Here is a 144,179-nt window from a genome sequence, read left to right as displayed (position 1 = left end):
AAGGGGTAAGGGTACGTATTAGGAAGCTCTTTTGATCGAATACCTAATCCCGCCCGCCTCGATAGCGGCCTCTACTAATGATTAGAGAAGTTATCTATATTCGATATGTTGAAGGTTATATGCATGCAATGCAACATCCATTAGATTAATCCTAACATGTGAGAATTAACTAAGTCGGTAAACACGTAATTTTATCATACAATTGGGTCGAAGTAGGAATTTAGGTTAATTACATGTGAGAGCATACAAACAATATGATAAAGAAATACGATAAAGAAAATTACAATAATTACAATAGGTTAATTGATTTACGTCGATAATACACTTAAAACGGAAGGTTTGAGAAAAGAAAAGAGAAAATAAATTAAACGAACAGATTAATAGGTGATAATACGATTAATAGTTAATTAATACGTAAACTAATAATTAGGTCAAAGCAACAACGAAAGTTCAGAGACAGAATTCAACCCGAAACAGGCGCAGCACTGCTGCGTTCTTTGGAAGAGACGTAGTGCTTACTGCGTCTGTTCCTGAGATGAATTCTGGCTGTGAAGCCGGAATTGCAAATTGTTAATGTTCATTGGTAATTTAGTGATCGATTAATAATATTTGACTCGGATGGAAGTGATTTAACATATTATTTACATGCAAATTGGTCATAAAAACAATAAAACATGAGATAAAACTAATTAGGACAAATTAATTACAAGATGAATTATGAGGTTAATTTAAAAATTAAACTAAACAGGTGTAATTAGGTTATTAATGACGAACTAATGATGATGATGATAAATAACAGATGCAAATATACCAAAGATGAATCTCAGAGACTCAATATTGATGAATCGAATCTCTAAAAACCCGAATTGATTTTAATGACGAAAACCCGCAAATATGAATTATAAGGGATTTAAGTCGGAAATAAAAAGGTGATGAATTATTAATGATTATATGCTAAAACTATTATGTTAAAATTATAAGAAAAAGCAAAGACGAAGCAAAACAAACAGACGAAATTAACAGAAGACGAAGGAAGAAGAAGGAAAGCAGGAACTGCGGCATCCTCAGGAAGAGGCGCAGCAGGTGCTGCATCCCTTCGAAGAGGCACAGTAGTTTCTGCGTTCCTTCTCGACGTTTGTCTCCCGTTAATTCGCAAAAAGGGTTTGAATAAAGGTTTTAGAAATCGGTTTTGAATATATTTTGGACGTAAATCTTACAATAATGATTACAAAAATAAAAGTACAATAATAAGATGGGATTTACACCCTCAGACTCTCATGTTTGACGAAACGAGATTAACTAAGTTAACGATTAGTGATGCTCGACTCGAATGTACGACGAAAGTGCCCTCTAAGAGGAAATTAGACAAGATTGATTAAGTTGATTGATGTGGAGTTGGTCAAATTGGTCGGTCATGCAAAACAAGGCTGGTACTCAGAAAGATCCGAGCTTACGTGGTCAAAAGTTCAAGCACGTAGGCGCCAAAAAGCAAGAGCATGGTCTAGAATGCAAAGGGATAAGAGAAGGGCGGACACTCGCATGAGAAATATGTGAGACCGAAGGTCTCTATTTATATTAATCACACGAAGGAATTAGGGTTTCGGAGAAACTTTGGAAGTAAATCTCGAAAAGATTCGAAAATACGCAGAAAGAAGCTGTGGAAGAGGCGCAGCAGCCACTGCGTCTTTTGGAAGAGGCGCAGCACCTGCTGCGTCCTTTCCCCAAGGGTTTCCTCCTGCGGAAGAAAGATTTCCGCGTTTCTATTATGGAATTGCGGTTTGATCTTGATTTACTTATTTATTTATGAAATAATTCCGGGATATAATTTACCAAAGAATTTAAAGATTGAAAATATGGAATAGAAATATCCGGAACATTCCAAAATATTCTGACTCGACATTTTAAACGGTTATTAGAAAATGAAGACGTTTTTTTGACCCGGACTCCAAATGAACTCTAATTACTGTCAAAACGACCGTAATGACACCTAGATGACAACCATGAGGTAGACACAAGTGTTTGATATAACTTGATGATAAACTTACGAACTGTCATAAATCGTTCCGTGTACCAAACATGCGGCTCAATCATCACCGGCTGGCTTGCGGGAGGTGCAGAAATGAGGTATCTACAGAGCCCCCACTTTAACTGAGGCTTGGACAAGGTGAAAGTTAAAGTATAGCCATCAGGTCAATAGAAGATTACAACCTGACGACTATGGCGACGCGAGGCGGCTCAAGGGGTCTGAGCCAAGGACCTGTCGTCGGGAACATTTTAGAGTCTGTCGACAATTGTTCTACACTTCTTACTTGGTGTAGCTTGTTATATGGGTCGTGAGTGGGAACTTAGTTTCCGTCTGGGTATGCGTCCTTGGATTCCTGTTGCATATTCAGCTCTCGTTGCGGCGGCTACTGCGGTTTTCTTGATCTATCAAATCGGTCAAGGAAGTTTTTCTGATGGTATGCATCTAGGGATTTCTGGTACTTTCAACTTCATAATTGGGGGAGGGTCGTTTAAAGTCCATTAGACTACGTAAGAAAGTTCGCCAGCCATAAGAAGAGACCATACCTGAGATTCCTTGAAACTCCTTACTCTGTCGGACTCCAAGGGGAAGCAAAACGTGATATCGAAGGGCAGCAGGACGTAGGCAGGAACTGCTTGAGAGAAATCTGCTTGGGTCGGTTTTTCAAACAAACTTCGGTAAAACTTGAGATTGATGTTGAACTCCACGTGTTGAGAGGAACAATCGGTTGTCCGGAACTCTCGCTGGGGGAACACATTTGAGGCTGATCTCCACGTCTTGAGAGGAACAATTGGTTGTTCGGAAATCTCGCTGGGGGAACAGGATTGAGGTGTGTCAAAACACCTGTCAGAGGGCATTCGCTCGTTGTGGCAAGCGAGGTCTTGAAAAATAGTGCGACAGTTCGCAGTCTGCTCGAGAATGCGGGTCCGGGCGAAGAATAAACATCGAATAGACCAAATATATGATATATGGTGTTGAGAGGCGCACCAAAGATGGGCCCACAAATAATGAACTTATAACGAATTTTCGAAAATTGATTTGGAGGGGAATTGAGGAAGAGGCGCAGCAAGAGCTGCGTCTCTTGGAAGAGGCACAACACCTGCTGCGTCCTTTCCTGGATGTGTCCCTGTCTGAGTAAAAACCCGATAATAATCGTGTTTTATTCATAATTTTCGAAACATAAATCATCAAATACTCTCTCAAATTCCAACCATTTCTCACCAAAATTTGATCAAAATCTTGCATTTTCCATGACTAATCGAGGTATGTGTATTTTTTTTGCATTAATCTTCCGTATTTGTCTTGATTTGAGCCGACAAATTAGGGTTTTCGACCCTTATTGTCGAAAATTTGGGGCTTTTCCCTCAAATGATCTTGCCTTGCAAAATTGACTTTGTAAATGAATAATTGGTAGTATAAGGATCATAACCATGTGTTCATTTCAAATTTGCATTGAGTTTTGAGCATTTGGGTGAAATTGAGACGGTCTCACAGCTGAACCATAAATTGCTTCGAAAATAGCCTTAGGATTGCCCATTTGTGATGAAACGTGATATTTGGGATCCTTGTATGATGGGTAAACTTCCTACCATTTCGGATTTTTGATTTGTGACGGCTTTTTCAGGACATTTTTCTAGGGCATAATCGTCGTAATAACGAAATGCTGTCGAAATTCCGACTCGAACCCATGACTAGGCTTCAATTTAGGCTTGACTTAACCCATACTACCACATGAGTGGACGGGTTTTTGGGAAAGTGGCCAAAGATGGCGAGAAAAAATAGCGATTTCGGAGCTTTGAAAGCTCGAAAATCCCTTAATTAAGGCTCGTCGTCTCTTGACGCGACCTAAATTACTCTACTTTTGCAGGTGACGAGGCTTCTACGTCCGGGAGAGGTCCCATGGACATGGACACTCTTCTTGACCCTTCTCGTACGCTTGAGGAGGCGTTAGAGGAGGCTTTTGCTGCGGTGGCGGCCGAGGAGGAGGTCGTGGAGGAGGAGACTGCTGAGGAGGAGGCCCCGAGGCGGGCCAACGTCGGACGAGGTGGTCATCCACTAAGGGGAGCACCCAAGTGGGCTGAGAGATGGGATAGCCGACATTTCATCTGGGCAGCGGAGAGTCACCTGTCCTACAGGACGGTGAAGAGCTTGGTAAATCGAACTCATCATTCTTTTATCCTTCATTTGCTATTCCTTTTCTCTTTCATTTGAGCTAAAGATAGCTCTTGCTTTGAACCAAAGCAGGAGGTCGGGAACATCAGGTCTTTCTCGGGTTATACTACGATGATGGATGCTTTCAGGAAGCTGTCGGCGGAGGAGCAGACCATCATCGAGCGGGGAGCGTTTTGCGCCTTGGTACGAGCATGGAGGGACATCAAGGGAAGGAAGATTCGGGCTAACCTTTTCCTGATTTGAGCTTTCCTTGATCAATTTTGGGACATGACCTCGACCTTTCACATGCCTTTTGGGGAGGTTGGGGTCACATTGGATGACTACGGCATGATTTTTGGCTTGCCGTGCGGGACTGAGGTTGTGGTGTGGCCGGAGACAGCCATGAGGGTGGACTCGGCTAAGGCTAGGAGCTTGATCGGTTGGAACCTAACGGCGAAAGCTGCTGCGATTCCCGGGTTGGTGCCGAGTTCCTACGTCCGGGATTACTTTGCTGGGAAGACCCCGTCGATGGTGGAGATTGATGGGAGGGATACGGCTTCTCCTCCCTGTTCTGTGGAGCAGAGAGCTTGTTTGTGGCTCTGGTGGTTCTTGTCTTCGCTCTACCTCGGAGACAAGGGAGAGAGGCTGTCGACGAAGCTTCTTCCTTTCCTTTCTGACCTGAGTGTCCTAGGTCGTTATTGTTAGAATATGTGTCCTCCGACAATAATGCGATCACGACTGTTGATCATGATGATCACATGTTTAAATCTCATTATAAAGGATACAATTGGGAAGTAATTTTTACTGTCAACGGGTCCACACATATCGGTAATGATTGGCTGACTAGAGTTTGACATTACTGTCGTGCGACGGTGGTGATCAGTTGATCCCCTAGGTCATACCTATAGGGCAACACTCTTAATTGATCATTTAATTGATCGTATAATGTTACGAGTCAATTAAAATATTTAAAATTGACGGAAGATTTTGGAAGTATTATTTACGTATCTCATTGAAATTTGATTAAATGAGATACGGTCCTGAGTAATCGTCGTTTCATTATTCGATGAAATTATTGTTTAAGGAAACAATTGAAATTGAATGAATTATTATAAATACAAATTGTTGTGATTTATAAATTGGTAAAATATTTTGGTACAAGTAATTATGAATTACTAAGTCGATTTTTATATATGACGTATTTTTATTAATACGTTGATTTTTAATATGTTAAAAATACATAACGATTTTATGTAACATATGACATGTGACATAAGACAAATTGACAAAAATAAAATGGATTCCATTTTACACATATGTACCGAAATTAAGAAGGATTAAGGATAATATTGTGTTTATAATGTGAGTGGTAAACACAATGATTACCTACTTAACTAGCCATGCAACCCTAATGCTCATTGTGAAGAACAACTCTTGCATGCATTGGCTCCCTCCCATGCCCTCTTCCACCCGGTTTTTTGAGATGAAAAACCACTTTGGTTTTTCATCTTATTTCACCTAATATACACTAAAATGTAGTGAGTGTATCATTATTATTCATTCATCCAAAATTTGAGTTTTTAGAAAGATAAAAACTCTTCTTTCTCTTCCTTCTCTCTAACCGACAAATAGAGAGATCCATAATATTTTTAGGTCATTTTCTTTACAAAATTAATATTGTCTAGTATTCATAATATTAATTTTAATTAAGAGTGTGCTTTGGGTATTAAGCTTTGGGAGAGATCCTACACTTGGATCTTAGTTCTTCCACTAAGGAAAGCACAAGAACAAGAGAGAAAGGTGATCTCTCTTTTGCCCATATAAACCGAATTTCCAATGTAAGGATGGATGTTTCTTCTTTATTTTGTTTATAAGTTTGCATGCATAAGATCACTTATTAATTTTATGACAAATTAAATTAAAACATATATGAATATGTTAGTATATAGATCTACTTTTCCTTCAATCGGTATCAAGAGCCAAGGTTATTTGCATGCAAATCGGTTAAAAGTTTTTCCGAGTTATAAGAATAACATATAAAACTTGTGTAATTTGTGTTATTGTGATATATCACGAAATAAATTCATGCATGTTATGTTTATGGTCCTAAAATATTTTTAGGATATTTTGGTTAATTTATGGATTTTATTGTTCATATTATACAATAATGGCATTAAAATATGATTTTATGAGTAAAAATGTCATTTTCGGACTAAAATTAGCTAAACTTCGAATTTTCCAGTGATTTTTGGATATGTTGTCACATATATTATTTTGAGATGACCTGTAAAGTTTCATAATTTTTGGACTTCTTATGCTCGAAAAATGGATTTTTCATTATTAAAATCGGATTTAAGTGATAAATAGGTTAATATGAGATAAATTTCGAATCTGGTCATAGAAATTTAGTATGTTGTCATATGCAATTTTACAATATGTGTGTAAAATAATAGGCTATAGTGAAGTTTTTTTTGCATGATTTATGGATTTTTGAAGAAAAATAGCATGAATAGTGACTTTATTAGCGATATATTAATAAAACATACTCTATGACTAAGGAAAAACATTATATGTTGCATTTTATTATCTTTTTCAGATCTAAAATTGAAAAGTTGATGTATATAATTTTTCACATGTTTTTATGATTATTTTAGTTAAAACCGATAAACCGCAACATTGTTTTTCCGGATAAATTTCAAAATTTTTAACCTAAGTTTTTGAACATTATGAGTGTCATGGTATTTTTCCAGAATAATCATGAGTTTAAATTTTAAATTTCAAATTTATTTGAAATTTTGTGATATATTTGAAGTTTATAGCTTTTTATTATAATTTTAAGTCCATTAATGAACAATTTTTAGTAATATGAGTTAATTATGGTCAAATAATTAGTGAAGACTAAATTTTGAGTCCTAAGAGGTTAGGGTAATTAAGTTATGCATAAATATGAATTTATGTAATTTTGTGATTATAAAATGTTGAAATCACGCAAATCCGTAAAAACCGAGTAATATACGATATTGGCTAATTAAAGGCGATTTAGAATAAAATTGGGCATGTTCATACATATTATAATGCTGCATTTTCTTTATGATTGTCATAATTTTAATTTATGTAATTTTTGAATTATGTAATTTTTACTTAGTATGGCCTTAGTTTTTAATTGGTATTACCCGAAATGTATGGGAATATTGATTCGGTTGTAATTTATTGTGATCTCGTATCACCGTTTTGTAATTTAATAGATTTATTTTATTTTAGTTACAAATGTATAATAGGAAATTATGTAATTTAATATGTAATTTGATTTATCTCGGAGTTCCCCAATACGGATTTCTTCAAGATGACGATACATAAAGACGGTGTTACCTCGAGATGCGTGCCACAACCGAAGTTCAAGGGACCAATGGAGTTGGTTTCCGAATATGTAATAGTTAATTAGTTTTTCTATTTTAGGAAGGCCATACTAGGATTTTTTTTATGCTTTGCATTTTATTTATATGTCGCATGCATCACTAAATCGCCATAACTAAAACATGCATCATCTTTCATCGAGTTTATCGACCGTGTCAATTACAATTATCGTAGTTCACCGCTTTAGTTCACTTAAAACGTGATAGATAATAAATTGACATGACCTCTCGCTTAAACAATCAATTGAGATATAGCCTTACCAAATAGTAGAAACCATGAAAACCTATTTCGTGAGGGAGTGCACTCGGCCACACCGGGGTACAAACCTTGTTACGTAGGGGAAGTGGGTGATAAATGTCTATCCACCGAATTCATGTTGATAAGGGATGAATCGGCCACACCGTGCCCAAGTTAATGTGGGTTTGGATCATGGACACATTTATTCGAAATTTGGATTGAACTCAACAAAAGTTTTTCGATAAGGGTTTTATCGGCCACACCGTGCCCTTGTTGAAAGTGTTTTGGGCTAAAGATAAATGTTAATGTAATATTATCGACCAAGAGTTCTAAAAGTAGAATCGATTAAACTTTAATCCACCGAGTTATATTGATAAAGGATGAATTGGCCCCACCGTGCCTAAGTCGATATGAATTTGGGTCTTGGAATCATTTATAATAGTTGGGTAGAGGTCACTATATAAATGCTCATATCTTGTTAGTTATTTACAAGTATGATATTAAAAGATAAATGTTAATATTTCCTTTTCCTCCATATTTGTAGTTCATTACAATGAATCCATCAAATGCTACCGCACCGATAACTATTGAGTCTTACCGCAATGTTTTTGACGACGTTTGCTCCAACAATGATTTCGACACTACTAGAGAACTTCATTTTGGGATAGGTTCGGACGGAAACCTTAACTTCATCACCTCTTCTAAACCACATACTACTACTAGATCTCGTATGAGCCCGTCTCAGGAAGACTATGTCATACAATCTATAGGGTCTTTGTCTCTGGAAGATAAAAATGCCAAAACTAGTGGGAGCTCAAGCAATCAAGTTCTTGCTTCAAAGGGGAAAAAGTTCAAGAAGAAGGGAAAGAAAATCAAAAAAACTTCAAGCAAGTTAATGATGAGTGCCATTATTGCTATGGCATGGGACGTTGGCTTAGGAATTGTCCCGTATATTTGCGAAATATAAGGGAAGGAATCATCGTTCCAAAAGGTAAAATTCCTAAAGAAATTTATGTTATTGATATAAATTATACTTCCACTACGACATGGGTACTAGATACCGGTTGTGGTTCTCACCTTTGTAACCATTTATAGGGTTTAAGAGATGTGAAGAGGCTTAGCAAGGGAGATGTGGATCTACGCCTTGGAAATGGAGCTCGAGTAGCGACTGAATCCAAAGGAACTTATGTTTTAGCTTTGCCTAATGGATTTGAGTTGTATTTACATAATTGTTTTTATGTGCCTACACTCTCTAAAAACATTATTTCAATCGCTATGCTAGACATAGACGGTTTTTGTTTTGTCATTAAGAACAATCGTTGTACTATTTCTAGGAACGACTTGGTTATAGGTCAAGCTTCCTCTATCAATGGCATTTACATTTTAGAGACCTCAAATCCGACTAATGATATCTATAACATTCAATCAAAGAAACTCAAATCAAGTGACCCAAGTGAAGCGTTCATTTGGCATTGTCGATTAGGTCACATAAACGAGAATCGCATCAAAAGATTAATTTCGATTAATGTGATTACACCATTTGATTATCAATCATATGGTACATGCGAATATTGCCTACTTAGAAAAATGACTCGTAATCCTTTTAGTGGTAAAGGGACACGAGCTAGTGAACTATTGGGACTCATACACACCGATGTATGTGGACCAATGAGTATCACCGCTCGTGGTAATTATGACTACTTTATAACCTTGACCGATGACTTGAGTAGATATGGGTATATCTATTTAATGAAGAATAAGAGTGAAGCGTTTGAGAAATTCAAGGAATTTCAAAACGAAGTAGAGAACCAATTGACCAAAAGGATTAAGGCACTATGATCCGATCGTGGTGGAGAATACCTTAGCCTTGAATTTGATTCACACTTGAAAGGTTGTGGTATTATATCACAACTTACTCCACCCGGAACAACACAACTTAATGGTGTTGCCGAAAGGAGAAATCGAACCCTACTTGATATGGTTCGATTCATGATGAGTCAAACCGAGTTACCAAACTCGTTTTGGGGATTTGCGATTCAAACCGCAATTAGATCTTTAAACAATAGTCCCACAAAGTCCACTGAAAAGACTCCATGTGAGATGTGGACGGGAAGGGTTCCCAATATATCCTTTATGAAGATTTGGGGATGTGATGCTTACGTCAAGTCTAAAAGCGACAACAAGCTTGCCCCAAGATCCGAAAAGTGCATCTTTGTAGGTTACCCCTTAACCTCACGAGGTTACTACTTCTATAAACCTCAAGAAAACAAAGTGTTTGTGTCTTGCGAGGCTGTCTTCTTAAAAAGAGAATTTATTTCTAAGAGACAGAGTGGGAGAAATTTTGAACTTGATGAAATTCAAGAGCCACAAACCGAGGTAGAGACGCAAGAAGATGTTCCTTCGTCGTCTAATGCGGTTGTCCCTCCTCCACTTAGAAGGACGGGCCGAGTTATACGCCATCCCGATCAATATGTGGGACTTATCGAAGAAGATGGAACACTCGATGTTTTACTTATAGAAAGTGATGAGCCCGCAACCTACAAGACTGCAATCTCTAGTCCAAATTCCTCCTTATGGCTTGAAACCATGAAGTCCGAAATGGATTCTATGCATGAAAACCAAGTTTGGGACTTGGTAGATTTGCCTAAAGGGGCAAGACCCCTTCAATGCAAATGGATATTCAAAGTCAAAAATGGCATAGAAGGACATGACGATGTCTACAAAGCTAGGCTAGTGGCAAAAGGATTTACCCAAGTCCAAGGTCTCCATTATGATGAGACCTTCGCCCCCGTAGCCATGCTAAGATCCATACGGATTTTGTTAGCGATTGCCGCATTTCATGATTATGAAATATGGCAAATGGATGTCAAAACCGCTTTTCTAAATGGGCATTTAGAAGATGAGGTGTACATGATACAACCCAAAGGTTTTGTTGATTCTAAAAATCCTAACAAAGTGTACAAGCTTAAGAGATCCATTTATGGTCTTAAGCAAGCATCTAGAAGTTGGAATCATCGATTCAATCATGTTATAAAGGAAAATGGTTTCACTCGAAGTGTTGAGGAACCATGTTTATACATGAAATTTAGTGGGAGCAATGTTGTGTTCCTAATCTTGTATGTCGATGACATACTACTCATTGGAAATGATATTCCGATGTTGTCTTCTGTTAAGAAGTGGTTAGGTAACCACTTCCAAATGAATTATTTAGGAGAAGCACAACGCATATTAGGTATCCGGATCCATAGAGATAGATCCAAGAGGATATTGGCACTAAGTCAAGAGTCTTATGTTGATAAGATTCTTCGACGGTTCAGCATGGACAAATCCAAAAGGGGTTTGGTACCTATGGTAACTGGGACAATATTGAGCAAGACTCAATCTCCCTCCGAACCCCATGATGTTGAACGCATGAAGACGATCCCTTATGCTTCCGCTGTCGGATCAATCATGTATGTCATGATATGCACACGTCCTGATGTCTCGTATGCCTTGAGCATGACGAGTAGATATCAAGGAAATCCAGGTGAGAGTCACTGGATTGCTGTCAAGAACATCCTTAAGTACTTAAGAAGAACTAAGGATTCTATCTTAGTGTTTAGAGGAGACACCGAACTTCGTGTTAATGGTTACACGGACTCAAGCTTCCAAACAGATAGAGATGACATGAAATCACAAGCTGGTTTTGTTTTCATGCTCAATGGTGGAGCCGTTAGCTGGAGAAGCTTCAAGGAAGTCAGAATCAACCGCGGATTCAACAACGGAGGTGAGTACATTGCGGATCGTAAGCTGCCAAGGAAGCTGTGTGGATCAGGCAATTCACGGAAGGTCTAAGAGTAGTACCTACCGCCAATGATCCCATCACTCTCTATTGTGATAATAGTGGGACAATCTTCCAAGCTAAGGAGCCGAAGTCTAGTAATAGATCTAGACATGTACTTAGAAAATATCATGTAATAAGAGATTTCATTGAAAAAAAGGAAATTGCGATTTGTAAGGTTGGGACGGATGACAATATAGCCGATCCGCTCACCAAGCCTTTATCGCAGGCTAAGCATGAAGGACATGTTGCGTCCATGGGACCTAAACGTGTACCAAGTTTTTGCTAAATTTTGAAATGAAATAAAAGTGTTGTTTTTTGTTCATGTTCATAATCACATTTGTCTTTTATCTTTAATTTATATATTGTTACATCGAAACGGGTTGTAGTGACAATTGAACCCCGTTAAAGTGAACACGGATTAACATAGTATTTGCCCATAGTCACTTGTATGAGGTGACGTCTCGAAGTGCCTAGAGTGTGATGCGACTGATGGCAAGTTCAAGTGCCATAAAGTCATGTGAGATGACTAGTCGATCACATAGGCAGACTGTTAGGAACATTTTGTCGGGCCTAATGACCGCTTATAGAGTTCTGGCAAATTTATATAGCCTGGTCGTGGCGAGAGCTACTATAGTATTCAAATGAGTCGATTCTTTTGACTAAAGACTATTCGCCTAAGATGGCACAGTTTCAGATTAACTTTGATTTATGTTACTACGACCTTCGTAAATGGGGTCAAATGGGCGTATTTTGGGTTATGATGGTTGTGGCTAGTTAAAGGGAATGAGTGCGATAGGAATTGTCCACCCCTAGTCAGGGTTATAACAATATCTCAGGGCCACTCGAGGAGTAATGAACTAGAAATGCGTGGCCACGCTCGGAATGTATCCATGGTGGATAAATCCGGTCAATCAGTTATTCTCCAGATCGAGGAAACCACTCTCGATATGATCACTTGCAAGTACGACCTGAAAGACACCTTGCATTGAGTGGGAGATTGTAATAGGACAAGAGAATTGGTGACGCACACTTGTCGAGGACAAGTGGGAGATTGTTGGAATATGTGTCCTCCGATAATAATGCGATCACGACTGTTGATCATGATGATCACATGTTTAAATCTCATTATAAAGGATACAATTGGGAAGTAATTTTTACTGTCAACTGGTCCACACATATCGGTAATGATTGGCTGACTAGAGTTTGACATTACTGTCGTGCGACGGTGGTGATCAGTTGATCCCCTAGGTCATACCTATAGGGCAACACTCTTAATTGATCATTTAATTGATCGTATAATGTTACGAGTCAATTAAAATATTTAAAATTGACGGAAGATTTTGGAAGTATTATTTACGTATCTCATTGAAATTTGATTAAATGAGATACGGTCTGAGTAATCGAATTGTTTCATTATTCAGATGAAATTATTGTTTAAGGAAACAATTGAAATTGAATGAATTATTATAAATAAAAATTGTTGTGATTTATAAATTGGTAAAATATTTTGGTACAAGTAATTATGAATTACTAAGTCGATTTTTATATATGACGTATTTTTATTAATACGTTGATTTTTAATATGTTAAAAATACATAACGATTTTATGTAACATATGACATGTGACATAAGACAAATTGACAAAAATAAAATGGATTCCATTTTACACATATGTACCGAAATTAAGGAGGATTAAGGATAATATTGTGTTTATAATGTGAGTGGTAAACACAATGATTACCTACTTAACTGGCCATGCAACCCTAATGCTCATTATGAAGAACAACTCTTGCATGCATTGGCTCCCTCCCATGCCCTCTTCCACCCGGTTTTTTGAGATGAAAAACCACTTTGGTTTTTCATCTTATTTCACCTAATATACACTAAAATGTAGTGAGTGTATCATTATTATTCATTCATTCAAAATTTGAGTGTTTAGAAAGATAAAAACTCTTCTTTCTCTTCCTTCTCTCTAACCGAAAAATAGAGAGATCCATAATATTTTTGGGTCATTTTCTTTACAAAATTAATATTGTCTAGTATTCATAATATTAATTTTAATTAAGAGTGTGCTTTGGGTATTAAGCTTCTGGAGAGATCCTACACTTGGATCTTAGTTCTTCCACTAAGGAAAGCACAAGAACAAGAGAGAAAGGTGATCTCTCTTGTGCCCATATAAACCAAATTTCCAATGTAAGGATGGATGTTTCTTCTTTATTTTGTTTATAAGTTTGCATGCATAAGATCACTTATTAATTTTATGACAAATTAAATTAAAACATATATGAATATGTTAGTATATAGATCTACTTTTCCTTCAGTTGGGACTGGGTCACTGCTGGCTTTGCGGTCCTCATTCGCTATACGAGGGCCATGGTTCGTCCGGAGCTGGTGGAGAAGGGGACTTCTCCTGCCACTGTTGGTCCTAGACTACTGCTGGAGATACGAACCTTCATTTCATTTCGTATCACGAAAGATCATTTCCCTTTTCCTTATCGAATCACAAAAGATCGTTATTGATTATCTTGTTTTGCAGGCGTGGGTGTACTCCTACTTTCCGGGCTTCGCGCCCAAGAGGACGGAGCCGAGGGAGAGATCCTATCCCATCGTGAGGGACTGGGTGATGTGCCGTACGAAGAGCCAGCGTTCTTCTCACGACGTCTGTCGACGGGACGTGAACGCTCTGCAGTTGGAGGGCGTGAGTATCCTTGACTCACTTTCTTTTGTTTGTTATCACTTTCTTTTAGAAATGATCATAAGAATGACCACTTGTTTGCTTATCTTAGTGGGTGCCCAGGCCTTGGGCGGACTACACTGGCGTCCCTCCTTTTGTGGCTGAGGTCCTTCGACCCAGGAGCTTGAGCCGGTTGTTGTTGAGGACGTCGATGGATACCGTGTGGTACTTGGGCGAGCGTTTGACTCGCCAGTGCTCTCGAGATGCCTTCATGATTCCCATCGATCCTCTTCGGACGATGTGCAGGGAGCCTTCTGACGCTGAGAGGGAGGCTGACTTAGCAGACGTTGGCGGTGACGCCCTCCTTCTCCCTCGCGAGGACTACTCGGCGTTTCTCTACCGGAGGTTGGCGTACTGGCCGGTTGTGGTGAGTGCTTCATTTTTCTTTCGATTGGCTTGAAAAAAGTGATGAATGATCATCGGTTAACAGAAAAAACTTGATTTTTGCAGAAGATTAAGGTGGCGGGCGTCGAGTCCCCAGGGTACCCCGAGACCCTCGAGTACTCTGATGCGGCGGGGATGACGACGATCTCCGAGCTTCGCGACTTTGGCGAGGCGGTGACGGATGCTGGTCTGGACGAGTGGGAGCATCTGATTCGGAGGGTACGTTCCCCAACTTGTTTAGCTTTTATTTAAGAATACATTTGTTTTAACTTTGTCCAATCATTGAGAATAATAGTCGAGTTGGTTGTTCTTGTGTACAATATGTGTTTAGTGATTCGATGGGGAGTCGTGTTGTGTAATATGGGCTAGGGTAGATGATGATGATGACTGATGAACATGCATAGCGGGATGGTATTTCTAAACGATCGTGTTGACCTGTGTCGGATAAACAGTGGTGGTTACCTCGATTCCTTTGTCTTTATGCCGTGGGGGAGGATGAGTCGAACTTCGGGGACAAAGTTCTTTTTAAAGGGGGAAGACTGTAATACCCGTCCTTTTAGGGACCCGTTGACCGACGTTTACTGACCTTAAACTCCTATCTTGACCTTAGGAAACTTTACGAGTGATGACTTGTGACGATGTAAGCTTTGGTCTGTGTGTTACTCGATCTAGTTGAGGCTACTCGATAGAGTATCTTGGTGGCTCGATCGAGTAGAGGTCACTCGATCGAGTAAGTTGGTTACTCGATCGAGTAACGGGTTTGCAGCAGGGAATTATAAATTGTAAATCGTGAAACCCCAAATCATTTCTCTACCTTCTTCCTAAACCTAAATACCGTCACCTCTCTTCTCCTTCACCATGATTCACCTCCTTGATGCCTTTGTGAGTGAGAACACCTTAGAGATGGGAGGCTTGAGTCGTGTAGCGGTTTTGACGCCGGATTGCTGTGTAGTAGGTATATCGTCGTCGTCTTTGTTTTCAGTTATGTTTATAGAAGTAGTAATAGATGGTATGGTGGTTGTTATAGGTGGTTTTGCTGGTTGATTGTTATCTTGTGATCGGATGCGGAATCGCTGCGGTTTGCTAAAGGCAGGTTCGCCTACTCAGTACTGTTGATTGTCTAGAGGGCCTGTTGTTGATTTATATTTGGTTAGTGTCGTTGTTGATGATCGATTGTGGTAGTTGATTACATTGTGTTGAAATGGTAGTTGGTGATTGTTGCTTGTACAGCTGAATGTAATTGTTGTATGTGGTTCTCGAGGTGCGTCCTCGGCTGAGTAGAGTCACTTGCGGGAATGCCTTCATGCCCTTGATTCGCCCTCTGTGGAACCCTCCACAGAAGGGGATGTGCACATTAAGGAACATGGGTTTATCGCTCGGATGAGATGAGCGGGGTTTAGGTGGGAACGGCTGCGGTCCCCTACTGGCGGTGTGGATTACTGGTTGCGATTGGTAATCCGGTAGGACTGGACCTTCGGGCAGTCAGAGGTGTGTGGATGGTTGGAGGAGGTGTTGTGTGTGTTTTGCTTTAGTTGTGTTGTGTCTGATTATACTTGTTACCTCAGTTACTGACCTTGTGTGGTTTTGTTGTGTTGTCTGTTTGTGTTGTGTCTGCCGTGATCCACTCTGGTGAGCAGTCAGTCTTAGCAGGTTGATGTTGGATCTTAGCTGGATGTCTGGAGGGACGAGTCTACCACGAGTTATGGCAGATATAGTTTCACATAGCTGATAGTGGTCTTAAGTTGTATCTTTTGTATCAATTGTTTGGTTTAATCACTTTTAATTAATATAATTATTCTTTTATCGACATTTGATTATTACTGACTTCGGGCAACCAAGATGGTAACGCCTTTATCTACTAGGGAAGGTCTTGTTAAGGCTCCTTGGTAGATGAGGGTGTTACAAGTCCACCTTACTTACCTCAGTCTAATGGAGTAACTGAACGAAAAAATAGAACCTTAAAAGAAGTGATGAATGTTATGCTTTTAAGTTCTGGCCTATCTGACGATATGTGGAGGAAAGCAATTCTATCGACTTGTCATATTCTTAACTGTGTACCTCATAAGAGAATTGATAAGACACCCTATGAGATTTGGAAGGGCTATTCACCTAACCTGAGCTTTCTTAGGGTATGGAGGTGTTTGGCTAAAGTGGGTTTACCTGACTTTAGGAGACCTACCGTTGGACCGAAAACCTATGATTGTGTTTTTATTGGTTATGCTCAAAATAGTTCTGCTTATCGATTCATGTCTTTGAGTGATCGCTCTATATCTGAAGTTAGAGATGCTGTCATCTTTGATCTAAGTGTTAATACTTTGGCAAATGACTATTAAGGATAACAAAGTCAAGGTTATTTGTAAAGAATTGCTAGAGATGTTTGATCTTGTATTTAATATTACACCATATGAGGATTCTTAATGTGGATGATGTAATATGTATGCAAACAAGATCCTAAGGCCTGGTAAGCAAGGAGTGTAATTTATTCATACTCTTTTCCATATTACTCTGGAAACAAGTTCTTAAGACTGCAGCTATTTTTTTGATAAAGTTTTAACAAAATATAGCGTTGACTATTTAATCATAGTGTAAATAATTTACACATCCGGTATGTCCAACTAATTAAAGTTGAGGTTTAAAAATCAAAAGGTTAATAGTTGGACTTAAGGACAGTCAATGACTATTTTGTTGGATAATACTTAAAGTTTTAAGGGTAATGATCCCATAATCAAGTTATTTAAGACGAGAATTATGGGGTTCGTTGAGGATATTGAGTTTGAGTGGGAGAATAGGTAATTGAAATTGTTAAGTCTCCTTATACATGATCATAAGATCAAGTCGGTAGAACAAACGCAAAAACCTCACGAACCAATTTGTTAGATGATCCATTTAATAAGGATAAATGCAACTACAATAATTACATTGTTCCTATATGGATAAAAATGGATAACAATGTAATGAAGGACTAAAAGTTGCATTAAGAGTTAGATAATGGATGGTAGAGATGATTTAATCACCAAACCTTTGAAGGTCCTAACTCACATAAGTGGATTAATGCCATAAGGTAATAAGGAAATAAGTCATTTGATGGACAATGATATTTGAGGCCTTATTCTATTACCCAAAGTTGTGAAATATATTGGTTTTAATTATTTATGTTACCAAGAAGGGTTCGAAAGGTAATGTGGCAATGGAGATCATTTGTCGACATGACTATAAGGACACTTTGGCATATTCGGTTTTTTCAGTTACAATGGATGAATGTTATTGATTTGTTTCTCAATTGTGACATTGATGAAACTATTCAGTGCGGCAACTAGGACTTTGATTCGATATATTCAAAGTAAATATTCTGCAAATTAAGGTAATTCATCCATTGAAGCTCAAGTAAGGTTTTCCGTCCTTAAGATCACAAATCTGCAATGTTATCATCTTATTTGTTTTAGATGAACGTGGTTGATGATTTTAGATACTAAAGATTCAGTGGGAGTATGAAAATCATTCTAGTTTTATACCCTTTCAGTAAAGGAGACAATTTGGCCTCATTAATGCCCTAAAGGAAATATTTGTTCAGAAAATACATTAATGGTTAATTATGCACGTGTTTCAGAAAACGTATTAAGTAATACAGTATATACTTATCTATACGTGTTTGGATATTACATATATTCTACAGTTTGACATATATTAAGGTAATACAGATTAGGATCTTGGATCCGCTAAGGGCAGCCAAATATGATTTTTTTTTATTTATATTTGGAACAAAACATTATTTATAGGAGATCGATTCAGGTTGAGATCATTTGGTATTTCGACTCCTAGTTGGTTATGAACATTTGTCACGAGGCTGCAAATTCGGTACGGTATTGAAAGACCACTTAAGCATTTATGACAAATGTGACCGTTTTTATAGTTTCTATTAACAATACAAGTGATGTATTGTTTAAGAAACAATTCAGAGTGAAAAGGTGTCAATAATACATGTTAATACAAACTTCATTTTGCGGATCCGCTTACTAAGGAATTACCACCCACGGTCTTTCTTGAGCTCTATGCTCAAATGGGTGTCGATTTTAAGGAAATTCAGTTTAAGTGGGAATTTGTCATGTTAGACACGTTAAAGTTTACGGTTATTAAGTTCTGCAGAAATAAGGTTTTCGGTTTACGGTTTCACTTTGTATAATTTTGGTTGATCTCACTAAGGTGGCCCAGTTGAAAATATGCATATAAGGATCACATTTGAATGCTATTTTCATGCTGCAATCCCATGCTCGATTCATGTCGTTGGTTATATTGACATATGTGACCATTGAGGGTCCTGCTACGACAAACTGTGGCAAAGGCCGCTTTGATCCTATGTTGGTATGATTGATGGATGGAACTGCTTAAGACGGTTGGATGTTTGATAGCATTATGAGCTCACTAAGGTTATTGTAAATACAATTATGAGGTGTCGCACATATATGAATGTATTTGGCCCAAGTGGAAGATTGTAAGAAATATGGGCATAATACAATAATATATGTGGACAAATTATTAATTCAGATTATAATTGTATTTATGCGCTATCAGTTAAGGTTAGCCCAAAATAAGGTGATCCACTACGGTATATATTATATGGGCTTATTATTTATAAACGTCTTAAAAAGTATGGGTCAGTCTATTATCTAAGTGTGGATACCCATTAGGTTTCTAATGCATGATGGACGCATTAGACTAAGGAGATTATATATAGTCACCTGGGTTATGGTCCCTGGTAGCACACAATAACTTAATCTCCCCGCATCCATCAGTAGGAAGATCTCTATTGGTATGTGTGTTTACTACACGACCTAATCCCGAAGACCGTCCCTTCAAGCGGTTCATCCCAATATTGTCATGTAATCAGGTACGCTTCCGCTCTACAATTTATACCGAGTAATTTAGTATGAAGGTTATGGTCTCTATTCAGATTAAATCTAACAGAAAATATTTGTACAAATTGATTGATGAATATATGGGAAATAGAAAAGTACAATTAATTTAGGGCGCCCATAAATACACGGGGTGAACTCCCTCGCACACTGGATTTATGTACAGTCTGACATTTTTGCCCTTTAATTTCCATAGAGCCATGTGCGTGTAACATTCAGCTTACTTGCAGCCTTACAGGGCCCCACACATCACTTTTGTTTTTATTTCATTTCCCATTCCAATTTCCTAGTTCACTCGTTTTCCAATTATGTTATCATCTGTTTACTTCAAAAAAAATTATGTTCAGTTTTACCATATTATAACTTGGTACCATGTATAATTCATACATTTTTGCTAAAATAATGACCACTGTGAAATACTTTTTAATTTTTTGTTATAAAAAATAGTCAATATTTATCCAAAATAGACACATTTTTCTCGTCTACTACTGCATAGTTAAATTTACAAAATAATAGTCGGAGTAACTAAAGTGTTTTAGTCATTAACTCGAAAGTGACCCAACCCGAAATGACCCGATCTGGGATGTATGACAAACCCAAAATAATCCCACCCAAACTGACCCGATCCATACCTGACTCAATTTGACCCATTTTTTCATTAAGTGCAGATTGTTAATTAATGAGACAAAATGAAAATTTTAGTGACAGATATTGAAGGACCGTTTTATGTGCACGAGAAAAATGTGACTACTTTGGATAAATATTGACCATTTTTTTATAACAAAAAAAGAAAAGAGTATTTCAAAGTGTTCATTATTTTAGCAAAAGTCACATTTTGACAAAATACACGAGAAAACCGTAGAATTATACGGGATACCAAATTATAATATGGTAAAACCGAACATAATTTTTTTTGAAGCAAACAGCATAACATAATTGGAAAACGAGAAAACTAGGAAATTGGAATGGGAAATGAAATAAAAACAAAAGCGAAGTGTGGGGCCCTGCAAGTACACTGAATGTTACACGCACATGGCTGTTTAGAAATTAAAGGGCAAAAGTGTCAGATTGCACATAAATCTAGTGTGCGAGGGAGTTCACCCCGTGTATTTATGGGTGCCCTTAATTTAATGTTGAACCTTGAAAGAGAAAAGTTCCAGAAGAAGAAACTTTGCTTTACTTTAGTTTTCCTCTTCTCACTCTCTATTGTGATTTGTGAATGTCGGAGTATTTTTTTAAGTGGATTTTTTTAACTAGTAAACAAAGTTATCAGACTCGGGCCCCCTTCTATCATGGGCCCCTGTTCCAAGAACATGTTGAACGTGCTGTTCAACGGCACTGATATATCTCTACAAATAAATCAAAATTGAGTTTTTTTGTTAATATACGAAATTACGAAGCATGCCATATGGAAAACCTACAACCAAAAAACACATATTAGAGTCATATTTACTTAACAGTGAAAAAATGAATAATATGAACATTGTGCTAAAACCATAATAGAAAAACTGTAAGAAAAATAAATAAATATAATCTTCTCTAAGAACATATAAGTGATTTTAGTAGGATGGGCGTAGTTTATTGCTGACTATATATAGCAACCAAAAGGTCAACACTAACTAATTGACCTAAGTTTACGTATCAACAAAATTCTGTTGATTTGCAATTACCCTCGTATTATTAGGAATTTGATTAATACACATAGTATACATCTACATGGAAGTACCAACAATACAATCTCTTTACCTTTTCATGTTTGTATATGAATAGGATTAATATGGTACGTAAGTTTTTGATAGAGTGGAACTCTAATATTATTAATTGTATATCAAGCTGCATATTATTATTAATCTATTATTATTAATATTGCTTGAAGTCGTTTAAAAAATTGAACTCTCTATAATCGCTCGAAAAAAGCTTTTTTTAACCAATACGGGTTCTATATTGTACGAACCGATTACTCCATTAATAATTAAGCTACCTGGCCAAGTGTAGTCTACCCGTCTCATAAAACATTATATTAAAACTCGTTATTATGAAAATAGGTTTGTGTTATAAATAAATAAGAAAGACTCGGCTTAAACCGTTCTACTATTATTAACATATTAATTTAATAAACCATACACTAATAACCCACAATTTCACTTTTGACTCTGTAAGATTAATCACGAAAACATTACGCAGTAATAAATACTTGTTACTCTATAAGATTTATAAAGAAATCATTACGTAGCATTATAATGAGCGTTTGACGTTATTTAATTCTATGGATACTTGTGAGTATGCAGCGTAAATATCTATTACGGACTTACCTTCAAAAATAATATCAACATGGTAATTGAGAGAAAAAAAATACTAATCTTATTGTTGACGATGTCGCATTGATTCAATTTCGATGTTCAAATGATTACCTTCATTATTTCCTGAAAAAGCAAAAAAAAAAAAAATACAGATATTAGATCTCATTGTAGAATATATTTTGTGTGATATAATTAACGTGATGCATTACATTAAAAATTAGGGTCATGCTTAAGTTTTAGGGATAGGGGACGTTCAAAGTTTAATGGTCAGACAGTTTATATACACTAATAATAATTTGTTTATAATATATAGAAGATAATAAGAGAGTTTGATTATGTATAGTCGTATAGACTATCATGTGACATTAGTTGTAGAGTTTGCCTAATTCTAAACTTGCTATATTAATAAACCTCCAAATTTGAAAATTTTAGTATTGTTAGGAATGTAGTAATAGAATACGTATTTGGGTGCTTTTACAATTGGTGTATAATTATAATTATATATCTAATTACTATCTCTAGGTATAATTTCGTTAATAGTTAATTTAGGTAGTTTTATAAAGTTGAATTCTCTGTAAATGCTCGGATAAAACTTCCTTTATTAATATAGATAGACTAGATTTAATTCCCGGACGATGTCCGGGCCAATTTGTAATATCCTATATTCCTATGATTATGATGTAATAATAATCTAAGGCCCTATTTTCTTGGACTTAATTTTGTTGAAATGAACATATAGAAGCTGAGCAGAACTTATATGATCTTAACTTTTCACAACTTAACTTATGGAAAAATAGATATGAATTGAGCTTAACTTTTCTGAACTGAACTTATAGGTGTTGAACTAAACTTGTAGGAGCTTACCTTTTTTGCACTAAACTTTAAAGAGCTTACTTTTCTCAACTTATAAGAGTTGAACTGAATTTAAAGAGTGAGACTTACTTTATTAAGTCCAAAATAATAGTGACTAACTAATAAAATTTTGCCAATAATTTAAATCTAACTCTAATAGCAAGTGATTAAATTGGATAACATAAGTTAACGTTAAACTTGGAATTAGAATTTATACGACGTTAAATGTAATTTAAGTGTACAGTAAACCTCTTATTCATAGCGCAACCCAAGTCAAATTCCTAGCTATAGTCAATTTTAACTCACGAAGATCGGACATCAGAGCACATTTGTTTCATGGGATTATCTGGTAAAAATTAACTAAATTATTATACTCTCTCTATCCCGATCTTTTGCTGCCCTATTCTATTTTTTAGTGTCTCAGTCAATTGTTATCAATACTATATATTAAATCCAGAAACCAAGGGACTTTAATGTAATTAAAGAAAGTTATACAAATTAATTATACTATATAGTAAATCACTAGCACCGTGTGATGGACCCGATTAAGAGATCTCAATGCAAATATTATATAGTTTTGGTTAAAATTAAATTATATAGAAGCTTGGTAATTTTCCTAAACATTTGTAAGAGACTAAAACATGGCCAATTTCCTTAAAATAAAATAATTAATTAAGATGCTCAATTTCCTTAAATAAAATAATTAATTAAGATGGTCAATTTCAAGGAGACTAAGAGAAAGAAGATGCTTGGTAATTTTCTTAAATATTTATAGAAGACTGGAAGATGGTCAATTTCTTTAAAATAAAATAATTAATTAGTATAAACATGCATACTTATGGTATTAATTATTATCATCATTAAATTATATATTCAATTCAAAATCCATGCAATTTTATTAAACTTTATAGTTTATTAGATTTATAAAGATGTTAATTATTTAACATACAAAAACATAATATATAAGTAGGTTATAAATAATTCAAGTTAGATTCCATAATATATAATAGTGCATTATTCTTTCGATTTGATTTAATGCATATATGTAATATATTTATATAAATATATAATCCTCTTAAAATTGCATGTCTAAGTAGTAAAAGTAATTTCACCAGTAAAGAAAAGAATTGTAGTAACATTGGATATAGTTGTATGATAGTAATCACTCATTTGAATAGTAAAAGTAACAATATTATCAGCGAGATTAGTGAAAGTGGTAGAAACAACAACGAGAGTAGTGAAATAATCAATATTAATGCAGCAATAGTGAAAGTAACAATAATTACGGCGGGAGTAGTGAAATTATCAATATTAATGCGGCAGTAGTGTTAGTAACAATAATTACGGCGGGAGTAGTGAAAGTAACAATGATTACGGACAAGTAGTGAAACGTTATTACTATTGTTTCATTAATAAGAGTAAAATATTAATAGCGGGAGTAGTAAATTTGTCTCAAAATTTATTTCATCGTAATTTTAGGATATGTCATATAAAAATATATTAATGATAAATTTATGTGTTATGCAACTTTAAGTAATTTTATCTAATAAAAAAAAAATTAAATGGTAAGTAGAAGTAGCTCAGGTGACGCCGGGCACCAATACTAGTCTTTTCTATTTTAAGACTAAATTTAATAAGCAGTTTGATCACTTATACACAATTTGGTCCACACCGAAGGTGTACATTTAAAACATTGCTCCTATTACATTACATTTTTTTTGAAACAATTTCATAAAAGTATATTATTACAAATAATAAAATTATCTCAATCTATGCAAAAGAGTAAAATAAGAGGGTCGTATTGAAGACAACTTTACATGAAATCAAATGGGCATATCTTTGTCTATTGGAGTAATATGGCTATTCTTTTCAGGTTTCCGAATGTTGTTATTATCTAATGCTTCGTATCTTTCTTAAACCTCCATGTTAACATAATAGTAATCTTTGTTGACATTATCTTTGTAACTCATACTATCAGCTAGCTACCCGATCCAGCATTTGATAGAAATTTGTATCTTGTCCACCTATAAATTAAAGTCTTCTGATAATAAAAGTATTATTGTGTTGTATGTAGGTTTGTATTACATGATATCATTTCCTAAGCTGCGTATCACTTAGGTGTATATATTTATGTTTACGAACTTTTGAAGTGCATTCGCTATACAATGTTATGGCAAACATAGCTAGCAAAATAATTGGAAATATCCACTACCCATCAATAATAAAATTATTAAAGCAAGATATATGTGAAAAAAGTGTTTTCCCATTATCACGGATTTAGGGTGTGCTCAAAACTTAGGCTATGTTTGACAAAGCTACCTGAAAAGGTAACTGAAACCTGAAAAGGTAGCTGAAAACTGAAAAGCTAACTGAAACCTAAAAAGATAACTGATAAGGTAGCTGAAAATAAGGAGCTGATAAGGTAACTGATTATATAAAAATGTGTTTGGCAAACTAGCTGAAATGATAGCTGATTTTGGTAAAATGACGTAAAAAGATATGAAAATCATTTAATATTATAGAATAAAGGGGTACAAAATGGAAAATAAGTCATTTCAGGTACCTGATTTCTCAAATACTACCTGGAGTAGCATTTCATTTCAGGTACCTTATTTGACCAAACTAGTATTGGTGCCCGGCTTCGCCCGGGCTACCTCTACTTACCATTTAATTTTTTTTTCGTTAAATAAAATTACTTAAAGTTGCATAACCCATAAATTTATCATTAATATTTTTTTCTATGACATATCCTAAAATTACGATGAAATATATTTTGAGACAAATTCACTATTCCCGCTATTAATATTTTACTCTTATTAATGAAACAATAGTAATAACATTTCACTACTTGCTCGTAATCATTGTTACCTTCATTACTCCCGCCGTAATTATTGTTACTGTCACTACTGCCGCATTAATATTGATAAATTTAGTACTCCTGCCGAAATTATTGTTACTTTCACTATTGCCGCATTAATATTGATTATTTCACTACTCCCGTTGTTGTTTCTACCACTTTCACTAATCTCGCTGATAATATTGCTACTTTTACTATTCAAATGAGTGATTATTATCATATAACAACTATATCCAATGTTACTACAACTCTTTTCTTTGCTGACGAAATTACTTTTACTACTTAGGTATGCAATTTTAAGAAGATTATAAATTTATATAAATATATTACATAGATGCATTAAATCAAATCGAAAGAATTATGCAATATTATATATTATGGAATCTAACTTGAATTATTTATAACTTACTTATATTATATTTTTGTATGTTAAATAACTAGTTTGGATGCCCGTGCGTTGCAACGGGGTAATTAACTTAGTAACAAAAAATTGGTTATAAGGTCTTAATAATTAATATTAACATCTTATGTCTAATCATTTATTTAGATATGATCAAAAGTCAAAATATTTTATTTAAAAGACGCAAAAGATGTTGGGTTCATACCTAAGTTCCAATGATGCCTCATATTTATAATCATAAGACCACCACATCTGATGTTAATCTTTCGATGTGGGACAATTCTATTATTTTTGTATAATTTCACATTATTTTTCAATGTGGGACATATAACATACTAAGAAGTACACAATTTTATATATGTACAAATTATATGAAATCTAAACGCTGATGATAGCATTTTTACCACGAATCAAATTATGTTATTTTCATAATTTTCTTAATGATATTTTTTTGTCAAATGAAATGTAAAAGTTTTTATATAAAAATTAGAAACATCACTTGAATATAATATAGAAAATAAATATTATAATAATTAAAAGATTCTCCACTTTAATTTTTTACATCGAAATATATTATTTATAATACTTTCCTAAATTAATTTTTAGGATCACCCCACCTTATGATAATTTTCTGATGTGGGACAATTCAACTATTTATATGTAGTATATTTAATATTAAAAGGTTCTCCACTTTATTTTTTACATCGAAATATATTATATACTCCGTATTATTTATAATACTTCCCTAAATTAATTTTTAGGATCACCTCACCTTATGATAATTTTCTGATGTGGGATAATTCAACTATTTATATGTAGTAAATTTACCACACCTACATTATTTTTCAATGTGAGACAAATAACACACGAAAAAGTACACCATCTTTTTTGCACCTATTTCGATATCTAACCCAATTTAATAATGAGAAAATACTATACTATCTATTTATATTCATACGTTTTTTCCATTTTTTGTCATAATTAAAATATGAACAAATGATATGATTCAAATAACATTTTTTTCCTAACACGACTTTTAAGATGTAATTGAGGTAGCAATAAAATGTATAAACAAATGAAAAATATTTTCTTTTTCTGGTGCAATTGTGATTAATGGTTAAAAATTAAGATGTGTTTTAGTTATTCAAATGTAATGAGGCATGATAATAATTACCTATATTTGAAAGTTAAAAAGATTTAATTCTACTATTTATCAAAGTAAAAAAGCTTATTATTGATTTGTTTATGGATTCAAGATCTTTTTATGCAACACTTGATTGTATTATAATTCATAAATTTTCTATTTACAATCATCATTATATATGACACATTACTGACCAATTTATGTATATTTAGCACCCATTTTATTTTTAAATTATGATTTTGTCTTAAATAAAGTTATTATACTATTGATTGTCTTAAAATAAACATTATAATATCACTAATATAGTAATATATAATCGCTTTTATAAATATCTACGTGATTAATATTTGTATGGTATTGTTGTAACAAAGGTTTACCGTTAATACAAACTCTTATAAAAACTCTCTAAGATAATATTTAAGCGATTCAAAAGATTTTGGATTGATACCCCTAAGTTTCAAATATGACTCCTATTTATAATCACGCGATACCTCACCTCATGATAATCTTCTAATGTGGGACTATTCAACTATTTATATGTAGTATATTTACCACACCTACATTATTTTTCAATGTGGGACAAACAATATACTTAGAAATACACCCTTCTTTTCGCACCTAATTCGACATCCAACCCAGTTTATATCTAATTATATAATTTTTCAAAAAAAAAAAATATGTTACTTTTTTGCTAAATGAGATGTATAAGTTTTTATATAAAAATTATAAACATCACTTGGACATAATATAAAAAATATATATCATACCATGGAAATAATGATATATAAACTCTTAAGAACTCTCCAAGACAATGCTTAAGAGACTTAGAAGGTTTTGGGTTGGTATTTAGGTTCTAAGGATGCCTTCTATTTATAATCATATGATCACCCACCTTATGCTAAACTTTCGATGTGGGACAATTCTATTATTTATACGTAATATATTCACCACACCAACATATTTTTCAATGTGGGACAAATAACATACTTAGAAATACACCAACTTTTTTGCACATAATTCGACATCTAACTCAGGTTAATAATAATAAGCAAATACTATACTCCCTCTATTCAAGACCAAATACAACATTTCCCTTTTTTCACTATTCATGAACGAATAGAATCTTTAGATTCCTTGCAATATGTAAAACAAAATATGGTCATCTGGGATCTTATTTGATTCACGTACGTACAATGAGAATATCAAATTTTTAAATTTTTTATAATGTAAATTTAAAGATATTTACGTTGTAATTTGTGACTTGGCAAGTGTGTAAATGAAAATGTTGTATTTGGTCTTGAATGGAGGGAGTACTATTTATTAATATTCATACGTTTGTTTTTAATTTTTTTATCATAATTAAAAATATATGCAAATAATATGATACTATATACTAATGCTAGCATTTCTTTTACCAATCTATTATAATATAATTTTCATAATTTTTTTATAATACTTTTTTGGGAAAAGAGATGTATAAATTTTTATATAAAGATTATAAACATCACTTGAATATAATACATAATATAGAAAATATATATATATCATACTGTGAAGATAATGATATAAACTCTTAAGAGTTCTCCAAAACAATACTTAAGAGACTCAAAAAGTTTTTGGTTGGTGAATAAGTTCCAATGATAACTCCTATTTATAATCATAGAATCACACACCTTATGTTAATCTTTCGATGTGGGACAATTCTATAATTTATACGTATTATAATCACCACACTAACATTTTTTTTCAATGTGAGACATATAACATATTAAGAAATACACTATCTTTAATATGTGCAAATCATATGAAATCTATACTCCAATGAAAGCATTTTTTACCACGAATCTAATTATATTATCTTCATAATTTTTATAACGACATTTTTTTGCCAAATGAAATGTTAAATTTTTATATAAAAATTAGAAACTTCTCATGAATATAAAATAGGAAATATAGATATTATAATAATTTAAAGATTCTCCACTTAATTTTTTATGTGGAAAATATTATTTACGAAACTTTCCTAAATTAATTTTTGATGATGTGGACGCTCTAGAATCGCTCGAAAAAACTCTCTTTTATGTATATATATAGATTAACTTCTCTATACTTGTAATAAACTATAAAGTTTAATAAAATTGCATAGATTTTAAATTTAATATATAATTTTATGATGATAATAATTAATATCATAAGTGTGCATCTTTATACTAATTAATTATTTTATTTTAAGGAAATTGACCATCTTCTAGCCTTCTATAAATATTTAGGAAAATTACCAAGCATGTTCTTTCTTTTAGTCTCCTTGAAATTGACAATCTTAATTAATTATTTTATTTTATGGAAATTGACTATGTTGATTAATTATTTTATTTTAAGGAAATTGGCCATATTTTAGTCTCTTACAAATGTTTAGGAAAATTACCAAACATCTATATAATTTAATTTTAATCCAAAATATATAATATTTGCATTGAGATCCCTTAATCGGGTCCATCACACGGTGCTAGTGATTTAAAACTATATAGTATAACTAATTTGTATAGCTTTCTTTAATTACATTGAAGTCCCTTGGTTTCTGGATTTAATATATAGTATTGATAAGCTATTTGCTAAACACTTGCAAAAAAATCAGGTAGCTGAAATTTTGGTCAAATAAACTACTTTGGTCAAATTTTGGTCAAATAATCAGGCTCTGTTTGGCACGACACTTCAGGTAGCTTATTTGACCAAAGTAGCTTATTTGAACAAAATTTCAGCTACCTGATTTTTTTGCAGGTGTTTGGCAAATAGCTTATTTGGTCAAATAAGGTACCTGAAATGATTTATTTGGTCAAATAAGGTACCTGAAATGAAATGCTATCTCAGGTAGCATTTGAGAAATCAGGTACCTGAATGACTTATTTTCCATTTTGTACCCCTTTATTCTATAATATTAAATAATTTTCAAATCCTTTTACGTCATTTTACCAAAATCAACTATCTTTTCAGCTAGTTTGCCAAACACATTTTTATATAATCAGTTACCTTATTAACTCCTAATTTTCAGCTACCTTATCAGTTACCTTTTCACGTTTCAGTTAGCTTTTCAGGTTTCAGCTACCTTTTCAGATTTCAGTTACCTTTTCAGGTTGTTTTGCCAAACAGAGCCTAAGCACGTATATTTTTTTTATATCTCTTTTCACAAAAAAATAAATAAAAAACATTATATATATATATATATATATATATATATATATATATATATATCATTTCGTAAATAATTATTAACAAAATTTAAGAAAAATATTTAGTTTTTTAATAAAACATAAATATTTTTATTTTTATGAAATAATTTAAAATCTTCTTTAATAATTGATTTTAAATTTTGATTTCACTATTAACTTTTATTTTGATTGTATATAATATAAAAAGTGTAATCAACTGATGCTTAGTTTTTTTTGGGTAATAGAGATATATTTTAATAAAAATGACGATTTTCTCGAAAAAAAGTAAAATAAAATTAAAGTTTTTATTTTTTCAAGAATTTTAAAATAATTTCTTGTTCTTTTTTTAAAAAAAAAAGAATTTTGCACTTTTGTTTAAACAAATTATTATAACCTATTTGAGTTTTTTGGTATGAGAAAATGAATTTCTCATGATATTTTGGCTAAGGGGTTTAATTTCACCTTTTGCATAACTTATGGGGTCTAATTGCTACAATCCAAAGTTAAGGGGTTTAATCTCACGATTAGCCAAAGTAATAGGGCTCAATTGCCACTTTCGCGATTTATTTGTGGTGTTATAGTTGTATTGGAATTCGTCTAGCGTATTAACATGTTAGTTAAATTTATATTTTCTTATATTCCTCGTAGTAGTTTGCAAAAATAGGATTGTAGTTTACTCAATTTCTATGCGATGATAGTTTATCTAATAATTTTTTTTATTGAATTTTCAATACTTAATAATTTATTTTAATGCATTAGGTAGTTCACGGAAGTTGGAGACTTTATAAACCCTCGAAAAAAGCTTCAATTAATAATATAGATAGATTTCTATGCGGTGATAGTTTATATAATACTTTTTTTTATTGAATTTTCAATACTTATTAATTTATTTTAATGCATTAGGTAGTTTGCGGAAGTTGGAGACTCTATAAACCCTCGAAAAAAGTTTCCTTTAATAATATAGATAGATAGATATTGATTGATAGGTTAATTCAGTGTTAAAACATGGTATATAGTATATTAAATGCAATGTATATAAAACAATCTGCATATCATATAGAAAAATTATATCTGACTGAACATATTTAAGAGATAATAGCTTATTTTTTTTATTTTTTAAAAAGGAAATTGTAGTATATTGTTCTTTAATTTCTTACTCCATTTACGGTTAATTTAAACTTAAATTTAGTATTTAGTATTTTTGTAACAATATTGATTGTATCAATTGATGTATTTTTTCGTACTTTATATTAATTGTTATTGTAATTTATTATTGTAGTAAAAATTTAGATCGAATTTTTAACAGTTGGTGCAATATATTGTAATTTATTAATAAAAATTTTTGGGCTGAATTATTTAGTTTGAAATTATTTATTATTCGTTATTATTCACTAATATTTACGTGTAGAAAACATAAACGTAAATATTTACGTCTAAAACTTAAACATAGAGGTTTTTCAGTAATTAATTCCAGGTTTTTTTCGATGGGTCCCACATTTCTTAAAAAAGAATAAAAATTAAAAATGTATGTGATGACGTGACTTAAGGAGAATGTTTGAAATGCTTTTGGTTTTATATAGATAAGATTAACTAGCATAACTATAATTCCCTCAACTCAATTAACAAAGATTCCCCTAATCCTAAATATAAATTAGCTACTCGTAATTAAAAGAACAATAACAATAATAAGAGAACAATAATTAGAAGACATAGTTAAAGAAGAAATTAGAAATACCGAACCATGATTAATAAGAGTGATCGATCTTGTAGCAAATAACAACACGGAGTTTTTAAAACTAGACTAGAATGGAAGCTAGATTCTGCTGATTATGAAAGCATTGAAGCGTTATTAACCTAATACGATATTAAGAGTGTTTATGTCGTAATTAATCAGTTCTGAAAATCGGGTTTTCGTACTACTGGAACAACTCAAAAGAGTCACAAATACTCGTTCGAGCTCCCTAACTCGATTGAGTATTCATCACTCGTTTGAGTCAGCTTCGTGCACTAATCTTCAAACGGCAACAATTTTTTCGTTACTTGTCGGAATATAGCTTGTAACCATGCGTTGGAAAGCTAAGAGGATAATCATTCACCTCCAATTTTCATCACCTTCACCGTAGCTCTAGAACTCTAGATTTACAGTTTGAAGTTGATCATTGTACAAGCGATCATCTTTCCGCATTTGTTTGAGCTTCTCTCTATTGGTTTCTTCGTCGTTAACTCATAACATCCTCCTTATTAAGCTCCCATCTTCTCCTTATCATCCCTTGTTTCCTTGCCCATACGAATTTCATTCCTTTAAGCTCAAAATGTAGCCTAAAACCTGTAAAATGGGAGAACAGGTGTAGACACCTCATTTCTGCACCTCCCGCCAAACACCTCGTGATGATTGGGCCGCATGTTTGATACACGGAGCGATTTATGAGAGTTCGTAAGTTCATCGACAAGTAATATCTCAACACTCGATTCAACCTCATGGTCGTCATCTACGCGCCAATACGGTCGTTTTGACAGTAATTAGAGTTCATTTGGAGTCCGGGTCAAAAACCGCTTCATTTTCTATAAACCGTTTAAAATGCCGAGTCGGAATGTTCAAGAAAGTTCTAGAGTTCTCTGGTTATTTATTCCTAATTTAATTTAATATCTTTAAAGAATTATCTTCTGTATATTGTATTTTACGGAATAAGGAAGTGTATAACTATCGAAATTTCATAAAAAACGCGGAAATCTTTCTTGCTGAAGAGGAAACCTCTAGGGAAATGACGCAGCAGGTGCTGCGCCTCTTCCAAGGGTCGCAGTAGCTTCTGCGCCTCTTCCCCAGCCCTCTTTCTATGCTTTCCAGAATCTTTTCGAGATTTTTTTCCGTATCCGTGCCACACCTAAACTCCCTCGTGTGTTTAGTATAAATAGAGAACTTCGGCCTCCATATTTGGCACGCGAGTGTCCGCCCTTCTCTTCTCTCTTTGCATTCTAGACCACGCTCTTCGCTTTTGACGCCTACATGCTTGATCAATCGACCACGTAAGCTCAGATCATTCAGAGTCCCAGTCACGTTGCATAGACCGACCAATTTGACCAACTCCACCTTAATCAATCTAATCAATTAATCTAGATCCTTTAACAAGGGCACTTTCCACGCATTATTCGAGTCGAGCAATCACTAAACAATAATTTAGTCAATCTCGTTTCGTCAAACATGTAAGTCTGAGGGTGTAAAATCCTAATTATTTTGTTATACTTTTATTTTGTATCACGAATGTAAGATTTATATCGAGAGCACGTTCAAAACCGTCTTTGAAAACTACCTTTAAAACCGTTTTCACAAAACAGCAGAGGTCTGACGTCGAGAAGAAACGCAGCAGCAGCTGCGTCTCTTCGAAGGGTCGCAGCATATGCTGCGCCTCTTCCTTATGCTGCTTCTGCTCTTCTTCTTCTTCCTCGATCTTCTGCAACTTTTTCTATTTCTCTTGTTCTTTCCTTTCGTTCGCAATTGTCAGTACATAATTGTTTTTTTAGTCCTTTTCAAATTATAAGGCTTAATTCGACATAATTCCCTTATAATTCGATATTTTAGGGTTTTCGTCACTTATTCAAACCCGGATTTAGGAGACTCGGTTCATTCATATCAAGTCTCATGAATTCGTCTTTGATACATGTTTTAATTCTGTTTTTTGTCATTAATTTGTAATCTTTTCTTTCCATCCTGACTTCGAGTTTGTATATAAACTCGTTTCCGACATCGTATCAATACTAATCATATTAAACCGCTGCAAATTATCGCCTTTAATTCGTTTTATGACGGTTCCATATGCATGTAATCTGTTAAATCACTTCAACTTGAGTCTAATATCAATAATCGGCCTTAAATTTACCAATAAACATTAACAATCCGCGATTATGACTTCACAGATAGAGTTCAACTTAAGAACAGACGCAAGAGGAGCTGCGCCTCTTCCAAGGGACGCAGCAGATGTTGCGCCTGTTCTGGGTTGGCTTCTATCCCTAAACTTCTTTCTCGCTCTGACGTGGCTTCTAATTACGTAGTAAATCAACTATTAACCGTATTATCGCCTCTAAACTGACGTAGTTTTCACCTTTTTTCAAATTCTTTCTTTTTCCTCTTCAAATTACGTTTTGAACGTGCTTTTGACTTAAATCAAGTAAACCTTGTAATCCTTGTAATTTATTATAGTTCATTTCTTGCCTTACGTATGATTTATTTACTCGTTTTTTACATGTAATGAATCTAACTTCCAACTTCGACCCACATTGTTTACTAAATACGTGTTAACCGATATAGTTTAATCTCACATGCTAGGATTAATCTATTGTTTGTTGTATTGCATGCATTACATCGACGACATATTAATATGAACGATTTCCCTAATCAGTAGTAGAGGCCGCTATCGAGGCGGGCGGGATTAGGTGTTCGATTAAAGAGCTTCCTAATACGTACCCTCACCCCTTACTCCAGATCTCTGTGAACATCCGTGTTCACTGGAATCCACGAGAGTCATTCTAGACATAGAATGCTAAGGGTAACGAGTTCTTAGTGTTCATGTCACTACTTTGTGTCTTGACATGACACGAGGTATTCGAACGGTTCCACTTTCCCATAAAAATTGGTGGCGACTCCACCAATGCAGGCTCATTTAAGCTCTTCCGCGCGCTCCGGGGGTGTCCCATGTCCACAGTTTGGCGACTCCGCTGGGGATGATAAACTTACGTGTTATCCAGGGTAAAACTTGAACGAGGTTAGGGAATAGTTTATACGAGACAGTTGTCGGTTTTCATGACTCGACCTTCTTAGGTCATTTTATTCGGCCTTCCTAGGCCCAACCCAACCCATTCGACCAATCATCCCGTTTGGACGGCCCAAATTCTTATCTGGGCCTAAACATGGATAGCGATTGACATCAACCATACCGTGATACATACTCATGTTTGTATCAAGGGCTTTCACTACTCGAGGAAATGGACTAGGAACCGGCCTTACTCATGTTTGGCACGGACATCTCCGCAGACTAGGGTTTGATTTCTTGGTATGGCAACCCACCTTTTTAAGCCAAAACCCTTTAAATGCACTCAGCATACCGTTATAATGCCCATATGTATGTTTGTATCATATACATGATCACCATTTTGTAAACAAACCATGACAAAATTCTGTAAAATAAATATCCTTTTCAAAATGTAAACATTTTCAAAAAATGGCCTAAAATAGCGCAAAGTAAGCCGAAACTCTGTCCAAATGTCATGTCAAAATTCGGGCCACAAAACCCATTTCAAACCTCACTTCGAGTCAGCCCTCTTACAACTACACTACAGCTGTCTAGGACAAACATTTTGAAAATTTGTCATTTTCAAACCACTCTTGACACAGTGGCACACGCCCACTTCACCAGTCTAGAGTCTTTTTTTTTAGTAAGTGTGCTAAAATGGTCGATCGTGTTTTGATTCGTCGTCAATCTCTTATCCTCAGTTCCAAAATGGTGGGAACTAGTCATGGAAGCGTTAATGGTCGATCCGAACAACCCGAAAATGGTAATGATCAAATCCTTGCTGCGCTCATTCGTCTCCAAACAAGCCAAGACTAAGCTTATGCTCGCCTTAACGCCATCAAAGGCCGTATTGTCGCTGTAGAAGCTAGACTTCCTCCTGCAGAGGATGCCATTCGTGACATGATCATACATGATAACCTTCCACCCTTTGTTGGACAACAGGAAGTCAATCTTCCACCAGGTCCTACTGAAGCTGAAAAGCGAATCCAATATTTGGAGGAGCAAATAATGTACCTCAAGGGAGACGATATCTACAGGGGAAACAATCGCAAGTATGAGGCGGTAAATGCTCAATTGCCAACCAACTTCAATATGACTGACATCTCGAAATTTAAGGGGCTTTGAACCACAGTCGTGCCTTCAAAGATTACATGTCTATCAAAGGCATCAAACCAGAGATGTTCCTAAGGATCTTTCCTTCATCTCTCGATACTAGTCCTAAGCAATGGTTCTACTCCTTGGATCATAAGAAGGTTGCTACTTGGGATGATGCTGCAATTGAGTTCACCAAACAGTACAGAGATAATGCGGAAATTCAAGTCAATATGCGCACCCTAGAGGTTCTTACCCAAAATGAAAGAGGGATTCACCGACTTTCTAAGTAGGTGGAGAAAAACTAGCACACAACTTGTCAAATGCCCAGACGAGGCTACTCTTGTTGAGAATTTCGTGGACAACTTAAGGCCAATCTATGCAAACCATCTAAGATACCAAAACATAAAGTCCTTCAAAGACTTAACTGTATTAGGCACAAGAATTGAAGACGACATCCGTAAAGGACTCTTGTTCAAAACAGTAGGCCACGGATATCAAGGCACAACGAGTAGTTCTTATGGCTCCACTAGCAAGACCAATGAGGTCAACCTCGTCGAATCATCTAGAAAGAATAATCCGCGAAGGAAGTTCACCAACGTTGGTGACTTATACTCCAACGCTCTGAAAAGACTGATGAAACAGGGTAAGCTCCAACCTATAGGACCTACACCTGACCCAGAGAAGAAGTCTAAGTTCTGGGATGAGAACGCCTACTGCGAGTACCATAGAAGCAAAGGGCATGATACAAAGAACTGTTTCAAATTAAAAAATGCCATTCAGGACATGATCGAAGATGGGCGTTTGCCTATACCTCCCGCAAGAAAGCCTAACAATACTCAAAATCCTCTTGGAATTCTGATGATCACAGATGAGGAATCCACCTTGGATTGCTCACACCTCATTTCTCCAGCTGAAGATGAGATCAATGCACTAGAAAATGAAGAGAGTTATTCCACCATCTCCCCTACTATCACTGATTTTGTCGCATAAGCAAGGAGTGTAAGTAGACAAGTTTCAGAGCTAGAAACTGTAGTGGTAACCCTATGCAGTCCAAGCACTATACCTAGGGAAAACAGGGCAGTGGTTCCAATCTTATCTCAAGTATCCACAATGCAAGAACTGACCGCAGTGATCGACGATTTAGTCGAGCAAATAATCCACCTAGAGGCTGAGATCATAAGTCTAAGAGAGCTCCATACCATCAATGGAATATGGGCACACAGCGATGAAGATGTCTACCTCCAGGATCTTCCTTTGATCAAAAGTGCCGAAAGTTTTACGGATGAGATCATTACCATGATACTTCAAGACGACCATTTCAACCCTACAACATTGATCACCGACACCAACAAAAATCAGCAGAAAGGATGGAGAAGATCGATCAAATGGACCAACAGTCAAGCAAGGCTCTTCAAACTCACAACTGGATAAGGAGAGATGTTCAAAGAAGAACCTAAAGAGGATGAATTCGAGTCAGAGTCGGAATCAGAGTCAGAGTCGGAGTCCAAGTCTAGAGAAGTCGCTAGAGAGTCTCCTCCTGTCGTCACCCCCCATCCCTCTGTTTCTCCTAGCATAGCATCACCTAGTAACAGTAACTTGGGGTATGTCCCATCAACTGTCCCTTTACCGCCTCTGACTAATGAACAGATGGCTTCTTTGTTTCAGCTGTTTTTAAACTTTAATATGAATAAATCTGATTCTGCTTACTCCTTGTGTCATTCTGAATGCAATTCTATTTACAATGATAATGAGGATGATCCTGACCTAGACTCAATCAAATTACCTCCCTACATAATCAAAGAAATACTAGACGAAGGGGAAGGGACACCAGTTATAGAAGACACCGAACCTATTAATGTAGGAACGGAATTAGAACCCCAAGAACTTAGGATAAGGATGACCCTAGACCCAACCGAAAGGGCCAGTTTCATTAAACTCCTACACGAGTTCAAATATGTCTTCGCTTGGTCTTACAAGGATATGTTAGGGATCGACAGGGATATTGCAGAACATCGCATTCCAATCTAGCCAGGTTTCAAGCTTGTGAAGCAGAAGCTTCGTCGGATGAGAATAGAGTGGGCTCTTAATATTAAAGAAGAAGTCGATAAGCAATTTAAAGCCGGATTCATTAAAGTTTCCGAGTATTCTGACTGGGTGACTAATATAGTCCCCATACCCAAAAAAGATGGGCGAATCCGGGTTTTTGTTGATTTCAGAGACTTGAACAAGGCGAGTCCTAAGGACGACTTCCCTCTACCACACATCGACATATTGGTAGACAACACAGCAGATCACGCGTTGTTATCCTTCATGGACCGGTGTGCAGGGTATAACCAGATCAAAATGGACATGGAAGACATGCATAAGACAGCCTTCATCACTTAGTGGGGCATATATTGCTATACTGTTATGCCATTTGGGCTAATTAATGCTGGGGCTACATACCAATGCACTGCGACCACTTTGCTACATGACATGATGCATAAAGAAGTGGAGGTGTACGTGGATGATATGATTGTCAAATCTAAGAATAGGGAAGGGCACATTGATAACCTTCGCAAATTCTTCCTCAGATTGCGCAAATACAACATGAGGCTCAATCCTCAGAAATGTGCATTCAGAGTGACATCAGGCAAGGTTCTGGGATACGTTGTCAGCCTGAGAGGAATAGAAATTGATCCAACCAAGATCAAAGCCTTAATCGAGATGCCGCAACCCCAAACAGGGAAGGAGGTTAGGGGATTCCTGGGAAAAGTACAATACATAAGTCGATTCATATTGAAGCTCACTATGATCTACGAACCTATCTTCAAAAAGCTTAAGAAAACGGACCATACCATATGGGACGATAACTGTCAAAAGGCATTTGATAGGATAAAGGAAATATTGGCTAAGCCACCCGTGCTAATGCCTCTCCAACGAGATCAACCTCTTGGTTTATACCTCACAGTCACCGAAACAGCCATGGGGGCTGTGCTTGCACAGACCGTTGGAAAAGAAGAAAGAGCTATCTACTACCTTAGTAAGAAGTTCTTAGATTACGAGTGTAAGTATAAACCTCTCGAGAAAACATGCCTCGCTCTTGTGTGGGCAACAAAGAAGCTATGCCATTACATGCTTAGCTACTCTGTCAAAGTGTATTCTAAAATGGATCTGGTCAAATACCTCTTCGAGAAACCCGTCCTAAATGGACGCTTAGCAAGAGGGACCTTAATGCTCTCAGATTTTGATCTCAAATATGTACCTTTGAAGGTCATAAAGGGACGTGCCATGGCTGAATTCTTCGCAGACAATCCATTAACGATACGTAAGTAATAGACACATGGTCGTTTCCAGATGAGGATATTCTACAAACTAATATGGATTCCTGGGATCTTTACTTTGACGGGGCATCCAATTTGAGAGTATTTAGGATAGGAGTATTTCTCAGTTCTCCTGAAGGCGAGCATACTCCACTTTCAGTCAAACTTGACTTCGAGGTGACAAATAATGCAGCAGAATATGAAGTTTGTCTCATTGTCTACAAGCGGTAGTGAGTTTAGGAATCAAGAATCTTCGAGTTCACGGGGACTCATCCTTAATCATCAACCAAATCACTGGATCCTCGAAAATTCGAAGTGAAAGTCTAGCACCCTATCAGGCTAGGATAGATCAGGTTGCCCAATTCTTCAACCAGGTTACTTATCTACACCTACCCCGAGAAGAAAATCAGTTTGCGGATGCTCTTGCAAAACTCGCATCCTTGATTAACATGCCAGACAACATGGTTAAAATGTCTGTGCATCGAACGGCGATCACAGCCAGCCTATGTACACTTTCTCACAGATGAGGAAGAAAACCCAGAAGAGCCTTGGTTCCAAGCTATTCTCAATTTCAAGCTCAATAGTATATACCTACCAGACATGGATAAGAAGGGACAACGCGCCATACACCTGCTTGCCTCTCAATACCTCCTCATGCAGGGAGAGTCTTACAAAAGAACACGTCTTGGGGTCGTCTTGCGTTGCCTTGATCATTCACAGGCACGGAAAGTGATGGAAGAAGTTCATGATGGAGAATTCGGTCCTCACATGAGTGGACCTATGATGGCAAAGAAAATCACACGTCTAGGGTATTACTGGACGACAATGGAGTCAGACTGCATCAAATATGTCAGGCATTGCCATAACTGTCAGATTTCGGGAATGTGCAACATGTCCCTCCTTCGATGCTTTATACCATGACATCTCCATGGCCATTTTCTGCTTGGGGAATAGACATCATCAGAAATATCACTCCAGCTGGGACAGGAGGCCACTGTTTCATTTTAGTAGCTATCGATTATTTTACCAAGTGGGACGAAGCAACCTCTTACACCGACCTTACAGCCAAAAATATGGAAACGTTCATACAAACCAGTATCATTTGTCGATATGGTTGCCCACATAAAATCATCAGTGATAATGGATCGTATTTTCAGGCCAAAACTGCACAATTTTTAGCCAAATATAAGATCAAGCATCACCATTCCTCGCCATATAGACCTCAAACCAACGGCGCGGTAGAGGCAGCTAACAAAAATGTCGTCACCATCCTTAAGAAAATGATCGACAATTATCGCGATTGGCCTAGCAAAATACCCTTTGCATTATGGGGATATCGCACATCAGTTAGGACGCCCACTGGGGCCACTCCTTTCTATTTGACTTACGGCATGGGAGCTGTACAACCAGTGGAGCTAGAGATCCCATGCCTACGCATTCTACTCGAAAGTCAAATTCCAGAAGCTGATTGGAAGAGAGATAGGTATGATGAACTCGTCCTCTTGGACGAACGAAGGCTACGCGCATTACATAATGTGCAGACATATCAGGCACGTATCAAGCGAGCCTTTAACAAACGGGTCAAACCCAAAAATATCAAGGAAGGAGATTTAGTACTCAAGTCAGTCAGAGCTCTCTTATCAGTCGATCCACGAGGGAAATTTAAGCCTAATTGGGCAGGACCATTCTTGGTTAAGTCCATACTTTCAGGGGGTGCGGTTAAGATCACAGACCTAGACGGGAATGAATTTTCTAACCCAACCAACCTAGACCAATTGAAACGAAACTACCCTTAGAAATAGGATAAAAACGCGCCCCGCGTGACCCACGTGCCGCTCATGCGACACGAAATAAAACCGGCCCCTAGCCAGCTAAAAAAAAAACTCTTGCCATCACCTCCTGCGTTTTGACATTTCGACATCCTCATATCATCAAATAAATTAAATTGCATCTCTTTAGGAGTAAGTAAAGCTCATGCTTATTTTCTAAGTTCACTACAAGCTCTTGCTTCGAACATTTATTCTTTTAGATTTTCCCGAACTACGCACAGGGTTTGATTTTATTTTTTCTAATGAATACGTAGGCAATCCTTCACCGGATACAACCCGTCATCTCTTTTAAAAAAAATGTAAATAGAAGGACATTTTGATTCGCATTTGAAATTCGACAAGAATAAATAAAGGAAATTCATGACAGTTTCTTAACTAGTAAATCTTTTATTCGTTGTTCCATAAATAATAATAATATGCCACATGCATATAAATTTTAAATGCTGAAATCTTAAAATGTTAGGCTAGGATTCTAAAAACCCCGTCATTTATTACAACTTAAATAATAATAAATAATACTAGTATAAATGACTAAGACTATTCTTCTATTTCCCTCTTGCCTTTGTTACCTTTGTCATATTTCTTGTCTCGACCACGAGCAGGACACTCTTGCGTTATTTCCGACCTAATCACCAATGGTCGTTCTCGCGGTCTAGCATTTCCATTTCGATCCACCACCATGTTCTCGGCAGGAGCATTCTTTGGTTTCTTTGATGGATGAGCAACCCGAAATCCGTCTTCTCCTTCCTCATCAGTTAAGTACCTTTGGTTCTCCTTCGCCACTTCACGGATTTTGCAGTCCACGGGCTCATGTTTCCTTAGCTTCTCACGCTCTTCGGGTGCTAGCTTTCCTCCATTTCAGATATGAATCAGATACCCATAACGAGCCAATTGGGACAGGTATGAACCACATATTCCTTTGGGCCCAACGAATAGCCCACTCTCGACGAGACTCCGCAGTATGCGCCAACGCAGTTTGAGGGACAATGTCTAGCTTCGAGATTCTCTGTCTTAAGCCCACTTGCCTCATCAATCTCTCCGGAAAGGTATGGACCATAAACTCCAAGCCGGGAATGCGAATGGACTGCGTCGGATCCAAGGATGATACTCCAGTTACTGATTTGAGATGCCACCATGGCATTATCCATCTGATCAAGGCCCCCCCGTCACTCTTCAGTTTATTTTCCCAATAGTCGCGCACTCGAGTGAAGTCCACCATGTACAACCTCGTCCTCATTACAATTGATCGGGAGCGATATTCTGTCACATAAACTGGGGGCTTGATCAACCGCAGTCTTTCCATCAGCCAAATCTGCAACGAAGAGGAGACGGGAATCAGTCTCACTTTCGGTAAAAAAAAAACAATAGTGAAAAACGGCCCAATAAGGATAATAAGATGGGTTCTTACCTGCAAAATTATAGGACTTCCAAGATAGGGAAGCTCGCGGTTTGCCTTCCTATTATCCAGACCAAGGATGGTCTCCCCTAGAATCAAGCATGCCAGGCTCCTGCGCAGTTCCATTTGCTCAACTATGCCTAGAAATAGAGGGTCACCCCTCATCTCTTAGTCAACATGCCCTCGAAGGATATAACAATGAAGAAGGCATAATCCATAAGCTCGGCGCCTCCCCACATAAGAAATGCTAGGGTCCTCCCTGTTTATAAATCGATCAACAAAGTCAAACATGCGAACACCTTTTGAGGTCAAGAGACAGTCTATCTCAGCCTTGGTCAATCCGAGCAAATCCCTAATTTTTTTTTTTATATCCTTGAGAGCTAGGGGGTATAACCGGAACACCTTCTGCATCCCATCCTTGAATCGCAGCAATTTCTTCGGGAAAAGGACAAATGTCGCCTCCTGGAAAGGCATATACGTGGAAATTTGGGTCCCAATATTCAGGGCAAGCGTCCAAAAAGGGTCTTACCACCTTCACTAACTTCAAACTTATGATCGATCCCAAATTGAAAGCACCCATGTCGTGTTTCTCTACATTTGTAAATTCATTCGTCCACTTCTTAATGCGATTTTCAAAGCCATCCATCTTGTGAGAATTTTTGGAAAGTTTATAGGAGATTCTATGTAATCGACGAAGACGAGAAAGAGAGAATTGTGAGAATAGAAGCTCAACCGAGGTCTCTATTTATACTATTCGTTGTTTCCTAATTTTAGCTGAGGACGAACGAGCTGGGGAAATGACGCAGCAGATGCTGCGCCGCTTCGAAGGATCGCAGCTCCTGCTGCGCCTCTTCCCCAAGTCCTTTTTCTCGTTTGACCGTCGTGGATCTTTCCTAGTTCCGTTTTAGTTAAAATTTGCTATTCCTATAGAGATTTAGTTTGGTAAGTCCGTGTAATTGCCAAATTTGCGTTTTCTAATCGCTACAGGTTCGCTTTTCGAGGCAAAATCAACATTTCTGCCATATACGCACACTTACTCATTTTTATTTTCTTTTTCTTTTCGGGGAATCATTTCACTCCCTATGTTCAAAATATTTCTAATACACTTAGACATTTCTTTTAATTCCATTTTTATGGAGTAGCCCTCCCTGCCGTCCGGTCGCGCCATTTTTGTCCATTTTCGAACACTTTTTTTTTCACTTTTTTTTTTCATTTTTGAAACTTTTATTATTTTTTTGCACTTATTTAGGCCATTGTATTTAAGTTAATTCATTTTATTATATGCTTTGCTACGTGATTTTCTATGTGAATTTCGGCAGCATGACGGCGTAAACCGTCTAATGCCAAACCTGCTTTTAAGCTAACCTGCAAATACAGCAAACAGCCAGCAGCAAAGGCAGACATGCCATCAGATATACATCCAAAAAGAGGCAAAATGTACATCAAAGGACGGGCTCTAGCCCAAAGTAAAGAGACATCAAAAGAGAAAATGTACAACTGTACAAACAACCAACAGACTAGCCCTGACGACCCCTCAGCTCAGCTACTGTCGCCTCAAGAGCGGCGATCTTGACATCTCGGGTCTCGAGCTCCCTCAACAAGCGGGCCGTCTCCTCCTGGGACTGCGCCAGCTCACGCTGCAGGCTACGCTTTCTCTACACAGGGAAGAAATGACATGACATTTTACTTCACTTTCCTTCACAAGTTTGGAAGTAGTAAAAATAAGGAGCAACAAACGGGAAGAAGAGGTTCATACCTTCCTCCCAGAGCCACCAACAAGGGCCTTGATGGCTGTAGCTCACAACCGGTTGGCCATCCTCCACAGCTCCACGTGCCTGGACTGTGCCACCTTCATTCGAATACAGAAAAGGTTCAAACAAATGCATTCATATGTAAATAAAGCATCAAAGTACAAAAGACAGCCAAAGCTGGGGGCTTACCCTCCTCACGATGTGCTGCCATCCGTCCAAGCCAACGTCAGTCATCGCCTTGCCGAAGTCGCGGATCTCTGAGATCATCGTCATGCCCGCCGCGTCAGTGTACTCCAGGGTCTCCGGAAAAGCTGGGGGCTCGACGCCCGCCACCTTGATCTCCTGCAAGTTTAAAATGATTCGTTATCTTGATGATCATTCATCATTTATCGGTTTCATCATGAATGACAAGTGAAGATGGTTACCACGATCGGCCAGTACGCCAACCTCTGACGAACAAACTCCACATACTCCACGCCAGGAAGAAGGAGAGCGTCACCACTCGCACCAACCAGGTCTGTCGTCCTCTCAGCCTCTGAAGGCTCCCTAAACATCGTCCGTGGAGGATCGATGGGAACCGTGAAAGCATCACGGGAGCACTGTCAAGCCAGACGCTTACCCAAGTACCACACAGGCCTCATGGGCGTCATCAACAGTAACCGACTCCAACTCCGAGGACGGAGAACCTCAGCCACGAAGGCTGGAGCCCCAGTGTAGTTCTCCCAAGGTCGGGGCACCCACTAAAGAAAGAGGACAGGGGTTATTCCTATGATCACCTCTAAATGAAGAACGAAAAAACACAAATGAAAATTAAGATACTTACCATGTCCAAGCTCAGGGCATTCACGCCCCTCCTACAGACGTCGTAAGAGGACCGCTGACTCTTCCGATGGCACACGATCCAGTCCCTGACGACGGGGTACTTTCTCGGAACGTCCTCCGCCCTCTTGGGCGCAAAACTGGGAAAGTAGGAGTACACCCACGCCTGCAGACAAATAATAGTGATTTCAGCTCATTCTCTACAAAGTGATTTTTCAAAATAAATGAAATAAAATGACAAAATGATATTTCATAGTTGCAAGGTAGGCTCATACCTCCAACAGAAGTCCAGGACCGACAGTGTCAGGAGAAGTCCCCTTCTCCATCAACACCGGATGAACCATGACCCTCATGTAGCGTGTGAGGACCGCAAAGTTAGGGGTAACCCTGTCCCAGTGACCTAGGCTACCCAAGTCAGCAAGAAACGGAAGAAGCTTCGTCGATAGCCTCTCCCCCTTGTCCCCGAAGTAAATCGAAGACAAGAACCACCACAGCCACAGGCGAGCCCTCTGCTCACCGGTACAAGAAGTTGGAGGTACCATCCGCCCGTCCATCCTCACCCTCGCCGGAACCCTACCACCGAATTAGTCTCTCACGTAGGAGCTCGGCACCAAACCAGGAACCTGGGCTGCACTCGTAGCCAGGTTTCAGCCGATCAGACTCCTCGTCTTGACCGAGTCCACTCTCATGGTCGTCGATGGCCACGCCACTGTCTCCTCTCCACCCGGCAGACCCGAGATCATGCCGTACTCCTCCAGTGTGATCCCGATCTCTCCAAAAGGCATATTAAAAGTCGAGGTCGTGTCCCAAAATCGATCAAGAAAAGCTCGAATCAGGCAAAGGTTGGCCCGAATCTTCCTTTCCTTGATCTCTCTCCAAGCCCGCGCCAAGGCACCGAAAGCTCCCTGCTCGATGATGATGATGATGGCATGCTCCTCCTCCGTCAGCTTCCCGAAGGCATCCATCATCGTCGTGTAACCAGAAAAAGACCTCATGTTCCCAGCCTCCTACGTCGATTCAAGAGAAAGCTTCTTAAGCATAGACAAGCACAAGAAATGATATGAAATGAATAAGCAGACAAGGAAATGTTTAACATGTACATATGATGAGAGTGTCGTTGAGGCTCTCAATCAAACACATTTATAATTCTCAACAAACAACTAGTTAGTGGTTAAGTCGAGGTCGATCCACGGGGGGGGGGTACTGAAATTGTTCAATCTAATTATGGTTGTGCTTGGGGTTGTCACAATTGTAATGGGTTGATTATTCTAATCTAATAAAAGTAATAAACAAGAAACAAAAAGAAAGATGTAAACAAATGACTAAAAGTGCTAGGATATCATGGGTTCATAGGGGATTCATGGGAGTTGATCATACAAACATGTTCTCAATAATATGCAAGCAATTATTGTTGTGATGGGATCGAGTTAGTGTATATCTTACAATCCCTAAGAAGGTTTGGGTCCCGAAGCCGAATCGATTAGATTGTACAACACCTATATGTCGACTTAGGCCTTCCTATTCAACATTATGCATGGTCTAATGAGGCTCGAGTTGGTTTATGTCTTACAAGCCTCATTGAAAAGATAAATGATGGGTAAAAAATGCAAGGATTCATAGGCTCGCATTTCATCAAACATAACATGTTCATAAGTTGAAATTACAACAAGCAAGCAAATAAATTATGTGAACATATTAGATTAAGCATGAATCATTCCCCATGTTGATTTCCCCTAATTACCCATTAATCCTAGCTAAGGGACTACTAACTCATTATCAAGTTTAACATGCTAACAAGGTTATCAATCATATTAACAAGGCAAAACATGATGAACAAGTAAAAAATATTAACAATAATTAAAACAAGGATTAAGAGAATTATACCTATGGAGATTCCAAAATAATAATGCAAAGAATAATAGAAGTACTTGATAATTGATGGAAGGTTGTCAATCTCCCAATAAACCCAAATGATCTTCTAATTACCCAATAATAAACTTGAATTACTCAATAATAAACTTGAACAATAAGTAAGGAAAGATTAATGTGTAATTTTGTGGAAAGATTAAAGGATAATCTATTCTAATCTACTCCTAATCTAAACTAAGGAAAGTTGATTCTATTGATTATTAAAAATGGAGTATATATAGTGGTACATCATTAGGTTAAGCAAGGGTAGATTAGTAAATAACATTGCTAAGTGTTGAGTAGGGAAATGCTCCTCTCGAAGGAGATGCGCGGATCACGTAGCAAGGAAAAGCTTTCTGTCAAGCAATTCGCTCGTCCCGAGCTAAAAACGAGCATCCTGAGCCTCAACCCGAGCGGGTTGATTTTGTCCCAGGCGGGTTGAGGAGTATCCCACTCTACTTGACCTTGGATTGTAAAATGGACGTCATTTCCTCATCCGGACTCCTATTGGAGTGATCAAAAGCCTAGACCACTTGAGTTTTTGACACCGTTTCATCTAGCATACTTTCAAAGACAAATAATCAACCCTTGGTTTAGTTCCAAGCAATTTCTTCTTACAATGACTTCCTTCTCGTCATCCTTGCTTTTAAGCTAATGATCCTTCTATATACTCTTTATTCCTACATCCTTGGTCATCATTATTGCCTCCTCTTCATACTAGTCCATCCAAGATCATCAAAAAGCTTCCAAATATGCACGAGAAATGGGATTTCCGCCTCATTATCTTCTTTCCCACAAAACATATACAATGCAATAAGAAAGCCAAATAGGAAGGAATTGACGGATAAAATGGCCATGGAATGTTATAATAGTATGCAAAATAGGCTCAATTAGGGGACTAAATGTGCGCAATTATGAGTCATATAAAATATCCCCAAACCGAACCTTTACTCGTCCCGAGTAAAGAGGCGACTAGAACTAGACCTTTATTTAAACTATCCTAATAATATAGCCGATGTGAGACAATTAGCGGGTCTCACTCCGCCCCTTCAACTCACAACAAGACAACCATGAGGTAGGATGCCTTCTTGCAAGGCAAGGTGGAGCTTGCCAAAATGGCGATACATCCAAGCATTAAAGCACACAAAAATGAATAGCCACTTTCCTCATCTAAGTGGTGGAAATCATCTACAAGGGAAGCAATTTAAGGGTACACACTCCATCATAGATATTTTTTCTCCAAGCTACTAAGTCTAAGAGGATACCAACAAATCACCTCCAAGTTGCGTCAAACTAGGGTACTTTTATCCTCCATCACTAAATGCTTTTGTCAAGAGTAGTCTCCTTATGGTGTTAGAAACACTGTAGGATCGCGGAACTCCCCTCTTGCCTAGACAAGAAGAAGGGTCGTCCCCTCTCCACTATGTAACAAAAAATGAGATCAATGGATAAAAGGGATTAAGATGTTTGAGTTTCACATTTGTAGTTTGCTTTTTGATTTGTTTTTCCCCCCAATTTCTTGTGGTATTTGACTTTTGAGAACATTTCTTTGCCACTTTTAATGTTTGGCATTTTGATACTTGGCAATTTTTTTTCAATATTGCATTTTTGAACATTTTTCAAAGTCACCCCAATTAGTAACGAGTGTGCCTTATATTTGAAGCAGCAATGGGAGTCCATGTTTTTGTTACTCCTCTTTTCTTTTGATGCAATTGCAAAGATTTTCTTTTCTTTTCATTTCTTGAACTCAAATTTGAACAATTTTTGTGCCCATTCCCTTTTTGATGACAAAATATGGTAGAACATGGATGGTGGTTGCATGGTTTCAAGGGTCACCTTGAAATAAACGGTAGCCAAGGAGTTATCACAACACAAGTTACTCTTGACTAGGCCTTAATCCATGGGTCAAAGGATACTAGCATGACACATCCTAGGGTGTTTTACAAGTATTCTAACAAGCAAAGTCTCAAGAAGAAAAAGTATCTACAAGGGCCTATATACACTTGTCAAGTTTCCCAAATGGATGCTTCCACAAAATCTTTTCCTAAATGCAACTATATGCCATGATGCAACTATCATTTATACAACCTAATGCTTATGCTTCTACCAACTAGTATGTCAAATAATCTAAATGCAATCCTAAATTCACATTGTTTATACCGCATCAATCAAAATAAAGCCACATAGTCATTAACATAAAGAGGAAAAGGGAGATTGGAAAGATCATACCATGTGGTCTTCAATATCCTCATGTCTCGGATGTGGCGTAGTCGATCAATGTGAAAAAGGATAGACAAACAAACAAACAAACAAGTATATACAATATATACAATACTACACTATAAAGGAAATGAACATGTTTTTGGTTTTTTCAATTTTTCAAATTTTTATGGTTTTTGATTTTATAAACTAAAAAGACACGTTTTTGTATTTTTCAAAATTTTTAATTTTTTATGCATTTTGGAATATAAATTCCCATCCCCCACTTTTTTTTGGACATTGTCCTCAATGTACATGTAGGAATGAAAAAAAAGAAAGTACATGTTTTTTTGGATTTTTGAATAAATGCAAAGATATGAATGATTGCATGCTCTAACTAAATGCAATTCTATATGACATATATAACAAATGAATGCAATCTAAACTATATTATATGATGCATGATTTCTAGTAAATTATGGTCAGCTGTGATCAAACTTCCCCAAACCGATTTAAACACTATTTCTAGTGTAGAAATGAATAGGTTTGGTCATTAGTGAATATGCATGAATGCAACTAACTATATGAGACATGTGAGATATATTACAATGCAAATTATACTAAATGAACTAACTAATGTAAATACAATATGAAATATAATACAAATGCAAGCCTAAACTATATGATATGTGTATGTAGCTTCATGGTTTAACCTCCCCAAACCGATTTTAAACATTATTGCTAATGTAGGAAGAAAGGGGTTTAATCATGAGGCAACTACATAAATACAACTATACATGAGAGATAGGGAAAGAAAAGAGTTCTTACAATCATTGTAGGAGATGAAGATGGTAGATAAGAAGCATATATAGCCATGACACGAGCCAAATGAGAGAAAAAGATGAATTTCAGGGTCCATCCGCTCGGGTTGAAAATAACCCGCTTGGGTTGGCAGTGGACACGCTTGGGTTGATTTCGTCCCGCTCGGGTTGAAGGCTGGGACGCGCGTTTTCTTCAGAATCCGCTCGGATTCTCAGGCAGGGAGCTTTTCCTTTTTTTCTTGTCTTTCAATCCGCGCGGATTGGACTCGGGATGCGCAGATTTCCAAAAATTTCGACCCAACACCTTTTTTAATGATAACAAAGGTGCTCACAAGCCCAAAACCTCCATTTTCTTCATTTCTTTACATTTTCCATCTTCTCATTTTCATTAATTTCCTTCAAAAATCTCAATTAAAATATGAGATCCCTCCCTTTCATCTCTCATGCAATTTATTAAATGAATGAATGAATGCAAAATTACACTAAATTCATATATATATATATATATATATATATATATATATATATATATATATATATATATATATATATATATATATATATATATATATATATATATATATATATATATATATATATATATATATATATATATATAAAAATTAATGATTATTGAGGAACTCCATCAAACGAAAGATTGTCAATTAACAATTTCATAGAAAATTATCACTAGCACTCAAAGCACGTAGAAGTCGGTCAAAGTCTTGGGAGTGAGATATAAATAAGCATGGGTAACAACTCAAGATTATGCAATGAAATAATGCCCAAGTAATAGACCGAACAAGCATGTGAATAATGTTATGACAAAAATCATAAGAGATGTGATGGATGGTAGGAACATGAAATGGGTAGTTTAGTTGGCAATTCACTCAACTCTTCCTTCAAATAGTCAAAATCACCATATTCAATGCAAGTACTCTCATTATCATCTAAGGCGATTTCAAGGGTGTCTATTTGGGGTTCCCAAATGTCCTCATCATATTCCTCATCCCAACAAGGACCATTATCGAAGGGGTTGTCATAACAAGGCTCACCAAGTTCAACACAATTGTCTCCCTCTAATATGTTATCCTCAAAAGGTGAGTTTTCACTCAAGCTCTCATCCATCTCACTCTCACTTTGCCCATTAATATCAAAGTCCATGGAAGTTGGGTTCATTGTTGCACAAGAAGAGTAGGATAATGGGGTCCAAGCATTGGTCTTACAATCAAAAATATACTCCTCATCATCACTCTCTTCATCTAGCACTCCATCTTCCCAAGGAGGGGCAAATTTGTGGTCATAGTGGGTTGACTTAAGGTTATAGGAAGGTGTCTCATTCTCACAAATCTCATTTTCATCATAGTTTCCCTCAATGAAGTTTTGAAATGTGGTTTTTATCGCTTCCATACCTTCCTTGGCACTCTCAAATATGTCATGTATAATTTGCTTAAGACAATGGGTGGTCATGAACTCAACAAATTCCCAAAATTCCTCACAACTCACCTCACAAATCCTACCACCACTTAAGTGAAATGCCAAGTTGCGGGTTTTAAAGTTCATGCCATTATAAACAACACAACATGCTCATAATTTGAAAGAGTAAAACCATGATGCCAAGCATGAGTCATATAATCTTCAAATCTTGCAATATACTTATCAAAAGACTCATTTTCATATTGCCAAAAGGTGAATGTAGACATGTTGATCAAATGAAATAAAACAAGTACAATAAAACTCAAGAAAAAGAAGCACAACTAAAACTAGACAAAAGAACGATTCAAATACACAACACCGTCCCCGGCAACGACGCCATTTTGATGAGAGTGTTGTTGAGGCTCTCAATCAAACACAATTATAATTCTCAACAAACAACTAGTTAGTGGTTAAGTCGAGGTCGATCCACGGTACGGGGGGTACTCAAATTGTTCAATCTAATTATGGTTGTGCTTGGGGTTGTCACAATTGTAATGGGTTGATGATTCTTATCTAATAAAAGCAATAAACAAGCAGCAAAAGGAAAGATGTAAACAAATGACTAAAAGTGCTAGGATATCATGGGTTCATAGAGGATTCATGGGAGTTGATCATACAAACATGTTCTCAATTATATGCAAGCAATTATTGTTATGATGGGATCGAGTTAGCATATATCTTACAATCCCTAAGAAGGTTTGGGTCCCGGAGCCGAATCGATTAGATTGTACAACACCTACAAGTCGACTTAGTCCTTCCTATTCAACATTATGCATGGTCTAATGAGGCTCGAGTTGGTTTATGTTTTACAAGCCTCATTCAAAATATAAGTGATGGGGCATATTCTGCACCCGCTGACCAAGTCAACATACTGAGCAAGGTCAAGGATATCTACAGCAAGTCAACGACTTAGACAGCCTAACCGACGCAGCCTGTCGGCCCGTCACTTGGGTCTCGGCTGGTCAATCAGCCAGCCGAGGCACACATCCGCGAGCTCATATCCAAGACCCCTCGGCGGTGAGTCAACAGGGCCCGTCGGCCTGCCATGGGTCCCTCGGCCGAGGGGTAGATCAGTCTTTCCACCTGTTAGCCACTTGGCCACTTGGCCACTACGTGACAAAAGGTGAAAGTCTATAAATACTCCTCAACTCTCATTGAGGAAAGGATCCACAATTTAACCTAAGAATCACTATTCATCTGGTAATATCTTCCTTATCTCTCTACAATATATACTTCGCCAAGTAACAACAACTTACCTCTCTAAGTTACTGACTTGAGCGTCGGAGTGAGTTCGCTCGGTCCAAAGCCGAGCCCTCAGTTTGTTCACTGTTTCAGGAGAACGAAAGGAGAAGCCAACCAAAGACGTCATTCTACAAGCACGGGTGGTAACAAATAACTGCTCTGGAATTACACCCGGAACAATTGGCGCCGTCTGTGGGGAAAGATACTAGAAGCTAGTCACATTCATTCCCAAACAAAAAAAAAACAAAACAAAAACCCACCCAAAAAGCTAAGAAGATGTCGAAACAACAAGAGGTATTCGTAACTGACGAAACCGAATTCGCCAAGATGATACCGTCCACAATTCAGGGTTGCGCACCCTCCACCGGCCGGGTAATTCAGCCCGAGTACGGGATGCCAATAATACCAGATACGCCACGCCGCAACCAGGTCACCATCATGGGACATGTGGTTGATGCAACAAGTCAAGCTACTCTTGGACATAATTGGTAGTACGCCGGCTCACACTGTCACACCGACAAGAGCGGCGGAACCCGTCCAGGAGACCAGGGTCCATAATGTGACTCCGAGAAACTTGAACGAAGCATTAGGAGAAGCTGACCCTGTCAAGACGCCGGGGGAGCCCAGAGCGCTAGTGGTAGACCTTAGTCCTTCCCGCACTCGAGGGAGGACGGCGTCGCCGCAGCGCCGACGAGGCACCCCGCAGAGGAGTGAAAGAAGTCCGACTTACCAGAGTCGGAGAAGAAGTCCGACTCACCAGAGTCGGGGAAGAAGCCCGACTCACCAGAGTCGGAGAAGAAGCCCTTCCCGCCACGGGGAAAGGAGCCGGACTAGGGGTGCGAGGAGTCGATCGCCGCGTGTCGTTCGACACGTGGTCAGACAGCCCCTCAGCACCTACGTCTTAGAGACCCCGGTGCCGACTAAGCTAAAGTTGCCACCCATAGCATACAAAGGAGAAGGCGACCCAACCGACCACGTAGAGGCTTACGAGTCTCACATGTCGGTATGGGAGCAACCCGATGAGGTTTGGTGCCGAGTCTTCCCAACGACACTGCATGGGATGGCACAAAGTTTGTACAAGGGGCTACCCGACGGGTCGGTGTACTGTTACGCCGACCTAAAGGACACATTCCTAGCCCAGTATTCTTGCAACAAGAGGAGGGCCGTGGAGACCTCGGACCTCCTGACTATCAGACAGAAGGGAGGCGAGTCTCTCCGACGTTATGTGAAGAGGTTCGACGCCAAGGTTCAGCAGATTCGTGAGCTGAACAGCGAACTGGCAGCCTTCGCGCTGATGAAAGGCCTCCCGAGAGGAGACCTAAAAAACGAGCTCATCAAGTGCGGCGGCCTGAACCTAGATTCCGCCAGGAAGATGGCCGATCAGGACATAAAGGTGGAAGACTACCACAAAACCTGGGTAGGCCCTAGCGAGGCCGGGCACTCAGAGAGAAAGAGCCGCCGGGAGGACAACCCGGATGAAAGACGCCGTGACGGTAATAGGTCACGGTCTGACAGATCTGCCAGGAAGCAGAGCTCGGCGGGCGCCAGGAGGAGTTCGGGAACGTACCACCAAAGGAGGTACAATGATCACACCCCCCTGGTTGTATCTGCCGCCGAGGTCTTCGCCCTGAGCAAGGGTGAGGGCCAGAAGTGGGAAAGGCCCCCCAAGCCGAAGGGAGACGGTGACACGAGCCAAGATCTGCGAGTACCACGGCCACACCGGCACCTTATCGACAACTCGCCGCATCTCAAGAATGCCATTGAAGAGCTGATCCGGAAGGGGAGCCTCGGCAAGTATGTTGCCAAAGGCCAAAAGACTGATGCCGGCGGCTCAAATAAGAAATCCGTCTTCGAACGGATAGGAGTGATCCATGTTGTCATCGGGGCAACGAGAACGGTGGGTCCGCTCATGGGCACAAACGGCACCGAACGAGCCGTATCGGGCCATCAACTTTGTGCCCAAAACAGTGGTCCCCGCTTCCAACATCCCCGACATGACTATTGGGAAGAAGGACTACGAGGGAGTCATCGCCCCTCACAAACCCCACTTGTAGTCCACTTGGACATATCCAACCACCTGTCAAGAGGTGCCTCGATTGACACAGCGCCTACACGAACATCATGTTCGTGGAGTGCTTTCTCAACCTCGGTCGAAGGTTGAAGACTTGAGCCCCGCACCAACCCGTTGTACGCTTTTTCCGGGCCGGCACTACCCCAGGGTTGATCGGTTGCCGTGATGTTCGGCGAGGGAGATGCGGCTAAGAATATCCTAGCTGAGTTCGTGGTCATCGACGGCTTGTCCGCCTACAACGTTCTCATAGGCCGAGTCACTCGAGCGAGGCCGACGCAGATGATGTCCATCCGGCCCGACACGATGTATGTCTCGGACCGTGGGGAAGCGCATAAGCTCGTCTCCAAGGACGAGAAGGACGAGGTGGTCAACACCCGGATATCCGCCGAGGGTGCAACATGCAATCCCTCAAAGTGGCAAAGAAGTCGAAAAAGGGGAAGAGCCCATCCTTGCAGCAGGAGGGCGATCCGATGAATACAAACGTCAGCATGGTTGAAGGAACCCCGACCGACCAAGAAGAACCGCATCCCGGCATATGGGAAATAATCTGGCGGCGGGTCCCCTACGGCGAATGCGACTCGGAGCCGCATCCTTATCACCAGCCCAACGGGGCGTGTTTGAGCACGCCTTGAAACCTACCTTCTTGGCCTCAAACAACGAATCCGAATACGAGGCGGTGATAAAGGGAGTCGAGTTAGCTAGGGTGCCGGGCGGAGCACGTCGTGGTAAAAACATGCTCACTATTGGTGGCCAACCGAATCAGGGGAGAGTATGAGGCTCGAGACGACGGGATGGTAAGATACCTGGAAAGGATAAAAGCCGACACCGCCAAATTGAAGTCCTTCCAGGATACAAGACATTCCCGTGTCCGACGCTCTCTCAAGACACACCGGGCTACGACATGGAGGGTGCGCCTTTGATAAGCCATTGGGACGGACAATCTCGGGGAAAATTTTGTATAGCGGCGGAGGTGCCCGAGACAACTGTGGGCACCCCGACGCATGTTTATATCTAAATGAAGAATCATCCAAGTTTCCATCAAAGTGTTCATTTTCCCCCATAGTCACAATCAAGAAGCAGACGCAACGGCAGTCACCCCAAGAAGTAGACGCTACGGCAGTCACCCCAAGAGATAGACGCCGCAGCAGTCACTCCAAGAGGTAGACGCCACGGCAATCACCATCAAGAAATAGGCACCACGGCAGTCACCCCAAGAAGTAGACGCTACGGCAGTCACCCCAAGAGGTAGACGCCGCAGCAGTCACTCCAAGAGGTAGACGCCACGGCAGTCACCATCAAGAAATAGGCGCCGCGGCAGTCACCCCAAGAAGTAGACGCTACGGCAGTCACCCCAAGAGGTAGACGCCGCAGCAGTCACTCCAAGAGGTAGACGCCACGACAGTCACCATCAAGAAATAGGCGCCACGGCAGTCACCCCAAGAAGTAGACGCTACGGCAGTCACCCCAAGAGGTAGACGCCGCAGCAGTCACTCCAAGAGGTAGACGCCACGGCAGTCACTATAAGGAAGCAGGCGTCACGGCAGTCACTACCAACACTGTTGATGCTCGCAAAAGCAATCGAACATGCCTTAGAAACGTTGAACACAGTTGAGATACGCACTCCAGACTGCCTCGGCCAGGCCGAGGCGCAAACAAAAGAAGCGCTCAATTAATAACGTAAGAAGACAACTCAGACGAAGACAAGAAAAGACCTCGGCCAAGCCAGAGGCAAAATAAGCAAACTCTTATTAAAAATGATAACAGGTTACAAGGAGAATACAGACGACGGCCGTCCCCATAAGGATAAGCCAAAACACAACCTACCAAAGTTGTACAAAATACAAGGAAAAGAAAAGCAAAAGGTTACAGACATATCATTTGAAGCGCCAAAAAAATGGCGGGGAGGGAAGGCTTAATAATTGGCTCCCGAACAGCTGAAGCTATCCGAGACGCCGGGTGAGCCTGGTGATGATCGCCCGTCTCCCTATGCCTCGTTCTTTCTTGCCATCGCAGCGGCGTTAGCGGATCGTCTTTGATGGGCGACCCGAAGCTGTCTCTTGGCGCCTTAGCTTCCTCGGCGACCTCGGCCTCGGCTTTCTTGGCAGCCTCAGCCTCAGCAGGCTCAGCTGCCTTCATCCTCTCGGCTTCCTCTTTGGCCGCCTTAGCCTCCTCAGCAAGGGCCGCCTTCTCCGCGGCCGCCTCTTCCTCCTTCTTCACCCTTACCTCCTCCTTGGCCTTCTCCTCCGCGGCTTTCTCCTTAGCTTCGAGCTTATCATCAAACAGCTCGTCAAATTTGTCCCATGGAAAGGAGCCATCACGAGGGAAGAGCTCCCCAATCACTTCCCTGGCGGCTTCTTCGGCCAGGTCCCGGTATTGGGCGCACATGTTAGGGAGGATAACGGTTTGGAGCGTCTCAATGTCCTCCTCCCTTTGGGTGATGATAGCATCCTTGTTCCGAACCACCTTCCCCTGGACCTGGAACAAGCCCCTAAATTCGTCCCTCTGCGTACGGTAAAGGTCGGCGTGCTTCTGAACAAGGTCACGCATCTCCAGCAGCTTAGCAGCTTCAGCCGCCGCAGCCTCAACCTTGGCTCTCTCAGCAAGGACTTCCTTTCCAGCGTCCTCCCTGAGTTTTCTCTCGACGGACGCCTCTCTTCACCTCGGCCTTGGCCCTCTTAGCCTCCTTGTTCGCCGCGTCGAGTTCCGGCCTTAGCCGCTCGAGCGTGGGGCGACTTTCACCATGGTCTTCTCTTGCTCCATAATGTGGGAGCCGGCTAGCTGAGTCCATTTCGCCAGCCTCTTGCATATTCTCATCCCCTCTGCCACAAGCTCGGTGGGGGAAACCTTCTGGAGTAAGGAGTCGACGGTGGCATTTCTATCACCCGCCTTCTCGAGTCGCTTCTCTAATTGCTTTGCACAAGTGAGAACGGCGGCTGCCGACGGTTGATCTACAAAAATTCAATTAAAACATCCGTGTCAGTATACATGGACATATCGGAGATCCTGTCATCAGGAACGCCTAATGAACCGGCTAAGTCTGAGCCACAGGATATATCTGTACCATGCTTGGCCCTCTTGCTCGGAGGGCGCATCTCCTCGCCGACAAAGAGCGATTGCAGAATAGCGGCGAAAGCATCGCAGCAGGGTGGGCTCTTTCCTTTTACGGACAAGGGGAGACCCCTCCGCATCGGAGTCCTCCCCATTGGTAATATCAACGATCACCACCGTCTCCTTCTGGACTGAAGGGATGGGAGGCGGAACTGATGTCGACGCCGTCGCCGCCGAAGGCTTTGTTTTCCGCGTTCGGCGCGGCATGTTACTAGCAACCTTCGCCTGGGCCGCCTCCACATTCAGGCCTTTCACCGCCGATCCATCGATCATTCAAATACGTCCCCGCGATCACGGGCCGAGCCTTAGGGTGCAAATCGAAGCGGTCTTATCCTTGTGCGGCCCCATTCTCCGAGGATATCCTCGAGTGTCCTGGTCCAAAGTGGTCTGCAAAGGAAACAAAGCAAGATTTAAGTAGAAGTAAATCAAAATTCAAGAAACAGAAACATTGAGAGCCAAGATGGGCCTCACACCGACCCCACTCACCCTGTGCTAGGGCCGGTATGAGGCCGACGTGGCAGAGCAGCTCATCCTGAAGAATGATCTGCGTTGGGGGAATCCATCTTTTCGGCACCCCACTCTTGTCCGCCTCAAAAAGCCTCATCGCCAGCCTCTCATCCTCATTAAGAGGGACCTTGCTGGCGTCCATCTTAAGCTTATTCCGGGTGACCCATTTGTCATGCTCCGCCTTAGTCTCGCACCGCAAATTAACTTCGTGCTGAAAGGACCGGGGCAGCGGATAGTCATCCGACACCTCAACGTACACCCACCGATCTTTCCAGTCTTTGCAAGAAGTAAGCTTATCGACGGAGACGTAACCCGGCTCTATTTGCACGTTGTACCATCCGACGCGACCAGAGAATGACGGTCGAAGGTGGTGATGCCGACGGAATAAATTAACCGTTGGGACCTCCCCCTTGAAGAGACAGAGCCAGACAAAGCCGACTATGGTCCTAATAGCCAACGGGTGCAGTTGGGCAACGGCGACATTCATGGCCCTAATGATGGCCATAACATAGTCATTCAGCGGAAACCGGAACCCGTACTCCAAGTGCCGGATGTATACGCCGGTGCAACCCGGTGGAGGGCAACAAACGGCCTGACCCTCCTCAGGGATAACAATTTTGTATCCCCTGCCAAAGTAGAAATGGCCCTCGAAAAATGTCTCGCCGGAACAACTGGCGAACTTATGGGTCCAAGCACGGTCAAGGCGGACCTTACAGGCCTCGCCGTGATCCATGATGAACTGCCTCTCAACACCAAAAGGAATCCTTTCCTCACCGTCATCATCAAAGTCTTCATCAGCTTCATCGTCATCCTCCCAACCCTCCAGAACTTTCGGGTCAACTTCGGGAGAAGGCGACCTAGGACCCCCGGACCTTAGGACGGCGGCCGTGCCTCCTCTTCATCAAGATGCGACGGGGAACCCCGCGCGCACGGTTACTAGGACCGGCATCGCGAGAAGACATGATTCACAAATAAAACTTAAAAATGAAAAAGTTAAAAATTTGTTTGTTTACCTTGAAGAAAAGTGCTACGCCGGAGTAATGATTCTGAAAGCTAGAGAGAAGTTTCGTCAAAGAGGGCTAGAAAGAAGAAAATTTTTGAGAAAATGAAATTAGTGGCCAATTTCAGGGATTAACTGCCCTATTTATAAGGGAAAGCCCATGAAGAAGAACCAATCAGGGCACAGCCCATGAAACGTCAGCCAATCAGCGGACAGACACGTGTCAGACATGCAACCATGGAATGTCAATCGTTGCAACAGTTGAACGTCAATCAATGCAACAGTGACCAAGCGTCTCCAACACGCCCCTTCAAATCTCTCTGCCCATTCATCTTCCTCAACAAACTCCTAAGTATCTGTTTTCCGCCGGCCACATGATCAACCAAGTTTGTCAGCACCGGCTGGGGGCAATCAAAAGCACACGACCCTCACAGCCTCGGTCTCGGCCAACACCACTTTCTTTTCCACATCTGATGTCCATTACACATCCATGTGGAGGGGGGATATGGTACGGCCTAAGCAGAGCCACGCCGAGGAAGAAGAAGCCGAGGCAGAAAGATTTTGTCTTGCGCAGAATATACGCTCAACATACATCGGAGCCCATACCACGGCATAGACTACGCTGGGGGCAAATTGATGGGGCATATTCTGCACCCGCTGACCAAGTCAACATACTGAGAAAGGTCAAGGATATCTACAACAAGTCAACGACTTAGACAGCCTAACCGACGCAGCCTGTCGGCCCGTCACTTGGGTCTCGGCTGGTCAATCCGCCAGCCGAGGCACACATCCGCGAGCTCATATCCAAGACCCCTCGGCGGTGAGTCAACAGGGCCCGTCGGCCTGCCATGGGTCCCTCGGCCGAGAGGTAGATCAGTCTTTCCACCTGCTAGCCACTTGGCCACTACGTGACAAAAGGTGAAAGTCTATAAATACTGCTCAACTCTCATTGAGGAAAGGATCCACAATTTAACCTAAGAATCACTATTCATCTGGTAATATCTTCCTTATCTCTCTACAATATATACTTCGCCAAGTAACAACAACTTACCTCTCTAAGTTACTGACTTGAGCGTCGGAGTGAGTTCGCTCGGTCCAAAGCCGAGCCCTCAGTTTGTTCACTGTTTCAGGAGACCGAAAGGAGAAGCCAACCAAAGACGTCATTCTACAAGCACGGGTGGTAACAAATAACTGCTCTGGAATTACACCCGGAACAATAAGTGATGGGTAAAAAATGCAAGGATTCATAGGCTCGCATTTCATCGAACATAACATGTGCATAAGTTGAAATTACAACAAGCAAGCAAATAAATTATGTGAACATATTAGATTAAGCATGAATCATTCCTCATGTTGATTTCCCCTAATTACCCATTAATCCTAGCTAAGGGACTACTAACTCATTATCAAGTTTAACATGCTAACAAGGTTGTCAATCATATTAACAAGGCAAAACATGATGAACAAGTAAAAAAGATTAACAATAATTAAAACAAGAATTAAGAGAATTATACCTATGGAGATTCCAAAATAATAATGCAAAGAATAATAGAAGTACTTGATGATTGATGGAAGGTTGTCAATCTCCCAATAAACCCAAATGATCTTCTAATTACCCAATAATAAACTTGAATTACTCAATAATAAACTTGAACAATAATTAAGGAAAGATTAATGTGTAATTTTGTGGAAAGATTAAAGGATAATCTATTCTAATCTACTCCTAATCTAATCTAAGGAAAGTTGATTCTATTGAATATTACAAATGGAGTATATATAGTGGTACATCATTAGGTTAAGCAAGGGTAGATTAGTAAATAACATTGCTAAGTGTTGAGTAGGGAAATGCTCCTCTCGAAGCAGATGCGCGGATCACGTAACAAGGAAAAGCTTTATGTCAAGCAATCCGCTCGTCCTGAGCTAAAAACGAGCATCCTGAGCCTCAACCCGAGCGGGTTGAGGAGTATCCCGCTCTACTTGACTTCGGATTGTAAAACGGACGTCATTTCCTCATCCAGACTTCTATTGGAGTGATTTAAAAGCCTAGACCACTTGATTTTTCGACGCCGTTTCATCTAGCATACTTCCAGAGCCAAAGAATCAACCCTTGGTTTAGTTCCGAGCAATTTCTTCTTGCAATGACTTCCTTCTCGTCATCCTTGCTTTTAAGCCTATGATCCTTCTAGATACTCTTTATTACTACATCCTTGGTCATCATTCTTGCCTCCTCTTCATATTAGTCCATCCAAGATCGTCAAAAAGCTTCCAAATATGCACGAGAAACGGGAATTCCGCCTCATTATCTTCTTTTCTACAAAACATATACAATGCAATAGGAAAGCCAAATAGGAAGGAATTGACGGATTAAATGGCCATGGAATGTTATAATAGTATGAAAAATAGGCTCAATTAGGGGACTAAATGTGCGCAATTATGAGTTACATCAACATATACAAGAAATGATGAATTGAAGGCTCACCATACTTCTTGCCGTCCTATACGACAAGTGAATCTCTGCCCCCCAAATGAGATATCTGCCCTCCCATTTCTCAGCTCACTCAGGTGCTCCTGCGAGCTGGTGGCCGCCTTGTCCCACGTTGGCCCTCCGTGGGGCTTCCTCCTCTACGTCCTCTACAAAGCCCTCCTCCATCTCCTGGACGGTAGAAGGCTCAATGTCGGTCTCCATGAAGTCTCTCCCCGACGTAGAAGGGATATCTTCTGCAGTCAAAGTATTTCAGGCAACGCTACGTATGTTTTCGAAGCCTTTTCGAGCGTTTTTAAGCATAAAAAGCGGCATTACTAGCCATCTTTGGCCACGCTTTCCAAAGTCTACTCACTCGTGTGGTAATATGGGTCAAGACAAGTCTAAGTTCAAGCCTAGTTGCGGGTTTGAGCCAAAAATTCGGCAGCATTTCGCTACAATGTCAATTATGCCATATAAAAGTGTCCCGGAGGAGCTGTCACAAAACAAAAATCCGACATGATAACAAGTTTACCCACTACTCAAGGATTACATAACACCAAGTTTCATCAAGAATGGGCTAGTATAGAGCCATTTTCGAAGGGTTTTACGGTCTAGTAGAGAAACCGTCACATTTCGCCCTCAAATCCTTAATACTCGACGAAAATTTGAAAGGGATATATGATTGTGTTCTTAACATTTCCAATTAGTAATTTCTAATGTCAATTTCATAAGGCAAATCCATTTGAGGCAAAAGCCCCAAATTTTCGAGTATATGGTAAAACCCTAATTTCCAACCTAAAATAGAGCTAAAATGCGAATTAAAGCAAGAACGAGCCATATACCTTGATTAGTCATGATTTATGGCAAGATTCGATCAAGTTTTCGATGGAATTTGTTTGGGTTCTGATAAAGGACTGAAGAAATTGTGTTTTGAAATGAAAAATAAAACACGACTAAAATTCGGGTTTTTACTCAGACAGGGACGAATCCGGGAAAAGACGCAGTGCTAGTTGCGCCTCTTCCAAAGGTCGCAGTTCTTGCTGCGCCTTTTCCTCAACAGGTTTCCTTCAAAATTCGTTAAAATTCATTACAAGTTCGTTATTTGTGGACCCAAGCTTTGTGCGCCTCTTCCTCAATATATGGCTCCGTTTCGGCGCCCACTTTGTCTAGATCAGCATTTTCTTTAATAAATTACAAGACAACCACGACATTTTACTTCTCTTTAACGACGCTAAGGACGTGTCGTTGTCGATACCTTTTACTTCTCTTCAACGACGCTAAGGACGTGTCGTTGTCGATACATTTTACTTCTCTTTTACGACGCTAAGGACGTGTCGTTGTCGATACCTTTTACTTCTCTTCAATGACGCTAAGGACATGTCGTTGTCGATACCTTTTATTCTCTTCAGTGACGCTAAGGACGTGTCATTATCGATACATTTTATTCTCTTCTCTTCAACGACGCTAAGGACGTGTCGTTGTTGATACCTTTTATTCTTTTCAGCGATGCTAAGGACGCGTCGTTGTTAAGTTATTTTCTTCAGCAGTGCTAAGGACGCGCCGTTGTTGATTCGATACTTTTTATCTTTTTACCAAGCGATGCCAATGGCACACCGCTATGTTTCCCAGCGAGAGTTTGCTTGAGGACAGAGACAGGCAAATTCCCATAGTCAAAGATACGTTCCCCAGCGAGAGTGTGCTTGAGGACAGAGACAGGCAGATTTCTCCAGGTATGATTTCTTCTTATCGCTGGCGAGCTTCCTTATGTAGTCTAATGGACTTTAAACGACCCTCCCCGAAAGTCGACAGAATCTAAAATGTTCCCGACAACAGGTCCATGACTCAGACCCCTTGAGCCGCCTCGCGTCGTCATAGTCGTCAGGTTATAATCTTCGATTGACCTGATGGCTATACTTTAACTTTCGCCTTGTCCAAGCCTCAGTCAAAGTAGGAGCTATGTAGATACCTCATTTCTGTACCTCCCGCCAAACACCCCGTGATGATTGGGCCGCATGTTTGATACGCGAAGCGATTTATGACAGTTCGTAAGTTCATCGACAAGTGATAGCTCAAACACTCGAGTCAACCTCATGGTCGTCATCTACGCGCCGATACAGATGTTTTGATAGTAATTAGAGTTCATTTGGAGTCTGACTCAAAAACCGCTTCATTTTCAATAAACCGTTTAAAATGCGAGTCGGAATGTTCCTGAAAGTTCTAGAGTTCTCTGGTTATTTATTCCTAATTTAATTTAACATCTTTAAGGAATTATCTTCCGTATATTGTATTTTACGGAATAATAAAGTGTATAACTACCGAAATTCCATAAAAAACGCAGAAATCTTTCTTGCTGAGGAGGAAACCTCTAGGGAAATGACGCAGCAGGTGCTGCGCCTCTTTCATGGGTCATAGTAGCTGCTGCGCCTCTTCCCCAGCCCTCTTTCCATGCTTTCCAGAATCTTTTCGAGATTTGTTTCCGTATCCGTGCCATACCTAAACTTCCTCGCGTGTTTAGTATAAATAGTGACCTTCGGCCTCCATAGTTGGCACGCGAATATCCGCCCTTCTCTTCTCTCTTTGCATTCTAGACCACGCTCTTCGCTTTCGATGCCTACGTGCTTGATCAATCGACCACGTAAGCTCAGATCATTCTGAGTCCCAGTCACATTGCATAGACCGACCAATTTGACCAACTCCACCTTAATCAATCTAATCAATTAATCTAGATCGTTTAACCACTAGTAGAAAAAGTCCCATTGACATCGGTTATTTTGCCCCATTTAGATCGGTTTTGTGGTGATGTTTCTGGGGGCGACGTATATAGTATTTAACAAAAACATCGGTTGTAAAACCGACGTTAATGGCATATAATATACATCGGTTGCTAGGTAAAATCGATGTTAATAGCATCTAAATTACATCGGTTTTGGACCAAAATCTATGTAAATATCACCTTATTTACATCGATTATGACTAAAACCAATATATTTTAAATGCTACTCACATCAACATGCATTTACATTAACATCGGTTCTTAAAAACTGATGCAAATACTTATTTTAATTCATTTGGCCATCACGGATTCAATAATTTGCCCGCAATTAAATGTTGCATAAAAATACGGTAGCGCCTCACATTCCCACACTATTAAAGACATGCAAATGCAATCAATATAACCCAACCACTCAGGACTTCCAACAATTCAAACACAACCATCTATTATACTAAAAAGTATCATACATATTACAATTTCGTCCATTCATACGACACGAAATGTTAAATGTTTTCAATAGCAATTTCTAGGAATCTAAACCAATTACATTATTAGATACATCAGGTGTTCTTTACACAATAAAATGCCCAAAGCTCTCAAACCTCGTTCATTTGTTCAGTTGTCGTCATTTCCGTACCTGAAACACACTACATAAAAATGGACAATAATCAGGAGGCGAATGCAGGATTATGAGGATTAGGAAGAGGTAGACACTTTAAAATAATAATAATAATAATAATAATAATAATAATAATAATAATAATAATAATAATAATAATGATGATGATGATGATGATGATGATGATGATGATGATGATGATGATGATGATGATGATGATGATGATGATGATGATGATGATGATATTTAATAGTAATAGTAATAGTAATAGTAATAGTAATAGTAATAAGACAGGAAATTGACTATTACGTACTGGACGTTTTGAGCATTCAGGTGGTGAAGTAGATAGGTTCTTAAAGAGCTTCACGGTAGTGTAAATACTACTACTACTACTACTACTAATAGTCTATTACTATTGTTCTACAGTTTTTGACTATGTATGTATGCTGCTAGGATGGAATTATGTTATGCTTGATTGACGGGACTTCCCGTTAGCGCTGCAAGCGCTCTTCGTCCTTGACAGGGCATAAGAGCGTATAAAAATGAACTAGATCATGACAGGTTCATGTTTTGCTTGGTCCAGAATCTGAAGTGGCTAATTCTTTTCAAAACCTCCTGAAAAAACATCATTTAAATGGTATTAATGGTAAAAGGACGCTAATTTATAGAAGCTTATCCTACCTTGGCAAATCAATTGTAGTTCAAGGAGAATTTTGTATGGCTAGGTCATCTGCAATCACTTGCCCCTCCTTAATAATTACATACTCTGATTCTAAACCCAGAAGGAACATAAAATGGTCCATTCAAAGGGTGACATCAAGAGGCTATTTTCATGCTAAGCCAAAATTTCACTAACTCGAACGGGCCAGTAATGCAATAGAAAGGTCAAGAGTGACATAATATATGTTAACAAACGTCATACACCTGATATATTTTATTAACTGCCACGTATCAGTAATACAAGAGTATATTTTACCATAAGTTTGAGTTATCTGAAAACCAAAACAAATAAAGAAAGCTAACCGTAAGATGATGAAGTATGGCAATCTTTAGATGCAAGAGCTTAGACTCCTACAAATTCCGGCACACTTTCCCATACTAGAGTGAGGTCTTAACTGGGACTGGAATCCACTTCCCCGATCTGAAAGAAGTACATATAAAGCATTAAAGCTCTACCAAAAACTTGGAGCAGTCCTTAGAAGTATAGGAAAACAAACGTAGATGGATAAAAAGTGTAATTAAATCACAGAATAACCTATTCACTATAATCAACACCATTAATACCATGTAAATACAAAGTTAACTCCAAAAAGAGGATCACATATGATTAAATTTGGGATGGAACAAATGTCAAATAAACAACTAGTCACAAATAATTGAGAAAACAAGGCGTGTTACAACAAAATATTAGCTTGCAAAATCAAAGTTCATTCCTGTACACAAAGAGATCAACGTCTTACACGTTTTAAAATCATGATAGTCACAAGTCACGATACTCTAAGAAATTTGTTTTTCTAAGCTACGTAAATTTTCTGTGTCGTGACTTAATAATCACAATCAATGCGAATACAAAATTTGAATGATTAAGATTATTACCTTGAATAGAAATCAATGATAAGCCCTTTTAACTCTGGCACAAGCTGCACAAGTCACATCCAACAAATAATATACACCAAAGAGAATATAACGAGAGGCCAAATGACAATTATCAAAAATGTTTTCAACAAACCCAATGTCAGTTTTCAATAAAATGAAGAGAAAATTATTGATTACAGCCTTTTATAAACCAGTTTTTGAAAATTACAGCCTTATATAATTTTTTTTGCAAATTACATCCAAAATTTTAGTTCTGATAGTAAATTACAGCCAAAACTTAAACTCCGGTGGACAATTGACTCCAATTTGAAATTGTGTCACTTAAGTTCATCTTTTATGACCAAAATGCCCTTACCTTCATCTTTTATACACTCTTATGTTCATCATAAACCCAGTTAGCAATCTTCATCTTTTTATACCTCCATTTCCTCAACATTCTCACATAAGCAATCTCCCAATTCGCCCTTTTCTTCAACATTTACCATAATCAATTTAATTTAATTCTATTATTTCCATTACAAGTTATAATTAGTGTTCTTAATTATCTCTCTTTTATAATATCAATTTTCCCCCAAATTGAAAATAATTAGGGTTCTTCATTTTTAGCAATATCTCTTTAATTTTCCCCAACTTGTAGTTTTGGAGGGAGAAGGAGATGTTATTGTGTTAACCCAGCTTCGAAAATCATTCACCGCTTTAGAAGGATCAAGAAACTGAGAATAACAAATTAACCGCAAAAGCTGCAAAAGCTAATTAAATAACAATCAATCAACCGAATGTAAGTCCAAAATCCAGCACTTTCGCAAGTTAATCAAAATCGAAGGCGAGAAGATTATTAATAACCTAATAATCTAAACATAAACACCCTTTTAGAAAGTAATTATATGCTGAGGAAGATGAGATGAGAGAGGTAATAAGTTGAGGAGAGGAAGTAAAATGAAAAATGAAATGAATTGAGTAAGTAATTAAGCTCTTAAATAAGAAAGGGTATATCGGTCAGATTTTGGCAAAATTCACCGGAATCCTCAAGTTGACGCAATTTTAGAAGAAAAGTAATATTTTGGATGTAATTTACAAAAAAAATTATATAAGGCTGTAATTTTCAAAAAGTGGTTTATAAAAGGCTGTAATCAACAATTTTCTCTAAAATGAAACTCGGATAACCATTTTTATACTTGATATTTTCGTGTTGTACCTCTCACTCTTACACCAATGTTGCAACCACAATAACATTTACACAAAAAATAGGTTAAGTGAAACAAAAGGCCATACTTATCTAAGCCTCTAAGGATCTCTGCATGCAGCTTACATCTAATATAGGACTAAGTGGAAGAGTGATGTGACCAATATTTGAGCATATTTAGTCCCCGAATTAGCCTCGTTCCTATGCTTTTTAGTGCATAATTGGGTAATTTACTCTCTTTAGTCCTTTGTTTTGCATATTCTTTGAGGTTTTGTTTCTTTGGTAGGAGAGGAGTGAAAACCTTGCATTTTAATGGCAAAATGGAGCTAAATTGATCGAATCTAATGACCAAGCATCAAAGTGAAGACAAGACTAGAAGGCCTCTGTAAATAATGAGCAATGATGAAGACGATCCTTGCATCTCCGACAAGATCCTTGAGGATTGTTGGAAGAAGAAAAGAAGAAAAGAAGAAAAAGCTTGCTGAACTACAATCCGTCCGTCGCAGTATCGGGACGCTCGTCCAACCTACACAATCCGAGCGTCCCACCTTCTTGCCCGCTCATCCAACACCTCCACAATCCGAGCGTCCCATCTTCCAGCCCGCTCGTTCAACACCTCTACAATCCGAGCGTCCCTCCAGCCTGCCCGCTCGTCCAGCCCCCACAATCCGCTCGTCCCGACCCCTTGGCCGCTCGGATTGTCATCTAGTACATCACGCCTTCTCCTTGTTCTACTCGGGATGCGCATATTTCTGAAAGACTAGCAAAAAGGAGACTCGCATCTTTCTTTGAGAGGAGCATTTTCTCAACTTTTCTTAAGGGTCTTAATCGTCATTTAAGCCCTTAGTAACCCTAATTTATGTACCTAATCCCCACTATAAATACCCCATTGTACTAATTAGATTATCATCAATCCTTAATATAATTTATGTTCTTCTAATCTCTCTTTAATCTTGTAATTAACTTTTAATTAGGCATTAATACAAATCTCATTTCCTTAATTTCTCTATTGTTCATCATTTATTTTGGGTAATTGAAGATTATTTGGAGTTTATTTGGAGGATTGACAACCTTCCAATCATTCATCAAGTACTTCTATTATTCTTTGCTTTTATTTTGGAATCATCATTAGGTATAATTCTCTTAATCCCTTTTTAATTATTGTCAATCATCTTCATTTATTCATCATGTTTTGCTTTGTTAATATGATTGACAACCTTGTTAGCATGTTAAACTTGATAATGAGAGAGTAGTTTTCTTAACTAGGGTTAATGGGGAATTAGGGGAAACCAACATGGAGGATGATTCATGCTTAATCTAATATGTTCACATAATTTATTTGCTTGCTTGTTGTGATCTCAACTTATGCACATGTTATGTTTGATGAAATACGAGCCTATGAATTCTTGCATTTTTTACCCATCACTTACCTCTTCAATGAGACTTGTAAGACATAAACCAACTCGAGTCTCATTAGACCATGCATATAGTTGAGTAGGGAGGATTAAGTCAACTTGTAGGTGTTGTACAATCTAATCGATTCGGCTCCGGGATCCAAACCTTCCTAAGATTGTAAGATATAAACCAACTTGATTGTATCACAACAATAATTGCTTGCTTATAATTTGAGAATATGTTTGTATGATCAATTCCCATAAATCCCCTATGAACCCATGACACCCTAGTGCTTTTAATCAATTGTTTACACCTCATTTTAGTTACCTTGCTTGTTTATTTACATTGTTATTTAGTTTAGTGATCTTCTTATCTCAACCCGAATTGTGACACCCTTAGACACCACTACTTGCAATCGAAAATCCTACATCAATACCCGTCCCTTGGGATCCGACCTTTACTTACCTCTTTACTAATAGTAGAGTAGTTTGTGAAGTTATAAATATTGTTTTGGTCTAGGTGCTCCTAACGACAAGTAACCGAAAAATATAGTCCGACCAAAAATGGCGCCGTTGCCGGGGACGGTGTTAACTTGATTTGATTTTCTTTGATTGTTATTAGTTGTGTCTTTCTTTGCCTTGGGGAAGTAAAACTCCTCAAGGTTTGTTCTAATTGTTTTCGAGTTGTTTGATATTTTGCATGTCTAGAAGATCACAAGGTAACTTGTTACCCATTGATCACGAAATTGAGAGAACTTTGACAACCAATAGAAGACTTACTAGAAATACTTTGAGAGGTATTGGTGAGGTTGTAGATATTCAACCAAATACTATTGAGTTCATCAACCCTTTTGCAAGAGAAGGTGAGGAGAACCCAACACAAAACCCAACACAAAATCAACCCACAATGCCTAACTTTTCATCACATTCCGTACCAACCGAGGAGAACCTACCCAATGGTACTCCCACACCACAACACTTGACCGGAAATTTCATTGAAAAATCCACATTTATCCAATTAGTCGAAAGAAGCCAATTTGGGGGGATGCCTAGTGAAGACCCTCTGTGGACAACGCCCGCGGGATCTGCGTCCGCGGGATCCACACTAGGCATTATCGACTCGAGGTTCTTTCGAATCGAATTAAGACAAATTAGAGTCGCCACCAAGTTTTATGGGAACTTGGAACCGTTCAAATCAACTTTACACCTTTCATCGAAAAGCATAAAGCCAATCGACTACGAGTGATTAAAGATAAAGACTTGTACCCTATATCACTCGATTTGAATGACTCTCGTAATCCAATGGTATTTAGACGGATCCACAAACCATAGATCTTGAGTAAGGGGTGAGGGTACGTGTTAGGAAGCCCATAAGGACACCTAACCCCGCCCGTCAATAACGGCCTCTACTAAGTCAAGTATCGGATTTCAAACAAGGTCGTAGCTACTGCGATATATGATATGCAAACATCGTTTTAAAACCCTAACATGTGACAACAATTTCTATGTCGTTTTAGATGCAACTAAACTAACTTTGTCAAAGTTGTAATTTAGCATGTGGGTTGATTGATCTAACAACATACAAAACAAAGCAAGCAAGGCTTGATGGGAATGGGGGAGCCGTTGGAATCTACCCTATTACAACCCAGGCATTTCATGCCGACACAACGAGAAATTAGAGATACAACTCGATCTAAATACAATTGCTATATACGACACCCTACACGACACATGGCCATTCGGCCTAGGAAAACGTGCACAAAGGGGTGGTCCACGGTTTACATGACTCACGGCCTTGGGTCACTCCTCGTAATGCGTGCTTTCGCTTAATCTTATCGAATTAGACATTAGGTCACACACCAAAGCTTGCATTAGCATAAATCGGGCCACGTTGTTTTAAACAACATGCGATTTACTACGCTCTTACATGAATTGGAGCACAACTATCTAACCAAATAAGACTAAGTTTTTGTAAATCATTTGACTCGACCAAATAGAAAACTAATTACAAACGAATTACAAGAAACGACTCGATAAACAAAAGGTAACTACAAAATACGAAACAACGATGAATAAATGATATAAAGATGAAGCAAGAATGACAAAAAGGCACGGCCAAGCACACGGCAAGCCACGTCCACCCTAGTTCCTAGGTTAGATTCATTAGTTAGATCAAATGATTGCGAAACGAGTTAAGAAACGAGTTAGAAAACAAGTTAGAAACGACGTTGATCGATTGAGAAGGTGTCACGCGAATGTGTATTCTACACGGCCTAAAGGGTCCAACTAGGTCACAATATTACAAGATTAACGCTTACTCATCGAGTGTAAATAGGAAGGTGCTAATCACGCACTCCTATGCTAGCGAGAAACCGAGTGAAAAGAGAGATGCATTCAATTAGGTTATAGAATTGTTGATCGATTTTAATGCTTGTGTCGAAGCCACCTAACGTGTCTAATTAGGTTATTAAATTGATCTAATGTCGTCTAAATAAGTCATATGTTAACAATCAGAGGTCGAACTAACATGCGAAGGGTCCTAGGGTAGGTCGATTTGAACAAAACAGGCAAGGGGTCAAAAGCGAGGAACGAAGTTAGAATTCGTTTTATTAATGCCCTACCTTGAACACGAGGATATGTAAATGAGACGGGGGATACGACCGACCGATGTGGCAGATTTCTTTCCCATCTCAAGTCAACGTGGGTGTTCATGGTGGTACTTTAACTCATACTCGGACTAAACTAGTTTCATAGTTAACGATGTCAAACGATAAGCAAAACGACAAGCAATATAAAACGAACAATAAAAAACAAACATAAAAAGAACGAAATAAAAAGGAGAAGAAGAGGATTTGATGCACCCTCAACCTACATGTATCGTTGACACCGTCTTGGGTTGTAATCGATCGTAGATTTTATCTCGAGAGGCCGTCGTCGACGAAGGAACAAAGCAATAACACGTTTTTTTGCAAATCTGGACAGCGACTTTCAAACTGCAATTTCTCACTCGTTTCACGGTGAAAATTAGATTTAAAAGATGTTTTGAAAACTAGAAAGAGATTAGAACAAAGATCTTAAAACAATCCCTGCTCGTTTTGAATTATTGGGCACGAAAAATGAGCACAAACAGAACTGGACAGACAGGAAAAGCCGCGAAAACAGAGTGTATGTCACTCTGTTTTTCGAGGGGATTCGTGTACTCTCAAGGGCAATTTGGCTCGTGAGTCTTTGTCTAACATGTATATGGATGTTGTGTGGTTAACTAGGAACAAGAAACTCGAATTTTAATGGAGGTTTGAGGGTTGAACGAAGGGTTCCAAAGAGGACACACAAACTGATTCTCAGTTTTGTATGTCGGTTTTGTCGAGGGTTTTTGAGAGGCAATTAGGGTTTGGTTCTGGAGTTTAAAGCTTGTAAGTGACGGTAGTATGTATGGAGAACTTAGAGGAATGAATGTATGGTAAAGGGGGGGTATTTATACGGAGTTAAAGTAGGGTTTGATAGAGCCACAAGCAATCGGGCTCGGTTGCATAGCTGCTGTCCATCAGCTATTTCGTGGGGTTTTTAGGGTTTGTATGGGGGGTTTGCTTGGTGGTTAAGCTAAGGTAATATGGGTAGGATACTAGAGTATGGTTTAGGATTAATGGGCACGGGTTTAAGTGGTGTTTGGAGCGGGTTTTGGACTCGGGTTTGAGCACGCAAAACAGGGGGACTGCTTGTGTTATTTGCGGGCTGTTTATTGGGTGTTTGGGACGGGAATTGGATGGGTTTCGTGGTGGGTTTAGTGATGGGTTGTTTGTAGGTACTGAGGGGCAGGAATTGGGTTGGTTGTTGTGGGTTTGGGTCAAGCTTTGAAGCACACAAAACGGGTTGGAAAAGAGGAAGGGCTAACGCGGGTAAGGGGAAGTAGTTGGGCTGCTTTGTGTATGTTTGGGGCGAGATTTGGGACATGGGTATGGTGGTTCGAACTGGGGTTGGATGGGTAGAGGCCTAGGTTGGTTAGTGTACTCGAGATTCATGCCAACTCGTAAAGAAAACGGGCTCAAAAACCGAGCTATAATCGAGCTCCAAAACGTGTGGTTAAAACGAGTTTTCGATTTTCAAATTCGATTTTTCAAATCGATTAACACATTAAAATAAATGATTTTTCAAATCAAATACACTCATAAAATGATTTTTCAAATCAATTATTTATTTTATTTTCAATAAAATAAACTTGAGAAAATAAATTCAAAATAAAGTAAAATGAATTCACCTTAAAAAAGCTTTAATTTAAATATCATTTAAATTAATAAAATACTCCGTCGACAACGCTCATTCTACATCATAAAACGAACCCAAATAATGACAATGACAACTAATAAATACATGTGTCCTATCATCATCGGGTGTTTGTCGGGTTCTCTATAAATTCCAATATCGACGGATACGGGTATCTACAGAGCCCCCACTTTGACTGAGGCTTGGACAAGGCGAAAGTCAAAGTATACCCCAGTCCCTCTCGACCGAGGATTCTCCGGGTCATTTATAGTCCATTAGACTTGCGTATATAAGCTCGCCAGCCATAAGAAGAGATCATACCTGAAACTTCGTCGAGGATTAACTCTTGCTTCTGTTCTGTCAAATTGTCATCATTGGTCATCGACCCATAAATTGCATATATGGTGGATTGAGCCTTATCCTTAGGCGCCTACGTATTCGTTTCTGACGGAATCAAACCCGCGTCGTACTTCGGCAACTGCTGACACTTGCCCAAAGTTTATCATCTGCTGGCATTTGTCTGAAATTCGTATCTGCTGACACTTGCCCAAAGTTTATCATCTGCTGGCACTTGTCCAAAATTCATCATCTGCTGACACTTGCCCAAAGCTTATCATCTGCTGGCCGGTGTCCAAATGGGACGGGACTTTCCGAGGAGGTTGCCGTCGCTTTCATCACTTGCTTTCAGCTACAGAATTCTTCCATTTCATACTCTTGTATTGAATTGAATCATTGGTGGATGGCATCCTTTACATCTTGATAATGGTCTCTGAAGCCAACGGCTTCAGAGCCCCCAGTTTGCAATGGCTCTAAAGTCGAAGACTTTAGAGCCTCCAGTTGAAGCATATCCTGCTATATTTGAAACACAAAAAAATGTACAAGTAATAATAATCACATAAGCACATTTGGATCATCGATCTTAAAATTGGATCATTTAAAAGATTGGGTCATCGACCCGAAAATTGAATTTGAAAATTTTGAATAATTGGGTCATCGACCCGAATTTTGAATTTATCATCACTTAGAAATGTTGGGCCATCGACCCGAGGTTTGAAGTTGAAGTGTTGGAATGCTGGGTTGTCGACCTGAAATTGAATTTGAAAGACTGGGTCATCGACCCGAAATTTGAATCTGTTAAAGATTTTGAATAATTGGGCCATCGCCCCAAATTTTGAATTTGACACCCCTTACGATGTTGGGCCATCGACCCGAAATTTGAATTTGAAACGAATCATTTGGATGTTGGGTCGTCGACCCAAAATTTGATTTTGAACTTTGAGATTTGAACCTTGACTTGAAATGTACCACTACTTGGATCATCTATCCCATAATTCGCAAAAAGTTTTTGAAATTTCGGAATTCTGAAATCTTTAGCATTTTGAAATCGAAACTTGACGGGTGAGCAGGAAATACGACTCAGACACTCTGTATGACCCGTAAACAAACGTGGGCGTAGCCCGCTACCGTAAAACAAAAAAGGAAAATAAAACCGTAAGTGTGCACGGGTTTTAATTCAATTATTGACTTGTTGGGGGTTAGAAATGTAAATTGGCCGTTCCGGCGCCAAAGATGGCAAATGGAAATCACAAGGTCGTCGACTTGGGAAGGAGATATCGTATGGCATGGGCGTGCTCCCGAGGGCGCATGGGAATCACTTGGCATTGACAAGGAGGATTAAACTCACAGAGCAACAACGTTGGCTTCGCCCAGACACTAAACACATGCTGATTTTATGAGAACACTTAGACATCACACATCACTCTTGTTGGGAACATTTTGTCACTCTTCTCCTCGCCTCCTTTCTTTTTAGCGAGTATTCATCATTTCTTGCCACCGCCTTCTTTCTTTTCAGCGGGCTTTTACTATTTTTCTTCCATGCCTTCTTTCTTTTCAGCGGGTTTTTCATATTTTCTGTTCCCAACACAAACTCACATCTATATGACTCAGCATCTTTGCCTAAACCGTTAGATAAAGCTCATTCTGAGACTTGATACTATTCATCCGAACCTATATCCTTATCCTAGCCTACATCGAGTGCTAAGACCAACTCAAACAAAGGTGGCTTTATTTGGACTTGGTTAAGACCCGTAAGAAACCGACAAGATGACAACTTGGTTGATGAGTGGATTGAATCCCTTATTTTGAAGGACTGCCTACGTATTCGCGTGGAGCGAAATCAAATCCGACGTAGTTCGATGTTGGTGCATAAACTTGGCATATTGATTGTGTGTACACACTTGAAGGTTTCACCTAAGGTATCATGTCGTATCCCATTCTAGCCTGTAAGGTACTGTTAACTCCCGTGTCTAGGGTTGGTACAAAAGGCTGTGGTTCTTTGGGATGTGGAGCTTGGTAAAAATAAGTTTGCAAGGTAAACTATCATTCTGAAGGTTCGTTTTGTGGTGCTAAGGCCAAGGGATATGGCTTATAACGTGGTTGGAAATGGTGTCTCACGCTTGATGAAACCCGAGTACAAATGGGTTGGGAATCGATGTGGGTTCAAATTTCCATGTCTGAATCCTAAAGGCTTGGGTGTACTAACACAAGCTGATTGATTCTCAGAATCCCTAACTATTCCCTCGTAAATGCCTCAGGAAGGACTTAGAGGTATGGATGACTGCTGATGGCACTACCTGACCATTTTGGCTTCGCCTTTGAACTTCGATCAACATTTTGACATTTCTTTTTCTTTTTTCTTTTCTTTTCTTTTTCTTTTCTTTTTTTTTTCCTTTCCCTTTTTTCTCTTTGATTTTTCATTTTTCATCTCTTCTCTTTTTTCATTTTTCATTTTTTCTTTTGCTCTTTTTTTTTCGTCCTTTTTTTCCTCATCTTTTCATTCTTTTTCATCTTTTTTCTCTCTTTGAAAATGATCTTCTATTCATTCTCTTAGTCATAAATGGATAAACCTTGAAAACTGGGCTTCGCCAACTAATTTGGGTAGGAACTAACAATTCATTCTTAGAACGGGTTGATCTCTTCTCTCTTCGAGATGGGATGATTTTGTTGGCAAAAGGCTTGCCTTCCATCATCGATAGGGGAAACAAGGAGCTAGTCTGGGTTCGTCATAGAATCATCTAAAAGCTTGTCATAAACATTGGTTCAGATGTAGGTTTTCTACCACCAGACATGGAATAGGTAAAGGAATCAAACACGGGATCCTATTGCACCTTACGTTTTGAAACAGGACATATTTCTACCCCAGGGATTCCTTTGAGTATGTTGTGCATTTTATCATGTTTTCGGAATGATTGAGGATTGAAAACAAGAGATATTTGGAAATGAAACTGCAACTTTTTATTGGAATGGCAAAAGCTTAACAGACTCGAAGGAACGATTCCTAGGACACACCCTAGGTCATCGTGGAACAAACGACTCAACTTCAAGAAAAGAAAGTCCTAGACTCGACTCGACTAAGATAAGAAAGCAGATCCGACTCATAATTTTCAAATCTAGTTTTGAGCTTTCCCTTGTTCAGTTGTCAACTTAGATGCTCGGCTCTTGTCCTTGATCCCTGTGATGGTTTGCCTCCATCCCGAGGTAGTCCTCTGAGGATCTACGCTAGTGATGGAGGTTGGTGAATCGAATTGTCTTTTATTAACTTCGTTAATGAGAGGAGTACATTCTAGAGCAAGACTCCCGACTTGAATTTCATTCTTCGGGTTTGGCAAGAATTCAAAGCAATCTACAAATATTTTCCCGATAAACACCCCTTTCAAGTGACATGGGCGGATAAGATGGGAATAATCGACATTGTCTTCGACAGAAACAAAGTTGGCGTGATCGCCAAATGGATTGGTGATGTTATTGGGTTTAACAGTTGGGATCGGGAGTGTTCCATTCTCAATCATGTCTTGGATTTCGTGTTCAGTCGATAGCACTTTTCAGTATCATGGCCTTTCCCTTGATGAAAGGCACAGTAGGCATTTGGTTTATACCATTTACCTTGTTGATCAGCGGGAGGGTCCGGAGTTGGACCAATAGGCTTCAGCTTTCCTTGGGCTATGAGCCTTTGGAGAGCGTATGTATAAGCGCATCCGATATCGGTGAATGCCCTATGTGTTTGGCGCTGCGACTTCTTCGATTGCCCTTCTAAGAGATTGATGGCTTTATCAATATGGGCCGTTGCTGGGTCCTTCTCCTTAGACGATGAGGCCCCTTGGTACCCTTTCGGCCTTTCAGCCTCTGCCCTTATGACATCATCTTCTACCTTTATCCCGATTCTTATCAATTCTTTGAAAGAGCCAAAATTCTGGTATTTCAGAGCATTACGGTAAACAGGTCTTAGATTCTTTACGAACTTATCTACCATTTCAACTTCGTCAGGCTTCTTGGCTAATTTCACGCTTTCAGCGCGCCATCTTGCAAGGAATTCAGTAAAGCCTTCTTTTTCTTTCTGTGTCATAACCTCTAGCGTTCTTATATTGGTCCGAATCTCGATATTGTCAGCATAGTGCTTACAAAACTCCACCGTGATATCTTCGAAAGTAGGGAAGTTCTTAAGGTCAAGATTATAGAACCACGCCTTCGGGTGTTCATCCAGAGATTGGGCAAAAATTTCAGAGAGCATGTCAGCAGGTACTCCCTTCAGTGCTAAGTACCCTTTATAGGCCTTAACATGGTGGACCGGATCTTCGGTGCCCTTGAACTTTGGGGATATCGGTGAGTACCATGTTCGTGGGCAACTTATCTGAATCGGGGCATAGGCCCTAGCATTTTCATAGTGGATGTTCTTCCCCAGGAGAGTTTCGAGACGGTCTTCGATGAACTTGAACCGTTTCTCCAGATCAGTCAGAGGTGGGGTAGATGGAGGGGAATCTTCACCCAGCTTAGATTCGATTGCATCCATTCGGGTCATCATGAGGTTCACGGCCTCGGTGAGTTTGTTAACAGCATCTTCCATTGCTTGACGTCGGGTTTTTGGCGGCCTTTCTACAAGAAAACCCCGAACTGAGTCAATATTCGAATGTAAGAGCCCCTGCACACTTAAGGACACGACACCAACTTGACTCAAACAAAAACTCGACTTGAGACTGATTAACCAAAAGGTTCGACTCACGGTTGGATTTAGACCTTGATTCATTTTGAACTCCACAAACGACACGATCCGAACCATCATAATTCGGTTCTAACCCGGACTCGGTGTGACTAAACCCGTGATTGGACTAACATAGCCCATAGGTTCAAGTGAAACGCCCTAAATGGCCTAGCTTGGACGTTTCTGTGGACTATCCTAGACCAAATGGTCGACCCACATGACTCGAAGCCCAAGAGGTGAGCTTGGGTGACCCAACAAGGTCGTGTTCTAGACTCTTAGAACGAAACATGCCTAGCCAAACACGGCCAGGACCCGGACACGACTCGATGCATTTCATGCTTGGTTAAGGTTCGAGAAATATTTTGGATTGAATTTAAAAAACAAATGATCGGTGAGATTTAAAATGGGCAGCATGCCGGCTATAAAAGCTCATTTTTGGCCGAAAACTCTGGTCCTACTTGGGCAGCATTCCGCGTTTTGAAAATCATGCTATTTTGACAGTAAGTTTTTCAAAAGTTCGGTTTTGAAATCGATACGGAAAGTTTTGAAAAGACTCGGGAAATTCATTTCGCACATTGTCATTCTCATGTTATAAGGATGTATGCTCCTAGACATCTCTAAGTCTCGGCAAGTCTTCTACAAGAAGGTCTATGCCCTCCATCCTTTTTGGGTCTTATAGAGCAAGGGCCTTTAGGTAGAGTACCTAGAAGAGCATCCCCACCATCAAGAACCACGACGAGGCGGAGCGGAAGCAAGCAATGTGCAAGTTCCTGGCATAGTGGGACGTCGCCCCCCACGCATCACAAAGAAACGCTGGGACGGCCCGGGAAAGTCCTTAAGGGTTTATGCATGAATCGTAGCACTATGAGTAATGTTTTACTTTCCAAGATTTCTTTTCAAGTTTCACCTCGGAGGAAAAGACCCTAGAAACAAAGTGTAACTAGTCCTCTTTTCCCCAGTAGTCGCCAAATCAGGACAAGGCCCTCGGGAATCTGCGTCCGCCGCGGGATCCACACTAGGCATAATCGACTCGAGGTTCTTTCGAATCGAATTAAGACAAATTAGAGTCGCCACCAAGTTTTATGGGAACTTGGAACCGTTCAAGTCAACTTTACACCTTTCATTGAAAAGCATAAAGCCAATCGACTACGAGTGATTAAAGATAAAGACTTGTACCCTATATCACTCGATTTGAATGACTCTCATAATCCAATGGTATCTAGACGGATCCACAAACCATAGATCTTGAGTAAGGGGTGAGGGTACGTGTTAGGAAGCCCATAAGGACACCTAACCCCGCCCGTCAATAACGGCCTCTACTAAGTCAAGTATCGGATTTCAAACAAGGTCGTAGCTACTGCGATATATGATATGCAAACATCGTTTTAAAACCCTAACATGTGACAACAATTTCTATGTCGTTTTAGATGCAACTAAACTAACTTTGTCAAAGTTGTAATTTAGCATGTGGGTTGATTGATCTAACAACATACAAAACAAAGCAAACAAGGCTTGATGGGAATGGGGGAGCCGTTGGGATCTACCCTATTACAACCCCGGCATTTCATGCCGACACAACGAGAAATTAGAGATACAACTCGATCTAAATACAATTGCTATATACGACACCCTACACGACACATGGCCATTCGGCCTAGGAAAACGTGCACAAAGGGGTGGCCCACGGTTTACATGACTTACGGCCTTGGGTCACTCCTCGTAATGCGTGCTTTCGCTTAATCTTATCGAATTAGACATTAGGTCACACACCAAAGCTTGCATTAGCATAAATCGGGCCACGTTGTTTTAAACAACATGCGATTTACTACGCTCTTACATGAATTGGAGCACAACTATCTAACCAAATAAGACTAAGGTTTTTGTAAATCATTTGACTCGACCAAATAGAAAACTAATTACAAACGAATTACAAGAAACGACTCGATAAACAAAAGGTAACTACAAAATACGAAACAACGATGAATAAATGATATAAAGATGAAGCAAGAATGACAAAAAGGCACGGCCAAGCACACGGCCAAGCCACGTCCACCCTAGTTCCTAGGTTAGATTCATTAGTTAGATCAAATGATTGCAAAACGAGTTAGGAAACGAGTTAGAAAACAAGTTAGAAACGACGTTGATCGATTGAGAAGGTGTCACGCGAATGTGTATTCTACACGGCCTAAAGGGTCCAACTAGGTCACAATATTACAAGATTAACGCTTACTCATTGAGTGTAAATAAGAAGGTGATAATCACGCACTCCTATGCTAGCGAGAAACCGAGTGAAAAGAGAGATGCATTCAATTAGGTTATAGAATTGTTGATCGATTTTAATGCTTGTGTCGAAGCCACCTAACGTGTCTAATTAGGTTATTAAATTGATCTAATGTCGTCTAAATAAATCATATGTTAACAATCAGAGGTCGAACTAACATGCGAAGGGTCCTAGGGTAGGTCGATTTGAACGAAACATGCAAGGGGTCAAAAGCGAGGAACAAAGTTAGAATTCGTTTTATTAATGCCCTACCTTGAACACGAGGATATGTAAATGAGACGGGGGATACGACCGACCGATGTGGCAGATTTATTTCCCATCTCAAGTCAACGCGGGTGTTCATGGTGGTACTTTAACTCATACTCGGACTAAACTAGTTTCATAGTTAACGATGTCAAACGATAAGCAAAACGACAAGCAATATAAAACGAACAATAAAAAACAAACATAAAAAGAACGAAATAAAAAGGGGAAGAAGAGGATTTGATGCACCCTCAACCTACATGTATCGTTGACACCGTCTTGGGTCGTAATTGATCGTATATTTTATCTCGAGAGGCCGTCGTCGACGAAGGAACAAAGCAATAACACGTTTTTTTGCAAATCTGGACAGCGACTTTCAAACTGCAATTTCTCACTCGTTTCACGTAAAAATTACATTTAAAAGATGTTTTGAAAACTAGAAAGAGAGTAGAACAAAGATCTTAAAACAATCCCTGCTCGTTTTGAATTATTGGGCACGAAAAACGAGCACAAACAGAATCGACAGACAGAAAAAGGAAAAACAGAGTGTATGTCACTCTGTTTTTCGAGGGGATTCGTGTACTCTCAAGGGCAATTTGGCTCATGAGTCTTTGTCTAAGATGTATATGGATGTTGTGTTGTTAATTAGGAACAAGAAACTCGAATTTTAATGGAGGTTTGAGGGTTGAACGAAGGGTTCCAAAGAGGACACACAAACTGATTCTCAGTTTTGTATGTCGGTTTTGTCGAGGGTTTTTGAGAGGCAATTAGGGTTTGTTTCTGGAGTTTAAAGCTTGTAAGTGACGGTAGTATGTATGGAGAACTTAGAGGAATGAATTTATGGTAAAGGGGGGGTATTTAAAGGGAGTTAAAGTAGGGTTTGATAGAGCCACAAGCAATCGGGCTCGGTTTGCATAGCTGCTGTCCATCAGCTATTTCGTGGGGTTTTTAGGGTTTGTATGGGGGGTTTTCTTGGTGGTTAAGCTAAGGTAATATGGGTAGGATACTAGGGTATGGTTTAGGGTTAATGGGCACGGGTTTAAGTCGTGTTTGGAGCGGGTTTTGGACTCGGGTTTGAGCACGCAAAACAGGGGGACTGCTTGTGTTATTTGCGGGCTGTTTATTGGGTGTTTGGGACGGGAATTGGATGGGTTTCGTGGTGGGTTTAGTGATGGGTTGTTTGTAGGTAATGAGGGGCAGGAATTGGGTTGGTTGTGGCGGGTTTGGGTCAAGCTTTGAAGCACACAAAACGGGTTGGAAAAGAGGAAGGGTTAACGCGGGTAAGGGGAAGTAGTTGGGCTGCTTTTTGTATGTTTGGGGCGAGATTTGGGACATGGGTATGGGGGTTCGAACTGGGGTTGGATGGGTAGAGGCCTAGGTTTGTTAGTGTACTCGAGATTCGTGCCAACTCGTAAAGAAAATGGGTTCAAAAACCGAGCTATAATCGAGCTCCAAAACGTGTGGTTAAAACGAGTTTTCGATTTTCAAATTCGATTTTTCAAATCGATTAACACATCAAAATAAATGATTTTTCAAATCAAATATACTCATAAAATGATTTTTCAAATCAATTATTTATTTTATTTTCAATAAAATAAACTTGAGAAAATAAATTCAAAATAAAGTAAAATGAATTCACCTTAAAAAAGCTTTAATTTAAATATCATTTAAATTAATAAAATACTCCGTCGACAACGCTCATTCTACATCGTAAAACGAACCCAAATAATGACAATGACAACTAATAAATACATGTGTCCTATCATCATCGGGTGTTTGTCGGGTTCTCTATAAATTCCAATATCGACGGATACGGGTATCTACAGAGCCCCCACTTTGACTGAGGCTTGGACAAGGCGAAAGTCAAAGTATACCCCAGGTCCCTCTCGACCTGAGGATTCTGCGGGTCGTTTATAGTCCATTAGACTTGCGTATATAAGCTCGCCAGCCATAAGAAGAGATCATACCTGAAACTTCGTCGGGGATTAACTCTTACTTCTGTTCCGTCAAATTGTCATCATTGGTCGTCGACCCATAAATTGCATATATGGTGGATTGAGCCTTATCCTTAGGCGCCTACGTATCAACAAAAACCCAATTCCTCAACCAAAATCAACCAAATCAAATCCAAACTTCCTCAAAACAAAAATTAATCACTCCTTTAGCATCAACAAGTGATCCAAACACAAAAATCTTCAAGTTTTGAACCGATTTTTGGGATACAAGGCAACTTTCATTTATCCTAAACCAATTTGGGCATTACTAGAAATTGAAGATTTCAATCTTTCATTGGTGTAACTAAGCAAAGGAGTATGGCATGAACAAAAGGTGGAAACAAGGCACCACAAAAGAAGACCCTTTCTAAGAGGCAACAAGCCCTTCTTGATAAGCAAACATCAAAGGCATTGGTAGTCCATGATGCAAGGTTGAAGATTCAAGAACAAAATCCTCCTATGGAAGCTACTACTTCTACCACTCCGGTCATTGAACAATTAGCCGACTATCCGGAGGTAATCTTCACTTCCGACTCCCATAGGAAGAAATTTATTTCCTTTGCTAAGAAAACTATCATGCCTACTAAGTTCATATGTGAAGATGCATTGTCAAAATTGGGTGTCCTTGAGCAAACTAAGACCTTTTTCGAGTCTATGGGGTTGAGTAAATTGTTTACAATGCAAGAATTGACATACTCCTCCCCCGCCTTAGAGTTTTTGAGCTCTTTGAAAGTCCACTACAACAAATAAGGTAATTGGCGACCATATAAGGCGACTGAGAACAGTCGCCATTAAGAATAAAGCGACTAAGGCCCGTCGCCCGCACTTCGTAGCTAGGTTTAGTCGCTTTTGGCGACAGGACTTCGTCGCCAATTTTGGCGACTGAATTTTTTTAAAGCGGGCGACAGAAACTCGTCGCCAAAATTGGCGACTGTGTTGGGTCGCCAATTTAGCGACTGTCATCAGTTGCCTTTTTTCAAGCCACGTCACCTCCAAATCTTCAGGATTGGCGACGGTTTTTAGTCGCCATTTTGGCGACTGTTTTTGGTCGCCATTTTGGCGACTGTTTTCCGTCGCCAATTGCACTGTTTCCCGTCGCCAATGACCATAAAATTAATTCATGATTAGAAACTTAGCGACGGTTTCCCGTCGCCAATTGCCCAGTATCCGTCGCCAAATTTACATTTTTTTAGCCTAAAAATCGTTTTTGACCTAGCCAAATACGTAAAAACCTGCAAATAAACCAACACTTCCAGCAGAGAACACATGGGAAGCCAACACAACCAAACTTGATAAAGAAAATCATGTTCCATACACACAACTACGAGTTTTGGTCATCTAACATTATCCGGGAATAACATGTTCTCTAAAAAACTACATAACAGGGAAACTTGCTCCCGCTCCACTACCACCTCCATAATTAGGATCTCTAGGATCCTTTGGTTGCGGACGCCACCCAATGTTGCAATTGGCGAAGAAGGAGTTCATCCGGTCCATTTCCTCCTTCATCCTCCGAATTTCTTCATCTCTCTCGGCATCCCGCCTCTCCCTCTCGGCATCCTGCCTCTCCCTGGCGGCTAATTGAGCTTGGAGCACACTTACGACACTTGGGGTATAAGGTTGTTGTTGGGAGGAAATTGACCCTCTTCTTCTTGTAGGAGGGTAGAAAATCTCCTTTGCCGACCCGGCTCCATACACATCTCCTCTTTGGAACCCCTCAACAAGATCAAACCATAGCTCATTGTCATCAATTTCCGGGTTGTTCTTCCTACGGACAAGGAATTGTTCCTAAAAAATTGATAAAACATTAATGGTTAGAGGTTACTTATCTAAAAATTGATAAAACATATACTTTAAAAAGCTAAGAAATTTTTATTTTTTGACACTTACATATAACTGTTGATCTTTTTCCTTCGCGAAGATCAACTTGCCCTTGCTTGTCTTCTTTGCGTGAGTGTCAACAAAGAGATCAACAATCGTGGGTACCTTGCCCTTATTCTTCTTGGTCTTCCGGAAAAAAAAACAAGGAAATTGTTACTCAAACATGATAATTAATGAGACTAATTAAATTAGAAGACTATTAAATTAAAAGTTAAGACAAATAACTTACATCTAAAACCACACGATCATGAAAAGATTGAGACCCTCCATAATGAGTAGGCTCAACTTCCGCGTCCTTATCTCCTCCTTTCCTGTTGATCTTGTTCCGGGCCGATGCTTCCTTGAACTCAGGACTGTTCCGGTACTTGGTATATTCCTCATATGACGAACCTATAATCAATAAAATATCAATTATTAATTAATATAGTTTCAAAATATGTAATGAATTTTAACTAATTACGGGTATTAAAAGAAACTAAATACCTTTCATGAAAGATAGCGCCTTCTTCCTCTTAGACACCTTATACATGTTGTCCCTTAGCCTCTTCTTGCCAATGTCATTATACCTTTGCCAAACTAGGCGCTCAAGGTCGGCTGGCCAATAGAACACACGCTACAAAAAGTAAACACATGAATGAGAAACAAATTAATAATAAGGTAATTAGAATAAATAAATTATATTTATTTATTCTAATAAGTAAACCTTACATACTCTATAGTCTATACTATTACAGAATCAAAGTAGTATCAAACTATCAAAGAGGTAAATAGTTTACTGTTATTTTTCCGTATTAACATTTTTCAATTGGTTATTGATCTGTAACTTTAATTCTTATATCAATTACTTTGAAATTTTGTTAATTTCACATTGGGTTTGACATCTGGTGTAGTAGGTTACTTCTTTCATTTCACCAACTAATCTAATTAAATGTTACGATCCTCACTTTCAGATCATGGGCATGAAATTGCATTTGTCTTGAGGTATTGCTCATGAAGGTATCATCTTTCAATTGTATTGCAGAGGTTGTTCTATGTTTTACTTCACATTATTAGTATAATCCATATGAGCATTTGTGTATTGAAATTATGCAAGTCTCAACACATCTCTCCCTAAACTCTATTTTTGTGATTTTTCTCACCCCATTTCTTATACTCTGTATGCAACTAGAAGATATTGTGCGGTTGTGCCTCTCGATTCACGGCCTTCACAACCACTCGACAAGTAATCTTGCAAACACAAATAATATGGGACCATTCTTTCTCAAGACAAAATCTAAGGTACTCCAGTTTGTTATTTTGCAGATATGTAAATCCTAGATTGCCTTTCTGCCCAAGTTCTTAAAGGGTTGGATATTCATGGATTGCTTAATACTCTGTTTGTTTTCATAATAGTTGACTTTTAATTATCTAGATTGACATTTGAGAACACTTTAATTTCATATTTTGGTGAAAGTTGATTTGATGTAAAAAGTATGTACTGAGTCGATTATCCTCTGATGGTGATCTTGGTGCTTGGGGGATTTTATCAATTCCCATCTTAAGGTAATATGTGATATTTTTGAAATAAATTATTTTCCCTATTGATTATTTTGAATTTTTTTTATACTAATTGATCATATGCCAATGGCTGATACTCACAAGAAAATTGTGATGAATCCGGCTAATTCATTACTTGGGAAGATGTTGCATTGTTGCATTTATATTAGGGTTACACTGCCAATAATGATCTAAGATTTCGATTAGTTTATTTTTATGGTCTTGAGTTTTAGTTAATTCTACTTGGTTACTAAACTTTTGGAGTACCAAAGTATTAATAATTATCACAAATTATAGATTAAGACGATGAAACACAAATTATCATTTATGACGGATCATAAACTTGTGACATCTCATACCCGTTAACCGGTTTACTTGCCAAGCCTATCAGCCTATGACACAGAACAAATCCAACCTACCCAAAAGAAATGGTAACCCAAAGAAAAATGTAGTTGACTACAGTCATCGTTTATAATATACCCGCAATTACACTTTTATTGTCCCTTTATCACCAAAATTTATTCCAAATTAGGTTGTGATTGTAGTATGGTAAATAAGTGAACCGTCAATATTTTCCTTAAATTATATTCCCTCCGTCTGACTGAATGATGTTGTCCCAATTTTATGGCCACAAAAGAGGAATGGAGTGAGTATTATGGAGTACTTTTTGTATTAGCTCCCTTAGTCGGGAATGACAATATTACTCCGTACAAATTACTCCCTCCATCTCAATCATTTAATTACCTTATTTATTCTTTATGAGGGGATATTTTAATCAAAGGTAAACAAATGATGAAGATGGAGGGAGAAATAAACTTTTGCCGTTGGTCAATCTTATCAAGTTCTTTGTCTAGAGTCACAGTGTTTATTTGATAGATATGGTTCTCCTTCCCCTCCTGATCAAATGAATAATTTTCGTTAAATTCTTGCCTTTTGTTGTTAATGCAGGTTTAAAATCTATGCCGTCAAAGGAAATCATCAGTGGCATGTAATGATTGTCTTTGATGGTACTTGGAAAAATGCATAGGAAACGATGACTGCAAGTCTTCCACTTATATCAAAGTTTGCAACAACGTACATTTTAATCGCAATTACGAGGTTTAGTGGAGGTGCATATACGATTCAAACTTCATTTTGAAGAAAGAGCCAGAGGGTGCATTACCATGGAAGCTGTTGCACCGGCTTTGAGAATTCTTGAGCCTGATGGAACTAAGTTTGAAGCTACATTAATTGAAGTTTTGACGTCGATGGTTCACCTACAGTCCTGCTATCTAAAGAGTATGAAACCACGCCTAAGGTCGTTGAAGAAAGGGGTTGAAAAGAGTACAACTGTACAAGTCGGTAATAAGTGACAGTAAAGTAGTTCATGCTCAAGAGTTAAATAAGCTAATTAGTGTCACAAGTCAAAATAGGATAGAGATGACATTGGTGTAAAAATCACTTTGACTTATACCTCTTCCATTAAAAATTTGCAATTTGCATGTAACTAGATTGTTCAATGTATGATATTTGGACTATTTGCGTATTCTTGGTAAAACTGCATCATTTTCTCATTTTAAAGTTATTTTTTGCTTTGCACGACAAATAGTGCGTGTCAACTAAAATTTGCATGAAATTTTGTGTGTGTATGGATTATATGGTTTATAATTAAAACTTTCACCCTGGAGTACGTCTTTCGTTCATAGATCGTGGGATGATTCCCAGTTCCATCATTTGAAACCAATTCACTTAAGCAAAATCTGTATTTGTTTATTCACTAACCTTTTAATTACTTATATCATCTATATGACCTAATTAATGGGAAAAAAATACAAGTACCTTAGGAAAAAAGTTGGTAATAAATCTAATTAGACGTGGCAAACGGGTCAATCGGATCAGTTTCGGTTCGGGTGCTTTCGGATCGGGTTATTTCGATTTATCTTTTTTTTTCGATTTCAGTTCGGTTCAATTCAGGTTGGATTCAGTTTTCACTTTTAATCGGTTGTAGCTATTTCGGGTCGGTTCAGGTTCGAGTTTGGTCAATATCGGTGCAAATAAGGTTCGAGTCGGGTCTATATCAGAGCACATGGGATTCGAGTCAGGTCATAATCGGATCGGATCTTAAGGGATTAGGTCTTTATTCAAAAGATTGGACATAATACGAATAATTTTTTTAAAAAAAGTAATAAATAATGTTTTTTTTGTATAACTACGATATAATATTAATTCATTGACATCAAAGGGGTGACATTCATGTACAAAAAGACACCCTAGATGTGACGCTTATGTACATTCGGGTCATTTCGGGTTTCAATGTTGGGTTTCTGCCATCAATGTACGGGTTGAAATCGGTTCAGGTATATATCGGTTCGGATTAAAACAATTCAGGTTGAAACAGTTCAGGTTCATTCGATCTTGGGTTTATTTCGGATATTACAAATTCGGTTCGATTTCGAATCAATTCAGGTCGATTCAGGTTTCAGGGTGAAGTTCAGTTATACCTTTCGGGTGCACGGTCAAGTGTCGATTCAGGTATTTTTGATCGGTTTTTCGGATTCGGTATACTTTTGCCAGGTCTAAATCTAATTAGTAGAGTGTTGTTTTGCTAATTTATAAATCTGAGTAGAGTACCTTATTTCCATTTTTTAACTTTATGAAAGCATGTCAAAGTTTATCCCTTAGAAATTCGAATTGCACCTGTTTGAATTTATATTTATATATGTTAATGGTATGACAAACTATTGTCAAAATATCAATAAAAAGTAAATAAACTAAATACTTAAAAGAGGTGGATTAGAGCATATTTGGTATTTTTAGAGGTTTTCATTAAGTTTAGGGTACTAATGATATTTTTGAAAAACGAGGGGTACCATGTATAATTCATGAAAATACAAGGGTACCATGTAAAAAAACGCTAAAAAAAATTGTGACTTTTTTTTGGTATAAAAAAATTGTGAATTATTTAAACTTACCAATTATCATAATGTTCTTTCTTATTTGTCCATTACAATTCAATGAATTAATCGATGTTGGCTTTTCATTACATATTTTCCAGGTAATATAAACCGTTTATATAAGAATTATAGTAATATAATATTGTATTATAAAAATTTAAAACTTGCCTACATAAATTGTCTATGCATGCCCGTGCATCTTTGCACGGGTCCTAAACTAGTATATTTTATAAATAGATACCCGGAAGTTGTTGAACCACATCTCCTTATGTTCATCACTAGCGTTACTCCAACAAGTAACGCCGTGTGTCATGTTCTCTTGGGTGCTATTAGTCACACCACGAACAACTGTTTGACTTCTAAACCTGAAATCAAACATGTTAAAAACATAATTATATAGGAAAACAAAAATAATGTATAATTAACATATGTCTAAAAAAAGTCATTTATTACTAAATAAAAAAATTACAAACTAGAATGAATAAAAAATTACCAAAGACCATTCGGATCAAGGATCATCCTGCCGTCAGTTGATCGGGGTATAGCAACCTCCTCCTCCTCCTCACTCACCTCCGTAGTAGAACGGTCAACGTCCTCCTCCTGCTCTCGGGAGCTACTACCTCCCTCACTATAGCCTCCGCGCTGCCTACCTCCTCCACGAGCCATGTGTACTACAATTGAATAAAAAGTGTTAGCAAATATTACAGGATAATTATTACAAGATACAAAAAAATAAAACCTAATAAACAGGTATAAAAGAAAAAATAAAACGCTAATAATTGTTTCCAAATTTTGATATGAATACTTTCAATACCTTCTCTTACTCATCATCATCATCATCCTCATCTTCTTCTTCTTCTTCTTCTTCTTCTTCTTCTTCTTCTTCTTCTTCTTCTTCTTCTTCTTCTTCTTCTTCTTCTTCTTCTTCTTCTTCTTCTTCTTCTTCTTCTTCTTCCTCTTCCTCCTCCTCTTCTTCTTCTTCCCCCTCTTCTATCCCATCCCTCTCCTTATCATTCTCTTCTTCTTCCTCTTCTAACTCCTCCTCCGCTTCTATCTCATTTGCATAAATAATTTCATCATGATCAACTGGGGACAAAACTGTTTCTGATACAACCTCTTCTTGGAAAAAAGATGTATCAACTTCTGATCGTGCCTTTGTTTTAAAAACGGCCCACCATTGCTTTTGTTGTCTATCATTACTTGTGCTCGGAAGAGATGCAAAATAAACTTGATGAGCTTGTTGTGCAAGTATAAATGGGTCATATTGAGAGTAGGTTCGAGTATGATTCACTTCCACGAGTTTGTAACGATCATGGACTCTCGTTCCAGCTACGGAATTATCCCTCCATTGAATCTTGAATAAGACGGTTTTATAACTCCGATCCCGGCCATTGTAGCACAAATCAAAGATATCCTCTAATATGCCATAATATTCATTGCCATCAAGAGAAGAAATTGTTGGAATATGTGTCCTCCGACAATAATGCGATCACGACTGTTGATCATGATGATCACATGTTTAAGTCTCATTAAAATGAATACAATTGGGAAGTAATATTGTTACTGTCAACTGGTCAACATATATCGGTAATGATTGGCTGACTAGAGTTTGACATTACTGTCGTGAGACGGTGGTGATCAGTTGACCCCCTAGGTCATACCTAAAGGGCAATACTCTTAATTAATTATTTAATTAATCGTATAACGTTACGAGTTAATTAAATTACTTGAAAATTGACGGACGATTTTGGAAGTGAAATTTACGTATCATATTGAAATGTGATTAAATATAATACGGTCTGAGTAATTGAATTGTATCATTACTCGGATGAAATAATTGTTTAATGTAACAATTAAATTGAATGAATTGTTATAAATACAATCAGTTGTAATTTATATATTGGTAAAATTTTTGGTACAAGTAATTATGATATTACTAAGTCGATATTTGTATGTGACGTATTTTATTAATACGTTGATTTTTAATATGTTAAAAATTACATAACAAATTTATGTCACATATGACATGTGACATATTGACAAATTGACAAAAATAAAATGGATCACTTGTTAATCCATGAATGCCGAAATAAAGGGGTAGTGGAAGCTAATATTGTGTTTGTTTAATTATTATAAGAACACAATGATTACCTACATTCCTAGCCATGCAACCCTAATATTCTTGTGAAGACAAAAGTGTTCATGCATTGGCTCCCCTAAAAGCCCCCCATTCCACCCGGTTTTTTATGTGAAAACCATCATTGGTTTTTCTTATAATTTTACCTATTATTACACTAAAATGTGTTAGTGATATTCATTCAACTTATCATCCAAAAATATAGTTTTAGAGAGAATAAAAACCTCCTCTTTATCTCTCTAGAAACCGAAATATATAAGAGTTTATAAATATTTTGGTTCCATTTTTCTACCTTGATTAATATTATAACTAGTATTTGTAATATTAATTATATTAAGAGGAGCCTTGGGTATAAAGCATAGGGAGAGATCTTACACTTAGATCTTTATTCTTCCATTGGAAAAGCTCAAGAACAAGAGAGATAGGTGATCTCTCTTGTGCCCTAATAGCCGAAATCTACAATGTAAGGACATGATTTCTCCTCTATTTATCTTATTGTTTGCATGCATAAGATCCGTTTTAATTTTATGACAAATTAGTTTAGACATATATGAGTATGTTAATATGTATATGAATCTACATTTCCTTCAATCGGTATCAAGAGCCACGGTTGTTTGCATGCAAATTGGTTAAAAGTTTTTCCAAGTTATATGAATAACAAATAAAACTTGTAAAATTTGTGTTATTATGATATATCACGAAATTATTACATGCATGTTAATATTTCTGGTCCTAAAATGTTTTAGGATATTTTGGTTAATTTTTCGGATTTTTATTGTTCATATTTTACAATAATGGCATTTAAATGTGATTTTATGAGTAAAAATGTCATTTTTGGTCGAAAATTAGCTATACTTCGAATTTTAAGTTGATTTTTGGATATGTTGTCACATATATTATTTTGAGATAACCTGTAAATTTTCATAATTTTTGGACTTGTTATGCTCGAAAAATGAATTTCTCATTATTAAATTCGGATTTAAGGTTAAAATAGGTTAATATGAGTTAAATTTCGAATCTGGTCATAGAAAATTAATATGTTGTCACATGCAATTTTACAAGATGTGTGTAAAATAATTGGCTATAAAGAAGTCTTTTTGCATGATTTATGAATTTTTGAAGAAAAATGGCATAAATAGTGACATTATTAGTGAAAATTAATAAAAACATAATCTATGACTTAAGAAAAACGTCTAATGTTGCATTTTATTATATTTTTCAGATCTAATATTGAAAAGTTAATGAAAATAATTTTTCCATGTTTTTATGATTATTTTATTAAAATCGATAAACCGCAACATTGTTTTTCCGGAAAATTTTCGAAATTTTTAACCTAAGATTTTGAACATTATGAGTGTCATGGATTTTTTCCAGAATGTTCATGAATTTAAATTTCAAATTTTGAATTTATTTGAAATTTTTGGATTTATTTGAAGTCTAATAGCTTATTTTTGTAATTTTTGGTCCATTTATGAACAATTTTGTAAATAAAAGTTAATTATGGTCAAATTATTAGTGAAGACTATATTTTGAGTCCTAAGAGGTTAGGGTAATTAACTTATGCATAAATATGAGTTTATGTATTTTTGTGATTATAAAATGTTGAAATCACGCAAATCCGTAAAAACCGAGTAATATACGATATTGGCTAATTAAAGGCGATTTAGCTTAAAATTGAGCATGTTCATACATATTATAATGCTGCATTATATTTTTCTTTATGATTGTCATAATTTTAATTTATGTAATTTTTGAATTATGTAATTTTACTTAGTATGGCCTTAGATTTTAATTGGTATTTCCCGAAATGTATGGGAATATCGATTCGGTTGTAATTTTTATTGTGATCTCGTATCACCGTTTTGTAATTTAATAGATTTATTTTATTTTAGTTACAAATGTATAATAGGAAATTATGTAATTTATTATGTAATTTTATTCATTCCGGAGTTCCAAAAGACGGATTTCTTCAAGAATGGCGATACATAAAGACGGTGTTGCCTCGAGATGCGTGCCACAACCGAAGTTCAAGGGACCAATGGAGTTGGTTTCCGAATATGTAATAGATTAATAGTTTTTCTATTTTAGGAAGGCCATACTAGGATTTATTTATCTTTATGCTTGCATTTTATTTTATGTCACATGCATCGCTAAATCGCCATAACTAAAACATGCATCCTTATTCTATCGAGTTTATCGACCGTGTCAAATATAATTATCGTAGTTCACCGCTTTAGTTCACTTAAAACGTGATAGATAATAATTTGACATGACCTCTCGCTAAAACAATCAATTGAGACATAGCCTTACCAAATAGTAGAAACCATGAAAACCTATTTCGCGAGGGAGTGCACTCGGCCACACCGGGGTACAAACCTTGTTACGTAGGGAAGTGGGTGATGAATGTTTATCCACCGAGTTCATGTTAATGAAGGGTATTTCGGCACACCGTGCCCTAAATTGATATGGGTTTGGATTATGGACACATTTATTCGAAATTTGGGTTGTACTCAACGAAAGTATTCACGACGATTTCCGGATGTGTTTCGGGCTAGAGATGAATATTAATGTAAACATCATCGACCAAGAGTTCTAAAAGTAGAATCGATTAAAAGGTTAATCCACCGAGTTATGTTAAAAAGGGGTATTTCGGCACACCGTGCCCTAAGTTAATATGAATTTGGGTCTTGGAATCATTTATTCTAGTTGGGTAGAGGTCACTAGAAAAATGCATAAAACTTGTTTAAATCATACATTTTTACGAGTATTTTTAAAACGACAATTGTTTTACTCCTTATATTTTGTTTTGTAGACCACTTCTTTTTCATAACAAATGGCAACACCAACTCCTAATGCTACACCACTCGCTACTTCATCTTGGCTCCGATCCTTTATGGATCGATGTAAACTTGAAAAGAATGGGTCAAATTTCTCCGAATGGGATGCCCAACTCAAATTAGCCGCCGAAGGTGACGACAAGCTTCGTTACCTTACCGAGGCCTCTGTAACACCCCCATACTCCAAGTGCCTTACCAGGACCACTCAGGTATGAGGATGTCACCATCTCGGTTACCCGAGGCATGATAATCACAAGACAATGAAGAAACATACTTTATTAAATAAGTTTAAGTGATTACATTACAAAACCAACTGTAAGCAAAATACAACTGTCCTCAAACTATAAACCAACTGAAAGGAACTGTTCTAATAAACACAAATGAAGACTAAAGACTACGATATGTGATGACTCCATCCCCACTAGATCCCACGCGTATCCAAGATATACCCTTAAGCAACCGCTCACCACCCCGAATGGATCACCACAGTTTTAAAACATTTAAACGGGTCGAGACTAATCACACAACTTATATATATATCAATAATAAGACAAACAGACAAATTTGAACCACACACACACACACACACACACCAACCAATCCCCATCATCTCAATACTTGATCGTCCACCCTTTGGACCAGCCCGCAAATGGGGGACCGCAGCCGTTCCCACCTAAGCCCCGCTCATCATACGAGCGATAACCCTGTCCTATTAATGTGCACATCCCCTTTCGTGGCGGGTTCCACGAAGGGCGAAACTAGGGCGTGAAGTCACTCCCGCAAGTGACCCCACTCAGCCGAGAACGCATCTCGAGAGCCATAGAAACCAATCACAATCACAATCACAATCACAATCATCATATCAACAACTAACTACAAAGACATCACCAATATCCCATTATGGGACTAATACTGAGTAGGAAATCCTACCTGGAAAGCACAACACGCAGACGGTATCTACAGCTGTACCAAAACGGCTCCTCTACGAATTCTCCTCCTATCACACAACACATAGATGCTACCATTCAAATACTACTCATAAAAACCCCCAATTCCTAAATTAGGGTTTCATCAATCTTAACAAAACATTATAGAAATTATATTAAAAGCTTACCCTCGACGCAAGGAATCCAACGACACGAACTACGATACGAACTGACCGTCTGAACTCCGGGAATTGTCAAGAACGCGATTAGGAAGAAGAACTAGTTGTTTTCTCTCTTAAACAGGTTTTAGGTTTTGTAAAAAGTGATTTAAAACAATGACGAATATGTTTAAATACCTTAATCGCGTAATTAACAAAACCCGAGAAAACTCCCCCGTAAAACCGGACACTCGATCGAGTACCCAAGGCACACGATCGAGTACCCCCCTACTCGATCGAGTGCCCCAGCTACTCGATCGAGTACCCAACAGGTCAGAAACTATTTTATTCCGCAACTTGCCCATACTCGACAGAGTAAGGGCTACTCGATAGAGTACCCCCAAGATATATAAATACGGAGTATTACAGTCTTCCCTCCTTAAAAAGAACTTCGTCCCCGAAGTTCAACCCATACTCTAAAAACAACCATACTAACTCGACCCAGACACAACAACATAACTAAGAACTCAACAACTCGACCAAACATAAAACATGAACTCTTAACACCCACTCCACCAACTATGTTTACTTCCTTAACATGACTCACGATATCGTATCCACCACATATATATCTCTCACGACACCAACTTCATACATAACCAACCACCATCCACTAACACTGCTAGCTCCATAATATCATCCACTATCAAATCCAAAATCAAGACACTCCTAGACATCAAACGGAATGTTACATTCTACCACCCTTAAAAGGAACTTCGTCCTCGAAGTTTACTCAGACTCATAATATCATCCTTCAATTGTCAACACTATATAAAATATTCCCACACTCTGAAGCATCACACTACTACAAGCACGGCCATGGCCTTTTATAAGTATTGTCCACAAAACAAATCCCTCCTTTACGCTACGCTAACACTCTACTTCCAATTATATTACCGCATGCCCACCATGAAACTCTCTTTTATTGCATCCTACTCCTCTTAAGACAAATGTTACGTCCTCGTAACTCACTAATACTAAACCCTTAGCTATATTATCTCATTATCCTCATCACCACCATATGTCAAAGATAACTGCCTATAACCTCATTTCCATAATCACTCCTATTCCTCAAGGCTCTCTTACTTCAACAGTTCTCATACTTCAAATCAATCTGCACACCCCTAACCTATACCATAAGGCTCGTAGTAAAATCACCATACTAACTCTCCATTATCACTGCAAACCAACATACCTCGCTATGTAAAGCACTTATCTTCCAGAAGCATAACTCCCGATCCACACTCGTTACTTATACTCACACTAGATCCTCAAGTTCTTTCCTTCATTACCGCAAAACTCATACATAACTTAATATGACACTAATTCCCCCAACACCCTACACTCACTGTCCCAACAAAAGATTATGAACTACCTGCCGCTTTCAGATCATTACAACACATGTTCCACGAATCATTTTCCATTACCATGTCTACTAAAGCCTTATCTAGAACAAGATCAAAATTACTGTAACAACCTCTCACAACCGTGCCCCATCAATAGAACATCACTATACCATGACAACAACGAAAACATCTACGACTCTATTTCATATCCTATTATACCCTCATTCCCAACTTAACCTGGTAAAGAAAACATCAATAAACAAGACAACTGTCTATCTCTGCAAAACCGAAACTCGCAGGAGCAACATCAAACAAAACAACAAACTATGAATAACTGGTATGTACTTTCGAAACTCGAATCATAATCATCCCGCCTACTCCACCACAACCGGTGACGGCATCACAACACCGCCACCAACAGCCACACCACAATGCGAAAATACCCGCATCACAATACTAAATACCGTGCCCGGATCACCACCGGAGGCACCACAACCGCATCGATAGACATCACAGCTACATACAATTCCATAAATACTGACTCAGAAATAACCTTTCGGACAAGAAAACTTACTCAAATCCACTTTACTCAATCACAACGCAACATATTATATGAATTAAACAGATAAGCATCTCATGAACATCATCTCTACCATTTCACGGAATACACATGTGTTATTAATACACATAAAATTATAACTAGCCATGTCAAATTAATCAAATTATTACCTTTTTGGATATCATTCAATTAAACTACCGTGTCCAACATATATATTACGAAACATTCATAAAATAACTTTATAATTATCACACCATACCACTTCTTGTGAGGTCCGAACCTCACACAAACATTTACACATATCATAGACCCGTAATCACAACCAACTAGTCAATCCCGACCACGTAAGTTACCACTCAACAAAGGTTACCTGTTGTCCGAGCTTAACTCGCATGCCCCTCATCACATTCTTCCATTCGCATCACCAAAGACCTTCGCCATACATGACCATACAGCTAACACTCATTATGAGAAACCACCTCCTAAGACTATGTCTTATACTTCCTGACAACCATACTTTTATCAATTCAGTCTTTACAAAATCAGCCTCTTTAGAATTGCCACTTTTCTAATATACCCTTAACCTTAACCACTAGTCAAAGACCATAACACTACCACTGTCCGGACATCAAACCTCTTCACTCATCTCTAAACATCATGATTTCTTTTCTATCTTTGGTTAACATCCCAACCAACGAACATCGAATCCATGAACAAAATTACCTCAACATTCTTCCCAATATTTTCCTTAATTGAATCATCATCCATTTTTCCACCAAAATCTCATATCATGCAGATATTCTACTAACTTCTTACTTTCCTTAATTTCTCGAAACTCATTATTACACATGTTGTCCTGAAGCTCCCATATAACCATTAACTAACATCCTCATGATAATATCACACATTTCGATGATTCCTTACCTTTATATCACATAACTCCGGTGAATATTTTCCTCAGCTTACTTTTATCCTTCTTTTCTCTTTACACTCAATAATACCAATTAATAGTTCAACTCCTTATGCCTTCTAGCTAACTCTTTAGAAATCCAGTTACCCTTTCGTTGCTCCAAAACTCAAATTCCATTATTTTCTACCGACATCATCCCACTCTTTCTTACCATGGATCTTCTCTTATTATGCTATCACTCACACTTGCCACTAATCTATCCATAGAATCAACGTTTAATGTTCAAACAATTGCATCTCCCTTTTTACATCTCTAGAAATCATAATTCATTTAATACCGTTAATTACCCAAGGAAATCACACAGTAGTTTCGTCTCTCGATAACACAAATTTCCAAACTCGGTCACTACTACCGCAAATCCACGTCGCGACATGTCCCATTAAGTTCGCTATATACCACTATTTCCAAACGACCTTTCATTACATATGTTCTTACTCAACACTATTTCTAGCCATCTCCCTCCATAATTTATTTTACATCTCAGGTTGCTACTATCCACATCCTTTCTTTCAATCTTTTCATTCTCACGTTCCTTAAACTTACATCATGCCTTGCCCACATTCACTTACATTTTCATTACTCAACATACAATCATGTCACTCATCTCGTCTCACACAACATGCTTTATGCCTCAATTAAGTCTTACTAATCCCAACACATATAAATCATGTCCTCCCCACCGAACTCATACTCATCATAGGTGCCACTCTTTACACCACAAAATTGGGTAACTTACGCGTCAAGACCAACATACATGTAAAACATTGCATAAAGAAGCAAAATAACGCCTTTGAATTAAACATAATATGCAACGAAGTCAAAAGATAAACATATGACCCAAAATAGGGGTCACTAGATCGAGTCCAGGCCACTCGATCGAGTAAGGGACTTACTCGATCGAGTAGGTCAAGATCAGAAGCACGTAAAACAAATTACCAGGGCTACTCGATCGAGTAACTAAGGTACTCGATCGAGTGCCCCCTTACTCGATCGAGTACCGAGGATACTCGATCGAGTACCCCAATTCTCAGTACTGTCCAGTTTTCGTAAAACAGTCATAACTCACTCATTTCTTGGTCGATTTTGGCGTGTGACCTATCGTTAGAATCGTAAAAGGACAAGCTATCACCTCCAATTGGAATCACATCAAAATCATTTATACATCTCAAGTTATAACAGTTTAAAGACAACCTCTTTATAATCGAAAAACACAACTATTGATTTTTACTTCCCAAACGACTTAAACAACCACAAGGTAGACAAAACGACTCAGTACTCATAAAACCAGTATTGCTAATCATATGTTACTATGTTCAAAAGCCAAGCAACAACATTCATCATGCACATAGATTATTGAACTTGTCAATCACGATTTACCCACATGCTCTTATTTTATAACCTCACGTACACAATAACATAATGTACGACATGGAATCCCCTATTCACATGTTACTAACATAGCAAAAGTAGAAAATCCACTTCCATCACATAAACATGTCCTCCACATGAATTTCATATTCTCATGCAATTCCTTAACTCATCTTTTCAACCAATTCAAAACAACATTGCCAACCAACCGTCTTGCAATTCATGTATTCAATCAATGACAATTATAATCATATCATCATTATCCTTCACTACACATCTCACATCCTCCACATGTATACATCCATTGATTCATACAACACCTTACTACATAGATACACAACACACAAAGTATGCACATAGCGATCCCGACTCATATCCCATGTGACCGGTTCAAAATTGTAGGGCGAGTTCGCGACTTTAGGACATCTCCCAAGTCTTTGCATTAGCTCCTACCACTTCTACCCCGGGTTCATTTTAATTAGACTCCCTAGGTTCATTAGATTCATTGGTTACAGGTTTCAGGATCGTCGCTCTGATACCATTTGTAACACCCCCATACTCCAAGTGCCTTACCAGGACCACTCAGGTATGAGGATGTCACCATCTCGGTTACCCGAGGCATGATAATCACAAGACAATGAAGAAACATACTTTATTAAATAAGTTTAAGTGATTACATTACAAAACCAACTGTAAGCAAAATACAACTGTCCTCAAACTATAAACCAACTGAAAGGAAATGTTCTAATAAACACGGAAGACTAAAGACTCGATATGTGATGACTCCATCCCCACTAGATCCCACGCGTATCCAAGATATACCCTGCCAAAACAACTGCTCACCACCCCCGAATGGATCACCACAGTTTTAAAACATTTAAACGGGGTCGAAGACTAATCACACAACTTATATATATATCAATAATAAGACAAACAGACAATTAACTGTCACACACACACACACACCACCAACCAATCCCCATCATCTCAATACGACCGTCCACTTTGGACCCGACCACACGATGGGGGACCGCAGCCGTTCCCACCTAAGCCCCGCTCATCATACGAGCGATAACCCTGTCCCATTAATGTGCACATCCCCTTTCGTGGCGGGTTCCACGAAGGGCGAAACTAGGGCGTGAAGTCACTCCCGCAAGTGACCCCACTCAGCCGAGAACGCATCTCGAGAGCCATAGAAACCAATCACAATCACAATCACAATCACAATCATCATATCAACAACTAACTACAGCACATCACCAATATCCCATTATGGGACTAATACTGAGTAGGAAATCCTACCTGGAAAGCACAACACGCAGACGGTATCTACAGCTGTACCAAAACGGCTCCTCTACGAATTCTCCTCCTATCACACAACACATAGATGCTACCATTCAAATACTACTCATAAAAACCCCCAATTCCTAAATTAGGGTTTCATCAATCTTAACAAAACATTATAGAAATTATATTAAAAGCTTACCCTCGATGCAAGGAATCCAACGACACGAACTACGATACGAACTGACCGTCTGAACTCCGGGAATTGTCAAGAACGCGATTAGGAAGAAGAACTAGTTGCTTTCTCTCTTAAACAGGTTTTAGGTTTTGTAAAAAGTGATTTAAAACAATGACGAATATGTTTAAATACCTTAATCGCGTAATTAACAAAACCCGAGAAAACTCCCCCGTAAAACCGGACACTCGATCGAGTACCCAAGGCACTCGATCGAGTACCCCCTACTCGATCGAGTGCCCCGACTACTCGATCGAGTACCCAACAGGTCAGAAACTATTTTATTCCGCAACTTGCCCATACTCGACAGAGTAAGGGCTACTCGATAGAGTACCCCCAAGATATATAAATACGGAGTATTACAGCCTCTCCACCCGAACCCTCCACTAGGTCCACCGCGGCCACGAGGGAAGCCTATGAGACTTACCAAAAGGAGTCCGCCGCAATGAAAAATGTCTTAATATTTGCGATGGAGGCGGAACTCCAAAGGAGAGCCTTTAAAATGGGCAATGCTAATGAGATTTACTCCAAACTTGTGACCATGTTTTCACAAACTCCGCGGATCGTCCAATATGAGGCGGCCGCGGCATTCTTTGATCTCGACTTCAAAGAGGGCCAAAAGGTTAGCCCTCATGTGCTCAAACTCATGGAGCTTGTCGAGACCTTGAAGATTCAAAAGGTTGAAATCCCCAAAGAACTCATCGTAGATAGGATTCTACACTCCTTGTCTAAAGTCAAGGCATATGTGCTATTCCGGGTGAATTTCAACATGCAAGACAAGGACGTGTCTCTTGAGGAGTTGCACAAGTTACTTGTGCAAGCCGAGAGGGACATGGGGTTAAATGTGAACCCTCCCAAGGATGTGCTTAACATAAGCACAAAGAGTAAGGGGAAGTTCAAGAAGAATGGGAGAAAGGGCAAGAAGCAAGCTCCCACATTCACCAAAGCTAAGTCTTGTGAAGCTAGCACCTCCAAAGTCAAGAAGGGTCCTCTTGATAAGTGCCATTATTGTAATGGCATGGGGCATTGGAAAAGAAATTGTTCCAAGTACCTTGGTGATATCAAAGCTGGAAAAATCACTCCAGTAGGTAAATGACTAACCTTCTTTTATGTTTCTAAATTCAACTATGGTATTATGATGCAAAGTTGTGATAATGTATCTCCCTTTTTTATTTGAAAATAGGGCCTCCACCAAGCAAAGACAAGGGAAAAGAAAAACAAGCATGAGAAACCATGGAGAAGCTAAGGATAGCTTTTGTGGAGCCTTGTTTTTCATTGTCTTATTTAAGTTATGCTTTGAATTTTTAGAACTTTAAGTTTCCGTGTTCGACATGGAAAGGTATTTTGGATAATGGTTTGTATTTTGGATGATGGTGACTTGGTTTGCAACCCAAGTCACCCGTTTTTATCATTTATCCTTTACGTTCTAAAATTTCATCTTTAAATGCTTGCGTTATGAAACATAAGATAATTCATTTAAAAGTGATCCAATAGACAATTATAATGACGGGTTTCATTATATGTCCACATGCTTAAGGCTTGTGTATGATCATTTATAAAGTGATTTTGAGTCTATGAACTCTCTTAAAGGTATGTCAATCACCAAGTACACATATGAAATCAATAACTATTAGTCTATCTATGAGATAGTTCTCCTCATACTTCAACATCATTAATTTGTGTCTCATATGCTATCTTCGAATGATTAGTGTATTCATTCTAAAGATAGAGTGGGAGAAAAATGAGGACACAAGGCAAAATGAAATTGTGTACTTGTGTAAATGAAGATCTACGCAAGAGAGAATTATTTGAATGAAGGTATATCTATTTACATAGTATCTATTTACATAGTATGCCGAATAGATGAGATCTATGGTCTCAAGTTAGTTCTATATGACTAAAGGGACCAAGTGTAGTAATCATAAGAGTATATTCTCAAGATAACTACACGAGGAGACCAAAAGAAGGTTTTGGAAGAAAATGACTAATGTAAAGTCTCAACAAGTTTTTGACTAAGTTTATGAAATTTTTGACCAATAGTTTCAACCTTGAGATTTACTTAAGAGCCTAAATGAATCAAAGTAACATACTAAGTTATGATCAAAATCAAGTTGCAAAGATTGATATTCCGATATCTTCAATAGCCAACGTATTAACCATACAAATGTCATTACTTAACCTCCCTATGAAATGGTTAAATCTCCTTCCAAAAGGGTATTTGCGAAGGAAGTATTCTAAATATTATTTGTATTTGAATAATGACATTGCCACACTTCATTATGACATAAGTGTGTTAGAGATTTAAAATCTCTTTCTGTAAGGTTGAGATGAGACCACTTCAAAATAGGCATTTTGAAAGGATATGATGGGAACATATATGGTTTTATCCTAATAACTTGGCAATGCAATTTATATTTCAATTCTTGAATAAATTTCAATTGAGAAGTCAATTTCGAAATATGTTGAATTGAGTGGGAGTTAGGAAATTCTCATGTGAAGACATGGAATTTAGTGGGAGTTATCATCTTTTGAATTTTACGACTCATCACTCATTAAAGAATGACGAGCTAATGCCTTCTTTCATAAAGAAGCCTTTGAGTTTTCAATTCTGGATGAAAATGGACAATGATGAATCCAATTACATCAGGGATGTTGGATTAGTATTAAGAGATACACATCACATCAACATACACATAGGTTATTCATATGAATGAAAATGGGATTACCATTAGCAGTCATGGTAGTTTATTGAACCTGAGAACTGTTGATCTCATGATTATTAGTAACTAATGTTTCCGCCATTAGAATAATCATGTACATGTCCGATTTTGAATCATATGCATAAGAGCATGATGATTGGTTGGTGAGCCATAATAGAAACGTCATGAATTCTCGAGTAGAATCCGATGAGCGATTTCGGTGTTTGACGGAATACTCGATTATGTGACAATAGGTTGCACATATATATGAAATCCGAACACATGTAAGGATTTATGAGAATCCTAAAACTTTCGAGCTAGAAAGAGAAACAAGAAGTTGTGGGAAGACACTTAGTTGAACAAGAAGTTGCTTGAAACTAATTTTTCCCAATAAGCTAGGACTTGTTAGAAGTGCTAGGCTAATAACCTTGTCAATTGTTGTAAGATTCTACAAAACATATACCTAGTGCATTGTGTGTGGATGGAATACTTGATCGGTACAAGATTGTATCATTCATCACAAATTTGTTCGTTATGTGATAGTCGATAAGAAAGTTCTTTCAAGTTAAAGAACCAAAACCAAGGTCGAGAACCTTGATGTGTACTTGGTAAGATTCATGCTATGAGTGAGAACATGAATGTGAAGGAAATTGCAAGTGTAAGAAGTTTGAACACATGGACACATGAGATGTTAAACTTCTATTGCAATCAATAAGTGTTTACACTGACGATATACATCACAAGGTCGTAATGTGATATTGACTACCCGAGTGTGATGTCGACATTTGTCGTTTGAGTTATTATTAACTCACCTTGTACATTGTTATATCCAAATGGGTTGTAGAGACAATTGAACCCCGTTAAAGTGAACATGGATTAACATTGTTTTTGCCCATAGTTACTTGTATGAGGTGACGTCTCGAAGTGACTAGAGTGTGAGGCGATTGATGGCAAGTTCAAGTGCCATAGAGTCATGTGAGATGACTAGTCGATCACATAGGCAGACTGTTAGGAACATTTTGTCGGGCCTGATGACCGCTTATAGAGTTCTGGCAAATTTATATAGCCTGGTCGTGGCGAGAGCTACTATAGTATTCGAATGAGTCGATTCTTTTGACTAAAGACTATTCTCCTAAGATGGCACAGTTTCAGATTAACTTTGATTTGTGTTACTACGACCTTCGTAAATGGGGTCAAATGGGCATATTTTGGGTTATGATGGCTGTGGCTAGTCAAAGGGAATGAGTGCGATAGGAATTGTCCACCCCTAGTCAGGGTTATAACAATATCTCAGGGCCACTCGAGGAGTAATGAACTGGAAATGCGTGGCCACGCTCGGAAGGTATCCAGAGTGGATAAATCCGGTCAATCAGTTATTCTCCAGATCGAGGAAACCACTCTCGATATGATCACTTGCAAGTACGACCTGAAAGACACCTTGCATTGAGTGGGAGATAGTAATAGGACAAGAGAATTGGTGACGCACACTTGTCGAGGACAAGTGGGAGATTGTTGGAATATGTGTCCTCCGACAATAATGCGATCACGACTGTTGATCATGATGATCACATGTTTAAGTCTCATTAAAATGAATACAATTGGGAAGTAATATTGTTCTTGTCAACCGGTCAACATATATCGGTAATGATTGGTGACTAGAGTTTGACATTACTTGTCGTGAGACGGTGGTGATCGATTGACCCCTAGGTCATACCTAAAGGGCAATACTCTTAATTAATTATTTAATTAATCGTATAACGTTACGAGTTAATTAAATTACTTGAAAATTGACGGACGATTTTGGAAGTGAAATTTACGTATCATATTGAAATGTGATTAAATATAATACGGTCTGAGTAATTGAATTGTATCATTACTCGGATGAAATAATTGTTTAATGTAACAATTAAATTGAATGAATTGTTATAAATACAATCGATTTGTAATTTATATATTGGTAAAATTTTTGGTACAAGTAATTATGATATTACTAAGTCGATATTTGTATGTGACGTATTTTATTAATACGTTGATTTTTAATATGTTAAAAATTACATAACAAATTTATGTCACATATGACATGTGACATATTGACAAATTGACAAAAATAAAATGGATCACTTGTTAATCCATGAATGCCGAAATAAAGGGGTAGTGGAAGCTAATATTGTGTTTGTTTAATTATTATAAGAACACAATGATTACCTACATTCCTAGCCATGCAACCCTAATATTCTTGTGAAGACAAAAGTGTTCATGCATTGGCTCCCCTAAAAGCCCCCCATTCCACCCGGTTTTTTATGTGAAAACCATCATTGGTTTTTCTTATAATTTTACCTATTATTACACTAAAATGTGTTAGTGATATTCATTCAACTTATCATCCAAAAATATAGTTTTAGAGAGAATAAAAACCTCCTCTTTATCTCTCTAGAAACCGAAATATATAAGAGTTTATAAATATTTTGGTTCCATTTTTCTACCTTGATTAATATTATAACTAGTATTTGTAATATTAATTATATTAAGAGGAGCCTTGGGTATAAAGCATAGGGAGAGATCTTACACTTAGATCTTTATTCTTCCATTGGAAAAGCTCAAGAACAAGAGAGATAGGTGATCTCTCTTATGCCCTAATAGCCGAAATCTACAATGTAAGGACATGATTTCTCCTCTATTTATCTTATTGTTTGCATGCATAAGATCCGTTTTAATTTTATGACAAATTAGTTTAGACATATATGAGTATGTTAATATGTATATGAATCTACATTTCCTTCAGAAATAGTAACGCCGTAGTTGCATTTAGCCTTACTTTTGCCATAGTCAAATGTTTGAAACTTAAACCCATTAACTGAATATCGATTCCACGTCACAATCTTTCGAGAAGGAACCAAAGCCAAGCTTCTTATCACATCATCTTGAATATTTAGCTTACATACATGCTTCCGAAACCAGGCTGGAAATTGATCCTCATGCTTATGCCAAACATCCTCTTTGTTCACATTTGGGTGTTCTTTAATGAAATCTGTCACAAATTGAGCTTCATATGGCTCCAAAACCTCACAATTAGATAGCACATAAAGGTGGGCACAGTTATACTCCTTGTCATCCGAAATCTTGTTCCCCAAATGATGAACACCCTATTTCATCCTGCATTTGGAAACACTTGGGTATACTTGTGTCTAGTTCATCCGCTTCATCAATATTCAAGTATTTTGCTTTGGTCTCAATATGTTTTTCAAAATAAAGAGAGAAAAAATTGGCAATCTCTTCCGTTAGGTAGGCATTGCATATAGAACCTTCCACACGAGCTTTATTACCAATTTTTTTCTTCACATGATTAAGAAACCTTTCGAAAGGATACATCCACCTATATTGGACGGGTCCACCAACTTTAGCTTCATATGGCAAATGGATAGGTAGATGCTCCATCGAATTGAAAAAGAAGGCGGAAATATCATCTCAAGTTTACACAAAATTTCTGGTATTTGGTCTTCTAAACGACTCATGTCCTCAACCGATATCGTGGAGGAACATAAATCTCTAAAAAATTGACTTATTTCTCAGAATCGCATTCCAAATCGTAGTCGGGAGTAAATTTTTAAAAGCCACGGGTAATAAGCGCTCCATGAAAACATGACAATCATGACTTTTCAACCCTTTCAACTTCAGTTCCTTCAAATCAACACAACGGCTCAAATCGGATGCATATCCATCGGGAAACTTCAAGTTTCCTATCCAATAGCACAATACCTTTCTTTGAGCTTTGTCAAGAGTAAATATGGCTTTTGGTTTAGCCCCATCCTTACGAATATGAAGTTTAGGACGATCACAAAATTTCTTCAATTCTATTCTTGAATTAATATCATCACGTGTCTTTCCTTTTACATCCATAATCGTATGAATAAGTAACTCAAAGAAGTTCTTCTCTATGTGCATCACATCCAAATTGTGTCGATCAACATTGTTTTCCAAAGAGGGAAGCTCCCAAAAATACTTCTTTTAAACCAACCATTTTTTTCTTTTTCAACTCTTTAAACTCTTCTTCAGTCCCATCGACAGTTGATGGCAAATCACGTACAGCCTCCCATATCTCATCCCCTTGGAGTCGAACCGGAGCATTGTCACGCACCTCCTTACCTTTTAAGAAAGATTTCTTGTTCTCTCTATGAATATGTCCATCCGGTAAGAAACATCTATGACAATCAAACCAACTAATTTTTTTGGAATTAGGAAGATAAAATGCTTTACTCCTATCCATGCAATAAGGACATGCCTTTCGCCCAGCGGTTGCCCATCCTGATAGCATACCATATGCGGGAAAATCATTTATAGTCCATAACAATGAAGCTCTTAGTTGGAAATTTTGCTTCTTCGACACATCAAATGTTTCTACACCAACTTCCAACAAATACTTCAGTTCCTCCACCAACGGTTGTAAATAAACATCCAGATGGTTTTTTGGGTTATCAGGACCGGGAATAAGTAAAGAGAGGAAAATAAATTGTCTTTTCAGACAAAGCCAAGGAGGTAAGTTGTACGGCGTGGTCATTACGGGCCAACACGAGTAGTTTCTACCAAACTGACCAAAAGGGTCAAACCCATCCGTACACAAGCCAAGTCTCACATTGCGAGGTTCCTCGGCAAAATCGGGATATAACCTATCAAAACGCTTCCACTCCTCCCCGTCACTCGGATGACACATCTTTCCTGGTGTACGAGGATTTTCTTTGTGCCATCTCATTTGGTTGGCAAGATTTTTCGTGGCATACATTCTTTGAAGTCTAGGAGCTAATGGAAAATAAATTAATGTGTTTTCTGATATTGGTTTCTTTCTCTTTCCACTCCTTTTATTACCCTTCTTCCCCTTCAAAACAATATTTCCTTCACTTGTCTCATATCTATCCCTTTGACATTTCTTACATTTGTCAAGCAAAGCATCATCTTTCCAAAAAAGCATACATCCTTTAGGACATGCATCAATCTTTTCATGTGGAAGTTGAAGACCTTTGACCACTTTCTTGGTATTATAGAAATTTCGGGTCATAACATTATTATCGGGTATAACATCCTCAACCAACGTAGCAATACTATCAACGGCTTTAAATGGCATATTATACTCACATTTTAAAGAAACTATCCTGGATGCAACTTGTAACAATGTCATTCTACTCCCCTCATATAAGGTTTTTCGGAAGTACTTAGCATGTCCAAAAAGGCTTTTGCTCTTGGGTTTGGTTGTTCTTCATCAATCATTGGTACACGGTCGTCATTAATGAAATCATTAGACTGAAAGGCATCAAGTACCATTTCTCTATATGGGTTCTCATTTTGTTGGATTTGAGGCTCTTCGGGATAATATTTTTCTCCATGGGAGATCCAATTGTAATAGTTTGGAAAAAAACCATTTGTAACAAGATGCTCTTCTATTTCAATGTCAAATAAATATTTTAAGTTTTTACATTTAGTACAAGGACACCTAAGTTTATGTTGTTCCAAATCATATGAATCTTGACATCTAGCAAATTCAATAAATCCACGAACTCCCTTTACAAATCTAGCGATAGGACGTTTCTTCTTATCTTCTCTTTCTTCGTACATCCAGCTACGTTCAGATCTCTTCATTTTAATCTATAAGCAATATATAGCAAACTAACCATTTTAAATAATAATATTTAATTTCAACAAAAAAAACAATGGTTATCTCATCCTCCATTTTATGCTAATTTCAAGATTTCAATTGGGTCCTTATCACTCCAACCTAAACCCATCAATGTACGTTTCAAGTCACTAGCAAACACACATTTGTGAATTATTAATGAGAAAAAAATTCGGCAATTCCCCTTAGTTCTCCAAATACACAATGTGGAAAAGATACATATTCCACATATGTATTCAGAGAACATTGGAGAAAATTGCAACCAAATTATTTTCTCATTAATAAAATCACAACTATGTGTTTACTACCTAAGTGACTTGAAACGCATAAAAGACATCCCAAAATGGGGACTATTCAAGAATTGCTCCTAATGAGTAATTCTTGAACGGGTACTAGGTCATTATATATTAAACAAGTTGTCAAAATTATAAGGCAAATTTATACAATCCCCTAATCAAATGACATTACTAATTTAACAAATTTATACATCATGCTCATTCTAACTTAATTTCGTTAATTATAAGGCAAATTTATACAATCCTAACATTATACTACCTTCATAAAACTATACTACCTTCAACAATACTACTTCAATATTACTAAAACTAAGTTACTACCTTCAATAATACTAATATTATCAAGATAACCTTCAATTACATCCCCTAATCAAATCACATTACTAATTTAACAAAAACCCCAATTTCTAACCCTAACTCAAATTAATTAACAAAAATGCTAATTAAATTACAACTACATACATTAATAAGCATCACTAATGTATAAATTACAACTAGATACTAAATAAGCATCACAACTTAAACAAAATATGAAGGATTGAAGTAACTAAATCAATTTGAGTCGAAAACAAACCTTTATTAAAAAGAAAAACAAAGGGTCGGTAGTGATGTGGTGATGTGGTGTGCGGATGGCGGCGGCGAGTGGTGGCGTCCGGTGGTCGTTGTAGTTGGTGGTGGCCTCGGGTCGTCAGGTTTCTTGGCGATTTTTTTTTTCGTTGATGATAGAATGAATGAGGGACGGGGTGAAGAAACTGGCAAAAAAAAAAAATTAACAGGCTATTAGCGACCGTTTTTGGTCGCCAAATTGGCGACGGGTATTGGTCGACAAATTTGGCGACTGTTTTCGGTCGCCAAATTGGATAATATTCGGTCGCCCTTGGATTTCATACGGATTTTTGGATAAAAAGCTATAGTCGCCAAATTGGCGACTGTTTTCCGTCGCCCGAGTTTTTTTTTATGTCGCCAAATTGGCGACTGTAGCATGTCTGTCGCCTTTGTCTTGTTTTCTTGTAGTGGTCACAAAGGTGGAGACCCGAACCATTATCGAGTTTCGTCTTGAAAATGTTGATAGATGCTTATCTTATGACGAATTGGGTAAGATATTTGGCCTTAGTGATAGTGCGAAATTTACAAAGATGCCTACCAAGTATGACCCCGCTCCTCTTTGGATGGCAATTTCCGGAAGGAAATTCACACGTTTTCATGATTGTCGTGCTCTCTTAGTCCACCATCCGGGCATTAAAGTATGGCATAAGGTAATTGGGAATACTTTGATAGCTAGAAATGGCACAGACCATCTTACCAAACTTGATTTTATCCTTCTTGAGTCGGCTTTGAACATTGAGAGAGAATTTACCAAGCCATACAATGCTTTACGACTTTTGGTTGATCGATGGCTTAATGTTGATTGTGGCAAAGAAGGCACGGCCTTTATTGCCAATGGAGGATTAGTTACCTATTTGGCTAAGCATTTGAACCGGGATTTCAACAAGAATAACACTTATGCCCCGGTAAAAGGAGGCCATCTTATTGATTTGCCCACCATGATTCTAAAGTTTAAATGGGTCAAGAACGACACTCTTGACAACAAATTTGGGTGGTTGACGAATGAAGCTAGATCCTTCACTTTGCCTAGCAAAATTTGCCGATTGAATGTTCATAAACTGAACTACCTTCTCCCACTCTCCGAAGAGACCAAATACATCATTCAACACCAAGGGGAAGAAGTTTCCGAGCCCTCCTCCTCCATTATCACCCCACCTTATCCATTCGAATACCACGAGTTCAACCCCAAAAATGCCAAGGCAGGAAATGATTACTTGACTCTACTAATGAAGGAAATGCATAAACAAGCTTATAAAGATAGAGTCTATGCTTACAAGGCCCAATATCCGCCCCTCCTACATCTTGCTAACCAAGGACTTCTCGATCCATCTTGTCCTTTGCCTAGTTGGGCGGATAGGGAGGTATTCTTTCCTAGCACTTCTAGTGGTGGTAGACCGGGTGGAGAGGAGATGGTTGTTGATAAGAGTGGTGATCAAAAAGGTGAAGATGAAGAAGTTCAAGAAGAAGAGGAAAGTGAGGAAAAACAAGAAAGTGAAAGTGAGAGTGGACATGACTCCACTTCCATGGAGGTTGTTGATGCCTCAAGTAAGGAAGAAGAAGATGATGGTGACACGATGGGTGAGGACTAGCAAACTTTTGGAGGCTCCTACATTCTTACACCTCCTTTATGGTTTGTCTACTTCTCTTGTTTTTATTTTATCTTGATCATTTTGTGGAGTCCTAGCAACATTAGAGGACTAAAACCTTGGCTTCATTAAGGTGTTCATTTTTATTGTTCCCAACTTTCAAAATCCAAAAATGACAATTTGTTGTTTCATGCATTGCATTTTATGTGCATGAACTCCCCCAAAATTTTTGAGATTAGAAATAGTGTCTATTTTGGTTTAGGGAAGTTTATACATATGCATTGGGAGCTAATCTAAATTATGCTCTCCATCATAACAAAAACACATGCATCATGTAGTGTAGTTTAGTGTAGTTTGCATTTAGTTTAGAAATCATACATATTCATGTAAATTGCATAATTTTCTATCGTATTGGTCATTGAGGACAATGCTCATACTAGTGTGGGGATGGGAAATTCTTACTTGACCTTTTTAAAATAAAAATGATAAAAAAATTAAAAATTCTGAAAAATACAAAAATATGTCCTTTAATTTCATTAAAACAAAATACAAAAAAAATTGAAAAATCCAAAAACAAGTTCATTTCCTTTGTAGTGTAGCCTTGTATATATTATTTGTATATATTGTGTTTTTCATCCTTGTTCACATTGATTGACTACGCCACATCCGAGACATGAGGATATTGAAGACCGCATGGTATGATCTTTCCAATCTCCTTTTTCCTCTTTATGTTAATGACTATGTGGCTTTATTTTGATTGATGCGGTATAAACAATGTGATTATAGGATTGCATTTAGATTATTTGGCATATTAGTTGGTAGAAGCATATGTATTAGGATGTATATATGTTAGTTGCATCATGGCATGTAGTTTGCATGTTAGAAAAATTTTGTGAAACCGTCTATTTGGGAAGCTTGACAAGTGTATATAAGCCCTTGTAGATACTTTTTCTTCTTAAGACTTTGCTTGTTAGAATACTTGTAAAACACCCTAGGATATGTCATACTAGTATCCCTTGACCCATGGATTAAGGCCTAGTCAAGAGTACCTTGTGGTGTGATAACTCCTTGGCTACCGTTTATTCCAAGGTGACCCTTGAAACCATGCAACCATCATCCATGTTCTACCACATTTTGTCATAAAAAAAAAGGGAATGGGCACAAAAATTGTTCAAATATTGAGTTCAAGAATTGTAATGAAAGTGAAAAAGTTTGCAAATTGCATCTAAAGAAAAAAAATGAGGAGCAAAAATAGACCCCTCACTACAAATGGGGTGACTTGGAAAATGTTCAAAAGAAAATGCAAAAAGTTGAAAATTGTCAAGTATTGAAATGCCAAACATCAAAAGAAATGGCAACGAAATCTTCTCAAGATGTCAAATGCCACAAGAAATTGGGGGGAAAACAACAAAAGCAAACTCCCATATGAAACTCAAATTCTATTGATCCCTTTTCCATCGTATCTACTTTTGTGCATGGTAGAGAGGGGACGACCCTTCTTCTTGTCTAGGCAAGAAGGGGAATTCCACGATCCTCCAGTGTTTCTAACACCATAGGAAGTCTACTCTTGACGAAAGCATTTAACGATTGAGGACAAAGGCACCCTAGATTGACACAACTTGGAGGTGGTTTATTGGTATCCTTCTAGGCTTAGTAATTTGAAGAAACCGTATCTTTGAAGGAGTGTGTACCCTTGAATTGCTTCCCCTTTAGATAATTTCCGCCACTTAGATGAGGAAAGTGGCTATTCTTTTGTAGATGCATCCATTACTTGATCTTGTGTGCTTTAATGCTTGGATGTGTCGTCAGTTTGGCAAGACCCACCTTGCCTTGCAAGAAGGCATCCTACCTCATGGTTGTCTTGTTGTGAGTTGAAGGGACGGAGTGAGACCCGCTAATTGTCTCATATCGGTTATATTAGTAGGATAGTTTAAATAAGGGTCCTAGTTTTTGTCACCTCTTTACTCGGGACGAGCAAATGTTCGGTTTGGGGATATTTGATGTGACCAATATTTGAGCATATTTAGTCCCCAAATTAGCCTCGTTCCTATGCTTTTTAGTGCATAATTGGGTCATTTACTATCTTTAGTCCTTTGTTTTGCATATTCTTTGACGTTTTGTTTCCTTGGTAGGAGAGGAGTGCACACCTTGCATTTTAATGTCAAAATGGAGCTAAATTGATTGAATCTAATGACCAAGCATCAAAGTGAAGACAAGACTAGAAGGACTTTGTAAATAATGGGCAATGATGAAGACGATCCTTGCATCTCCGACAAGATCCATAAGGATTGTTGGAAGAAGAAAAAAAGAAAAGAAGAAAAAGCTTCCTGAATTAGAATCCGCCCGTCGCAGCATCGGGACGCTCGTCCAACCTCCACAATCCGAGCGTCCTACCTTCCAGCCCGCTCGTCCAACACCTCCACAATCCGAGCGTCCCACCTTCCAGCCCGCTCGTCCAACACCTCCACAATCCGAGCGTCCCTCCAGCCTGCCCGCTCGTCCAGCCCCCACAATCCGCTCGTCCCGACCCCTTGGCCGCTCGGATTGTCATCCAGTACAGCACGCCTTCTCCTTGTTCTACTAGGGATTCGCATATTTCTGAAAGACTTGCAAAAAGGAGACTCGCATCTTTCTTCGAGAGGAGCATTTCCTCAACTTTTCTTAAGGGTCTTAATCGTCATTTAAGCCCTTAGTAATCCTAATTTATGTACCTAATCCCCACTATAAATACCCGATTGTACTAATTAGATTATCATCAATCCTTAATATAATTTATGTTCTTCTAATCTCTCTTTAATCTTGTAATCAACTTTTAATTAGGAATTAATACAAATCTCATTTCCTTAATTTCTCTATTGTTCATCATTTATTTTGGGTAATTGAAGATTATTTGGAGTTTATTTGGAGGATTGACAACCTTCCAATCATTCATCAAGTACTTCTATTATTCTTTGCTTATTATTTTGGAATCATCATTAGGTATAATTCTCTTAATCCCTTTTTAATTATTGTCAATCATCTTCATTTATTCATCATGTTTTGCTTTGTTAATATGATTGACAACCTTGTTAGCATGTTAAACTTGATAATGAGTGAGTAGTTTTCTTAACTAGGGTTAATGGAGAATTAGGGGAAACCAACATGGAGGATGATTCATGCTTAATCTAATATGTTCACATAATTTTTTTGCTTGCTTGTTGTGATCTCAACTTATGCACATGTTATGTTTGATGAAATGCGAGCCTATGAATCCTTACATTTTTTTACCCATCACTTACCTCTTCAATGAGACTTTTAAGACATAAACCAACTCGAGTCTTATTAGACCATGCATATAGTTGAGTAGGGAGGATTAAGTCAACTTGTAGGTGTTGTACAATCTAATCAATTCGGCTACGGGACCCAAACCTTCCTAGGATTGTAAGATATAAACCAACTCGATTCTATCACAACATCCTAGCCCACACAAAAATGTTGGAAACCCAAATGACTCAATTAGCATCTTCGAGCTCTCAAAGACAAAAGGGACAATTACCACCTCAAAGTAATCCCTCAAGACATGAATCGGTTAGTGCCATCCACTTGAGGAGTAGTACAAGATATGAAGAGCCAAAGAAGCAAGTTGAGGATGACATTGTGGAGACTACTGACAAGGAAAGAGTTGTGCAAAACTCTAGGGAAGAAGAGCCCAACAATCAAGAAGTTTCAAAGAAGAATGAAGAAAAGGCCAAAGAGAAGGAACCCATTGTGATTAGACTTCCTTTTCCAAGTCGTCAAGTTAAGCCTAAGTTTGATGACCAACTTGGAAAATTCATGAAGATTGTGAAGAATTTAGAAGTCTCGATTCCATTCACGGAATTAATCAATCCCGTTCCGGCCTATGCAAAGTATATGAAAGATATCCTTACGAAGAAGAAATCAATCCGGAAGCTTGAGACTATTGCTTTTAGTAAAGTAAGTAGTGCTATTCTTCAAGGAAGTTCACCTCCAAAGCTCAAGGATCCGGGAAGTTTCTCCATTTCATGCACTATCGGTGACACCATGATCAACAAGGCTCTATGTGACCTTGGGGCAAGCGTGAGTGTCATGCCATATTCAGTTAGCAAGAAGCTAGGAATGGGAGAACTCAAATGCACCAACACGCTTCAAATGGCGGATAGATCAACAAAGACACCTTTAGGGGTATGAGAAGATGTTCCCGTGAGAATTGGAAAATTCTTCATCCCGGTGGATTTCGTAATTGTTGACATGGAAGAAGACTCTAACATTCCTATTATCTTAGGAATACCATTCTTGCACACCGCGGGAGCGGTGATCAATGTAAAGCATGGAGAGCTCACCCTTGAAGTGGGAGATGAAACCATCACTTTCAATCTTGAAAAGACTATGAGAGCTCCCCGATTGCATGAGCCATGTTTTATGGTTGATCACTATAGCCGGAAAGATGATAGGAAGAAGTTGGAATTTCAATGGAAAAAAAAAGTGGATGATACTCCATCAAAAGAGCAAGGAAATTGCAACAATGAGAGTTTGAAAAGCTCACCCATGACAAGTGAAGAAGAAGGCCTCATTGGCCAAGACAAGAAAGAAGGAGAGTTGTCTTTATCAACTCAAGACATTTTTAGTGATCAAGTAGACGAAGTATGTGGTCTTTGGGATGATGAGTTTGAGGGGATATTCAATCCCTATATTGGTAATGCTATGACCCAAGACCATCATGGAGAACAACAAGTGCAAAGGTCTATTGAGAATCTTTATCATGATAATGAGCAAGCATTCAACTACTTCTTCAAGGTGTTGAGTAACATCAACAACACCTTGAACATGCCCCCTTGACATCTCACATTGTATGAGAGTTTGGTGGAGTCCTCCCCAAACCACCATTTGTAAATATTCTAACTCGCATTTCATTTATTGTATTGCTTTTTTGTCATTTTTAGATTTACATTTTTTATGCCTTGATCAAGATTTTCATCATTTTGAGAGAAGTGAGGGAGGGACTTATGAGTTTATTGATGTGTAGTACTTTGCGTTAGTGTGGGGATAGCAATGGCCTAGGCTATTCATGCCTTTGTAGTGCCCCTACAATGAAGAACATGAGAATTGAAGAATGAATTGACACGGGTTACGAAGCACCCACGGATGGACCTGAATCCGTCTGGTCAAGGAAGAATCCGAGCGGCCCGAGGGACAATCCGCTCGTCCTGGAAGAACCCGAGCGTCCAAATCACAAGACGCTCGTCTTGTGAAGCTGCAGAAAATATATTTTGGGTCTGACAGAGAATCCGAGCGTCCAAGCCAGTAAACCGCTCGTCTCAGTCAGGACGGTCGTCCAACAGGAAAGACGTTCGTCTTTTTACTACTAAAATCTGGGATCTTTCACTGGAAAGGAATCCGAGCGTCCTGAGCCAAAGACGCTCGTCTCAGCCAAGGAATCCGCTCGTCTTTCCTGCAATCCGCTCGTCCCATGGCGTCTTTACCTGAACCCAATTTTTGAAGAATCCGAGCGTCCCGACACTAGGTCCGCTCGTCTCCCTCTGTATTTCAAAAAACCAACGGGTCTTTTAAACCCTCCTTTCCCATTCATTTTCATTATTTCAAAACACAAACACTACCCAAAAACCCAAAACCCTCATCCTCTCCATCAACAAAAACCCAATTCCTCAACCAAATTCAACCAAATCAAATCCAAACTTCCTCAAAACAAAAATTAATCACTCCTTTAGCATCAACAAGTGATCCAAACACCAAAATCTTCAAGTTTTGAACCGATTTTTGGGATACAAGGCAACTTTCATTTATCCTAAATCGATTTGGGCATTACTAGAAATTGAAGATTTCAATCTTTCATTGGTGTAACTAAGCAAAGGAGTATGGCAAGAACAAAAGGTGGAAACAAGGCACCACAAAAGAAGACCCTTTCTAAGAGGCAACAAGTCCTTCTTGATAAGCAAACATCAAAGGCATTGGTAGTCCATAATGCAAGGTTGAAGATTCAAGAACAAAATCCTCCTATGGAAGCTACTACTTCTACCACTCCGGTCATTGAACAATTAGCCGACTATCCGGAGGTAATATTCACTTCCGACTCCCATAGGAAGAAATTTATTTCCTTTGCTAAGAAAACTATCATGCCTACTAAGTTCATATGTGAAGATGCATTGTCAAAATTGGGTTTCCTTGAGCAAACTAAGACCTTTTTCGAGTCTATGGGGTTGAGTAAATTGTTTACAATGCAAGAATTGACATACTCCTCCCTCGCCTTAGAGTTTTTGAGCTCTTTGAAAGTCACAAAGGTGGAGAACCGAACCATTATCGAGTTTCGTCTTGAAAATGTTGATAGATGCTTATCTTATGACGAATTGGGTAAGATATTTGGCCTTAGTGATAGTGCGAAATTTACAAAGATGCCTACCAAGTATGACCCCGCTCCTCTTTGGATGGCAATTTCCGGAAGGAAATTCACACGTTTTCATGATTGTCGTGCTCTCTTAGTCCACCATCCGGGCATTAGAGTATGGCATAAGGTCATTGGGAATACTTTGTTAGCTAGAAATGGCACAGACCATCTTACCAAACTTAATTTTATCCTTCTTGAGTCGGCTTTGAACATTGAGAGAGAATTTACCAAGCCATATAATGCTTTATGAATTTTGGTTGATCGATGGCTTAATGTTGATTGTGGCAAAGAAGGCACGACCTTTATTGCCAATGGAGGATTAGTTACCTATTTGGCTAAGCATTTGAACCGGGATTTCAACAAGAATAACACTTATGCACCGGTAAAAGGAGGCCATCTTATTGATTTGCCCACCATGATTCTAAAGTTTAAATGGGTCAAGAACGACACTCTTGACAACAAATTTGGGTGGTTGACGAATGGAGCTAGATCCTTCACTTTGCCTAGCAAAATTTGCCGATTGAATGTTCATAGACCGAACTACCTTCTCCCACTCTCCGAAGAGACCAAATACATCATTCAACACCAAGGGGAAGAAGTTGCCGAGCCCTCCTCCTCCATTATCACCCCAACTTATCTTCGAATACCACGAGTTCAACCCCGAAAATGCCAAGGCAGGAAATGATTACTTGACTCTACTAATGAAGGAAATGCATAAACAAGCTTATAATGATAGAGTCGATACTTACAAGGCCCAATATCCGCCCCTCCTACATCTTGCTAAGCAAGGACTTCTCGATCCATCTTGTCCTTTGCCTAGTTGGCCAGATAGGGAGGTATTCTTTCCTAGCACTTCTAGTGGTGGTAGACCGGGTGGAGAGGAGATGGTTGTTGATAAGAGTGGTGATCAAAAAGGTGAAGGTGAAGAAGTTCAAGAAAAAGAGGAAAGTGAGGAAAAACAAGAAAGTGAAAGTGAGAGTGGACATGACTCCACATCCATGGAGGTTGATGATGCCTCAAGTAAGGAAGAAGAAGATGATGGTGACACGATGGGTGAGGACTAGCAAACTTTTGGAGGCTCCTACATTCTTACACCTCCTTTATGGTTTGTCTACTTCTCTTGTTTTTATTTTATCTTGATCATTTTGTGGAGTACTTGCAACATTAGAGGACTAATACCTTGGCTTCATTAAGGTGTTCATTTTTATTGTTCCCAACTTTCAAAATCCAAAATGACAATTTGTAGTTTCATGCATTGTATTTTATGTGCATGAACTCCCCCAAAATTTTTGACATTAGAAAAAGTGTCTATTTTGGTTTGGGGAAGTTTATGTATATGCATTGGGAGCTAATCTAAATTATGCTCTCCACCATAACAAAAACATATGCATCATGTAGTGTAGTTTAGTGTAGTTTGAAGAAACCGTATCTTTGAAGGAGTGTGTACCCTTGAATTGCTTCCTCTTTAGATAATTTCCGCCACTTAGATGAGGAAAGTGGCTATTCTTTTGTAGATGCATCCATTACTTGATCTTGTGTGCTTTAATGCTTGGATGTGTCGTCAGTTTGGCAAGACCCACCTTGCCTTGCAAGAAGGCATCCTACCTCATGGTTGTCTTGTTGTGAGTTGAAGGGACGGAGTGAGACCCGCTAATTGTCTCATATCGGTTATATTAGTAGGATAGTTTAAATAAGGGTCCTAGTTTTTGTCACCTCTTTACTCGGGACGAGCAAATGTTCGGTTTGGGGATATTTGATGTGACCAATATTTGAGCATATTTCGTCCCCGAATTAGTCTCGTTCCTATGCTTTTTAGTGCATAATTGGGTCATTTACTATCTTTAGTCCTTTGTTTTGCATATTCTTTGACGTTTTGTTTCCTTGGTTGTAGAGGAGTGCAGACCTTGCATTTTAATGTCAAAATGGAGCTAAATTGATCGAATCTAATGACCAAGCATCAAAGTGAAGACAAGACTAGAAGGACTTTGTAAATAATGGGCAATGATGAAGACGATCCTTGCATCTCCGACAAGATCCTTGAGGATTGTTGGAAGAAGAAAAGAAGAAAAGAAGAAAAAGCTTCCTGAATTAGAATCCGCCCGTCGCAGCATCGGGACGCTCGTCCAACCTCCACAATCCGAGCGTCCTACCTTCTAGCCCGCTCGTCCAACACCTCCACAATCCGAGCGTCCCACCTTCCAGCCCGCTCGTCCAACACCTCCACAATCCGAGCGTCCCTCAAGCCTGCCCGCTCATCCAGCCCCCACAATCCGCTCGTCCCGACCCCTTGGCCGCTCGGATTGTCATCCAGTACAGCACGCCTTCTCCTTGTTCTACTCGGGATGCGCATATTTCTGAAAGACTTGCAAAAAGGAGACTCGCATCTTTCTTCGTGAGGAGCATTTCCTCAACTTTTCTTAAGGGTCTTAATCGTCATTTAAGCCCTTAGTAACCCTAATTTATGTACCTAATCCCCACTATAAATACCCCATTGTACTAATTAGATTATCATCAATCCTTAATATAATTTATGTTCTTCTAATCTCTCTTTAATCTTGTAATCAACTTTTAATTAGGCATTAATACAAATCTCATTTCCTTAATTTCTCTATTGTTCATCATTTATTTTGGGTAATTGAAGATTATTTGGAGTTTATTTGGAGGATTGACAACCTTCCAATCATTCATCAAGTACTTCTATTATTCTTTGCTTATTATTTTGGAATCATCATTAGGTATAATTCTCTTAATCCCTTTTTAATTATTGTCAATCATCTTCATTTATTCATCATGTTTTGCTTTGTTAATATGATTGACAACCTTGTTAGCATGTTAAACTTGATAATGAGTGAGTAGTTTTCTTAACTAGGGTTAATGGAGAATTAGGGGAAACCAACATGGAGGATGATTCATGCTTAATCTAATATGTTCACATAATTTATTTGCTTGCTTGTGTGATCTCAATTTATGCACATGTTATGTTTGATGAAATGCGAGCCTATGAATCCTTGCATTTTTTACCCATCACTTACTTCTTCAATGAGACTTGTAAGACATAAACCAACTCGAGTCTCATTAGACCATGCATATAGTTGAGTAGGGAGGATTAAGTCGACTTGTAGGTGTTGTACAATCTAAACGATTCGGCTCCGGGACCCAAACCTTCCTAGGATTGTAAGATATAAAGCAACTCGATTCTATCACAACAATAATTGCTTGCTTATAATTTGAGAATATGTTTGTATGATCAATTCCCATGAATCCCTTATGAACCCATGACACCCTAGTGCTTTTAATCAATTGTTTACACCTCATTTTAGTTACCTTGCTTGTTTATTTACATTGTTATTTAGTTTAGTGATCTTCTTATCTCAACCCAAATTATGACATCCTTAGACACCACTACTTGCAATCGAAAATCCTACATCAATACCCGTCCCTTGGGATCCGACCTTTACTTACCTCTTTACTAATAGTAGAGTAGTTTGTGAAATTATAAATATTGTTTTGGTCTAGGTGCTCCTAATGACAAGTAACCGAAAAATATAGTCCGACCAAAGAGGCAACTTTTCGAATCAGCCATACATGTTAAATTATGACAAAATAGTCATGGTTTACAAAAGCGAACACTGTAAAAAGTTGCAATTACTCCCTCTGTCCCAATCATTTGTTAATCTTTGATTAAGATACCCATAACAATGAATATAAAAGGTAAACAAATGGCTAAGACGGAAAGAGTATATATGGTTTACAAATCAAAGTTGACTTGTAAGGAAATTAATTCATGACTAACAACAAATGAAAATAGAAGATATGGAAGTAATAAATTACCTTCATCTTCCATAATAAGATATAAGGCTTGGGACCGGCAGTGAATGCCCGAAAACACTCACAGGCGGAGTTGTTAGTCAGATCCGCATTGCTCAATCAATTAAAAAAAAAGTCAAGCTAAAAACTTTACAAGTGAGAGTACCTATGAGAAGACAAAGATGCGATAAGGCTACTCATACCATAAGATATGAGATTAGCACTACCAGTGCCACTTTCGTCTTTCCTCTGAACTCGATCTCGAAGCCGCTGTCGATTTTTTGTTCTCCATAAGACAAACCTAGAATGCAACCAGGTATTTTCATAGAGACTTCAACCAATTATATATCATAACAGTGCTTGCATAATCCAGCGATGTAGCAAGGGCAAAACAGAAACAATTGGTAGGACACATACACCAATAGTTTTATTCTGAATCACTTTAATCGTAAAAGAGTAATTGTAGTTGCAGAAACTTGTCAAGCATTAACAATTTACAAATGACCCCATACAATTAGAAGAAACTTCTCACGAACTAATAAGCAAGCATAATTCATTCCGTAAGCCAACTTACCAATATGATGATTAGAGCTCAAGAAATTTCCGACAATCAATCAGTCACCATAGCATATTTCTCCCATTCGCCATCAGAGAGGCCTTTGGACAATCGTGCAGATATCAAACCTGTTGGGCCTGGAATTTCGCACTACTGACAGGATATAATTCTACCATGGCCTGACGATCAGGACAGGTCCGTCAGGGTAGTCCAAGTTTGGCACCAGTTGATGAGCCTAGACTCCCGCATCATCTTCAGGATCAAGTTCAACCCTGGCCTGAACAATATGGGTGTCAGGACGCCAAGGTGCCAGGACGTCAAGCTATCAGGGTATCAGGAGACAAGTGCCAGCCATGGAGAGGACAACGGTCAAATGTAAGGACAACATTTAACTAGGTCAAAGACAATTATATGAGATTATTACCACATTAATATGGTAATTAAGAGTACATTAATGGTGAAGATTCTGTCATAAAGAGGGAGCATTAATAGCCATTAATGCGCAATAAAGACAACAATTAAGGAGGAATATTCAGCATTAACTACAAAGATTTAGCAGCCATTCAGCTGTTAGAAATCTATATCTCATTACTAGACATATTCATATATGTGTTAATTTAATTTACTCATAAAATTAAATGTTAATCTTATGCATGCAAACAATAATGAAATTAAAGAAGAAATCATCATCTTACATTGAATGTTTCGGATTTTATGGGCACAAGTAAGATCTCCTTCTTACTTGTTCGTGAGCACTCCAAAATGGAGGAACAAGGATTCAAGTGTAGAATCCCTCCCAAGGATTTATACCCAAGGTAATCTCTTAACAAAATTAATATTATTATTACTAGAACAATATTAATTTAAATAAAATGACCCAAAATATTTATTTTGGTTCTCTTAATTTCGGCTAAGAGAAGGAAAGAGGAAGAAGTTTTTATCTCTCTAAAAACTCTATTTTTGATAGTTGAAAATTAAAGAATGAATACCCAATCATATCATGTAGTGTATAAGGTAAAATAGAAGAGAAAACTCATGGGTTTCTCCTTCTCAAAACCGGGTAAAGGGAGGGAGTCAAGGGGCCAATGCATGAGCAAGGTTGCCTTCACAAGAACAAGTAGGCTTGCATGGCTAGTTTTAGGCAAATATGATTATGTTTACCACTAACTCAATTAACATAATATTTTCCTTATCCTCCCCATTATTTCGGTTATAATAGATAAAATGGACTCCATTTTATCTTTGTCAATTTGTCACATGTCACATGTCACATGTCATGTAAAATTGTTATGTATTTTTAACATATTAAAAATCAACGAATTAATAAAAATACGTCATATACAAAATCGACTTAGTAATTCATAATTACTTGTACCAAAATAATTTACCAATTATAAATGACAACATCTTGTATTTATAATAATTTATTCATTCAAATGTAATTGTTTCCTTAAACAATAATTTCATCTAAGTAATAAAACAATTCGATTACTTAGACCGTATCTTATTTAATCAAATTACAATGAGACACGAAAATATTACTTCTAAAATCGTCCGTCAATTTTAAGTAATTTAATTAACCCGTATCGTCATACGATCAATTAAATGATCAATTAAGAGTGTTACCCTTTAGGTATGACCTAAGGGGATCAACTGATCACCACCGTCGCACGACAGTAATGTCAAACTCTAGTCAGCCAATCATTACCGATATGTGTGGACCAGTTGACAGTAAAATATTACTTTCTAATTGTATTCTTTAGAATGAGACTTAAACATGTGATCATCATGATCAACAGTTGTGATCGCATTATTGTCGGATGACACATATTCCAACAATCTCCCACTTGTCCTCGACAAGTGTGCGTCACCAATTCTCTTGTCCTATTACTATCTCCCACTCAATGCAAGGTGTCTTTCAGGTCGTACTTGCAAGTGATCACATCGAGAGTGGTTTCCTCGATCTGGATACTAACTGATTGACCGGATTTATCTACCATAGATATCTTCCGAGCGTGGCCACGCATTTCCAGTTCATTACTCCTCGTGGCCCTGAGTTATTGTTATAACCCTGACTAGGGGTGGACAATTCCTATCGCACTCATTCCCTTCGACTAGCCACAGCCATCATAACCCAAAATATGCCCATTTGACCCCATTTACGAAGGTCGTAGTAACACAAATCAAAGTTAATCTGAAACTGTGCCATCTTAGGCGAATAGTCTTTAGTCAAAAGAATCGACTCATTAGAATACTATAGCAGCTCTCGCCACGACCAGGCTATATAAATTTGCCAGAACTCTATAAGCGGTCATAAGGCCCGACAAAATGTTCCTAACAGTCTGCCTATGTGATCGACTAGTCATTCTCATATGACTCCATGGCACTTGAACTTGCCATCAATCGCATCACACTCTAGTCACTTCGAGACGTCACCTCATACAAGTGACTATGGGCGAATACTATGTTAATCCGTGTTCACTTTAACGGGGTTCAACTTGTCACTACAACCCGTTTGGATATAACAATGTATAAAGAAAAGATAAAAGACAAATTCGATTATGAACATGAACAAAAACAACACTTTTATTTCATTTCAAAATCTAACATAAACTTGGTACACGTTTAAGTCCCATGGACGCAACATGTCCATCATGCTTGGCCTGCGATAAAGGCTTGGTGAGCGGATCGGCTATGTTGTCATCCGTCCCAACCTTACAAATCGCAATTTCCTTTCTTTCAATGAAATCTCTTATTACATGATATTTTCTAAGTACATGTCTAGATCTATTACAAGACTTTGGCTCCTTAGCTTGGAAGATCGTCCCACTATTATCACAATAGAGAGTGATGGGATCATTGGCGGTAGGTACTACTCTTAGACCTTCCGTGAATTGCCTGATCCACACAGCTTCCTTGGCAGCTTCTGATGCTGCAATGTACTTAGCCTCCATTGTTGAATCCGCAGTTACAGCTTCCTTGAAGCTTCTCCAGCTAACGGCACCACCATTGAGCATGAAAACGAAACCAGCTTGTGATTTCATGTCATCTCTATCCATTTGAGAACTCGAGTCCGTGTATCCATTAACACGTAGCTCAGTGTCTCCTCCAAACACTAAGATAGAATCCTTAGTTCTTCTCTAGTACTTAAGGATGTTCTTGACGGCAATCCAGTGACTCTCACCTGGATTTCCTTGATATCTACTCGTCATACTCAAGGCATACGAGACGTCAGGACGTGTGCATATTATGGCGTACATGATTAATCCAACAGCGGAAGCATAAGGGATGGTCTTCATGCGTTCAACATCATGGGGTTCGGAGGGAGATTGAGTCTTGCTCAATATAGTCCCAGTTACCATAGGTACCAAACCCCTTTTTGATTTGTCCATGCTGAACCGTCGAAGAATCTTATCAACATAAGATTCTTGACTTAGTGCCAATATCCTATTGGATCTATCTCTATGGATCCGGATACCTAATATGCGTTGTGCCTCTCCTAAATCCTTCATTTGGAAGTGGTTACCTAACCACTTTTTAACAGAAGACAACATTGGAATATCATTTTCAATGAGTAGTATGTCATCGACATACAAGATTAGGAACACAACATTGCTCCCACTAAATTTCATGTATAAACATGGTTCCTCAACACTTCGAGTGAAACCATTCTCCTTTATAACATGATTGAATCGATGATTCCAACTTCTAGATGCTTGCTTAAGACCATAAATGGATCTCTTAAGCTTGTACACTTTGTTAGGATTCTTAGAATCAACAAAACCTTCGGGTTGTATCATGTACACCTCCTCTTCTAAATGCCCATTTAGAAAAGCGGTTTTGACATCCATTTGCCATATTTCATAATCATGAAATGCGGCAATCGCTAACAAAATCCGTATGGATCTTAGCATGGCTACGGGGGCGAAGGTCTCATCATAATGGAGACCTTGGACTTGGGTAAATCCTTTTGCCACTAGCCTAGCTTTGTAGACATCATCATGTCCTTCTATGCCATTCTTAACTTTGAAAATCCATTTGCATTGAAGAGGTCTTGCCCCTTTAGGAAAATCTACCAAGTCCCAAACTTGGTTTTCATGCATAGAATCCATTTCGGACTTCATGGCTTCAAGCCATAAGGAGGAATTTGGACTAGAGATTGCGACCTTGTAGGTGGCGGGTTCGTCACTTTCTAAAAGCAACACATCGAGTGTTCCATCTTCTTCGATAAGTCCCACATATCGATCGGGATGGCGAATAACTCGGCCCGTTCTTCTAAGAGGAGGAGGAATAACCGCGTTAGACGACGAAGGAACTTCTTCTTGCGTCTCTATCTCGGTTTGTGGCTCTTGAACTTCATCAAGTTCAAAATTTCTCCCACTCTGTCTCCTAGAAATAAAATCACTTTCTAGGAAGACATCATCCCGAGACACAAACACTTTGTTCTCTTGAGGCTTATAGAAGTAATAGCCTCGTGAGGCCATGGGATAACCTACAAAAATGCATTTTTCGGATCGAGGTGCCAACTTATTATCATTTTTAATTTTGACATAAGCATCACAACCCCAAATTTTCATATGGGATAGATTTGGAACCTTTCCTCTCCATATCTCATATGGAGTCTTTTCAGTTGCTTTGGTTGGACTTACGTTCAAAGATTTTATTGCGGTTTGAATCGCAAATCCCCAAAACGAGTTCGGTAACTCGGTTTGACTCATCATGGATCGAACCATATCAAGTAGGGTTCGATTTCTCCTTTCGGCAACACCATTGAGTTGTGGTGTTCCGGGTGGAGTAAGTTGTGATATAATACCACAACTTTTCAAGTGTGAATCGAATTTAAGGCTAAGATATTCTCCACCACGATCGGATCGTAGTGCCTTAATCCATTTGTTCAATTGGTTCTCTACTTCATTTTGAAATTCCTTGAATTTCTCAAACGCTTCACTTTTATGCTTCATCAAATAGATATACCCATATCTACTCAAGTCATCGGTGAAGGTTATGAAGTAGTCATAATTACCACGAGCGGTGATACTCATTGGTCCACACACATCGGTATGTATGAGTCCCAATAGTTCACTTGCTCGCGTCCCTTTACCACTAAAAGGATTTCGAGTCATTTTACCACGAGCGGTGATACTCATTGATGCACTATCAAAGCTAGCTGCTCTGATCAACATACCTGATCACATGGATACTATGCCGATATGTGTCGAACGAAGATCATCACCTGCTTATGTTAATGTGATCGGAGACACAGAAGAAACCGAGGCCGAACCTTGGTATCATGCTATTCTGAAATTTAAAGAATCAGGAGAGTATCCACCCGACATGGATAACCGCGGAAAGCGCGCTATTCGAATGCTAGCCGCTCAGTTCGTTAGAACCAATGACGGACAATTGTACAAGAAGACCGCGCAAAATGTCCTTCTCTCACGATGCATAGACTCACCAATCATAAAAGAGTCATGGAAGAAGTCCATGACGGAGAGTGTGGCCCACACATGAATGCCCATATCTTTGGTTCGTAAAATCATGAGATTAGGGTATTCTCGGACAACGATGGAGACAGATTGTCGCCAATATGTCAAACATTGCCACAATTGCCAAATCTTCGCAAACATACAAAGATGTGCCGCCATCATCAAGTTATACACTTTGACATCACCATGGCCTTTCTCAACATGGGGAATCGACATTATTGGAAAGGTCAACCCATCCGGAACAATGGGCATTGCTTCATGTTAGTCGCCATCGATTACTTCACGAAGTGGGTAGAAGTGAAATCATACAAAGTCCTACAAGCGAAGCAGGTAGCAAAGTTCATTCAGAATGAAATCATTTGCAGATATGGGGTGCCGCATGAGCTCATTAGCGATCATGGCACTCACTTCCAGGCTGAAACTGCCGTAATACTTGAAAAGTATAAAATCAAACACCACAAGTCGTCACCGTATCGACCTCAAACAAATGGTGCAGTAGAAGCCGCCAACAAGACAATCACTGTGATTCTCAGAAAGATGACTGACAATTATCGCGAATGGCCAGAGAAGATACCATTCGCACTATGGGGATATAGGACGTCTATTCGCACAGCCACTGGAGCAACTCCGTTCTACTTAACATATGGGATGGAAGCAGTCCAGCCTATCGAATTAGAGGTACCTTCTTTAAGGATCCTGTTAGAAAGTCGTCCTCAAGCCGATCGGGCCGCAAGCCGTATGATTCCTTGGTTATGCTCGACGAGCGACGGTTAAATGCACTACATCATGTTCAACTCTATCAGAAAAGGATACAAAGGGCATTTAACAAAAAGGTGAAACCACGAGGAATAAAGGATGGGGATTTAGTCCTAAAGTCCGTTCGCGCTTTACTACCAATTGACCCGAGGGGAAAATTCAAGCCGAATTGGGCCGGTCCTTACCTGGTAAAGAAGATATTATCGGGAGGGGCAGTCAGACTGACAGATCTAGATGGAAATGACTTTGCGAATCCGACGAATTTGGATCAACTGAAGAAATACTATCCTTAGAACTCACTCTCAATGTCACAAAATAAAAATTTTTGAATTGCAGTGCTCGTGAGCGAGTCTAGGCCGCGGCACTTTTGCTTCGCTGCTTTTTGTGCGTTATAAATCGATGATTGTAGCGCGTTTGTTTTGTGGAACTACGAGCTCGGTTTGATTCTGTTGATAACAGATACGTAGGCAACTCTTTAAAAGAGTACAACCGACCCTTTTTTTGAATAAAATGAAATTTTATGCAGAAACTGGAATTTTTAATAGATAGTAAGTCTTATTAAAGATCGGGCGATGCCCGTTACATCCTTCAAAAAAAAAAAAAAAAACAGCTAGCAACAAATAATAAGTAGTAGTATTAAATAATAGATTGGAGTCGAAGGCTCCTGCATATTCTTTTTCCCTTTGCCTTTTGGGTCACGTGACCGAGGCTCCTGTGGAGGAGGGGTAGTTGTGTTCTGTCTAGCGCGCTTCTTAGGAGGGATCGTCATTTCCTCCCAAGGGCCCAACCTATCTTTTACACTCAAGCGAGGACCAAGCCTCCCTTCTAAGGCTGAGCCCGAGTGTGCCTTTGAACCCAACCGTTTCCACACACCTGTCGCCTGTGAGTTAGTCTTAGGAGTCTTCTCAGTCTTAGCACTCGACGTAGGCTAGGACGAGGATATAGGTTCAGATGAGTAGTGTCAAGTCTCGGAATGAGTTTTATCTAACGGTTTAGGCAAAGATGCCGAGTCATATAGATGTAGGTTTGTGTTGGGAACATAAAATATGAAAAACCCGCTGAAAAGAAAGAAGGAGTGGAAGAAAAATAGTAAAAACCCGCTGAAAAGAAAGAAGGCGTGGAAGAAAAATAGTAAAAGCCCGCTGAAAAGAAAGAAGGCGGTGGCAAGAAATGATGAATACTCGCTGAAAAGAAAGGAGGCGATGAGAAGAGTGACAGAATGTTCCCAACAAGAGTGACACGTGATGTCTAAGTGTTCTCATAAAATTAACCTGTGTTTAGTGTCTGGGCGAAGCCAACGTTGTTCCTCTGTGCGTTTAATCCACCTTGTCAATGCCAAGTGATCTTGATTCTCATGTGCCCTCGGGAGCACGCCCATGCCATACGATATCTCCGTCCCAAGATTCGACGACCTTGTGATTCCCATTTGCCATATTTTGGCGCCGGAGCGGCCGATTTACATTTTCTACCCTCGACAAGTCCATATTTGAATTAAAGCCCGTGCACACTTACGGTTTTATTTTCTTTTTTGTTTTTTGCGGTAGCGGCTACGCCCACGTTGTTTACCGGTCGTATAGAATGTCTGAGTCGCATTTCATGATCACCCATCAAGGTTCGATTTCAAAATTTCAAAATTTCAAAAACTTGAAAATTCAATTTTCGGGTCGATGGCCCAATTATTCAAAATTATCAAATTCAACTTTCGGGTCGATGACCCAGTACTTCAAAATGATCCAATTTCGAGATCGATGATCCAAATGTGCTTATGTGATGATTATTGCTCGTACATTTTCTATGTTTCAAATGTAGCAGATATGCTTCAATCTGGGGCTCTAAAGTCTTCGACTTTAGAGCCATTGCAAAATCGGGGCTCTGGCCGTCGGCTCCAGAGACCATTATCAAGATGTAAAGGATGACATCCACCAAGAATTCAATTACAAGAGTATGAAATGGAAGAATTCCGTAGGTGAAAGCAAATGATGAAAGCGGCGGCAACCTCCTTGAAAGTCCCGTCCCATTCGACAAGCGCCAAGAGATGATAAATTTTGGGCAAATGTCAGCAGATGATGAATTTCGGACAAAGGCCAGCAGATGATAAACTTTGGGCATGTGTCGCGCAAATGCCGAACTACGACGCGGTTTGATTACGTCGAAAACGGATACGTAGGCGCCTAAGGATAAGGCTCAACCCACCATTTATGCAATTTATTGGGTCGATGACCAACGATGATAATTCGACACAACAAAAGCAAGAGTCAATCCCCAACAAAGTTTCAGGTATGATCTCTTCTTATGGTCAAGAGCTTATATACGCAAGTCTAATGGACTATAAACGACCCGAAGAATCCTCGGTCGAGAGGGACCTGGGGTATACTTTGACTTTCGCCTTGTCCAAGCCTCGGTCAAAGTGGGGCTCTGAGATACCCGTATCCGTCGATATTGGAATTTATAGAGAACCCGACAAACACCCGATGATGATAGGACACATGTATTCTTTAGTTGTCATTGTCATTATTTGGAGCTCGTTTTACGAGGTGGAATGGGCGCCGTCGATTTAAGTATTTTATTAATTTAAATGATATTTAAATTAATGTTTTTAGTGAATTCATTCTGTTAATTTAAATGATATTTAAATTAATGTTTTTAGTAAGTTCATTTTGTTATTTTAAATGATATTTAAAATTAATGTGTTTTTTAAGTGAATTCATTATTCATTTAATTTAAATGATATTTAAATTAAAGCTTTATTTTGAATTTATTTTCTTAAGTTTATTTTATTGAAAATAAAATAAATATTTGATTTGAAAAATCATTTTATGAGAATGTTTGATTTGAAAAGTCATTTATTTTAATTTATTAATTGATTTGAAAAATCGATTTGAAAAGCGAAGAAAACTCGTTTTGAGTACTTGTTTTTGAGCTCGATTTTGGCTCGGTTTTTGAGCCCGTTTCCTTTACGAATTGGCACGAATCTCGAGTACACTAACCCACCTAGACCAATACCCATCCACCCATGTTCGAACCCCCATACCATGGCCCAAATTCCATCCCCAAACACCCCCCAACCAGCCCGCACTAAACCGAGCAGCCCCCTGTTTTGGCAGCTCAATCCCGAGCCCAAAACCCGCTCCAAACACTACCAAGACCCGTACCCATTAACCCTAACCCATACCCTAGTATCCTACCCATATTATCCTAGCTTAATCACCAAGAAAACCCCCCTCAAACCCTCACAAAAGCTGCTGGACAGCAGCCATACGTGATGAAGCCCGATTGCCTCTCCCTCTCTTTTAACCTACTTTAACTCCTTATAAATACCACCCCTTCACCATACATTCATTCCTCTAAGTTCTCCATACATCCTACCATCACCCACAAGTTTTAAACCTCAGAAACAAACCCTAATTACCTCCCAAAAACCCTAAACAAAACCGACACACAAACTGAACTGTTTGTGTGTCCTCCTCGAAAAGCAACTCGTTCCTCCATCAAACCTCCATCAAAACTCGATTTTCTTGTTCCTAATTAACCACATAACATCCATATACACATTAGACAAAGATTTACGAGCCAAATTGCCCTTGAGAGTACACGAAATCCCTCGAAAAACAGAGTGTTATACACTCTGTTTTCGCGGTTTATTCTTGTCTGTCCAGTTCTGTTTGTGCTTGTTTTTCGTGCCCAATAACCCAAAACGAGCAGGGGTTGCTTTAAGATCTCTGTTCTCCTCTCTTTCTAGTTTTCAAAACATCTTTTAAATCGAATTTTCGTCGTGAAACGAGGGAGATATCATCGTTTGAAAGTTGCTGTCCAGATTTGTCAAAAAACGCGTGTTGCTCTATTTCTTCGTCGACGACGGCCTCTCGAGATAAAATCTACCATCGATTACGACCCAAGACGGTGTCAACGATACATGTAGGTTGAGGGTGCATCAAATCCTCCTCTTTTCCCTTTTATTTCGTTTGTTTTATGTTTGTTTTTTATTGTCTCGTTTTATTTCGTTTATCGCTTTGTTTATCGTTTAATTAACTATGAAACTAGTTTAGTCCGAGTATGAGTTAAAGTACCACCATGAACACCCGCGTTGACTTGAGATGGGAAAATAAACCGCTACTTCAGTCGGTCGTACACCCCCGTCTCATTTACATATCCTCGTGTTCAAGGTAGGGCATAAATAAAACGAATTTCTAACTTCGCTCTTCGCTTTTGACCCCTTTGTTATTTCGGCCAATTCGACACACCCTAGGATCCGTTGTATGTTAGTTTAACCTCTGATTGTTAACATATGACATATTTAGACGACATTAGATTAATATAACAACCTAATTAGACATGTTAGGTGGCATCGACATAGCTTTAAAAATCGATTAACAATTCTATAACCTAATTGAATACATCTTTCTTTTCGCCTAATTTCTCGCTAGTATAAGAGTGCGTGATTAGCACCTTCTTATTAACACTCGATGAGTTAAATTAATTAGCGAATTTGACCTAACTTGACCCCTTTTAGGCCGTGTAGAATGCCCCTTTGCGCGACATCATCTCAACCGATCAACGTCGTTTTCAACTTGTTTTCTAATTTGTTTCGAGTTCGTTTCGCAATCATTTGATCTAACTAATGAACCTGACCTAGGACCTAGGGTAGCCGTGTTTGGTTTGGCCGTGATTTGGCCGTGTCTTTTGGTCCTTTTGGTTTCGTCCGTTTTATGAATCGCTTGTTCTTTATCGCTTTATAACTTGTAATTTATCGTTTGTTCATCGAGTTGTAATTTTCAAGTTAGTTTCCCTTTATCGAGTCAAAACCTCTTTCAAAAACCTTAGTTTTGTTTGGTTAGATGGTTGTGTCCCAATGCATGTAAGAGCGTAGTAAATCGCATGTTGTTTAAAGCAACATGGCCCGGTTTATGCTAATGCATGCTTTGGTGCGTAGCCCTATGTCTAATTCGATGAGATTAAGTGAAAGCACACATCACGAGGAGTGACCCAAGGCCGTGAGTCATGTAAGCCGTGGGCCACCCCTCTTGTGCGCGGTTTCCTAGGTCGATTGGCCGTGTAATGTGTCGTGTACGGTTCTGTATATAGCAATTGTATTTAGATCGAGTTGTATCTTTAATTTATTGTTGTGTCGGCATGAAATGCCTGGTTTGTAATAGGTAGATCCCACGGCTCCCCCATTCCCCCCTTAAGCCTTGTTTGCTTTGTTTGTATGTTGTTAGATCAATCAACCCACATGCTAAATTACAACTTTGACAAAGTTAGTTTAGTTGCATCTAAAACGACATAGAAATTGTTGTCACATGTTAGGGTTTAAAACGATGTTTGCATATCATATATCGTAGTAGCTATGACCTTGTTTGAACTCCGACACTTGACTTAGTAGAGGCCGTTATTGACGGGCGGGGTTAGGTGTCCTTATGGGCTTCCTAACACGTACCCTCACCCCTTACTCAAGATCTATGGTTTGTGGATCCGTCTAAATACCATTGGATTACGAGAGTCATTCAAATCGAGTGATATAGGGTACAAGTCTTTATCTTTAATCACTCGTAGTCGATTGGCTTTATGCTTTTCGATGAAAGGCGTAAAGTTGACTTGAACGGTTCCAAGTTCCCAAAAAACTTGGTGGCGACTCTAATATGTCTTAATTCGATTCGAAAGAACCTCGAGTCGATTATGCCTAGTGTGGATCCCGCGGACGCAGCTTCCCGAGGGCCTTGTCCACGATTTGGCGACTCACTGGGAAAAGAGGACTAGTTACATTGTGTTTCTAGGGTCTTTTCCTCCGAGGTGAAACTTGAAAAGAAAGTGTTGGAAAGTAAAACATTACTCATAGTGCTACGATTCATGCATAAACCCTTAAGGACTTGCCCGGGCCGTCCCAGCGTTTCTTCGTGATGCGTGGGGGGCGACGTCCCACTATGCCAGGAAGCTGCACATTGCTCGCTTCCACTTCGCCTTGCGTGGTTCTTGATGGTGGGGACGATCTTCTAGGTACTTTACCTTAAGACACCTTGCTGTATAAGACCGCAAAAGGATGGAGGGCATAGACCTTCTCGTAGAAGACTTGCCGAGACTTAGAGATGTCTAGGAGCATACATCCTTATAACATGAGAATGACAATGTGCAATTTGTTTTCCCAAGTCTTTTTTCGAAAATTCCCATGTCCTTTTCAAAACCGAACTTTTGAACAACTTACTTTCAAACTAGCATGGTTTTAAAAACGCGGAATGCTGCCCAAATAGGACTAGAATTTTCGGCCCAAATTGAGCTTTTATAGCCGGAATGCTGCCCATTTCAAATCTCATTTTCAAATCAATCCTTCGTTTTTCAAAATCAATCCAAAATGTTTCTCGAACCTCAACCAAGCATGAAATGCGTCGAGTCGTGTCCGGGTCGTGGCCATGTTAGGCCGGGTTTGTTTCGTTCTAAGAGTCTAGAACACGACCTTGTTGGGTCACCCAAACTCACCTTTTGGGCTCTGAGTCATGTTGGTCGACCTTTTGGTCTAGAATAGTCCACAAAAAACGTCCAAGCTAGGCCTTATGGACGTTTCACTCGAACCCATGGGCTATGTTAGCCCAATCACGGGTTTAGTCACACCAAGTCCAGTTTAGAATCGAGTTATGACAGTTTGAGTCATGTCGTTTTGTCGAGTCTAAAATGAACCGATGTCTAAATCAAACCGTGAGTCGAACCTTTGGTTAGTCAATCTCAAGTCGAGTCTTTGTTTGAGTCAAGTTGGGGTCGTGTCCTTAAGTGTGCAGGGGCTCTTACTTTAAATATTGACTCAGTACGGGGTTTTCTTGTAGAAAGGCCGCCAAAAACCCGACGTCAAGCAATGGAAGATGCTATCAACAAGCTCACGGAGGCCGTGAACCTCATGATGACCCGAATGGATGTGATCGAGTCTAAGCTGGTTGAAGATTCCTCTTCATCTACCCCACCTCGACGATTTGGAGAAACGGTTCAAGTTCATCGAGGACCGTTTGAAGCTCTCCCAGGGGAAGAACATTCACTATGAGAATGCTAGGGCCTATGCCCCGCTTCAGATAAGTTGCCCACGAACATGGTACTCACCGACATCCCCAAGTTCAAGGGCACCAAGATCCATCCACCATGTTAAGGCCTATAAAGGGTACTTAGCACCAAGGGAGTACCGCGATATGCTCTCTGAAATTTTCGCCCAATCTCTGGGTGAACACCCAAAGGCTTGGTTCTACAATCTTGACCTCAAGAACTTCCCCACTTTCGAAGATATTACGGTGGAGTTCTGTAAGCACTATGCTGACAACGTCGAGATTCAAACCAACATAAGAACTTTGGAGGTTATGACACAAAAGGAGAAAGAGGGCTTTACTGAGTTCCTCGCAAGATGGCGCGCTGAAAGCGTGAAGTTAGCTAAGAAGCCTGATGAAGTTGAAATGGTAGATAAGTTCGTGAAGAATTTACGACCTGTTTACCGTAATGCTCTGAAATACCAAAATTTTGGTTCTTTCAAAGAATTGATAAGGATCGGGATAAAGGTAGAGGACGATGTCCGAATTGCTGAAGCTGAGAAGCCAAAGGGATACCAAGGGGCTTCGTCATCTAAAGCAAAAGCACCCGCAGCGGCCCACTTTGTTGAAACTGTCAATCTCTTAGATGGACAGTCAAAAAGGCCTCCGCGCCAAGCTCCGAGGGTATTCACCGATATCGGGTGCACTTACGCCTATGCTCTCCAAAGGCTCATGGCCCAAGGAAAATTGAAGCCCATTGGTCCAACTCCGGACCCTCCTGCTGATCAACAAGGCAAATGGTATAAACCGAATGCCTACTGTGCCTTTCATCAAGGGAAGGGACACGATACTGAAAGGTGCTTTAGACTAAAGCACGAAATTCAAGATATGATTGAGAACGGAACGCTCCCAATCCCGGCCATAAAGCCCAACAACGTCACCAATCCATTTGGCGACCACACTAACTTTGTCTCTACCGAAGATAGTGTCGATTACTCTCACTTGGTTCGCCCATGTCGTCTAAAAGGGGTTTTCGTCGGAAGAATATTCGTGGATTGCTCCAAATTCCTACCAAGCTCGAGAAACGAGATCACATTCGGGGATTTTATTGTCGATTGTACTCCTTACATACTCCGAAGCGGCAATGAAATCAATGGCGTTTGGGCCGATGACGAGGATGATGTTTACCTCGTCAAAGGTGCGACAATTCCTCACACCCAAGAAGAAATCTTAAAAGTAAGGCAAGATGCCCTAGAGTCAAACCATTTGACTAGATCCGGGCGCCCATATCGTGTGGAGAAAGCTAAGGATATCCCGAGTAAGGCACCTCAAAAGGAGCCGGCAGTGGTCGAAGTTCTTGGTGAAGGGTCGACCTCCGAGGCTTCCCTCATCAAGCAACTCCAAAAGACTAAGGCCGACGTATCTATCTGGCAACTTATCCTGAGCTCTTTCGAACATCGTCAAGCCTTGTTACAAGCTTTGATGAACATGACCGTGTCGTCAAACACTACTCCTGCGGACATGGTCACTCACATCGCCCATAATCGGCCTCAGATTACCAACGCTGTGACATTCTCCGACGAAGATTTGCCACCGTTCGGGCCTCAACATAACCTGGCCCTCTATATTGCTACCGTGTGTCTCAACAAGCACATCCCTATGACCTTGGTTGACGACGGATCGGCCGTCAACGTACTCCCTCTGAAAACGGCGCATATTCTGGGCTTGGAAAAGAATGACTTCATCCCCACTACGCAGACAGTTCGGGCATTCGATGGCACTGTGCGTCGAGTGAGTGGACTTGTCGACCTGGTAGTACAGACGGGGCAAGTGGAAAAGAAAATAAGTTGCCAAGTGATTGACATATGCTCATCCTTCAACTTATTGTTGGGAAGGCCCTGGATCCATGCTGCGAAGGCCGTAACATCAACGCTGCATCGAAAAATCAAGGTCCCACTCAATGGCAAAACCGTCACCATTGACGCCACGCCACCATCGTAGCGGGAGGAGACATTACTTCCGAAGTAAGGGTCGAAGCTACCAATGACGCATGTGGTTTCGAGATCGTCAACATGATCGAGCTGAACTCCGAAAATATGGATCTATATACGGGAAGTCATGTCTGCGAGGTGATTCTCAAAACTGGGAAGTACTTCGGTTTCTCATTATATCCTAGAAAGGAGGAGGCTTTCGAGTTGAAACCACCCGTAGCCAAAGGAGTAACCTTCGGGCTTGGATATGAGCCCACTGAGAAAGATCTACGGGAAAAGAGGGGAAGAACGATCGAAGATCGAGATATTAAAATGGGACCGTATCACCTAACTCTCAATGGTCACTTCGTGAAAGTGGGAAGAACTCCCTTGCATGGACTTCCCCGAACCTATCTTTGACCCAAAGAAGAACCTTATGGTCCCAGGAATCGAAGTATTCCAAGATTGCTACTACATCCTTGAAGACATTCTGACCGTGATGCCAGTAGAAACCAAACCGGATCCAATAAATGACGAGAAAAGCTATGGGTCTCCTTTTCGGTGAAGAGAAGAAATCACCAATACCAAACGAAGATTTGGTAAGCATGATCCCGAGAAGCGGCGGTTCGACCCATCTACCCTCATCACCGATGTGGATCCTCTTAGGACCAACACGGGATGGCGGAAAACAATCAAGTGGACTGACAACAAAGGACTTCTTTTCAAGTTGACAACGGGAGAAGGAGAGATGTTCAAGCCGGATGATGTTACCGATTCTGAGTCTGAGTCGGAGTCTGAGTCTGAGTCTGAGTTAGGTCCTAAGATTGAGTCTAAGGAGTCAGGTGTTGAAAATACCCCTCCCCTAGCTTTCCCTTCCTATGCACCTTTTCCTAATGGTGGTATTCCGGGGCCTGTCCCGAATACCCCTATCTCGCCACTGAGCTCTGACCAGTTGGCTCAAATGTTAGCGCATTTCGCGCAATTTCAAATCAATAATAATATGAACCAGTTTGCTTACGACTTGTCTTACTTACATTGCAATTCAATTTTTGAAAATGATTGTTTTAATAATGACATTGAGACTGAGGTCGAGGATGAACAGTTGGTCGAAGAAGAAGAAGAAGAAGAAATGGAACCACCTCTACAGTTGATAAAAGGGTTGGAAGAGTACGAACAGAAAACCTCGGTCATCGAAGATACCGAAACCATCAATGTAGGTACAACCTTAGAACCACAGGAGCTTAAAATAGGAACTACTTTAAGTCCCACCGAAAGACAGGGGTTCATTGATTTGTTGCATGAGTTCAAAGATGTTTTCGCATGGTCCTACAAAGACATGCCAGGCATTGATAGGGAAATTGCGAGCACAGGATCCCAATCAAGCCGGGTATAAGCCGATCAAGCGAAGCTACGCAAAATGCACACAGATTGGTCTTTGAAAGTCAAGGAAGAAATCGACAAGCAACTCAAAGCTGGGTTCATCAAGGTGTCGAATACTCGGACCGGGTGGCCAACGTCGTTCCAAAGGCCTAAGAAAGATGGTAAAGTTCGGGTTTGTGTGGACTTCCGGGATTTAAACAAGGCAAGTCCGAAGGACGATTTCCCATTACCTCACATCGACATCCTGGTTGACAACACGGCAAAACACGCATTACTATCCTTTATGGATGGATACGCCGGTTATAATCAAATTAAGATGGCGAAAGAAGATATGCATAAGACTGCGTTCGAACGCAATGGGGAACCTATTGTTACACAAGAATGCCTTTTGGGTTGATAAACGCAGGGGCCACATACCGGGGACCGCGACAACATTGCTACATGATTTGATGCACAAGGAGGTCGAGGTTTATGTCGACGACATGATTGTCAAGTCAAAGGAGCGTGATGGCCACCTTGGTACACTACGCAAATTCTTCGAACGATTGCGCAAGTATAACATGAGGTTGAATCCACAAAAGTGCGCATTCGGAGTCACATCCGCAAAAACTGTTGGGTCACATCGTTAGCCACCGTGGCATCGAGGTGGACCCATCGAAGATAAAGGCCATAATGGAAATGCCTCACCCGAAAACCGAGAAAGAAATTCGAGGTTTCCTGGGAAGAATCCAATATATAAGTCGGTTCGTGGCAAGGCTAACGATGATATGCGAGCCAATTTTCAAGAAATTGAAGGTCGGGAACACGTCGTATGGGATGATCACCGCTAAGTCGCGTTCGATAAGATCAAAGAAATACTATCTTCCCCTCCGTGCTTAGCCCACCAACGGCAAGGGTTGCCACTTTTGTTGTATCTTACGATTCGGATACTTTAATGGGGGCAATCTTTGGCGCAAACGGTCGATAAAGAGGAGAGAGCGATTTACTACATTAGTAAAAAGTTCTTGGAGTATGAAATCAAGTATACTCCACTCGAAAAGACATGTTTGGCTTTAGTATGGGCGACAAAGAAGTTACGGCACTACATGCTCGGTCATAGTGTCTGCATCCACTCAAGATGGACCCAATCAAATACTTGTTTGAAAAACCGATTCGAACGGCAGGTGTCAAGATGGACTTTAATGCTTTCCGAGTTTGACCTGAAATATGTACCGCTAAAAGTGATAAAGGGAAGGGCGGTTGCGACTTCCCGGCGGATAACCCGATAGAAGAAACTGAGGTTTTGGATACGTGGTCGTTTCCCGACGAAGATATCGTTCACATAGACAATGATACGTGGGACCTCTATTTCGATGGAGCATCGAACTATAGGGGATACGGGATAGGAGTTCTACTCATTTCACCGGAAGGTGAACATGTTCCTGTTTCGATCAAGTTGGACTTTAACGTCACTAATAACGCGGCTGAATATGAAGCATGCCTACTCGGTTTGCACAGTGCTCTCGAGTTAGGCATCAAAAAGCTCGTAGTACATGGGGACTCGTCCCTAGTGATCAATCAGGTGGCCGGGACGTGGAAAACCCGAAGTGATAGCTTGGCTCCGTACCAAGCGAAAATAGAGGAACTAGAAAAGTTGTTCACCGAGGTCAAGTACGTGCACCTCCCCAGAGATGAAAACCGGTTTGCCGATGCACTATCAAAGCTAGCCGCTCCGATCAACATACCGATCACATGGATACTATGCCGATATGTGTCGAATGAAGATCATCACCTGCTTATGTTAATGTGATCGGAGACACAGAAGAAACCGAGGCCGAACCTTGGTATCATGCTATTCTGAAATTTAAAGAATCAGGAGAGTATCCACCCGACATGGATAACCGCGGAAAGCGCGCTATTCGAATGCTAGCCGCTCAGTTCGTTAGAACCAATGACGGACAATTGTACAAGAAGACCGCGCAAAATGTCCTTCTGCGATGCATAGACTCACCAATCATGCGAAAGAGTCATGGAAGAAGTCCATGACGGAGAGTGTGGCCCACACATGAATGCCCATATGCTGGTTCGTAAAATCATGAGATTAGGGTATTATTGGACAACGATGGAGACAGATTGTCGCCAATATGTCAAACATTGCCACAATTGCCAAATCTTCGCAAACATACAGCATGTGCCGCCATCACTGTTATACACTTTGACATCACCATGGCCTTTCTCAACATGGGGAATCGACATTATTGGAAAGGTCAACCCATCTCGGAACAATGGGGCATTGCTTCATGTTAGTCGCCATCGATTACTTCACGAAGTGGGTAGAAGTGAAATCATACAAAGTCCTACAAGCGAAGCAGGTAGCAAAGTTCATTCAGAATGAAATCATTTGCAGATATGGGGTGCCGCATGAGCTCATTAGCGATCATGGCACTCACTTCCAGGCTGAAACTGCCGTAATACTTGAAAAGTATAAAATCAAACACCACAAGTCGTCACCGTATCGACCTCAAACAAATGGTGCGAGAAGCCGCCAACAAGACAATCACCGTGATTCTCGAAAGATGATCGACAATTATCGCGAATGGCCGGAGAAGATACCATTCGCACTATGGGGATATAGGACGCCTATTCGCACAAATGCACCGGAGCAACTCCGTTCTATTTAACATATGGGATGGAAGCAGTCCAACCTATCGAATTAGAGGTACCTTCTTTAAGGATCCTGTTAGAAAGTCGTCCCTCGGTGAAGGCCGACTGGGCCGCAAGCCGTATGATTCCTTGGTCATGCTCGACGAGCGACGGTTAAATGCACTGCATCATGTTCAACTCTATCAAAAAAGGATACAAAGGGCATTTAACAAAAAGGTGAAACCTCGAGGAATAAAGGATGGGGATTTAGTCCTAAAGTCCGTTCGCGCTTTACTACCAATTGACCCGAGGGGAAAATTCAAGCCGAATTGGGCCGGTCCTTACCTGTAAAGAAGATATTATCGGGAGGGGCAAATGGTCAGACGACAGATCTAGATGGAAATGACTTTGCGAATCCGACGAATTTGGATCAACTGAAGAAATACTATCCTTAGAACTCACTCTCAATGTCACAAAATAAAAATTTTTGAATTGCAGTGCTCGTGAGCGAGTCTAGGCCGCGGCACTTTTGCTTCGCTGCTTTTTGTGCGTTATAAATCGATGATTGTAGCGCGTTTGTTTTGTGGAACTACGAGCTCGGTTTGATTCTCGTTGATAACGATACGTAGGCGCTCTTTAAAAGAGTACAACCGACCCTTTTTTTGAATAAAATGAAATTTTATGCAGAAACTGGAATTTTTAATAGATAGTAAGTCTTATTAAAGATCGGGCGATGCCCGTTACATCCTTCAAAAAAAAAAAAAAAAACAAAAAAAGCAACAAATAATAAGTAGTAGTATTAAATAATAGATTGGAGTCGAAGGCTCCTGCATATTCTTTTTCCCTTTGCCTTTTGGGTCACGTGACCGAGGCTCCTGTGGAGGAGGGGTAGTTGTGTTCTGTCTAGCGCGCTTCTTAGGAGGGATCATCATTTCCTCCCGAGGGCCCAGCCTATCTTTTACACTCAAGCGAGGACCAAGCCTCCCTTCTAAGGCTGAGCCCGAGTGTGCCTTTGAACCCAACCGTTTCCACACACCTGTCGCCTGTGAGTTAGTCTTAGGAGTCTTCTCAGTCTTAGCACTCGACGTAGGCTAGGACGAGGATATAGGTTCAGATGAGTAGTGTCAAGTCTCGGAATGAGTTTTATCTAACGGTTTAGGCAAAGATGCCGAGTCATATAGATGTAGGTTTGTGTTGGGAACATAAAATATGAAAAACCCGCTGAAAAGAAAGAAGGCGTGGAAGAAAAATAGTAAAAACCCGCTGAAAAGAAAGAAGGCGTGGAAGAAAAATAGTAAAAGCCCGCTGAAAAGAAAGAAGGCGGTGGCAAGAAATGATGAATACTCGCTGAAAAGAAAGGAGGCGAGGAGAAGAGTGACAGAATGTTCCCAACAAGAGTGACACGTGATGTCTAAGTGTTCTCATAAAATTAACCTGTGTTTAGTGTCTGGGCGAAGCCAACGTTGTTCCTCTGTGCGTTTAATCCACCTTGTCAATGCCAAGTGATCTTGATTCTCATGTGCCCTCGGGAGCACGCCCATGT

The 144,179-nt window shown here is 39.0% G+C and overlaps 1 protein-coding gene and 2 long non-coding RNA genes across 4 annotated transcripts; all 3 read right to left on the bottom strand.

The window, feature by feature from the left end:
* Positions 1-65,408: 65,408 nt before the first annotated feature.
* Positions 65,409-123,550, bottom strand: LOC141646285 (uncharacterized). 2 transcript variants are annotated; one of them, XR_012545479.1, is made up of 5 exons: positions 123,446-123,550; positions 122,896-123,172; positions 67,196-67,239; positions 66,623-66,740; positions 65,409-65,627 (listed from the first exon to the last, which is right to left on the bottom strand). It is a non-coding gene; the product is annotated as an uncharacterized LOC141646285 (long non-coding RNA). The 2 variants fall into 2 exon arrangements; XR_012545478.1 differs by lacking the exons at positions 122,896-123,172; positions 123,446-123,550 and having other exon boundaries at positions 67,196-67,331.
* On the bottom strand, positions 84,833-86,074 carry LOC141646283 (uncharacterized). The gene is made up of 4 exons (XM_074454231.1): positions 85,950-86,074; positions 85,696-85,856; positions 85,476-85,592; positions 84,833-85,373 (listed from the first exon to the last, which is right to left on the bottom strand). The coding sequence occupies exons 1-4, from the start codon at positions 85,993-85,995 to the stop codon at positions 84,960-84,962; spliced, it is 738 nt and encodes a 245-aa protein (XP_074310332.1). The 5' UTR covers positions 85,996-86,074; the 3' UTR covers positions 84,833-84,959.
* LOC141646282 (uncharacterized) lies at positions 90,197-91,325 on the bottom strand. Its single transcript, XR_012545477.1, has 3 exons — positions 90,750-91,325; positions 90,429-90,606; positions 90,197-90,300 (listed from the first exon to the last, which is right to left on the bottom strand). It is a non-coding gene; the product is annotated as an uncharacterized LOC141646282 (long non-coding RNA).
* Positions 123,551-144,179: the final 20,629 nt, after the last annotated feature.

Source organism: Silene latifolia, chromosome 3 (genome assembly GCF_048544455.1).
Source record: "Silene latifolia isolate original U9 population chromosome 3, ASM4854445v1, whole genome shotgun sequence".
Classification (NCBI taxonomy): Eukaryota; Viridiplantae; Streptophyta; class Magnoliopsida; order Caryophyllales; family Caryophyllaceae; genus Silene; species Silene latifolia.
This window is presented reverse-complemented; position numbering and strand designations above follow the sequence as displayed.

Coding starts and splice junctions, on each gene's coding strand:
- LOC141646283 (XM_074454231.1), bottom strand. CDS start 85,995: ATGTATAAGGTGTCTAAGAGGAAGAAGGCGCTATCTTTCATGAAAG. Junction 85,593..85,695: donor ATGATCGTGTGGTTTTAGAT/GTAAGTTATTTG, acceptor TTTTTCCGGAAG/ACCAAGAAGAATAAGGGCAA. Junction 85,374..85,475: donor AAAAAGATCAACAGTTATAT/GTAAGTGTCAAA, acceptor TCAATTTTTTAG/GAACAATTCCTTGTCCGTAG.